Below are 124,031 nucleotides of genomic sequence, written 5' to 3'. Positions count from 1 at the left end.
CCTCAAGGTCAGTGGTTCAAACCCACCAGCTGTTCCTCAGACACCCTATATAGAGTCTCTTTGAGTCAGAACCGACTCGACAGCGCTTTACAACTACCTTAAAATCCAGACACAATACTGAAAAAAATTATATGTTTTTATTTCTTTGTAAGTCTGGGATTTTAAATCTAGTCCAAAAGATAGAAGGAAATTTAGAATCCTTCTGGCAACTTTACAGATGACAAAACTGCATCTCAGGAAGGTGCATTTCTCAAGGTCAAAGACCTGGTGTGGGGAGTCTTATCTCCTGAGTACTTACTGGTGGAGGTGGTGTGTCTTGGAGTTAGTTCTGACTCATAGCAACCTTGTGTAGGGTTTCTGAGCCTGGTACTCTTTAAGGGAGCAGAAAGCCTCATCTTTCTCCTGTGGAGAAGCTGGTAGATTTAAGCCCAGCGCATCTCCCACTATGCCACCAGCGCTCCTTTATACTTACTCATCATAGGAATTTCTTTCTAGATTCAGTCTAGGGAAACATAAGGGGTCCTGGTGTAGGATAAGCACCAGACTGCTAAGTGCAAGGTTGAGTGTTCAAACTCAGCAGTTGCTCCTCAGAAACCCTATACTGGGTCACTTTGAGTGAACAGCAGTAGCCTAGCAATACGGCTCTGACTTCCTTTGTACCAGGCATAGACCTGCTGCTGATAAGGGGCGTTCCAAACATCTTCTATTACTTGATCATTAGTAGAACAGTGACTTCCAATGCGGATGCTGAAATAACGAATGATTCCAAGTAAGGGGTAGAGTTGGAAATGAGAGCTGTTCAGTGCTGAAACTCTTCCATGGCTCACCTAGAGAAAAAAAATGAGAATTTAATTTCTTTGGAGCTTTTGACTCACTGATGCAAATCGTGTGCTTACCTCCACCCCCAGGACTTTTGGAATGACTAACAAGTAAGCAGCAAAGTATTGATTTTGATTATGTTATAACCTGGGGGAAAACGGCTGCATAGCCAAGGAAGTTGAACTAGGCAAATGTTAGTCTTCCTTTTTATTTTTAACTGTGGTAAACTAGACACAGCATTATGTTTGCATTATAAAATAGACATTTGCATTATGTTTGCAATGGCATGAATCACATTCATAATGCACAACTATTGCCATTATTCATTTCCAAAACTTTTTCATCAACCTGAACCGAAACTCTGTTCCCATTAATCAATAACTCCCGCGCCTCTCAGTCTACAGTAATTACTAATCTACTTTCTGTCTCTATGCATTTGTTTATTTTAGATATTTCAGATAAATGAGAGCATACAATATTTGGCCTCTTGTGTCTGACTTATTTCACTCAGCATGATGTTATCAAGGTTCATCCACATCGTAAATGGAATAGAACTTCCTTTCTCTTAATGACAAAGTAATATTCCGTTGTCATTCATGGTCCACATTTTGTTTCTCCATTCGTCTGCTGATAGAATCCTGCTTCCACTATTTAGTTATTGCAAACAATGCTGTAGTAAGAATCACTGTACAAGCATCTGGTTGTGTCCCCCTTGTGAGTCTTTTGGGTACCTACTTAAGAGTGGAAGTGCTAGATTATGAGGTAATTCTAATGTCTAACTTTTTGAGACAGTGCCCAACTGTTTTTCACAGTGACTGCACCATTTTACTACCCCACCAACAATGGATAAGGGTTCTGATTTTCCCTTGTTAACATTTTAATTTTCCTTTTCTCACCTAACAGCCATCTTAGTGGGTATGAAGTGGATTCTCCTAGTGATGTGATGTGTATTTCTCTAATGATTAATGATGTTTAAAATCTTTTCATATGTTTATTGACCATTTGCATATCTTCTTTGAAGAAGTATCTATTCTAGCCCTTTCCTCATTTTTGAAGTGAATTGTTTGTCTTTTTCTTGTTGAGTTGTCGTTATGTGCCGTGGAGTCGGAACCGACTCATAGTGACCCTGTACAGGGTTCCTGAGGCTGTCAATCTTAACGGGAGCAGAATGCTTCATCTTTCTCCTGTGGAACAGCTGGTAGTTTCGAACTGCTTATCTTATGGTTCGCAGCCCGATTTGTAACCACTATGCTACCAGAGCTAGAGTTCTTTATATAGTCTGGATATTAAACTCTTACTAGGTATCTGCCTTCCAAACATTTCTCCCATTCTGAAAGTTGTCTTTGCACCTTCTAGATAAAGTCTTTTGATGCACAAAAGATTTTATCTTGATGAAGATCACTTAATCTTTTTTCTTTTGTTGCTCATGGATCTTCCTTGTTTGAATTTAGTCTTAGAAGGAATTTAAAGGAATTAAATTAAAGAAATTAAAGGAGTACTGGTGTGGTGCTGTGGGTTAATGTGCTGGACTGCAAAGTTGGTTTGAACTGCAAAGTTGACAGCTCAAGCTCACCAGCTACTTCTTGGAAAACCCTATAAAGGTTCGCTAGGGGTCAGAACCAACTCGACGGCACTTAACAACAACAACAATATGACACTGAGCTCTAGCGTGGCACTGTGGGATAAAGCACCAGAATGCAAGGTCAGTTTGAACCACAAGGGTGACAGCTCAAACTCATCAGACACTCCTTGGAAAGCCTATACAAGGTCACTATGAGTCGGAACTGACTCAGTGGCACCTGACAATAACAACGTGGCTCTGTAGGCTAAGTACTCAACCATAAGGTTTGTTTGAACAGCAAGATTGGCAGTTCAAACTTACCAGCCACTCCTTGGAAGCCCTCTGCAGGGTTGCTGTGAATTGGAATCGACTAGACAGCACTTGACAACAATAACAAATTCTGTATTCAACATTGGCCTGTAGGATATAATACAAGCCACACACAGAATTTAAAAAGTTCTAAAAGTTACATTTTTAGAAGTTTAAAATTTATTTAAAGTATTTTTTTAAATCTTGTAGTTGTTAAGTGCTGTTGAGTTGCTTCCAACTCATAAAGACCCTGTGTAGAGTTTCCAAGGTTGTAAATCTTTGGGGGAACAGAAAGCCCCATTTTTCTCCCGAGGAGTAACTGGTAGGCTCGAACCTCTAACCTTGTGATTTGCAACCTAGTGCTTATTGTACAAAGCCACCATGCTCCCTTTATTTAGCCTTGTTGTTGTTGTTGTTAGGTGCAGTTTCGAACTGCTGACCTTAAGGTTTGCAGCCCGACTCGTAACCACTACGCTACCAGAGCTCCTTTATTTAGCCTAGTGTAGCTCTGGTAGCGTAGTGGTTACGAATCGGGCTGTGAACCTTAAGGTCAGTAGTTTGAAACTACCAGCTGCTCCGCGGGAGAAAGATGAGGCGTTCTGCTCCTGTAAAGATTTACAGCCTCGGAAACCCTGTACAGGGTCGCTATGAGTCGGAACCGACTCCACGGCACATAACAACAACAACAACATCCCTAATACTAAGGAGCTCTGGTAGCGTAGTGGCTATGAATCAGGCTGCCAACCGTAAGGTCAGCAGTTCGAAACTACCAACTGTTCCGCGGAAGAAAGATGAGGCTTTCTGTTCCCGTAAAGATTTACAGTCAGAAACCCTGTGCAGGGTCACTATGAGTCAGAACCTACTCCACGGCACATAACAACAACAACATCCCTAGTACTGCTATTTCAACATATTATCAATATAAAAATTATTGTTGAGCTATTTTACTTTTCTTTGGTCATACAATAAGCACTGGACTGTGAAGTGCAGGACGAGTTCACACTCACCAGCCACTCCTTGGGAACCCTATACAGGGTTGCCATGAGTCAGAACTGACTTGACAACACTTAACAGCAACAACCCAAAGTCTTCAATCCCTTGTCTATGTGTTTATAGACAGCCCTTCTAAATCTGTCCGGGTTACATTTGCAGTGCTCCACATCCACAGGAGGCGAGTGAGTTCATTATTGGAGAGCACAGCTCTACACAGAGGAAGTCATGTCAAGTGCAGCTATGCCTGAAGGTTCTGTCAGCAGACCAGAGGAGGTGCCTTAGAACAAAAAGATGACAGGCCCATCTTTATCTCTAGTCAGTGTGCATCAGGGACAGTTGGAATTGACTTCAAGACAATGGTTGTTGGTGGTGGTGTTTTTTCCCCCTGGTTCTTACCAGGGAGAAAGGAGACTTCTACCCCTGGGGCACATAACTAAACACTCAACTACTGACTGGCCAGAACATTGGTGCTTTCAGCCTACCCAGCAGTATCTCAGAAAAAAGACCAGGATCGTCCTCTGAAACTCAGCCACTGAAAATCCTCTGAGCATACTTCCATTCTGATACACACGGGGCTGCCCTGAATTGGAATCTACTCAATGCCAACTGGTGGTGATTACTAGGAAAAGAAAGAGACAGTGAAAGAAAGACCGAGAGAGAGAGAGGGAGAAGAGGGTAGCACAGAGAAAAGGGAGGGAAGGTAAATCAACTCATCTTGGGGGTTTTGCACACTTCACTGACAGCTCGGATTCGTGTCTTTCCATCCTGAAAGCTCATCTACTTCTGACCTTGCAACCACCATTTGAAAGCCTCTCAGCCCTCCAGGACCATTGATCACCATTCCAGAGAAGCATGGTGTGCTTGCCAAGAAGAGTACAGGGCAGGTCTAGAACAGGATGCCATAACTGGCAGAACACGGTTCTTATCAGAGATACACAGACAGACAGAAAGTCCCCTTGTTCGAAGAGGGCTGTGTTTGTTTGCTTCTCCTTTTCTCTTTGGGTTGATGGGAGTTCCTGGGAAAGATGAATGCCAGCAGAAACAGAAATTCTTGCCAACTTGAGAAAGAACTGCCCCTGTAGACACATGCCCCACCCAGCCAGCCCTCCAGCTTCAAAGGATTCAGCAACTCTCCCAGCCCCTCTGGATCTGAGCTGCGTGGTTGGTCCTGGTGGATGGCACAGGCTTCCAGAGAGGCCTGTTCTGTTCAGTTTCACAACCACGGGTCAGGGCTGCAGCCAGAGCCTGCTTGCTTGTTTAGAGCAGGGGTGACGAGGCAGGCCACGAAAGGCTGAACTAAGCTGTTACTTCTGTTACTGGCTACAATTGAGTTGACCTCCATCTTGGTCACCTCATGATGCCCTGCCCTTGGTCACCTCATGATCCCCACCATGGGGTGTCAGTCCCATGATTAGCTGTGGATCAGACCGATAACATCCATAGGATTTTCATGGGCTGATTTTTGGAAGTAGAAAGCCCAGCCTTTTCCATCTTACCTGGAAGATCTGATGAAATCTGTTCTGCGTCATAGCAACACTCAAGCCTCCGCTGACAGATGGGTGTGTCTGTGCACAAGGTGTGTTCACCGGGAATCAAACCTGGGTCTTCCCGCATGGGATGCAAGTGCTTTACCACTGCTCCACCAGTACCCTCATCCAGAACTCCTTGGATTCCTGCCCCAGTTTTGAAGTGCTTTGTTTTGAAAGGCATTTGCCCACAACCCTTGGCAGGATCACTCTCGGGCCACTGAAGCTGCTTCTTCTACAACCACAGAGACCTAGACTATGACCCTACCCTACCCTGTGGCTAACGACAGCCCCCTGTCTCTATACACTCCACACTCCCCGAGGCACGTTGTTAGGTGACGCTCAGTGACCCTGCATAGGGTTTCTGAGGCTGTAAATCCTTATAAGAGAAGAAAGCTTCATCTTTCTCCCTCAGAGTGACTGGTGGAGTTGAACTCCTAATCAGCAATTAGCAGTCCAGCCCATAACCCACTGTGCCACCAGGGCTCCAGATCTTGGGGCAGGTACTTCACCTGAAATTAGCACCTTGCTTGGCCTCTTCCCTGGTTGTGTGTTGTACCCGGACCCCTTGACGAAATTCCCATGTCACCATGTCTCCATTTGTTTCTGGGGAAACTGGCTTGAGAGCATTTACAGAGGCATTTTGAAAATGAGCAAGCGAAACATATGTTATTGTTAGGTGCCCTCAAGTTGATTCTAACTCCCAGAGACTATATGTGACTGACGGGAGCTGCCCCACTAGGTTGTAATCTTTATATGATTGAATTGGCAGATCTTTCTCCCATGGAGTCACTGAGTGGGTCCAAACCACAGACCTTTTGGTTAGCAGCTGAGCGCTTCACCATTGCGCCACCAGGGATCCTTAATGAAATTATGCTGGTAAGGAATTTACCACTTGGAAGAACTGCAGACCTAACTGTACAGCTCTTAGCATCTCTGAACTGTTGGGTTCAGGACAGAACAAGAGGTCAAAGGAGAGTTGGAGCTAGCTACTCCACCATCACTCAACACAGTTGGCCTTCGTGACCACCACACTCCTGACTCTGTGCTGCAGACAGTCAGCACGTCCACAGGGGAGGTCATCTTCCTGGGTCTCTGAGGGCTCCTCCGCTGCTCTCCCCCAGAGGCTGTAAGCTTATTCCCACTGCATTCCTGTATGACATTTCTCAGGGCTACAGCAGAAAGCCACAGGGCTGAACACAGGATCCAGGCTGGATTCATTTCTCAAAGTGGCAGGAGGATGGTGCATGGTTAGGGAAATCAGGAACCTAGATTTCTGATTGGCAAAATGTAAATAGAAGCAGAGGTCATTCATGACATCACCGGATTTAGTACTTTTAACAAGAAATGTGATGAGAATCCACATTTCAGTGGCTCCTACGTGAGCTTGGGAACAGGATGGACCCATCCCCATGTCCAGACCCTCAACTTTTCTCCATTTGATGGGTACATTCCAACCTTCTTCCCAAACCTGATCACTTTAATGGCATGAATAAAGGATTGGTCTTTCCTTACATAACCCAGGATCCTCGCTTTCCCAGCAGCTGAAGTCTTCACACCATGTTCTATGTCACTCATTTCGACAATCAGAGATACGACTCTAGTGTTTGCATATGTCTGCAAGCGCAGCACTCCCATCATCCATGCTTGCCCAGTCTAGCCTCCTCAACTCTGAAAGCAAGAAAAAAAAAAACAATTCCCTCAAACTGATACTGACTCATGGCGACCCCATGTGCATCCACGTGGAACTGTGCACCACGGGGTTTTCAATGGCTGATATTTTTCAGAAGTCGATTGCCAGCCTTTCCACCAAGGAGCTCTGGGTGGACTTGAACTTGCAACCTTTGGGTTAGCAGGCAGCATGCTACCTGTTTGCACCAGCCAAGGACTCCTTCAATAAGATAGAGTTGCCTTAATCTGCAATTGGACCCAGACAAGGGACTGCAGGAGGAATGGGGAGGTGGTGAGGGATGCAGGCCTCGCTGAGATGGAGTCTTATTATTTGTTGCCATTGGTCGGCTCCAAGTTATGCCAACCTGATGGATAATAGAATGAAACCTTGCCGTCCCCATTGCTGGTATGCATATAGCTCATTGTTGCAGAGATTGTGCCAATCCATGCCACTGGGGGTTTCCCTTGTTTTTGATGATTCTTTACCAACCTGCGTAGTCAGTGATCCCCAATCCTGGCTGAACATCAGTTTAGGGATCTGATTGTACATTGTTGTTGCTAAATGCCGTTGAGTTGGTTCCAACTCATAGACCCTGTGTAGGGTTTCCTAGGAGCAGCTACTGAGTTTGAACCACCAACCTTATGGTTCAAACCAACATTGAGGTTGAGTGCTTATAGAATCTGAACCACTAGGAGCTTCACCGGGGCCTTGGCCAGGCCACCCTTCAACACTGGAGAAGCTTAACCCGAGACAATCTCACGTCCAAAGAGATGGATGGGGCAGGGGCAGGGGTAGGAATCAGCATCCACAGCAGGGAAGACTCTCAGCAGGACCAGGGCCCAACTGTGACTGAGGACAGACTCCTGGTCAGGGGTATGAGCAAGAGCGAGTGAGTTTGGTGACTGAAGAAACAGAAGATAAGGCAGAGAAGACTGCAGGCTGGCTGTCTCAGGATAAGCTACCCCCAGGCTCTGAAAGTCAAGGCGTGGGTACCAACCTGGGAAATGAAGAAATGAGTGGCTGGTGCCTTGAAGCTGAGCGTCAAGGCTGGAGCTTCGTTAGGCCCTCCTGACTTCTGCCAACCAGGCCAGGGAGCCAGGCAGGCAATGACCAAACCTGAACTCAAACCCACATCTTCTGATTATTGGTTCAATGTTTCCACTAAATGAAGCTCCCAAGGTCAAATGCCAGAAAAACCAACTCCTAGTCCCTTGGTGGTATAAACAGTAAAGTACTGGCTACTAAATAAAAGGTTGGCAGTTGAAAGCTACTCAGAGGCGCCTTGGAAGAAAGACCTGGTGATCTGCTTCTGAAGGGTCACAGTCATGAAAACCCTAGGAGCACAGCTCTGCTCGGACACACAAGGGATTCCCAGGAGTCACAATCAACTTGACAGCAACAGGTTACTCGTAGTTCCACTACCCCTGGTCAACATGCCTCAAAAGACCTGAAGTGTTGGTGCCTTACCACAGGTGGAAAGGCAGAAGAAGTGGGCTAGATGTTTATGGAACATTTACTAAGTGTGTATCTGATGAAGGCATACAAAACACTCAGCATGGACCTGCCAAATAAACAGTCTAAATAAACAGAATGATTTGTTGTTAAGTGCCGTCCAGTCTGTCGACTCATAATGACCCTGTATAGCGTTTCCAAGGAGCAGCTGATGGATTTGAACTGGTGACCTTTTGGTTGGTAGTTCAGTGTTTATCCTACAATGCTATACCCTTTCCCCAATTGAACACATCAGACCACATGAGCGCAGATGTCCTGATCTCTAGGTTCTGGTGGAATTTGTTGTAGCAAATATTGACTGAAGTCGGTTGGTCGATGGCAGGGTCTTGTTGATGTTTGGGCTCTCCGGAAACCCTGACGGCAGTAGTGGAAAGAACACAGTAGCAGGGAGTCAGGTGACTGGCCAGGCTTCGGCTCATCCTCTGTTACCTTCGATGACCCCCTTCGATTTGCGGATGAGTGGTTTGGGCTTGAAGATCTTCAGGATCCTTTTCAGATGTACAAGTCCTGATTTTATGATGTACATGAAAGTGTTGTGGCTAAAATAATCCAATGTCAATTTGGATTTGAAATCATTTTGATAAATGTCTTCAGCTGAGAGGTGTCCTGAGAAGCACTTACAAGATCCAAACTGACGTGGTTCAGACCCCAAGTTTCCATGTTGGTCAGATGGTGCTGAGTCTGGCACCACTAACAATGAAGGTTGGCCCACAACTGGCTGGGCAGCAGGAGAGAACACATCCAGTTGTTTCTTGTCCTTGTTAACTGGATGGGGCTCATTTCAAACACCGAACTGGAAACTCCAGATTTGGACACAAGTATTTTAATCGAGAGTCTATCTAGAACATTCCAGCTTCACCAGGGGTTCTCCAGACCTTGGACTGTCCTAGTAGAAGCCCAAGACCAAGTGTCAGAACAGACATTGCCTACATGAGAACTCTCTTGCAGAAAAACTTGTCTCCAGTAGTTTGGTGAAACTCGGCTGTTAATCAAAAGGTTAGGGTTTCAAATCTACCCAGTGCTTCCTGGGGAGAAAAATCTGGAGATCTGCTTCCAGAAAAACTTACAAGCCTAGAAAGTCATATGGGGCAGTTCTAGTCTCTCCCAAGGGGTTGCTATGAGTTGAAATAAACTCAACAGTACCTAACAACCACAGTTGTATCAGGGAGGAGCTTGGGCGGTGTGAGTGGTTTGTGATCTGCTAACTGAAAGCTTGACAGTTTGAACCACCCAGCAGTTCTGCTAAAGAAAGTCCTGGCAAACTGCTTCCATAAGATTACAGGCAAAGAAAACCCTGGGGAGCAGTTCTACTCTGTAACATCCGGGGTCGCTATCAGTTGGAGGACCAACCTATGGTAGCTATAAACAGCACCATCCGACTCCATCACAAACATCTGCTGTTGTCCTTCTTATAAAGTAGTAAAGTGAAAAAAAGAAGGTCTTGTAAGACAGTCATGACAATGACCAACCTTTCTTATACGTGAACTTGAGACCAACTGCCCAGGTTAGACCCAGTGAGACTGTAAGGGAGACTGCTTTAAGAAAGCACTGTTCACAAATGTTTTCATTTACAAAAATAAGGAAGGTAAAGGGGAGTTGTTCATTCCTTTAAAGGAATTACTGTAAATTCTTTTGACTAGGATTGAGCTTCCCAGCATGCCATTCAGGGACAGAAGGAAGTCCATCTGTCTAGGTGGGGAGGGCAGTTGTTGAGGTTTGTGATGCTCAGAGACTTTGTGAGCCAGGCACTGGTCAGTCTGGGGAGGTGCTAAAGAATGACTGGCTCTCTCCAACTGTCCCAATGAAGCAGGTACCTTTAGCATAGTGGTTACGAATCGGGCTGCAAACTGCAAGGTCAGCAGTTCGAAACTACCAGCTGCTTTGTGGGAGAAAGATGAGACTTTCTGTTCCCATAAAGATTTACAGCCTCAGAAACCCTGTACAGGATTGCTATGAGTCGGAACTGACTCCACAGCACATAACCACCACCAGCTCTGTGTATGCATGCCCTGATGGCATTGTGGGATTAGCTTGGGCTGCTAGCCACAAGGTTGGTGGTTCAAACCCACTGGTTGCTCAGCAAGAGAAAGATGAAGCTATCTGCTCCTATAAAGATTTACAGCCTCAGAAACCCTATAGAGGGTCACTTTGAGTCAGAATGAATGTGATGGCAGTGGGTTTGGTTTAGGGATGTTAGAGAGCTTAACCTGGAGAAAACATGATGTCAACAAGGATGTCATTTTAATAATAAACACCATAATAAACACCCATGGAGGCAGCAGTCAAGAAATCAAACATTGCATTGTTGTTGTTGTTAAGTGCCATCGAGTTGGTTCCAACCCATAGCGATCTTGTATAGGGTTTCTGAGGAGTGGCTGGTGAGCTTGAACTACAGACCTTGCAGTTCAATCAGCTTTGTTGTCTGGCACATTAACCCACAGCGCCACAGCAGGACTCCAAACATTGCATTAGCATTAAGCAAATCTGCTGCAAAAGACCTCTTAAAACTGTTAAAAAATATAAAGATGTAATTTTGAGGACTAAGACAGGACTTCTTAGGAGCGACAATGGTGAGATTTCATCTCATGTACTTTGGACATGTTATCAGGAGGGTCGAGTCCCTGGAGAAGACTATCATGCTTGGTAGGAAAAGTATAGACGACTTTCAGCAAGATGGATTGACAGAGTGGCTGCGGCAATGGGCTCAAACAGAGCAATGATCTGGACCAGGTAGAGTTTTGTTCTGTTGTGCAGGGGGGTCACTGTGAGTCAGACGTGACTTGATAGCACCTAACAATAACAGAGTGGGCCTACAGTGCACAGAATGCAAGTGGGCTGACCCAAACAGGTGGACGCCTCACTGAATGGGCTTCTTACTTATTTACGCTGATAATTTACATCAGACACACACCTGGTTTTCTCGTTTTGTTCCTAGGGGCCCTAGAATCACATAGTTTTAGAATGGGAAGATCAGTCTGCTACCTTCCTTTAAAATTTGCATTTGCTCATTGAAAAGTTACATACTCCTTAAGTGCTTACTGTATGTCAGAAACTGGACTTGGAACAGGGGCACAGAGATGAGTGAGACCTAGTCCCTGCCCTTGGTAAAAGTGTGTCGCTAAGCCCTGGTGCTGTAGAGAACAAATGGAGGGTGCACCTCTGGGAGCTGAAGTTCTCAGCACCTTTCTGACACCTGTTCCAGTTTCTCATCAACCCCTGCTGTTGTTTCCTGACTCTGCCCACCCGTGTAGGGCTGTGGTCTTTCCCTGTTGCCATATGATCTCCCTAGAAAAGGAGTGCAGCCACTTACTTTTCCCATGGCCTAAAGAATGTTGAGAGACTCAAAATATGCATCTCCCCAGGTTAGACCCATCTACCAGCCACTGGAGGATCCTTACAGAACTAGTCTTCCCTTCCCTTCTTCCCTGCTGGCCAGCATACTTTCTATCTTCTCCAGCTCCAAACCAGTAGCTCTAACTCCGAGCTGGGGGAGGAAAGGGATACAGTGGGTAGATTCATGACCTGTGATCTCAGATGATAAATATTGCAGGACGCAACATGGGAACATGAGATTCTCTTTCTTCTTCCATGTGACAGACCAAGAACATCCCTCTGCCCACTCCAGTCCCCTTTGACCTTGAATGTACTTGGAGCAATGTGTTCACAGCCTCTCTGCATATGTGTGTGAGCAAAAACACAGATATGTAAACCGTTTGGTAGTTTGTGCTCCTTGGAATAGTTCTGGCTATAATAAGATGCAGAAGTAAAGGGTCCATGGGAAAAGACCCCTCTTGTGGTGGGCTGACTATGGAATGTGTTGTCCTGTACACCAGAGTTAACAGGTCACCCAAAGAAATCAGAAAAATTGTACAAAGAGAGTGGGAGGCTAGCAAGATTTTCTTCAGATTCAATGCCATGGCAAAGGTCTCATGTTCATGAGTACAGAATTGTTGAAATGCAAGAATTTCCTCTTGTAGGAGAACATGGAGCCCATCATGTGAATCACGATCAGGTGTAAGGGTCATCCTAACGTCATGCTCAACAATGCCTGCCATTGTCAGGCTGCTCTGGAGGAAGTGGCTTTATCCACATTGCATTCACCAGAACCCAGTGACTAGGAATGCACAATTTGGGGATTAAGAGGCCCTCAGGAAAGAAGGGACCTTAGAGATGATCCCAACCCACTTCTTCCTTAAATCCAAATCTGTCTTCACAAGCTCTGCCCCTAATACGTCTGCAACAGTTAACGTTGAGAGCTCCAGTAGTGGTGGTGATTATGTGCCGTGGAGTCAGTTCTGACTCATAGTGACCCTGTACAGGGTTTCCGAGGCTGTAAATCTTTACGGGAGCAGAAAGCCTCATCTTTCTCCCATGGAACAGCTGGTAGTTTCGAACGCTGACTTTGTGGTTTGCAGCCCAATTCGTAACCACTATGCTAGGGTGTAACTATCCATCCACCCATCCACCTACCCATTCATCAAGCCTATACTTACTGAACACCTACTACAAACCAACCCCTAGAGTCTACGGATATAAAGATTCTTGGGGTCCTTGCTGCCAGTTGGATTATAGTCTAGTCAGAGGGATAAAACTTGTATGCAAGTAACTAGACCTCAATGAATAGGAAGAAACAGGTAGCAGTCATTTTAGTAGCATATAGACTAGGAGTATAGACTAGTGCCCAGTGTAGGAAAGCGTCAGAAGAAGTAGACAAGGACATGTTACTAGAGGAAGCAGCCATGGACCAATATCATTTGAAAATTAATGAAACATGTGAAAGCAAGTAAAAAACTATTGCTAGTTCTAGTTCATATATGTGGTGGCGGTGGTGGTTATGTGCCGTGGAGTTGGTTCTGACTCATAGCGAGCCTGTACAGGGTTTCTGAGGCTATACATCTTTACGGGAGCAGAAAGCCTCGTCTTTCTCCCATGGAACAACTGGTAGTTTCGAACTGGTGACCTTGCAGTTCGCAGCCCGATTCATAACCACTATGCTACCAGAGCTCCTTTATACATGGGTTTATTCCAAACAAAATGCATTTAAACATGTCTTGGCTACAGACAAATTTTCTCAGTATTACATTTGTTTTAGTCTCCTCAGGGTGACTTAAAAAAAAAAAAAAAAGCCAATCAAAACAGTGGCTTCTGAGCCTGGCCAGTTCAACTCAAAACAGAGAGGTCACCTCAGAAAATCGTGGTGGCTGGTTTTTGGGATTCCAAGGTGGCCATCTTGATAGATTTGCTTGAAGGACACAGAACAATCATGGGGGTTATTATGAAGAAGTTTGAAGAAAAGTGGAAATTGCCTTGGTGAGCAAATGGCCAGAAGAGTTGTGCCAATCATTTCCCCCCATCATAACCAAGCACCTACCTGCTCATTCTCTGAGGGTAACAGGGTTGTCCTACAAGGATTATGTTGGGAAACCTTACCCTGTCTACCCTATGGCCCTGATCTTGCCTTTTCAGACTTCTTTCCCACCCCCAAACTCAAAGAACATTTAAAAGGACCACGATGAGTACTTTGAGGATGCCCAAACTACCATTTTGACGTGGTGTAAACCAAAGAGCCCAGAATCCTTTGGGGGAGGATTCGAGAGATGGAAACACCACCTTCGAAAGTGTAGAGACCTGGATGGAGGATATGTTGTTGTTGTTAAGGGCCGTTGAGTTGGTTCCAGCTCATAGCAACTTTGTAAAGGATTGCTAACGAGCGACTGGTGAGCTAGAACTGCTGACCTTGCCGTTCAAACCAACGTTGCAGTCCTGTGCATAACCCACAGCACCACACCAGAATTCATGGTGAGAAACAATAGCTTCACATGTTGATGGTTTTTATTTACAAAGGTTTCTATGCGTTGATAGCAATACTTGACTTACTCTCATCTGTCTGACAACCATACATATTGAGTTTTCCCCAAATAGTCCTGATTTAAATTGTGGTCTTCTCCGAAAATCCTGAGGGGGTTAGAGAGAATGGCAGAGATTCTTTCAGCCATTTCATCCCTTTACCAAGCGGCAGCTGTGTTAGACAAGAGCCCAGTGTGGGAACCTGGACACACAGGTTAATATGAGTGGGTGGAATCTTTAAAGTCCTTGTATTTCAGTTTATTAGGTAAAGGAAGCTCTGATCTCTCTTTCCCTAGCAGCTAAGAGAGAAAAACAAATCAGCCTTTCTCTTTAGGTTAGTGCAAAGACCTTGTCTTTATGTATAGGGATAATGGCTCTCTGAGAGACAAATGTCCACTTAACCACAGGCAAAATTTAACCAAAAATTCGAAGAATGTCAGGAACAGCCTCAAGGGATCCAGAGTTTTATCCAGCCTTGCAGTCCCTACTCTGGGTCCCACCATCTGCTGTCACAGATGCCCCCACTTCCCAAATGACTTTGCCTTTCTGGTGTCGTAACTCAATTTGCTCATTCTGTCATCTTTCAATTATTTTTTTTTCCTCCATGAACTTTTTTAAGCCCTCTCATCTTATATAATATGAATATTTAAAGTGTTTATGAAAGTTTAGAATTGATTTGTTATAAACTGGCATTTTCCTCTACTAAAGCTTATTTCGGAGTCCAGGTGTGGTGCTGTGGGCTAATGCATCAGACTGCAAAGTCATTTGAACCACAAGGTCAGTTGTTCAGGCTCACCAGCTGCTCCTTGGAAACCCTATATATACAGGGTCTCTATGGGTCAGAATCGGCTCGATGGCACTTAACAACAACAACAACAAAACTTATTTTGTTCATTCAACACTGTAGGGACTTCAGGATCAAGATCACTGGGCTGAGGTGTGGGGGCAGGTTCTGCGTAACCTGAGGAAACCATATCACAGCGATCCAGAGTAGAACTGCCCCTTTGGGTTTCCAAGACTGGAAATCTTTCTGGCAGCAGGTCAGCCTCCTCTTTCTCCTGCAGAATGGCTGGTGGGTTCGAACTACTGACCTTTTCTTAGTAGTCTGATGGGTAACCCACTATGTAACCAAGGCTCCTCTAGTCTGGGAAACCAGTCAGCAATGGTTCCTTCTTCCTGTGGGCATGGTTCCTTATTTGAAACAAGCATTTTGGACCAGAGACACACTCCACAAGTCAAGTCATCAACATCAGCTTCATGGTGAGTTTCCTTGAGTTCCATGACAAGGCACTACCTCAACGCTTTTCTTGATACCGCTCAAAATAAAAGTCAGAAAACCTTTAGGTTTAAGAATGTGTTGACCAAAGGCATTTGACTGTGATGGTTGTCGTTATTGTTAATTATTGTTGCTGTTAGATTCTGTCAAGTCAATTCTGACGCACAGTGACCCTATGTACAACAGAACATAACACTGCCTGGGCATACACCAGTCTCACAAGTACTTCAATGTTTGAGGGCATTGCTGTAGCCACTGTGGTGTCAAGCCATGTCTTTGAGGGTCTTTTTTTTTTTTTTTTTTTTTTGCCGAATCTCTACTTTATCGAGCCCCACGCTCTTCTCCAAGGACTAGTGCCTCCTGATGAGATGGAGTGTCATCGTTTTTCTTCCAGGAGAGATTTGTTCTTTCTTTGACAGTCCATGGTATATTCACTAGTCTTCGCCATAATTCGAAGGCATCCATTCTTCTTCTGTTTTCCTTACTCATTGTCCAGTTTCCACACAGCTGTATATACCATGACTTGACTCCGACACATCTTTGTCATCAGAGTGACATCCTTGCCTTTGAACTCTTTATAGAGGTCTTTTAAAGCAGATTTACCCAATGCAGTGTGCCATTTGATTTCTTGACTGCTTCTTTCACGGCGTGTTGATTGTGGCTCCAAGTAAAATGAAATCTGTAGTAATGTTCATCTTTTCTCCATTTATCATGATGTTGTTTATTCATCCGTGTGAAGATTTTTACTCTCTTGATATTCAAATGTAATATACCGAAGGCTGTAGTCTCTGATCTCACCCTCAATAACCTAGGCTGAGCCATCTGCATAGCAGAGTCTGTTAATGAGTCTTTCTTCAACCCCAATGCTTCATTCTTCTTCAGATAGTCCAGCTTCTGAGATATTTACTCAGCATACAGACTGACTAAGAATGGTGAATGAGTACAACACTGATGCACACCTTTCCTGCTTCTAACCCCTTCAGTCTCCCCTGGTCATTTTTAATGGCTTCCAATTTTCCTAGGTTCATATTTGTATATTGCATGTTCCTATTATTAATGACTGTTTGCAGTTCATTTTGAATCCTTACCATATCAGCATAAAAGGTCTCATCCCTGTCATTGAGGTGGACTCTACTCTAAGGAGGCCGCTCTTCCCCAGTCACATATTTTGAGTGCCTTCCAACCTGAAGGGCTCATCTTCTGACATCATATGTTCTGTTGCTGTGATTCATAAGCTTCTCACAGGCTAATTTTTTCAAAAGTCGATTGTCAGTCTTCCTTCTTAGTCTCTTAGTCTGGAGGCTCCACTGAAACCTCTCCACTCTAGGTGACCCTGCTTCTATTAGAAATACCAATGGCATAACTCCCAACATCACAGCAACACTCCAACCAACACAAACTGACAAACTGGCAGACAGGACCTATATTCTCCTGTCCTCAACCTTGTCTGTGCATTACAGGAAAGAGTTTGGAATAAGGTTCACAGAACTACAATGACCTTCTCCAGCTTGGACTGTGAGTTAGGATGGCTGAACATCTCCAATATACACAAGTATTCTTTTTGTATATTTGAATTAAGTTCCCCAAAAGATGCATAAAATTTTTGACTCTTGTCCCTGCATACTGATCCTGTTTGGAAACAGGACATATCTTTTATTACGTTAGTAGTTCCTAAACCAATTCGTTTCTGAGCTATAAAAAGTCCAGAATAGGCCTATATACACACATGAGGGAAGACAAATGCTATATGTGGATTTTCTACAAGTCAAAGAAAACTAAGGAAGTAAGGAGCACTCAGGCTACCAACAAGGAAGGAACTAACATAGCTGAGACCCTGATTTGGATGTTCAGTTTCTAGAATGATGAGAATACAAATTTCTGTTCTCCAAAGGCACCCGCTGGTGGCATTTGTGTTACAGCAGCAGTGAGTAATGAAAACACTAGGCCGTGGGTTCAAACTATAGGGTCGCTATGAGTCAGAACCGACTCCACAGCACATAACCACCACCACCACCAGCTAGGAAGGACCTTCAGACTGCCACAGTCTTCATTTTTCAGATAAGAAAACTGAGGCACTAGAAGGCTACTAATTGTCCAAAGTGACAGGATCACAGTTTCCTAAAGTAGGAAGACACCTTAGGTCTTCTGTTAGCTAACCTCACTCACCTCCCACTCCAAAGAGAAACACTTTCTACACTTTCTTTGTCAAATGACCACTCACCCTCTGCTGGAACACTCCCAACACTAGAGCATGTATGATTTTTTCTGTCCGTTCCATTTACAGATATGACAAATTGTTGTAAAACTCGGCTCTATAATCAAAGGAAGTCTGGTTTCCTGTCACATCTGCTGATAGCTGCCTTTTGGAGCTACCAGAACAAAACCAGAGTCTTCGGTGTCCCAAGAGCTGCTCTTCTGGGTCACGAAAGCTTTCCCCACTTTCATTAAGCCTAGAGACTTAGGTCCAGAGGAGCCCGAGTGGTGCTGCAGGATAAGCAGTGGACTGCTAACCATGAGGTTGGCAGTTCAAACCCAGCAGTTCAAACCTCAGAAGAAAGATGAGGTTGTTGGCTCCCCTAAAGATTTACGGTCTCAGAAACCCTCTACAGGCGCATTGTGGTTTGGAATCCATTGGATGGCAGTGGGTTTTGTTTGTTTATCACCATCTCTCCATCCAGCTCTGGTAGCATAGTGGTTAAGAATTGGGCTGCTAACCTCAGGGTCAGCAGTTTGAAACTACCAGCTGTTCTGCAGGAGAAAAATGAGGCTTCCTGCTCCTGTGAAGATTTACAGCCTCGGAAACCCTGTACAGGGTCACTATGAGTCAGAACCAACTCCACGGCACATAACAACAACAACAAATCCGTCCAGCTCATCTCTCCCTCTTTCGTGAGGTTCAGAAGGCTCTCGTTAGAACATCTTTGAGTTCACCACACTCTTTTAATCAGAGCAATGAAAAAAGCTTGAGTGTGAGTCTCTTGACAAGACTGCTTAGACATAATCATAGATCTGTCACAAAATATGCAGCCTTATGAGGGGTTGTCAGATTTTTTCCTGAAGTGGGAGATGCTTGGGAATTTTTTATTGTTTTTTGACGTTTAACTAGAAAGAGGGGAAAAAAAGAATCAAGGACCAAATGATTTTATGAAACTTTTGCAGAGCTACAATGCTGCAAATTTTGCCTTGTTTAATAAAAATACAGAAGATTCTGAAAAGAGAAAAAATAAAGTTCCGAGTACATAATTGGTCATGACGTTTTTATTCATTATAAAAGCCTTTTATCCTCCCATAGTGAGGAAGCAGGTGAAGTGAAAGAACTGTTAGGGTTAATTCTCAGTCAACCAGATTCAGACCTACCGTTTTGATAAACCAAACAAAAGGACAGAACAAAACAACAAACTCATGGCAACTGAGCTGGCTCCTACTCATGCTGACTCTCTGTGTGTGTCCAAATTGTGCTCCATCCATCAGGAGTACTCTTTCAGAAACTGATCACCAGGACTTTCCTCCATGACATCTCAGGACAGATTCAAACTGACAACCTTTTGGTTAGTGTTCAAATGCAAACCGTTTGCACCACTGTGATAGGAACGACATCAAAGCACTGTTAAGTGCTGCCAAGTCGGTTCTGACTCATAATGACCCTATATAGGATTTCAGAGGAGTGACCAGTGAGTTTGAACCACCGACCTTATGGTTCACAGCCCAGCGCTTAACTGAAAGTGCCACACCAGGATACATCAAAGTTGGCCCCTTAATCAACAGTCAGGTTTCTTTAAGTGAGGTTCTGTGTGAATGATTCCAGTTAGAGATTTACATTCCACAGCATGACGATAGATGGAGGCTTTATGGACTCAGGAGATTTGTTTGCTTTAATTAAAAAAACAAAACAAAGCAAAATTAAGCCATTGGGGTTTGTATTTCAACATGAAGAACCGTTCAAATCCTGGATTCTGTTGATGGGATCAGGGAAGAGTGTTGTACTCTTTTTCATTTCTAGGATCAGCCTCTTCATGGACATCTGCATTGTACCTCCAGATCCTGAATGGACTCCTATCTGGCCTAAACATCTGCTTTCTTCAAGAGCCAGTACAGACACATCCCACATTACACAGCATTTTGAGGAACCACGTAATGAAGGACATGCTATAAATAGACCTGGTGTTCTCTGTGGCTCTCAGCATCACTGCCTTCATGTCTTCCGAAGTTGACTCTCCCAAGCATGCCTGTCTTTTCTCAGTCTTCAGCAATTGCTCAGCATAAATAAGATCTCAGCACTTTTCGTGGTTTAGGATGTACATTCTTCTTTCTCACCAGCCCACTTCCCTCACTTGCCTTATCTTCATCACAACTGCCTAAATGGCACACTTCTATCTTTGAGTTCTTTAGTTAACTCCCCCTTCCTTTACCTTCTCGTACCCAGATAGCCAACGTGCACTACCCTGGAGAGAACCTGGTAAAAATTAGTTTACCTTTTCCTCCCAGTGAGAAAGGAATCCCACCCTTTGAAATTCCCAGTAATTGTAGTGAGGATTATGAACAAGTACTGAAGATATCAATTTTTAAATAACATGTGAGAATCCTTTCAAGTACTTAATCTAATTGGAGACTATAGCTGCATTATTGGAGTGGGTTGTAAAAACTGGACCGATGATGCCTTAAATTAAGTTACATTGTACCTGCACATGCAAAAGAAAAAGACATCAAAGGGAGGATCAGTTTGGATGACAAACAGAACTAAATGTTGGCTGCAGACATTGAAGACATCTGGCTTTTTTTAGAGGGATGTTTATTTCTCAGGTGGGGAAAAAGAGTGATTTACTGAGGGCTGGGTGTGGCTTTATGTCCTCTTCTCTCTTTGCTCTGAGTCTATTCAGGTTTATTTCCAGGGCAGAAAGGCTATGCTGATTGTCTTGTGCGTTACTCTGTAAAACTGCTTTGTGGTTTTACAATGAAAAGTAATCTTTTAGATACGGAGTCTGGCTGAATGCACACAACATCAGAATTAGAGTATTTTACAGAAAATTCAACTTTATTACTTTCAAACAAGAGCCATAGAGGATTGCTTAGGAGAGAAAGCCTCTTTGAGGATCTGCTTAAGTGGAAAGATAAGAAATATTTATAATTAATATGTCATTTGTCTTCTTATGGACTTTGAAGTGCTTTGATTTTATTCTCAAATGTAATTTTAAAACCGATCCCTGTGATATTTTTATACTTTGATTTATTTTTATCTCAAAATGTCAGATTCACAACTGATGACGTTTTAAATTCCTGATCTGAAAATTCCCAAATCTCTGTCCTATCTGAGTCCAGGTCATATTGTTGTAAAAGATGGATGTGATGTGTGAGGTAAAGTGATCTGATTTTAGTTTTATTTCCTTATGAAGCCCAGTTGCTATTGATAATCCTCAAATGTTTCCCCTCCCCTACTCAGTACTACCAACTCAATTTTAGGATTATGCATCAAGGAGCTCTGGTAGCATAGTGGTTAGGAGTTGGGCTGCTAACCTCAAGGTCAGCAGTTCGAAACTACCAGCTCATGGGAGAAAGATGAGGCTTTCTGTTCCAGTAATATTTACAGCCTTGGAAACCCTATGCAGGGTCACTATGAGTCAGAACTGTCTCCATGGCACTCCACCACAGGATTAGAAATCAGTCCTTTCATGCACCTGGGTTGGGTCCCTTACAAAGGTTTCTCAGACTTTTTTTTGCTCAGGTGAAAAAGAAAGCTTAGGAGGGACTGGGGGTGAATATTGCCCTTCCTTAACATACTTTGTTGTGTGTGTGTGTCACCCAAGTTGATTCCAACTCATAGTAGCTACAGTGGCCCTACAGCATAAAGCAGGGTTCCTTAAACGGAAATCCTTAAGAAAACAGATATCAGGAATTTTCCCTTGCAGAGCAGCTGGTTGATCCAAACGAGGACCTTTTAGTTTGCCGCTCAGGACGCAATGTAACACATTTTCTCCTTTGGTGCTGAGTGCTGTCAAGTTAGTTCTGACTCACAGTGACCCTGTATAGGATTTCTGAGGCTGTAAATCTTTGCAGAAGCAGAAAGCCTCATCTTTCTTCTGCAGAGTGACCGGTAGATTCGAACTACTGACCTTGTAGTTAGCAGCTCAGCTCAGAATCCACTAAGCTACCAGAACTTATTGTTCTTTTGTTTGTTGTTGTTAAGTGCTGTGGAGTCGGTTCTGACTTATAGAGACTTGTATAGGGTTTCCGAGGAGCAGCTGGTGGGTTTGAACTGCTGACTTTGTGATTCACAGTTGAGAGCTGATCCTACAGCGTAGCACCAGGAGTACTGTACTTTGGTTTGTTGTTGTGTGCCATGGAGTCGGTTCCGACTCATAGCGACCCTGTACAGGTTTCCGAAGCTGTAAATGTTTACGGGAGCAGAAAGCCTCAACTTTCTCCCGCGGAACCGCTGGTAGTTTAGCTCTTATAAAATAGTTTCCCTTGAGGATAGGCCACGGCTCACGAGAGTAGAAAGCATTATTCAAAATGCTTACTTTCCCACCCTCTCTGCTGAGTGAAGCATTAGGGGATATCTCTCCAAGCTTCACAGTAAGAACCAGGTGGGGTTCCTGGAGGTGAAACGCATGCAAGAATGGAGGCCTCCCTGAGGTTGGTTCTCCAGTTTTTGATTTGTCAAGCTCTTCCATGCATAGTCTCCAGCAATTAGGCCATTATCCTCCCAACGTTCCTCCCGGATGCTGAGGTCAGCTGTTACATCTATGACAGGCGATTCCCTGCATCCGCCTGTCTGTCTCTCCAGCTTTCAGCAGGGTGGCTTGCCCTATGACTTCAATCCTCTGATGGATCTAAGAAGAATTGCTGGTTTTCAGTTTTTCTTGTTGTAAGGACGTTCTTTACTGGATGGGAAAACAACTAACAGAATTTTAATCACAGGGATTCACAACCACAGAGGAAGTAGCATTGTTGAACTATAGGATCACACAGTCCTGGGTTTGAATCCTGACCATGCAGCACTAGCTGGGTGACTTGGGGCATGAAACCTCAGTTCCGTGTCTTCCTTGGTAAATGCGTAGAAGGACAGTCACAACGGATATTGCAAAGATAAAAGGATGCAGGGCACATAGCTGTTTATGACAGGGCTGGGTACACAATGTAAAGAACATCAACTGTTCTTCAGGGATTTCTGAGAAAATGGCACCGAGTCTGTCTGTGATTCATTGGACAAATTCCTGATTCTGAAAGGTCTCTTTACTCTAATGCCACCCTTCCTAGGAGGAAGCCAGACAAGGACATCTCCTGCTGTGTCCAGGTTTAAACCCTAAGTAAATAACAGATTTAATCTCATGGGAAGCAAGTGCATTTTGTTATGGGCACGGAAACATTTTATCAGTCTTCAGACAAAGCAAACAGAAGATGAAAGCATGTCATTTTTTCCAATTTTTCTGACCTGTAGAAGGAGAAAATTGCAGCGTGAGTTTCTGAGAAGATTTAGAGGCACCTGTGGTACTACAGAGAAGACCATGCTGGTTCTTCTCTGTAAGGACTGCTGGTGGTGGAGTGGGTAAAGTGCTTGGCTGCTACCATAAAGGATGACAGTTCAAACCCACCAGCCACTTCACAGGAAAAAGCTGTAGCAATCTGCTTCCATAAAGACCACAGTCTTGGAAATCCTATGGGGCAGCACTACACTGTCCTAGAGGGTCACTGTGAGTCAGAATGGACTAAACTGGGCTCCAGAGAACCAGGGTTTTAAGTCTAATACTGTCACAAACAGTGCACATGGACAAGACATGACCTTAGAGGGTCTGACTCCCCCTGGAAAGCTGATGGCTCCACTAGATGGTGTCTGGGATCCAGGAGCCTCCTGAGCCCACACACCAGACTATAATCCCCCCACTTTGGGGGTAATAGAGGTCTTAGTCAGCCTGAACCCATCTAATAAAACCTATCATACTAAAGTCCTGAACAAGATGTTTTTCCTCATAGACCTTTCTGTCCTGGGAGAAGACCCTGTTCATTTGAAGATGGCTTGTTGAGTACAGCTGCCCAGCATGAGGGTGATGTGAGTTGGGGTTAAATGCATGTATGGGTGTGTGTGCATGTGTGTCGGGGGTCTGTTTGGTGGAGAAACAATTTTTAACAAAGCTTGAAGCAGCTGTCCTCAGGACCCACCAACTTACCCAGCACCTGCTCAAAGCGGTGGAAGCTCTTTGCAGAGAGTGTGATCATTTCCTATGTTTTGATACCTTTCTGCCATTTCTTCCTGGGGAGATTTGAGGGGGGCGGGGGACTTTCCTGACACTACTGAGCTTTGTTGTTGTTGTTGTTATTAAGTGCTTTTGAGTTGGTTCCAATTCATAATGACCCTGTACGGGGTTTCCGAGGAGGAGCATCCGATGGGTTTGAACCGCCGACCTTGCGGTTCAAACTGACTGTTCAGTCCAGAGTATTATCCTGCAGAGCCACACCAGGACTCCTGCTGAGCTTGCTGCCACTGAAAACAGAATCCACTCACCTAACTTGAAGTGTTTACTTAGAAAATGTCGATCTCGTTGCATTTAGGTGAGAAAGCTGCCTTTTGCACACAAAAAAATGAGCCACCAGTTTCTGGTTTGATTGCTAATTATCTGTCAAAGTAGAGCTCTCTTTCCCAAGTGCTGTGCAAGGTGGAACAAAAGCCTGGTAGGAAAGTATGAGAATTAATATGCAGAATACATTTTCCCATCTTTTGCTCCCCCAGTAAGTGGGCTTCTTTCAAGGGTTCACAATCACCCAGACTGCCTGTAGTGAGGAGGATGTCACCAGAACTCCTGGGTTCATTGCCAATGCGCTGGCTTTCTCCAAAATGAGGAGTGGTCTCTTACTGTTCTCTTCAGTGTCCTCATATTTCCTCTCTACATAAAAGACTTTCATCTAAAGAAAGATGACCTTCATTGAATCCACCATTCTTTAAAAGCTAAGGCCGGCACTGAGATTAGAGTTGACTGTGTGGTTGTGAAAAAGGACCTATATCCTGGGGGAAGGGGAAGGTGGAGGTGATCTATATCCTGGGGGGAGGGGAGGGGGAAGGTGACCTATGTCCTGGGGAGAGGGGAAGGTGGAGGTGAATTGGGAAACACTGAATTTGGGAACCATCTCTTGATAAACCATCAAGAAATGCATACCAGCTGCCCAGGACCAGTGTACGGAGCACTTGGCTTGATCTTTGGCTCACCTCACCAGTTTTTTCCATGGCAGCAACTTTAGCAATTGGTTGAATTCAAGATCCAACATCAGGGCTTCAAAAAGTACATGGGAAAATTCCATTCTCTTTCAGTGCCATGTTCCCGTATCTCCTCATACACCTAGGCTAAGCTGAGGCGAGAGAGTCTGGGCAGCTTCCTTCTTTTCTTCTTCCTGCCCTCCCATGCTTTTTTGCTTAATGTGAACTTTCCCATGTGCCTCAGATGGGACTTGAACCCACAATCCTCAGCTCCGGAGGTTGATGCATTACCATTGGCTCAACCACTGTCTTCGAAAAAGTACAACCAGAATCTCCTTAGAAGCGAGGGTCGAGAGACTTCATCTCTTGTACTTTGGACAGGTTGACAGGAGGGTCTAGTCCCTGGAGAAGGACATCCTGGCTTGGTAAAATGGAGGAAACCCCAGTGAGATGGATGGACACCGTGGCTACAGCAATTGTGAGGGTGACTCAGAACTGGGCAGTGTTTGACTGTGAGTCATAACCAACCCGATAGCACTGAGCTGTTGTAAGCGATTACCACAAACTTAAGTTCCCTAAAACATCACACATTTATTATATCACAGGACTGAATACAGGAAATCCAGAACGTCTCACTGGGTTAAAATCAAGGTGTCAACTGGGGGTGCTGTTTTCCCTTTAGAGGTTTTAGGGGAGAATCCTTCCTTGCCTTTTCTTTATCCAGCCTGCATTTCTTGGCTTGTGGCCCCAGTTCGGCAATCTCATTACTCCCAACACTGCTTCTGGGATCACATTTCTTTATTCTCACTTTAAAAAGGACCCATAAGCAGTTTGAACCCATCAGAAGCTCCACAGAAGAAAAGACCAGGTGATCTGCTCCTACAAAGATGGTGGTTGGTGGTTGTGTTCTGTTCCCTTGGTTCTAATCATAGCAGCCCTGTAGAGGGTTTAGTGGTGGTGTTGTTAAGTGACATCCAGTCAGTTCTGACTCATAGTGACCCTAGCACTACTTGTAGTCCAGTGCCTTTCCCACAGCACTACTCCAGGACTGTAAATCTTCATGGGAATAAATAGCCTTATCTTGTTCCCAAGGCGTGCCTGGTGGTGGACTTGAACTGCTGATCTGTGGTTAGCAGCCCAACATGTAACCCACTATGCCACCAAGCCTCCTCTCTAAAGATTGGTGTTGTTGTTAGGTGCCATTGAGTCAGTTCTAATTCATAGTGACCCTATATTTGGGTTTCCAAGGAATGGTTGATGGATTTGAACCACTGACCTTGCAGTTCAAACTAACATTGAAGTCAAGTGCTTATCTTACAATGCCACACCAAGACTCCTATAAAGATTACAGCCTAGGAAACAGTATGGGCAGCTTTATTGTCACAAGGGGACTGTTTGAATGTACTCAGTGGTACCCAACAACAACATGATCACATTGGACCTACCAGGATAATCTAGGGTCATCTCCTCATCTACTTAATACTTTCTTCCAAGTCCCTTTCGCCATGTAAGGTAACAGATTCATCAGTTCCATGCAGCAGCATTAAGCACCTTTGGGAACCAACCAGATTCTGGCTGTTTCTTGGAGGTGAGGGTGAGGGACATCTAACTGTTTGTGTCAGGCTTATTCAGCTTTCTGAGTAGCTGTGTATCCAGAGCTTCTGAATGGAATTTTCGTTGAACCCACCATTTTGTTTTTTCTTGAAGAACCACATACTCATTGCACATCTTGCCCAAACTTTAACCTGGGTGTACAGAGATAAGTGTACATGTGGGGCTTCAAAAAGTTTGTGGAAAAATTCCACAAAAATTTAATTTCATTTTTCCATGAACTTTTTGAAGTCTCCTTGTATATAATGAAAAAAAAAAACTCTCATAATTTACAAATTTAAGTTTCCCAGGTGACAAAAGAAAAATATTTAAATCTGATTTTAGTCCTTATGCTTCACAGGTAGGCAACAGGGTCAGAGTTTAAAAATGGGTGGTGGAGGGAGGAGGATGTGGTGGGGTGAGATAGGATTGGAGGGTAGGGATGTGACCAGTGCCTCGAGTTGTTGATTAGTGCCGTCAAGTCGATTCCGACCCATAGTGACCCTGTGTAGGGTTTCTAAGGAGAGTCTGGTGAGCTTGAACTACTGACATTTCAGTTCAAATCGACTTTGTAGCCCAGTGCATTAACCCACAGTGCCACACCAGGACTCCAGTGCCTCTAATTATTGTTGTTAAGTGCTGTTGAGTCAGTTCCGACCCATAGTGATCCTGTATAGTGTTTCCAAGGAGTGATTGGTGAGCTTGAACTACTGACCTTTCAGTTCAAACCGACTTTGCAGTCCAGCACCTTAACACACAGAGCCACCCCAGAACATCTGACAAATGCAGAGTGCTTTTAAAGTGAGCAAAGAGAGTTTGCACCAAGCAACTACATTTACTTTGGCCCTACCCATATTTACCATTGTCTGCACCTATCCCTTCCCCTATAGTAAATGAAATCAAGGTATTTCCTTCAGCTGAAACAACTGCTGAGTTTCTCTTTAAGAAGCAAAGCACAGCCACTGCCACTATCAAACACACACACACAATCAAAACATCCAAAGGAACACCTTGGTCAATGGAGGTAGATGGGATAAACATCTTCTAGGTCTTCCTCATTCATTTGAGGGCCAGCAGGCTGTTGAAGACTAGAGGATAATGTTCATTTGTGATAAAGCTTGAGGCTAAGATAAGGCAAGCTAATAGTCCTGTAACAAAGACCATTTGTATGCCCTTACTTTAATCTTTAATCTGGTTACCATATGTACGTTATTTTTGAAGGATTAATTAATGAAAAGACCTTATTTTCAGAATAAGCTTCATTAGCACTAATAAAATACCTGAAAATGGAAAAAGAAAAGAAAAGAAAAAGATGCCTTTAAACTCTAGAAACATCTAAAGGAATGCTTGTTGTTGTTGTTGTTAGGTGCCATCGAGTCGGTGCCGACCCATAGTGACCTTATGCACAGCAGAACAAAACACTGCCCGATCCTAGGCCAGTATTGTTGCCACGCTGAGTCCACTGATGCTGCCACTTGGCCAATCCATCACGTTGGGGGTCTTCCTCTTTTTCTCTGACCCTCCACCTTACCAAACATGATATCCTTCTCCAGTGACTGGTCCCTCCTAACAATATGTCTGATGTATGAGAGATGAAGTTTGGCCATCTTGGCCTCCGAGGAGCACTCTGGCTGCACTTCTTCCAAAACGGAGCTATTGGTTCTTTTGGCAGCCCATGGCACCTTCAATATTCTCCTCCAACACCATAACTCAAAAGCAGCAATTCTTCTACAGTCTTCCTTATTCACGGTCCAGCTTTCATATGCATAAGAGGTAATTGAAAATACCATGGCTTGGGTCAGGCGCACCTTACTCCTCAAGCTGACATCTTTGCTCTTCAACACTTTAAAGGTCTTGTGCAGCAGATTTGCCTAATGCAATAGTCCGTTGTTTGATCTCTTGACTGCTGCTTCCATGAGTGTTCATAGTTGATCCAAGAACAATGAAGTCCTTGACAACTTCAATCTTTTCTTCATTGATAAGAAAGTTTATTGGTCCAGTGGTGAGGATTTTTGTTTTCTTGACATTGAAATGTAATCCATACTGAAGGCTGTGCTCTTTGATCTCCGTCAGTAAATGTTTTAAGTCATCTTCACTTTTAGCAAGCAAGGTTGTATCATCTGCATATCACAGGTTGTTAATGAGTCTTCCTCCAATCCTGATGCCACATTTTTCTTCATATAATCCAGCTTCTTGTATTATTGGCTCAGCATACAGGTTGAATTGATGGCGTCAAGTGTGGCAGCGGTAGTGGGGTTGGCCCAGGATCAGATATTGTTTCGTTCTGCTATGCATGGGGTCGCTGTGAGTTGGTTCCGACTCAATGGCACCTGATAACAACAACAACAACAACAACAACAACAACAACAACAACAACCCAGCTTCTCGGATGATTTGCTCAGCATACAGGTTGAATAAGTATGGTGAAAGAATACAACCTGGTTGCACACCTTTTTTTAATTTTAAACCATTCAGTGTTCCCATGTTCTGTTAAATTGGAAAAATTTTAACCTTCATGAAGGTTAAAAAATGTTTTTGATTGAAAGAGCATATATATTTTATTCCAAGTCCATAAGCATTTAATATACAAGAAATGAATATCTATATATTTTTATAAAACAGAACATAATAAAAGATTCACTTGTAATAGGGTAATGGCTATGGGGTTGGGACATACCTACAGCAATAGTGTTTTTAGGTGGAATTTTAACTCTAATACCAGTAAGAAAGTTTCCAGTTCATATTCACAATGACTTCACTTTATTTTTTTAGCAATAGTAAATATTTTGATTTAGTTTCCAATTTATTGGCTTGTGTCTCGCTCTGTGAAATAGAATCACATGCTGTAAAGTGACATATAATTGGCATAGAATTAATAGGGCAGGAGCCCTGATGGCACAGTGGGTGAGTGGTTCAAACCTCCCCGCCTCTCCGTGGCAGAATGATGCGGCAGTTAGCTTTTGAAAGATTGACAGCCTTGGAAAGCCTACTCTACTCTGTGAGGTCACTATGGGTCACTATTGACTCAATGGTAACAGGTTTTGGTGAGAGACAATTTTCCCATTTAATTCAGCATTAATTATTCTGTTTGGTTCATAATAGTTTTATTGGGATATAATTAACTTACCAAACAAGTTGCTCATTTAAAGCATATAATTAAATGGCTTTTAATATACAATGAATAAGGAAGACTGAAGGAAGATTGGTGCATTTTACAATGAATAGTATATGTACAACAAATGTTTGAAAATGAATAAGAGAGTTCAAAGAGAATTGATGCATTTGAGTTGTAGAGGAATGAATAAATCTATCTTAGAAGAAATACACCCAGAATGCTCCTTGGAACTGAGGATGGTAAGTCTTGGTCTCCCAGACTTTAGACATGTTACCAGGAGAGACCAGACCCTGAAGAAGGACATCACGCTTAGTAAAGTAGTGCGTCAGTGAAAAAGAGGAAGACTGTCAACAAGATGTGTCAGCAATGACTGCAAGGAGGGACTAAGCTTAGCAATGAGCGAGGATGGTGCAGAGCTGGGCAGTGTCTCATTCTGCTATTCATAGGGTTGTTGTGAGCTGACTAGATGGCACCTAGCAACAACAACTAGGGTTGTGTAACCACAATAAATTCTAGAGTATTTCCATCAACCCAAAATCAACACTCTCCCCATTTCCTCCTATCTGTTGAACACTGATGGAGGTGGTGGTTATGTGCCGTGGAGTCGGTTCCGACTCATAGTGACCCTGCATAGGGTTTCTGTGGTTGTAAATCTTTACAGGAGCAGAAAGCTTCATCTTTCTCCCGTGGAACTGCTGGTAGCTTTGAACTGGCTAGCCTTTAAATTAGCAGCCCGATTCGTAACCATTATGCTACCAGATGGCCAATCGACATTTTGTAGTTATGATTTGCCTGTTCTGGACATTTCATGTGACTGGAATCATACTTTTGTGTCTGGCTGATTTCATTTAGCATAATTCAAGGTTCCTCCATGTTGTAACATGTATCAGAATTGCATTCCTTTGTATAGCTGAATAATATTCCATTGTATGTATGCTCTTGTTGTTGTTAAGTGCTGTTGAGTAGGTTCCGACCCATAGCGACCCTGTATAGGGTTTCCAATGAATAGCTGGTGATCTTGAACCACCAACCTTGTGGTTCAAGCTGACTTTGCAGTCCAATGCATTAACCCACAGCCCCACACCAGGACTACATTGTATGTATATAACATGTTTATTTGTCAACTGTTAGACATTTGGGTTGTTTCTATCTTTAGGATATCTATGTTTTCATTTCGTCTGGGTATATACTTAGAAGTGCAATTGCTGGGTCATATAAGGAGCTCTGGTAGCGTAGTGGTTACGAATTGGGCTGCGAACCTTAAGGTCAGCGGTTCGAAACTACCAGCTGCACCGCGGGAGAAAGATGAGGCTTTCTACTCCCGTAAAGATTTACACCCTCGGAAACCCTATACAGGGTCGCTATGGGTCGGAACCGACTCGATGGCACATAACAACAACAACAACATGGTTATTTTATGTTTAACTTCTTGAGGAACCACCAAATTATTTTCCACTGTGATGTTTTGCAGTCTCATAAACAATGTGTGAGAGTTTCAGTTCCTTTACATCCTTGTCAACACTTGCCATTTTCTGTTCTTAAGGTGCTCTGGTAGCGTAGTGGCTATGAATCAGGCTGCTAACTTCAAGTTCGGCAGTTTGAAAGTACCAGCTGTTCCCTGGGAGAAAGATGAGGCTTTCTGCTCCCTTAAAGATTTACAGCCTTGGAAACCCTACGTGGGTCTGTAGGATATGCATTGGATTGCTAACCACAAGGTTGGCAGTTCAAACCCACCAGCTCTATACAGGGTTGCTATGAGTTGGAACCAACTCCATGGGACTTCATAATAACAACAGCAATGACTAATGCTGCTGAACCTGCTGTTTGCATTTGAATATCTTCTTTGGAGAAATGTCAGTTCATTTGTCTCTCTTTAAATTGAGTTGTCTGTCATTTTATTGTTGAGTTTCAGTGGTTCTTTTTATATTCTGGATATTAAATCCTTATTAGATATATAGTTTCCAAACATTTCACTTTCTTAATGAAGTCCTTTGTTGTTGTTGTTGTTAGGTGCCATTGACTATACTGACTTATGGTTGTGCAACAGAATGAAACACTGGCTGGTTCTGAAGTACACAAAAGTTTTTATTTTGATGAAGTCGATTGTAGCAGCAATGGATTCTTTGGATGTTTGTGTTTTGGGGGTTGTATCTAAGAAGGTTTCACCCACTGTAAGACTAGAAAAATTTACTCTTATATTTTCAAGTTTTAGCTCTTCCATTTAGATCCATTGTGAAGTTAAGTTTGCATGTAGCATGTGCAGTTCTTCATGTGAAGATCCACGTGTCCTAGTGCTAATTGTTGAAGCGATTCTTACTACACTGAAATGTCTTGACACCTGAGTTAAAATTAGTTGACCTTCAATGTGAGGGTTTGTTTGAAAGTATCAATTTTATTCCATTCGTCTATGTGTCTATCTTGCTGTCAGTATAACACTGTAGCTTTACTGGTAAGTTTTGAGCGCAGGCTTTGCAGGCTTGTTTTGGCCATGTTGGTTCCCTGGCAATTCCAGTGTCAGAAATCTTAGCCGTTCTTATCAAGATTTAGTTTTATTTCTTGAATAAATGTTTCTTCGTTTGCTGCGTGTGTAGGACAGGTGCTAGAGACTTCAAAATGCTTTCTTTAAAAATGATGCTCATGCATTCTGATTGTTGGCTGAGAAAAGGGTCCTCGAAGCTCCTCGCGTGCCATCCGGCAGTATGTCTTCATCATTAGAGGGTCTGTTAACCGTTCCACAGAAAGCAGTACAATTCTTGGCTTTGAACTTTAGGTAGCTTTGAATAGTTTAGGAAGAACTGAGCAGAAAATGGAAGACTGGAAAACAGGACCTAAGAATAAAACAAACAAACAAAAAAACAAACCTGTTGCAGTCCGTCCAGTCAATTCTGACTGGTGTTGACCCTGTGTGATAGACACACAGTAGAACTGCTAGTCAGGTTTTCGTGGTTGTAATCTCTATGGGAAGTCCTGGGGTGGCTCTGTAGGATCATCACTGAACTGCTAACTACAAGGTTGATGGTTCAAACCCACCAGCCTCTCCTTGGAAACCCTATACTGGGTCACTATGAGTCAGAATAGACTCGATGACACTTAAGAACAAAACAACAACAATCTTATGGAACCAAGTTCAACTTGTTCTGCAGAGCCACTGGGTGGGTTTGAACTGCAAACCTATAGGTTAGCAACTCATCATAAACGGCTTGAGTCACACAGGAAAGGAAATTAATATTAAATTAAAAGGAATGTTAAAATATGAAATGAATAACTTTTAAGAAAAGATTAAGGTTATGAAGAGCTACTATACATGCTCATTGAGCAATTAGCTGGTGGAATGGTTAACATGCAGAGTAAGGGATAGAGATTAGATGCATGGAACAATCTCTTCACAAGGTTGTTGATAACGGAAGGCATGGCACACGCAGAATCGTATCTTAAAACAGGCTAGAATCTTATCATTAGGGTGGTTGATCCGTGAGGTCTAAGATGCTGTCCTCAGCCACCATACTCACGATGGGGGAATTTGGCAGCGGCTGCTATCTATGCCTGTGCATTTGATCCACACAAATTACCAACATGGTTTCAGAGCAAATACGCCTGCAAGTATCTTAAGGCTTCTGATAGCATGGTGTGAGTACCCTAAATATGGTTCTGGGCCACGTGGGTGATTATCTTATTCTTCCTCCAGAAATTGAAGCAAATAAAAACAGCTGTCTATTCTACTGGACTCTCTGGGAGGCTGAGCTAAGTGTGGGACTGCTTAAAGAGACAGATGCAGAGTAAACAGCTTCATTTGTTGTTGTTGTTAAGTGCTGTCGAGTTGATTCTGACCCATAGCAACCCTGTATAGGTTTCCGAGGAGTAGCTGGTGAGCTTGAACCGCCGATCTTGTAGTTCAAACGGCTTTGCAGTCTAACGTATTAACCCACAGCGCCACACCAGGACTCCAAATAGCTTCATTAGGTTCCTCGTAATGCTTGGATTCTTAGGTCATGTTGGCTTCCTGAACATGGGCAGCTATTGTTTTTTCCCCTTCCAGGATGGGAAGATAAATTAGACTTTAAATATTTATCCTTCTTGTCCTGCCTAAGTCTAATAACGGACTTGGTGGTGGTATCATTCCAAGTTAGTAAACAAGTTTAATTTAAAGAGATAGAGTTTTTTAAAGTAAGGGATAATTGCTTCAAATTAAAATATTAAATATAGGAGGGGGAATGAAGACTTGTCATGTGTTGGTAGAATTACAGAACTTGGGGTCTCTCATTTTTTCACTGGCAGTTCAGTGTTCAGTGACTCCTTCAGTGGAGAGATGAAATAACAGCACATTGTACAGTGACATTATCTGTCAGCAAGTGAGTTGAAAATGTGGTTGGAAGACACTTCGTTTTAATTTTCAACATTTGATTATACAAAGTTAGTATGTATTAAACTTGTACTTTAGATTGGCTAGATTTGACTTTTGAATCAAAAAGGGGAAACTAGAAAGAGCAACTGGTCAAATACATACATAAAGTCTATTACCTGGTGTGGTGCTGTAAGATAAGCACTGGACTGCTAACCACAAGGTTGACAGTTCAGACCCACCAGCCACTCCTATGAGTTGGAACCAACTCGATGACACTTAACAACAAAAATATTCCAGTTGGTTTATAGTGGCTCTCATTCTAAAAACTGTCATTTATAAAATCCTAAGGAGCTCTGGTAGCGTAGTGGTTATGAATCGGGCTGCTAATCTCAGGGTCAGAAGTTCGAAACTACCAGCTGTTCCGTGGGAGAAAGATGAGGCTTTCTGTTCCCATAAAGCTTTACAGCACATAACGGCACATAACCACCACCACCACCAAAGAATACATAATACAGAATTAGTTTGAAACAAAACTAAATAGATTTTCTAAGTCACAGACTCTTGGAATGGCTCAGAACTTGAGGTCATCTGGCTCCATTTCCCACCCAATGAATAAATATTCAGATCAACAACTTTACAGCTTCTATTTGAATACCTTCACTGGCAGGGTGCCTCACTGCATGAATAATTCAATGTTTTGAGCACTTACTAGTTATCAGTCACCGCTAAGTGCTTGTCCTACATTGTCATAAAGTAATTCTGCAAAGTTTTAATGTCCAGTTTTATAGATGAGGAAATTGAATCTTGGTGGGGATTAGGCAATTCACTCACGCCTACTCTGTTAATGATAGTGTCAGGTCAGCTGGTGTTTTGAATATGACACAATGCTGCGTGACAAGTTTACTCTCATTTTATATGATTTCCCCTCAAATATTTAAAAATAGGAGTCCTGCTGTGGCACTGCAGGATAACTCACTGGACCACAAGGTTGGCTTGAACTCCAAGGTTAGCGGTTCAAACCCACCAGCTGCTCCTTGGAAGCCCTATACAGGGTGGCTATGAGTGGGAACTGACTGGCTTGACAGCACTTAACAACAACAATTCTACAAAAATAACTGTCACAGAAGATTTAAATACAAGATGTCTACCAATTTCTACAGTCTGAAATTGGTCAAGCATGCATTCAAGATGCCGTGACAATTACTGGTGTCTAGAATGCACAAGTTGGAGACAAAGAGGAGGGATCAGAAGTTGAAAAATACAAGCTTGGTGAAAGAAATGATGTTGGAGATTGCATGATAGAATTTTGGAAGATCAATGACCTATTCATTGCAAATATGTGTTTTCAACAATATAAACTGTGAACTTGGCCAGTTCTGTAAAACTCATCTATAAAATTGGACATTAAAACTTTGCAGAATTACTTTATGACAATGTAGGACAAGCACTTAGCGGTGACTTGGCCAAGTTCACAGGAATACACAGGAATCAAATAGGCTACATTTGTGGAAAGAGACCATGGGGGAAGTTCAATATCATCAGCCAGAGTAAGGTCAGGGGGCCAAGTGTGGAACAGACCATCAATTGCTCATATGCAAGCTGAAGGTGAAGAAAATGAAAACAAGTTCAGGAGAGTAAAATCATGACCTTGCATATTTCCCATTCGAATTTACAGTCTATCTCAAGAATAGATTGGACACACTGAACACTAATGACTGGAAACCAGACAAGTTGTGGGATGACATCAACATCAAATATGAAGAAAGCAAAGGTCATTGTCTTAATTCTCTCGTGCTGTGACAACAGAAATCCTACAAATGGATGATTTTAACAAACAAATGTATTCCCTTACAGTATAGGAAGTCGGATCTAAGAGCCCTGGCTTGAGGGGATGCATTTTTCTGTCAGCGCTGGAAGAAAGTCCTTTCCTTGTTCAACATCTGTGGGTCCAGTATTCCTTAGAAATCTCCATGTGCCTTAGCATCCATCAACCACTGGGTCTGGGGGATTCTGTCAGCTCCCTTCTCTTTGATCATTTGTAAGATAAAAATGACACATGCCACACCCCAGGGAAACTTCCCTTGCATTGTATCAGGGCTGTGGCTTGAGTAAGAGTGTCCCATCACACACTAATCCCTTTACAACTGATTGGCTGATCACATCAGACTACCTCATGGGGGGTGTGGGGGGTGACGATATCATTATGTAAGTGCCAAGCCGCTGAGAACAAAGACCCAGCAAATTTAACATGTATTTTGGAGGGGACACAAATAAATTCAACATTTCCCCCTCTGCCCTCTTCAACTCTTATCTTTGTCACATGCAAAACACTTTCATCCTGTCATATCAGTTCAAAAGTCTCAAATCGGCTCCAAATTCCATCCTGGGGCAACATTCCTCTTCATCTGTGAATGTTGTTGTTGTTGTTAAGTGCTGTAGAGTCGGTTCCGACTCATAGCGAGTCTGACCAGGGTTTCCAAGGCTGTAATAGCGTAGTGGTTACGAATCGGGCTGTGAACCGCAAGGTCAGCAGTTCGAAACTACCAGCGGTTCCGTGGGAGAAAGATGAGGCGTTCTGCTCCCGTAAAGATTTACAGCCTCGGAAACCCTGTGCAGGGTCGCTATGAGTCGGAACCGACTCCACAGCAATTAACAACAACAACTTTACAGGAGCAGAAAACCTCATCTTTCTCCAGCAGAGCAGCTGGTAGTTTCGAACTGCTGACCTTGCGGTTCACAGCCCAATTCATAACCACTACGCTCCCAAAGCTCCTTTGGAGAATGTAAAATATCTGCTTCCAAATACTATGATGGAACGACATTTCCATCACAAGTGGGAGGAATAACAGATACCAAGTACATCCAAAACCCAGCAAAACAATTTCTTGGAGACTAATAGTGGTTACAAATCGGGCTGCACACCTTAAGGTCAGCAGTTCAAAACTACCATCTGTTCCATGGGAGAAAGATGAGGGTTTCTGCTCCCATAAAGATCTACAGCCTCAGAAACCCTGTGCAGGGTCGCTATGAGTTGGAACTGACTCCACGACACATAACCACCACCATCTGATTCTAGGTGGAGACCCTTCGGCTATGGCTGTCTTCCAGCCTCACAGGGACGGCACCTCTGTTCTCTCAACATTGGGAGGCCCCATTTTCTGTCTTAGTGGCGATCCCATCCCACCTGTGGCAGGCCTTGTTCTTTTGCCTCTGGGACATGGCAGCCCTGACCCCTCAATTCTGAACAGCAGATGCAGCCCTGGGACTTGCAAGTAGCCGATCCACACATTGGAAGCCCTGACTCTATGAAATCTAGGAGACTTGACCGTCCCTGTTGATATCCCAGAGGCCATGGAAACCCTATACGGGGCTGCTGAATGGTAACCTACCTGGTGGTACTTAACAACAACACATGTATGTGAAAGCTGGACAGTGAATCAAGACGACCAAAATAGAATTGATACCTTTGAATGGTGTTGGCAAAAAATATCGAATATACCATGAATTGCCAGAATAAACCAATCTGTCTTGGAAGAAGCCTGGCCAGAATGTTCTTTAGAAGTGAGGCTGGTGAGATGTCAACTCACGACCTTGGAACATGTTATCAGGGAGGACCAGTCCATGGGAAGGACATCATGCTTGGGCAAGTGGAAGGTCAGCAACACAGAGGAAAACCCCCAAGGAGACTGACTGACACCGTAGTTACAACAATGGGCTCAAACACAATGATTGTGAGGATGATGGAGGGTAGGGAAGTTTTGTTCTGTTGCACACAGTGTCGCTATGACTTAGAATAGACTTGACAGGGCTAACAATACTTATTAGGAGTTCTCTGTGTTCTTCCATTATATGGATAGATGTTGGTCCTTGTTTTGCACAATTCTGATACACACAATCTCAGCCCTGGTGGTGTAGTGGGCTCAAACTGAGTTCTTCATTGCAAGGTTAGTGGTTCAAACTACCAACTGATCCATGGGAGAAAGATGGGGCTGTCTGCTCACGTCAAGATTTAGTCTCTGAAATCTTTACTGTCTTAAAGGGTTGCTATGTGTCTGAATCTACTCAATGGTAGTGAGATTTTTTTTGTTTGGTTAAGTTAAATTCTAGTTACCATATTGTATTAGCTGTGAGACATTCAATGAAATGCACACTTCACTGGTAGGGATCAGTAATTGCCATTCTTTTCAGAGGATGATTGGCTACTACACGTTTTCAGTTCAAACTCAAGACAGCAAAGCATATAGTTAGTTGTGTTACCTTCTTGTGTCTTAGTGACAGAACCACATGACAAGTTTATTAAAAAAAACAAAACAAAACACAAGAGGGAATTGGCAAAGATGAAAAGTGGAAACATTGGGAGAGGAATTTGAATAGAATAAAAGATTAGTCTCAGAACCTCCCCCAGCACACCAAGACCAGACCTCCTTAGAGCAATTACCACTTGTTTACATGTTAATTCTCTTCTGCTCCCAACTCTAACTCTAGGGCAAGGGCCTTGTTTAATTATCCTTCACTGGACCTAGAACAGAGATTAAGGCAAGTGTTCACAAACCAGCTCAATGAACGATGGATGGTGTAGGTCTTTAGCTAGTGGGCTTAACATCTTTCCCTCTGTGAACGCATGGTCTTACTCTTTGCCTGTTTTCCAACTGAGTTCTCTCATATTAGTTTGCAGGCACTTTTCATAGAGTATACATGTTAACCCTATGTTCACTTCATTTTGCAACTATTTTCTTTCAGTTTCAGTTCCTTCTAATGTGTCATTTATGTATGACACAGAAGTTGAACATGTTTCTGTAGTTGTACATGTCTATCTTCCCCATCCTCAGAAATGCCACCCCCGCCCTCAACAAAAGTCTTATTTTTTATTAAAAAATTACTTTAAACTTTTGTGTTGTCATTAATTCCTTTTACATTTTGTATATAGCATCATTATATAAACTCATAGTTTTTTCTTTAAATGTTTCTAATATCACTTACTTATAAATCACTCTTAATGTACTGAAAAGTCTCTATTATAATCATGATGGCATGATTTTATTTTGAATTAGTAGCTTGCAAAGTTCTTTTAAAAAAATGTAGTAGATCTAATTTCTCTAAAGGTTCGTATGACTGACTTACTAGTTTCTAAATAATAAAATTATCCCACAACGCAATTAAAACAGAATGCATATTAAAAACCAAAACATGGCTTTAGCGAGAAAATATTTAATCTATTTCACACACAAAAAATGTACAAAGCATTAGAAAAGAGACATTCGATTTCAATGTACAGTATTAACTTTCTTTTTTTTCCTATGTACTGTACTCTTTCCCACGTATTACATCTTACTCACATGTGTTATACTTAGGGGATGGCAGGGAAGGCCAGTCTGCTCACAATAAACAGTCTACTGTTAACACGTAATATATGAAAAAACATCACTGAGGAAGATAGTGTTGAGATAATTGTAGAAATAGGGTTGTATAAAAATATAGTCATCTGTCTAAATGAAACACTTAAAAACACACACCAAGTAAACGCTTTCAGAACTAGGTCATGCCCAGAAAATTGGATTTTTTTTGTCTTTGGAGAAAAATAAATAAAATCAAATATTTGGAAAAACAGGTAAGAAGTCAGCATAGCAGCCCAAATCTTTTCTCAGAAAACCCCCCCACAAATTTTGTTCACATAAAAGCTGGGTAAGTGTGTCTAAAATTTGATACATTTATGAAACATGACAATTTCAAAAAGAGATATTTAATATATATACCAGGGAGCTTCAAAATGTTCTTGGAAAACTTCCATTATCTGTTAATTCCACTTTTCCATGAATTTTCGGAAGACCTCTCGTGTATATATTAACTCCGAGTTGCCCATCATCCACATAGAAATGACTGTAATTAAAAATTTTCAGAACTAATTCTTGATGTACTCTAATTGAGAGAACTCAAACTTAAAAAAAAAAATAACCTACGTAAAATATAATTAGGAAGGTATAACCTCAAAGTAGAAAGAAATGAATTTTGAGTAACATTTAAGTAATATTGTTACCCTTCTTGGAAAACCAAGATACTATTAGAAACTCTAGGGGGGAAAAATCCATTGCAACAAAAACATTCACCTGTAATTTGTGTATGACCATACATAGTGCCTCACTGAAACGTCTACATAAACTACTACCGCTTGTTTGGAAAAGCTCAAGGTGTGGAGAGGAAGTGGCAGGGTATTTTTAATAGGTAAAACTGGATGATGAATATCACAGGCCTGCATGAACCATACAATTGTCCTCTATACAAACACTTGCCAGCATTTTAAATCATAAAGAACACAACAGGTAACCCACACTCTAGAAGCTCATGGAATGAATGTTTGTGGTGAGACTAAGAACAATGACCACAAATCCTAAAAATAGAAAAGTTACAAGGTAGAATCCTGCTTTAGACATGTATTTTTATGAGCCTTCAGTAACATACTTTAAAATAATTAACCTGATTTTATTGTTTGTCTGTGGAATGTAGTTCTCAAAAGTATAGCATACTAAGAGCCCTAGTGTTATTTTGGGTTAAGCGCTGGGCTGTTAACTGTAAGGTTTGCAGTTCAAATCCACAAGCTGCTCTGAGGGAGCTAGATGTGGCTGTCTGCTCCCATAAAGACTTATAGTTTTGGAAGCCCTATGGAGGGTTGCTATGGGTCAGAATCGACTCGATGGCAGTGGGTCTCTTGGATTTATAGCATATTACATAACGAGAAATTAGAATACACTGTTTAAGCAGGGCATAGTAAAAGCCGAGGGTGGAATTTTTTTCTGTACTTCTGTACATTGCGGTCTCATTCCACTTGTTTTAAAATATAAATATGTAGCCAAGTATACTAAAAGCAAAAGGTAGTAAACTGCCCATAAAAAGCAGTCTCAAGTTTTTAAACATTAAAAAAGTTGACAAGTTTACTTAAAAATATGGCTGAAAAATACCAAGTCTGTAGTTTCTGCTTAAAGAGGGAGGAATTCATGCCATGCCTTGATAGGTACAAAGCGCTGTGTAGCAGCTGGATGCCGGCATAGGTAGGGGAATGTATTTGGAAATACTTGCAATGTTTTCCTTTAGTCTTGGGGTTTCAGGTCCTTTAGTACACTTGAAAGTGACATGCCAGCCAAGAAGAGGGACATGCCACACACTGAGTAACTATCGCTAGGCAAACATTCCACAAGGATCCAGGGTTCTGCCTTTTCATCTCTCACCTTTGAAAATAATTAAACCCAATCAGCACAGTGGGAAAGGCAGGGGTGTAATCTGCCAAGCTGGCCAGGCTGCCTCCTGCTCCACCCCTCTCCCCAGGTTCTCTGTGGGCAGAGGTCCAGGGTTAGGTAACCTGTGTGTGTACACTTAAAGCATTATGTGGTCACCTCTTCAAGTAGATGGGCATTTCCTTATGGACTTTAAGAATGAGATTTTATAACAAAATCAACAAATTCCTCATTATAGCTTATGTCTAATCTAACACCCAGGTGTGTAGCATGTTACTTCACTCCTTTTAATGGCTAGTGCTGAAGGAGAGGTTAATGCTAATGAATATTTTACTAGGATGTATTGGAATCACTGTAGACTGCCATCTAGGAAACAAGTAAGCAGAAGACTTTGTGTCAGAACAGACTGGCCAACTATGTTTCTAGAGCCCACTTTGGCTCTTAAAACAAATTCTTTTGAATTCGAGCAAGCTTTTGTGGTTTGAGACAGTTCTATGCTAAGAATTCTATGACAAGGTCATATTAAAATAATACTGTTGGAACTAACATTAGAAACTTAATTAATCTTTAATACATCCATCACCAAGAAAAACTCTTAATACCGAAATTGTAGAAAGTACATAAAATCTTCTGGCAAACAATTATACGAGACTGTTTTGGATGTGGAATGATGAGAATATAGCAAAAGTTCAAAAAATTTATATAACGAAATACATTTATTTTAAACTTCAACAGCAGCACTGCTAGCCCTTTTTGGATCTATGGACGTACTAGTCACTATATAAAGACTATTAAAGATTTGTTAAAAAAATCTGAGAGGCACTATGTAGTCCTGGTGTGGCGCTGTAGATAAGCACCAGACTGCTAACCACCAGGTTAGCCATTCAAACCCACTAGGCACTCTTGGAAACCCTGTGCAGGGTTGCTATGAGTCAGAACTGACCCGACAGCACTAAACACCATAGTGGTTAATGTGGTTACGCAGCCTCCAACCTCCAACCCTAGCTCTTTGCTTCCAAAACATGTGACCTTGATTAGGTCCAACTCTTTCCTCATCTATTAAATACAAAACACACAACATCTGCTCAGAAAGCTGTTGTGAGGATTCAATAAATTAACACATAAAAAAAGCAAATGCCTGGTACAGAGTAAGCACTTAATAAATGGTTAGCTGTTATTTTTCTTACTTTATTTAAATACTGCAAAGGTTTAAGAGTGTGTTCATACAGTAAATAAGAGCTCTTCATTTCGCCGTTTCCCCTCTCCATGTAAGAGTAGAACTAGGGATGAGAAGACCTATCTGGAATCTCAGATCCACCATGACCAGATTCATGCTTTAGTCACTGGGCCTGGCTGACCATCAACATGCTGCGGCCATTTCCTCCTCTGTAAAACGGTGTGGTGCTGGAGGGTCAGCACTGGGCTGCTAACCGCAAGGCTGGAGCTTCAACCCCATCAGCTACTCCTTGGGAACACTATACCGAGTCACTATGTGTAGGAACTCGACGGCACTTAACAACACCAAAACGGACATAACATTTACAAGGCAGTTTTGAAGCTCAGCTGAGGCCACACACATGAAAGCACTGAAGACTGGACAGCACTCTTAGTGGTAAAGACACCTGGCAAAGATTTGTTAGTCTCCTGGTGCAAGTTGGTGGACACTTGTACAGAAATGTGGCTCAGGGTGAGTGTGTCTGGACCCTCTTAAAGGAAGTTTATTATTCAGAGTTCCAGAAGGTGGTTCTTTTAAAAAACAAAACTGTAGGTTTGCCTCTTTATAAGTTTACAACTGCTTCACAAAATAGGAATAAGCTCTGCTATCAAACTATATTCCACTCCTGAGGCCCACTTCTCTGGAGAGTGTAATAGAGAGCTGGCAAGGAAATAGCTTTCTCCTTTAGGAACTGTAGTTGCAAAGAAAATGTCAGACGTGTGGCTACAGTCAGACATGTTAATCAAGACAAAACTCAGAAATCTAACTAATTACCAAATGCCAAATGCTTTACACAGTTTCACCATGTCCTGACAGCACCACCACGATGTAGGTAGATCAGTCCACTTTACAGAATTAAATCCAACTGACTCTAAAGTTGGTGATTTTAACCATTACACAATAAAAACACACAAAGAAAAAAGGCACAATTATTTCTATCTTGACCAAGTCGTAAAGTTAAGTAAAGAGATTTGGTAGACCAAAAACCTCTAAAGTATGTTCTGATCTTTGGTAATAAAAGTGACTTGAGAAAGGTTACCACAAAGTAAATGCTTACTATACAGTTAATTTTAAATCTCTAAAAAATATTTACAGTTTCATTTTCTTACTTTGAAATTTTACCCATTGCTCATTATAAAAAACTAACAGAAAAATAGACCTAAAAGCTCTATAGTGGCTTCATTCTGAGGAGGCACTGCTGCCATATTCCATGGGCATAGTACATTTTTGGTGATTGTTCTTAAATATGGTGTCAAATAGATAAGTAAAGTTTTTTAAATTTGCAAATATAAACTAACAGTAAATTTTATAGAAAAGAATATTATTTCAGAGGTATACAAGGGGACTTCAAAAAGTTTGTGGAAAAATTCCATTATCTTTTAACTCCATTTTTGCATGAATGTTTTGAAGCCCCTTCATATGTTTTCAATATTGACCCCAAATATTCATTATTAAAAAAACATGACTAGTTTACTTCAGTAGTATTATCCCCAAAACTATAATGATCATAAAATAGGTGTGGGAAACCCTGGAATAATCTTTGTATCTGTTTAATGTGCACACACACATTAACACTTTCTTGGCTGTGTTAAGATTTATAGCTGTCTACAGGTTTGTTAATTCTACAACTAAATATATCGTTAGAATAGCTAAAGAGAAAATTGTTTCTCAGTCACTGACTTTTGCCAAAGTTAGATCTATGGGTGATTCAACTGCCAAGTTCCATTTTTTCATATAAGGGTTAAATATTTGCTTAAGACAGACAGCATACTCCAGATAAGCAAAATTCTTTACAAGAATCAAACCAACACTGAGGGAGTACAAGTTCAGGAAAAAAACTTCTACCTTTTGTGATATTATACCACAAAGAGGGGAGGGCAAAAAGTGACAGAACAGCAAAACAACTTAGGACAAAGATTCCATGTAAAATGCTAAAACGTAGACAGCTACATACCATAGCACTTGGCTTAGTCTTACACTAAAATCTTACTCTTTTAAAACTGTGACTGGACATAATAATTTATGCAATAGTAAAAGCAGAAGCTTGAACCACCGATCATGTGGCTAGCAGTCCAGTGCTTATCCTACAGACTACACACACACACACACACACACACACACACACACACACACACAAAATGGTATGAAAAATGCACAGAAGTCCTTACAGAAAACAGAAGGTAGACTAGGATCAAAACGAAAGTTCTTAGTGCTTCACTATTATATAAGAGGTTCATGTTAGTCCCAAATTCTAGGAACCTACTCATATTACTTTGGTACTATTTACTTAAAACCATACCCATCTACTATAAAATATAATTTTTAATGTAAAAACAAAAAAAAAAAACCACCCCAATGCAGACAGGTGGCTAGGTAAGCATAAGAGTGCTCATTAACACTGTACTTGGAAAATCAAGAAAAGTATATTCATAAGACTCACCTAAAATAGTCTAGGCAAACAGAGACAAAATTGCTGAATTGTTTCTGAATTTTTAACTTACATGAAAATACATTAATGAATACGTATGTATTTGTGTATTCATTATACTGAAAAACAAATTGCCAAGTATTTCTAAATGAGTAGGTTATAAGCGCATACATACACTTCGCTTAGAAAGTGAAACTGCTTATATTCTAAATAGGAAATGACTGAGGCAGAATGCTTGATCCTGGCAAAAAGAAGTTAATCAAATAAGAATAAAAGTGAGCAACTCCTACTCTCAAGAAATGAATATATTAGTGATGGACATTGTTTTTGTTACAGACGTTTTTTTTTCTTTTGAGAGACAGCTTATGAGGTAATGACATATAATCTTAAACAGGATTAGTTTTAACTTGGTCTTTTAAAATCAGCATTAATATATATGTAAATTAAAGTCATGATCTATGTATTTCAAAATCTCAGTGATTCAACTAATCTAAATAAAATAAGGGAATATTATGTTTCAAATTATGAACTAGTGGGCAGAAGGCAGTGCTTAAAAGATTTTACTTGAGTGCTAGCATTGTTATAGAAGGGGAAGAAAAGGCACATTGTGCCATGTTGTCTAAAAATACTATTGCATACACAAATATAATTTACCTGATGTTTTAAAAATCTGACCATCTGATTAAATCACAAACATGTTCATCACTTTCAGGACAAACAAGAACAGGCTTTTAAAAAGTTAAAAAGTTAAATTTTTTTTCAGTGTTATCTTCAGTAGTTGCTTCTTTGGGGATTAAAAAGAATAGAAGAATGCTATCAGTCCCTGTGGCGCCTTAATAAAGACTATTAGGAGGTAGCGCAGTAGGTTAAGCACTGGGCTGCAAAGCCAAAGGTCAGCAGCTCAAATCCACCAGCTGTTCTGTGGTACAACATGGGGAAGTCTGCTTCTGTAAGGTGTAGAGCCACGGAGCCCCTATGTAGCAGTTCTGCTCTGCTCTCCAGGGCTCTGAGGGTTGGAGCCCACTACGGGGTTGTTTTTTGTTTTTGTTAATAGCGTTGATAACAAGGAAGCATTTCACATGGACAGTTTCACTTTGAAGGATTAAAATGTGCTTGAAAAAAAAATGCACAAAACAATTTCAATTCTGAACAAGGCATCAAACTTAACCAAATAAAATCACAATAAAACAAAACTCCAACAAATTGACATTTAATGTCATTTTAAATGTAAATTTCTAAGCTAGCACACAAACCCATTATCACTGGTTTCAAGGGTCAGCGTGAATTCCTTAAGAGCTAAATAATATCATAGACAGAAATGTAGTTCTCAATTCTTTTCTCCTTGAAAGTCATACTACTTAAGGGAGCTCAATTTTTTCTGTGTCCATTCAGAAAAAGTTAAAAGAAATGGGTTTGTTGTTGTTATTGTTAAGTGCCGTTGATTTGGTTCCAACCCCGGTCAAGTCGGCTCCAAACCAAAGCAACCCTGTATAGGGTTTCTGAGAAGCAGCTGGTAAGCTTGAACTGCCGACCCTGCAGTGCAACAAGCTTTACAGTCTGGTGTATTAACCCACTGCGCCAACCAGGACACCACAGAAATGGGTTTATGCATCCTTATAAAGACTTTATCTTCAACTTCATCTCTATAAAGTTAGAAGGCATTAATAATGGTATGATAAACAACAAACAATTTATAATAAAAACAGATCAAAACTCTTTAACTGTATTTTCAACTGAGACAATCAGAGATGAGAATAAAGAACAACACTTGCCACTCAGGTACGCTGTAAACTTCTACTGTGCTTAGAAGTCTTTCCCCAGCCTCACTCCCCCAAAACACACCTTGTTTTAAAACAGGACCTCAGGCCTGGAATGGCAGGTGTTCTTACACAATATGGAGACTAGTCTGTAAAACTGAGACAGTCAAATGTGCTGACTGCGATTAACAAAGGTAGAAAAAGTGCGTTAAAATATAATTGGTATTAATCACAGTATTCACTGCTTATTACCGTATGAGAATATTCTATAGTACAGTGTGCCAAAGAGCAGCACAGATAACAAGACTGTGGTTCAAATGATGATCAATACTTAGCTGGTCCAAAGCCAAGAATGAAGGAATTTGCGTATAATAAATAAGTAGGAAAAGAGTGGAATTTTATTTTAATATCTGCTACTAGAATTGAAGTAAGAGGCTTCTTGGTATCATGGAAGCAGAAAAAAAAATGTTCTTCCTAAGTGACAGTGATGGTGAGGATGAAGGCAGGAAGCTGTGGAGGTGAGTGGCTAGCTAGCTAGCTAAAACACGTATCTCAGTTCAACCGGAGCTGTGGTAGCTGGTAGCGTATCAGTTATTTGTAAAGGCTGACTGAACACAATCCCCTTCATCATACAGGCACTGCTGTCTGCGCTGCAGTAATAAAGAAACACCCTGATGGACACAACGGCTTTCAGTGATAAACAGTCGTCGGGAATCTGTAGTGATATTGTTGGCTGATTGAAAATGCTCTCTATTTCTCCAGATGACGCCTGTCCTTGAAAAAGCCATTCATTGCCTAGAAAATAAAAGAAGTTATTAAGACTATGTAAGATGACAAGCAGGACATTAGAAATACCTTTCGAAGACTAGATTCATTTAGTCAACAGATATTTACAGTCTCCGAGTAACCAGCAGTATACTTTTTTTGTGCAAAGGACATTCGGTATAAATTAGGAATAATGAACACCAGTAACAAATTCCCAGTCTAATAACTTTCATGCAAATTATTAAAATTTTTCATGTTTGAACACTTCAAAATAAATGATAAATTTCTCTTTACTAAAATCAAGTTGAATATTGCAAATATGGTCAGAGATCTTAAATCCCTGAGGTTAAAATTAAACCTATTATGTTTCAGAAATAAACATGATGGGATACTTGAAAAAATAAAATAATTTTTTGAAAGAGATAAAAGCCTTCAGGAATAGGAAAAAAAAAAAAATCTGTGTAGGAAACATAAACATGTACAACTCTGCAATGACTTTCTAGATAAGATGATTATTAAAAAAAACACACTGATATCTATAGAAACAGATAATGTTGCACTATTATTTCCATGGGCTCAATGCAAAAGCTAAGCGATTCTATATCCACCTTATTTTTATACATAAACTCTTTATACACTTAAATATGTAGATTTTTCAATATAACTGTTATTTTTAAAATATAACTACATAAATAGTTATATTTTCTATATAACTAAATGATGTAAGCCTCAGGGTATTCAAAAAATATCTATTCAGAAGGAACATGTGTGTCACACTGAATAAGCACAGGTTTACACCAACCTGCACCTTTAGAGGATGGCAGGTACCAAAATCTTCCATCTCCTGTCAGAAAAATGTATGCTGCACTTCCTGACCACTTCAAGTCCAACGGAACACACTCTAATAACGTTCCGCTGACTCGGGGCCATCTGTCCAGCAAAGGGCCACCTGTTGAACTGTGCTGAAATTTTATGTCCACTTTTAAGACTTTCGATCTCTTTCCTTAGATCTCAGCATGTGCCAAAGGTGACAAAAGAAGCCGCCTCTGCTGGGTAACGGTTATTGCTTAGAACATTCTGTTGGTTGACAAGAAAATCTAAGGTGATCAATAGTCTTAATAGTATGGAAAAGGCAAAAGGCCAGAATCTAAATATTTAAGAGCAGAGATCTGATTCAGGAGCTTTTTAAAACTTGTTTTAGCGTTCTTTGTTTTTTTTCATTGTTTCTGGCGTGGGGAGTAAGTCTTATTTAATGTGTGATATTGCTACAAATCAGATTAGTAGAGAACTTTTATTTTAAATCAAAACAGGAAGATAATAAACTGTTATTTTAATGTCAATTAGAGAAATAAAACACAGGAAATAGTTCTTGGGATCCTTTCTGTATGCGCTGCATGTGAGGTCTGTGCAGGTAGGGTTACAATATGCCAGGGGGCGTCCAAGCTGCTGCTCCTTTGTTTGGCTTAAAACCCTCACACATGCCACCTTGCTATGATTATGTAGACAAAATTACAGAAAATGGCCTTCAATCTTAAGTGGATAAATGTACCTTATGATTTTTTTAAACCTTAAATAATTTGAATTCTTTTCTGAAAGCTTATTTGTTCCTATGACTAAAATGGAGTCAGTATCTTAGATAAATAATAAAATAGCTAAATATTTACTCTACAGACTACTTCACTTTCCTTTAACACTATGCAAATTTTGTATCTCAAATGACTCAATATTAATTTGTGTGTTTAACAAAGCAGAGTTAAAACAAACATGTTAACTTGTTAATACCCATCTTTAAAAATCAATACTGCGCCCTTTAATTACACAGAGAGATGAAATGAACAGTGATTTTGCACTGTGTTCAGAGTTACAGTTAGACTGGAGCCTAGGGCACACACTAAACCTACAGAGGGTAGTGGGACAGACAGAGTTTGAATACTGATGCTCAGCTCTCTCCCTAGGGGGATAACATGTTGGCAGGGTGAGAGTGCCTACAGGGTACTCCGAATGTACCAAGGTGGAACGCATGAAGCCTAGATTTGGGTAATGTACCAAAGAAAAGTGCATGAGAGGGTTGAGGAAGGAAGAGCTGGGAGGAACCAGAGGCCTGAGAACTTGTGAAAGAGCATGGGAGACTAGGGCAGAGGCAGACCATTAGCCGACATAACTGACACTTTACTTTAAAATCACTGTCCACTCTTACAGATGTTAGGAAGCTCTACTGTCAGATAGGCAGTGTACTGATTCCTCATCATCTGTTAACATGGATTAGTGAGTAGATCGTCACTATAATACTGAAATAAGGAGCTAGAGCACACTGATTCCTAGGCAAATTCAAGTCTTTACATAATTCATAGTACTTGACTATTCTGAAAATACACTTAAACAGCACTTAGATTAAAAGACACTTAGATGAAAAGGCACAAGTTGGTCAGTGAGGACAAAGGCAATGCCTGCATTCTGATCAAGTAAGTCATTCATTTGTGCTCACCTCCCGATCTTCCACCTCAGCAGAAAGAGGAGGCGTCCTGCTCCCATAAAGAGTCACATCCTCAGAAACTATATAGGGTTCCCGCGAGTGCGCACCCATTCCATGGCACACCACCACCACCTATCTTCCAACAGTGTTCATTTCTCTGTTTAGGCATCTGTCTTCTTGTAGTAAGTTCTACCTTTGGTGTCATGCTAGTAACTGGCAAAGTCAAGTACTAATGATAGTATTGCAATACAATGAACAATAATCGAAAGCACTAAAACATGTGATTTAAAAAGGTAAAAGACAATAAATAACAGAATCAAACATCAGAATCGATAAGGGCTTATGTTAAGTTACTTCAATTAAAAGAATGTGGGATTTTCTCCTCCCCCCACGGGATTTTTCAATGGAAGATGGATGTCATCTTTAGGGGAAATCTGGCATCTGTCACAGCATTGCTGGAAGGAGCAGTGGGAAGTAATACTAGCTCAGGATTCTAGACATGGAAGTGGACTGATCACCTACTAATGAACACTACTGAGTCAGGGACTACTCTACCTCAACACCCTTGTGGCTAACCTTGACTGCACAAGACAGGCTCCAAATTCATGAGAGCTGAAATCAAGTGGACCCAAAGCTGTTCGGCAATCACAAAGTGCTATCCCAGTCTAGTCCCTCCCCCACAACCCCTTCACTATCAGCTGTGGCCTTGCTTCTGGCTTACTAAGAGAAGCTTCTCCTCCACAGCTACCTGTCCTCCCTGTCTGTCCTTACCATGAAGTATCCAAATTCCAGGCAGAGGCAACTCTCCACCAGCGCCCAGAGAGCACCGCCCTCTCCCCCAAGCCTTCAGGGCATTACTGCTCCAGGACCCATCCCACGCCTGCTTTGCCCTACCGATTCTTTGCCATCAATATACCAAATATGCTCTTCTCTCAACTCTATTTCCTCCTTCTAGAAACCACCCTAGGTTCTCCATAATTGTTTAGCTAATCTCCTCGGAGAGTTGTCTATACTTATTTGCCCATTTCCTCTTTTTTGACCACTCTCACCAGGCACTGCCTCCACCATTTGGAAACAGCTCTGGTGAAAGGCACTAATGAACTCTATGCTGCTAAAGAAATCATCATCAATTTGGGTCCTTTCCTTACTGATCTATCAATAGAATCTGACACAGCTAGTCACTGTTTGCCTGGACTCTCTTGGCCTTCCCGCTCCCGGTCATGGCTTTACGCTGGCCTGTTCCTCTAAGTGCAGTCCACAGCTGCTAAGAAGACACAACGCAAGGCGAGAAAAGTCCAGAAATTGAGAGTAAGCACTTAGAAACTTTTATAGTAATTTGATTTTGTCATGACATCCAAGTGTGTAAGTGGTGGCTCTGAATTTTGCATGTCTTTTTGAAAGATTCATTTCTAGGTTTTATGGTCCTGGAGCCAGTTTGAGACAGAAAAGCACATAATGGGAACAGCAGGAAACTAAGAACTAGCAACTGATTCAAATTCCAGCTATATATATGCCCTTGGGAAAGTCACTTCATCTCTTTAAGTCATTAGTTTCTCATTTGTCAAACAAGGAAGTTAATAGATGGTGTCCTGACGCTTCTCAGCGCTAATACTCAGGACCATTCTAAGATGCCAGCAGGCTGCGTGAGTGATGGACTGGCCCAATAGAGAACAGGAGAAGGGATGCTGAAATAGGCATGGCTGGAGTTAAATGGCATTAACATTTTCCTCCATTTAAATCAAAGGATTGAGGGAAAATAGAATGGTATCTTAAGCAAAACATCTGACATTGGAGAAAAGAAAATTTGTTTTGTAAAGCACGACTCGTTTCAGTCTTTATAAAAGGTCTCACACAAACAGTTCTTATCCTACCAACAATACAGGCTGTCCCCAGGTTACGAATGTCCAATTTAGGGACAACTCCTGGTGGGGGTGGTTATAAGCCGTGGAATTGGTTCTGATGCATAGTGACCCCGTGTAGGGTTTCTGAGGCTGTAAATCTTTACGGAGCAGAAAGCCTCAGCTTTCTCTAATGAACAGCTGGTAGTTTCGAACCGCTGATCTTGAGGTTAACAGTCCGACTCGCAACCACTATGCTATCAGAGATCGTTAGGGACAACTCCTACTTGCCTTAGATAATATATAAACTTGCCCTCACTTTGAAATGATTGAACCAACTACTTCTCGCAACAAAGTCTCATTACAGTCACCTTCACTTGGTGCACCTGCAGTTTTTAAACACTTGAAACAGTTTCAAGCCTCTTCTTGCACCAAAGTAAGGCTGAATTAAGAACTGTATGCATTTGTTCTGATTTACCTACCAATTCTTAAAGACACAATTAATTAGGAGCTCTTGTTTATAACCTGGGAAATGCCTTTATTCCCAAAAGGTTATTTCAGGAGTATCTGCAAGCCTTGATACTCCTTTACTCTCCCAAACCAGTGGGCTGATGCTGAAACTTTCATTTGGCATTTAAGGCTTTTATTTTAAAATGCTAATTTCTAAGAAAACAGACTGTGAAAACACGTAGCAAATGAAGGGCCTGAAAGAGGGAAAGAGAGGAATGCAAAAAGGTAAAAGATATTAAATAAGGAGGCGTCATTTTATTTTTCCATGTCAGGCTTTTCAACTATAAGTGTTTTTATCTGGGAACAAGATACTGGGAACTAGGTTAGAATAAAAGAAGCGGTACAGCGAAGTCTATATCCCAAGAAACAGTGCTAACAACTGACACGTAACTTGGGGTGAGCAGTTTAAAAGGAAGGGAGAATCTTACAGACTAGATAGAAAAAGCTACCAAAGTGGGGATTGATCTGGATTCATTTTCCTATCATCTTTCTCCAATCCTGCCCAACTACAGAGTGAAAACAACAAATGAGAAAGATTACTACAATAAACAAAAAGAACGTATGGGATATAATAGTTGCAAGGTTTTAATAGTCATACCTTCAGCTGTTAGAGACCAACAACTGGGTGCTCCTTCAGTTAGCTTTGTTCCTGATGGGAGGTCTAATTTTAGCTTGAACTGAAGAGTCTGGCCTGGAGATGCAGTCACTGGGGAGAGACTAATGTTTGGAGCGGATTTAGGCAGTTTGGGTAATGTCTTCTGTTTGTCTAGTGGGAACGGGCCATCTACCACAGCATTCTCAGAGCTGATGACAGGGAGCTACAAAACAAGAAAACCAGTCATTAAATCACAAATACTTCACAGTAACTGCAGAGTGAGAGTGCTTATTTTTAAGACTTTAGTAGAAAATAAAGTTCTATGTCAAAGAAACAACTACCACTCTAGTCTGAACTAGAATGCAGGTTCAGTTAGATGTCCTCAAGGTTATTTTGTACGAACAGAAATAATTTCAGCTGGCAAAATATTACCAACACAAATGAGGGAGAATTAACTTAATTGTCTGATTTAGAGGTGGCAAAAACTCAAGCACATTATCAATTTAAAGGCAGTGAATCTAATACACATTCTCAGAATTTTCATTGCCAAAGATATTGTACATAATATACCAGAAATTATGTCAATCAAGAAAAATGACACCTGTAATGGTTATCTGTGTTTTTATTTAAAAATATATACCTTAGAAATTCCTACAATTTTAGAAAAAAAAATTATTGCTGAGATACTTGGCAATGGACATGTGTCCCTTAAAATGCTATAGACCATGCCCATATCTTTAAACATTGGTTAGAACTTAGTTTCTTCTGGTCTAATTATAAATGTCTTGAAAAATGTGGTTTCTGGAACTTCATGAAGCAGATTATCTGTTAATAGATTCAGTGTGGAAAATAATGATCACACATTAATGTAAGGAATATTAAAAAATAAGAACCCAACCCACAGCGTATGTGGGAGTAGTGTGTGTTGTGTATCCACCCCTCTGGGCTTTTTTTGAAGTTTTTCAAACTCTCAGCACAGATGAAACAATGAAGTATAACATAACATCCTGAAAGGATTCCTTATTGGTTAAATGAGCGAATTACACATTGTAGGACTTACTTACCACTCTGATAGTATAGTGGGTTACAAGCTGGGCTGCTAATTTAAGTTCAGCAGTTTGAATCTACCAGTTGCTCCGAGGGAGAAAGATGAAGCTTTCTGCTCCCATAAAGATTTAGCCTCAGAAACCCTCTGAGGGTTGCTCTGAGTTGGAAATGATTTCTCTTACTCCATGTATCCCCTGCTCCATTGGTGATGGTCTCATCAAAACCACCTGTCAGCGTTATGAGAACCTTGAGTCATTCTAAAAACGATACCCTTTAAATTATACTCCAAGATTACTCACCACAGAGATTGTTTTTGTTTCTAAATCCATAACTTTAATTTGATGATTATTTGTGTCTGCTACATATAATAACCGACCATTCTCTCCAATGCATAAGCCTCCTGGTTCATTAAAAGTTGACTCTGTAAAATTGGAACTGATGACATTACTTGCATCTCCTGTTCCTGCTAATGTTAAACAGTTTTTTGTTTTTGGGTCCACAACTTTAATCTATAGAAGAGAGAAAAGAGTATGAATCTGGTCAATCTCATGTTTGTGGTATGGCAGAGTAGTACACTACGAAGCAAGTTAGGGAACTTCTGATTACCATCACTACTCCTAGTAAGTCCAAGAAATTTCTATAACTTCTTGAAAAAGCCAAACATTCAAATTACCATCAAAGGAGAGACATTCCATCCCAAGCAGTAAAAGCACTGTAAAATTGCTTGTTATATTTTATGTTCTAGAAGCAATCTTAGATGGAATTACTTCTTTGCACTTGCTTTTCTTCACAGAGACATGCCTTCATAACTGAACTCATATGAGCATGTAACATTGACCGAAGATTGGCTATTTTTGCTGTAGTTAAAGATTTCCTGTTGCACCTTAATTACATTACTCTTACAGTTCCCTATGACAGAATGTTAGCATTCATTTCCCACTGATGTCTATAAAAAAGAAAAATGCACTGAAAACTGAAACAACAGAACAGACAGTATAGTAGAGACAAACATGGAAATGCTGCTGAAAATGGACTTATTTGCTAACAGGTAATGCAACTAACTACCTTATCAATGGAGAAAAGATTGAAGTTGTCAAGGACTTCATTCTTCTTGGATCAACTATCAACACTCACGAAAGCAGCAGTCAAGAAATCAAGTTCCATTAGGTAAATCTGCTGCACAAGACGTTTTTAAAGTGTTGAAGAGCAAAAATGTCAGCTTGAGGACTAAAATGCGCTTGACCCAAGCCATGGTATTTTCAATAACCTCATATGGATGCGAAAGCTGAACAGTGAATAAGGAAGATTGTAAAAAAATTGATGCTTTTGAGTTATGGGGTTGGAGAATATTGCAAGTGCCATGGGCTGCCAAAAGAACCAATAGATCCGTGTTGGAAGAAGTGCAGCCAGAGTGCTCCTTGGAGACCAGGATGGCCAAACTTCGTCTCTCATACTTAGGACATATAGTCAGGAGGGACCAGTCACTGGAGAAGGATATCATGTTTGGTAAGGTGGAGGGTCAGAGAAAAAGTGGAAGACCCCTAATGAGATAGACTGGCCAAGTGGCAGCATTGATGGACTCAATGTGGCAACAGTAGTGAGGTTGGATCGGGCAGTGTTTTGTTCTGTTGTGCATAAGGTCACTATGAGTCAGTACCGACTCGATGGCACCTAACAACAACAACAAATGCAACTATGCGACAGGGGAAAACGGTTCACTGTTACGCTAACAAATTCATTTCCCTGCTTTCAGCCTTCTTATTTGCTGAACAACATCCAGCTCTGAAGGGCTGAACTTCACAATCTTGGCCCACAGCCACTGGGCACTGGTTGGGTGATTTATCGGTTCTGAGTTCCATCACTTCTTTACCAAGACAAGACCAAGAAGAGAATAGAAGCAGCTGCAGACTGTTGACCCTCCCTGCGCTCTGGAATGACACTAGGAGGAGGTCTCACACATCTGGCAGCATTTCAAATCCCACGCAGGAAAACCAGCTGCTTAACCCTGTCAAAACTCACCTTGTGATTGTAGGAGTCTGCCACATAGAGTAAACTCCTTTTCTTGTCCCAAGTAACTCCAAGTGGATGCTGAAGCTTTCCATTAATTCCCACTCCATCAACATCACCAAAAGCAAATAAATTCTTTTTTTAAAAAAAGAAAGAAATAGCATTTATTAAAATGTTTACAGTGCTTTGTTGTATATAAAGTGAACATTTTGATTGTTGCATATGCTATTTCAGTTAAGGGAGAAAGGTCTGATTTCCATACCAGTGGGACTTGATTCCAGACTGGAACAATGACGGCATTCTGAGTCTGAACTAAGTGGTGGTGCTTACTAGTTTCAGTCACAACAGTTACACATCTGGTCGGGAGCAGGCTGCCTCTGCTAGACTGCGGCTTTTCTCAGCCCACTGACAACCACCTGAGTTACGTTTTTCTTTTCTCTCCAGTTAGTAATTAATGTTGCTGTTGTTAAGTGCCATAAAGTCAGCTCTGACTCAACAGCAACCCTGTGTAGGGTTTCCAAAGAGTGGCTGCTGGGTTTGAACTGCTGACGTTGCAGTTAGCTAGCCAGGGCTTATCCTACAGCACCACACTAGTACTTAATATGTGAGCTTCAATAATTTTATCTCCCTGAAGCATTATCACTTATACATAGCCAAGAAGAATCAGTTTATTTTTCTTGTTAAGTGCCGTTGAGTCGGTTCCGATCCATAGCGACCCTATACAGGGTTTCCAAGGGGCAACTGGTGACCTTGAACTGCCGACCTTGCAGTTCAAATGGCTTTGCAGTCTGGCGCATTAACCCACAGCGCCACACCAGGACTCCTTAGGTGGCTTCTATTACTGTTTCTTCATAGTCTGACTTCCTTTTGGTCTGATTTCTTTATAGTCTGACATTTCTTTTTCCATTTTAATTTATGAGACCAGGAACAACCTCTCCTACATTTCTGTCAATTCTCCACATTTCAGGGGACTGTGTGCGTGCTTGGTTACGTGTCTGGGCTCTCTGAGAGCGTTTTCATTACCGTGGGGTCTCTTTCTCCTCCTACGAGGTGCCTCACTGCTCCATCTCTCAGCGATACGGTTCTCACAGTACTGCTCTCACTATCGGCTACAAACAGGCAGCTCCAGGGCTCTTCCGAAGCCACAGAGAGCCCTGACGGTTGGGCAAAACCTGCCTTGTGAGGATACGCATTGTTTCGATTCTCTTCATTCCCACTCCCAGCAAAGCGAAGGCAGGTCCCTTTTTTCAGCTCTCTACAAAAAGACAGATTCATATGTAGTAGAGTCAACATTGGTAGAAATATATGTGAACGATCAAATCAATGATTATAAATATTGTTAGAAAAATATAGAGCTCTCGGTCTAGTTAAAATGAGTACCTTAGCGTTTATTTCAATCTTTAACTTATTTATCCACTGGGGGCACCCTTCGGATTTCCTTTGGTACACACAAAGCAGAAACCATTCTCAAAGGCCAGACGGGAAAACTCTGTCAGGTTCAGAATTATAAGAATGTCCAGATCATTGCTGGGATCGTTTTTTTCCCCTCTCCAAATGGCCAGACATAAATACAGTTTCATCCCATCTTTTCTTAGTTTCATGCAATATTAAGTTCTAAGAGAGAATTAAAAAGCTTATCTTGTTCTTGATAGTTTAAAGTTTAAATTTTCATTAACATTTTTTGTTTGTTTTAATCTACACTAACACTAGCAAAAGGGATTTAATGATTCATTTTGAAAAAGTCAAGTCACAGGCATTGCCCATTTTAGGAAACTTATTCAAGATTATGCTGTTCTAACTAAATGATGTTGGTAAGTGCCTAAGGGTCAGTTCCAACTCACAGTGACTCCAAACAGGGCTTCGAAGGAATGCTTGGTGTGTTTGAACTGCTGTCCTTGCGGTTCATATCAATTTCTTATATACATACACTAGAGGGTTTTCTGTTTAAAGGATCATTCCAATAATTATTTTTGTCGTCAGAGAAACTTTGACAATTTGGTTTCTTTTAAAAAGTAGTTTGTGCTACAGGGCTTGTAAGGAAGACACAGCATTGTCTGGTGTTGAGGGATGAGGCTAGGGTACAGCATGCAAGTATAAAACGACCACCAATGGCTTACTGGTTGACATATTCCTCATGCTAAGTTAGGTTGGGGATGGAGGATAGAGACAAAGAGATAGAGAATGCATAAAATACGGTCACTTACTCACATAAATTATAAATTAAACCAGACAGAAAAATATGTATAATAACTAATCCATAAAGCAAATAAACGAATGAGGACTTCTAACAGTTAAAAAAAAAAAAAATTCCCTTCATTAACTAAGAATAGAGAGAATGAGGTAGTGGTGTTTCGTGGAGTCGGTTCTAACTGATAGCCACCCTACATTGGGTTTCCGAGGCTGTAAATCTTTATGGGAGCAGAAAGCCCCATCTCCTGTGGAACCGCTGGTAGTTTCAAACTGCAAACCATGATACTAGCAGCCTGGCTCATAAACACTACACTACCAGAGCTCCTTAGAGAGAATGAGGAGAAACAGTAAATGCTAAACATTAGGAGTCATTACCACCTGAAGATCAGTCAGGAAAAAACAACAAAAAAACAAAACCACACCTTTTTTAAAAAAGAAAAAGCATCCTAAGATTAGGATGGAGGTCAACGTGGTCTGACTGACTAGATCCCTACTATGAATGAGGGGGACACCTTCACTGATTTGGAAATTTAGGCCGTTGTTGACCATGTATGTCCAACACAGGCAGCACAGAGGAGAGCACATTCTGACCACTCCATCCTTCCGTTGTGCTGTTTACGATAATGTCACATGTACAATGTTACTGGCAATCTCCATGTGGGCTCCTAGCATGTCTTGCTTGAATAGCAGCAAGAGTCTCTTGACTGCTATCTCTGTCTCTTGTCTGGTCCCACTCTGGCTACTGCCGGCTTTCTTTCCAAAACACAATCTAGTAATATCACTGCCTTGCTTTAAATCTTTCTATAAAGACTTGCAGAAATAATATCCAAACCTCTGAAGAGGATTCACAAGGTCTTATGTGACCTGGCTTCTACTGAGCAGTGCCATCTCTTACCCGGATCACCCCCTCTCCCTTTCTAACTCCTAATCTTCTATCAAGTCTCAGTTCAGTAACATCTTCCAGGAAGCTGCCTTGAACCTCTAATCTTATTGATACCAGGTGTCCTCTGGTTTTTTATACACAACAATTTCCAGGGAAAGGACGACTGCAGTGCTTCCTCTTGCTCACAGTAGCCCCCATATATACACACACACATTTACATTTTTTGTTTTAACTGTTTGGTGATCTGATTCTTGAGAATCGTAACCACATCTTTTCATTTATTTTTAACATAAGCAGAAGCATACTGCCTGGAATATGCTTAATAAATACTTGTTATATGAATGACTAAATATTGTAAAACATCGTTTAAATGTTCCAAAGCATCTCACACACACAATCTGGATGATCAGTTATCTGGGCCGTCTAGACAACTGCTCCCTTCTACCAACGGCAGGATCTAAGATGACCAGCACTTATTTATTTATTCAGCAAACCCTTACTGAGCTCCATTAGGTATCAGATACTGTGCTAAGAACAGGGACACAAACATGGATCAAGACAAGGTCTCTTCCTAAAAAAGGCAGTCTAGTCGGGAAAAAACAATTATGTAATAAAGCAAGTACAAGCAAGAAGAGAGACAGAAAAGGGAGACAATTTATCAGTGCAGCAATGTAGCAACGTACCGGGTGTAGTGAGGTCACAGAGACGAGTATGGGCAGATTTACCTGGGGGGTAGGGAGAAGAGGAAAGGCTTTTGGGGAAAGATGTAAGAAACTATGCAGATACTATCATTTCATTTTTACATCTGCAGCAATCGCAGCAAAGCTATTTGAACATACTGCCTATGTCAGCCACTATTCTGGGCTATTCACCGTCTGAGGCCTAAGGAGTTAAAGAGACGTCCTCAACTCACACAGATCATGAGGGGCAGAGTCAAGATTCAATCTCGGGCTTAACCATGAAACTTTCAACCCCTCTGCTAGTTCATATTCAAATATTTGAATTCATGATCGGGGCGATCTGAGCTGTATCTTTAAAAGATAAGCATCCACCATGTATTTCTAGCTCTTTCTGGATGCTCTCAGTAGGCTTGCTCTTCCCCTGGGAGTTAGGTGTGGCTTTGGCTGATGAAATGTAAGAAGTGATGCATGTTACTTCTGCGGAGATGGTGAAAAGCCAGCTTCTCTCTGGGAGGATGACGGACAAAGTTCCAGATGGTGGCTGCGTCATCAGCCTGGGGGCAGAGTCATGTTCTCCAGCAAAACCATGTGAGTAAGCTACGAATAAACCTTGTTCTTTAAGCCACTGAGAACTTGGCCTGTTTGTGATGGCAGTATACCACGTGTGCTACCTGACTTTTGCTCACCTGTTAGTTTCCTATGCACACTATATACAATGGCACATGGCTTCTGTGGGTGCGTTATATGCAAAAGCACACTAGCCTAGCATATCCTCACTAGTACAGTGGGCGCTGCTGGGAGGGTGACTCTGAGAATGGGAATCCGGTGAACTCCAAATACAGATGTTGCCACTTACTTTTTCTTTGGTAGTGTGCCACAGTCCAATAGGAGTGCCCATATCTGATGAGTCCCTGCCATGGCGATCCACAGAATGTCATTTCTTTGAACCTCTGAAGCTTTATTAAAACAAACAACAGTTATTAGATACATATCTGGTAAATATAAATAGGCAAACTGTTCCAGAAATTTAAATTCAGGGAAGGCAGCGTTTTGTTTATAAATCATCTAATAAGGGAAAATAAAAATATCAGCAATGCTTTGTTTTGAAATTGTCCATTTTCCTTGTGAAAGACTTATAATTTTATGTGTAAACTTTTCCAGGCAAAGGTGTAAATTAATAAAGTATGAGCATTATTTTAGTCTCCCCTGGTTACTAATTTCTTTAGAAGCTTCGAGTAACACAGAAAACTACAAAAGCAGAGGCTGTAGCAGGCCAGGACTTTGGTGTTTGGGATTCTGTGTGGGGATGATGACAATGAAGGATAGTACTGACAACCACACAGGGCACTTTCAATGCATAAGGGACTGAGCTAAGCATTTCATATGGATTATTCTCCGTAATTTATTACGAAGTTTTATTATAGTCATCTCCATTTTATAGATAAAGAAACAAATTCAATGAGGTTAGTGAAAAGCTTGTTAATATTCACACAACTAGTAAGTAAGTGCCAGATCTGAACTGTGAATCCATTCATGAACTAGGCTCTAGATACCAGTATTCTAACTGGACTGAAAGAGCTAGAGAAGTGAGCTTATACTCTTCTGCCCAGCTCTCTCTTGGCCCCTCTCTTCTCCCTCCCTTCTGCCTCGGCCGGCTCTAGGAACTTCGCCTGGGCATCAAAGACTCGAGTCTATTTTCATGTGAGATCAGAAACAGGGATCTAATCAAAGTCATCAGAGCTTCCTGCTCAGGGACAGGTGGCCCAGCTCACCCCTTCTGCCCTTCCTCCCCATCTTGTTGTCAGGTGAGTTGAGTTGGCTCTGACGCACGATGACCTGACGTTCAGCAGAGTGAAATGTTACCTAGCCCTGTGCCAGCTTCGTGATCACTGCTATCTTTGAGTCCACTGCTGTGACTAGTGTGTGAGCCCACCTCAATGAGGCTCCTCTCCTCCTTACTGAGCCATCTGACGGAAGTCCTTTAGATGCCAGCCTAAGATGTTTGGCTGTTATTCTCCAAGACAGTAGGAGCTGTGGGGGCTTTTAAAAATGCAAGTGATCTCATCAGAAACATGCATTAACAACAACAACAAAATGTGTTACTGGACTTTGATCCATGAAACCTGAACCTTTTTTTTTTTAAATTGGTGTAGTCTTGATGTGACGCTGTAGGATAAGCACTGACTACAAGGACGTTTGAATTGTAAGGTTAGAAGTTCAAAGTCACCAGGCGCTCATTGGGAACCCTATACTGGGTCGCTAAGAGTCAGAACCACTCAATGGCACTTCACAACAGTCAGATCAACTAGGACTCATTCTTGAATCATCTGGAGACCCTAGCTTGTGGGGAATCCCTGGGTGGTGTAAATGGTAATATGCTATTAAGTGAGGGTTAGAAGTTCGATTCTACCCAGAGGTACTTAGGAAGTAAGCCTGATACTAACTTTTCACAATCAACCACTGACAACCTCTGGAGCACAGCTGTACTCTGTAGGTCACCACGAGTAGGAACTCATTCCAGGGCAACTGGTTTTCATCTGACTGAAATCTTATCAACACCAGCTCAATGAAAGCAGAAGAACTTCCTCACACATTTAGGCAAAAAATACTGCAATTCTTTGCATTTCAACAAAATAAAAACACACAAATGATACCACATAAATTTTATTCCTACACAACTGTCTGAATCATAGGATTCTTTTTAAAGGAGAACTATTCTAATGGTTTTGCCTTCGGTATGGATTACATCTCAATGTAAAGAAAACAAAAATCCTTACCAATGGACCAATAAACAACATTCTTATCAAAGGAGAAAAGTCTGAAGTTGTCAAGGACTTCATTCTTCTTGGATCAAACATCAACACTCACAGAAGCAGCAGTCAATAAATCAAACAACATATAGCATTAGCCAAATCTGCTGCACATGAACTTTTTAAAGTTTTGAAGAGCAAAGATGTCAGCTTGAGGACTAAGGAGCGCCTGATCCAAGCCATGGTATTTTCAATAACCTCATATGCATGTGAAAGCTGGACAGTGAATAAGGAAGACCATAGGAGAATTGATGCTTTTGAGTTATGGTGTTGGAGGAGAACACTGAAAAGTGCTATAGGCTGCCAAAAGAACCAACAGATCCGTTTTGGAAGATGTGCAGTCAGAGTGCTCCTTGGAGCCCAGGATGGTCACACTTCATCTCTCATACTTCGGACATATTGTCAGGAGGGACAAGTTGCTGGAGAAGGATATCATGTTTGGTAAGGTGGAAGGTCAGAGAAGAAGAGGAAGATCCCCAACAAGATGGATCAGCCAAGCGGCAGCATCAATAGACTCAAGCGTGGCAACAGTAGTGAGGGTGGCCCAGGATCGGGCAGTGTTTCGTTCTGCTGTGCATAAGAGCACTATGAGTTGGTACTGACTCGATGGCATGTAACAACAACAACAACATTCTAATGGTATTTTATAGCATCGAAATAGAAGTGAGAGAAAGCTACTATCTAAGCACCACTATAGATTATCAGCCTAGCATACTAAATAGCTAGATTTCAAAGTCTAAAGGATTTGGGAGCCTGGCTGCGCTCTGACCTGTAAGATTTAAAAAACATAAATAAATAACTAAAAATCTCTTGGGTTACTGTTTGGTACATTAGCAGAAACAGTACAGACCTGATGCCTATTTTGGCAATATGGCAGTTTTGGCTGGGAAAAGAAAGAAAGAAAGAAAGAATTTATAGCAATAGTAATTATTTTTGTAGTCCTGGTCTGACACCGTGGGCTAATGTGCTGGACTGCAAAGTTGATTTGAACCACAAGGGCAGTGGTTCAAGCTCACTAGCTGCTCCCTGGAAATCTTATACAGGGTCACTATGCGTTAGAACTGACTCAATGGCACTTTACAACAACAGTAATTATTTTCAGTGCATTATGAAGTTCTGATTACAGTTAAGAGTAATGATCAAAAAGAAGAATGAGAAAAAAAAATCACTTTTGTAAAAATCACTTTGTTGTTGTTAAGTGCTGTCGAGTTGTTTCTGATCCATAGTGAGGAAGGATATCCTGTATAGCGTTTCCAAGGTGTGGCTGGTGATCTTGAAACATCAACCTTGCAGTTCAAACTGACCTTGTGGTTTAGTGCTTATCCTACAGCACCATACCATGTATCCTAAAATTCACCTTAGGAATTATTTTTGCATCTTTAGCCTAAAATGGCAAAATGAGGATAAATATTCAGACACAATTTGAAATATGAGGAACCCTGTTGGTGGTACAGGATAAGTCCTGGACTGCAAACCAGACGGTTGGCAGTTCAAATCCAGTATACACTCTTCGGGAGAAGATGAGACTTTCTGCTCCTAATCAAGATTTACAACCTCAGAAACCCAATACAACAGGGTTACAATGAGTTGGAACTGACTTGACGGCATCTAACAATAATAACATTTACAGTATGAGGGGGCTTCAAAACATTTATGGAAAAATGGGATTATCTTAATTCCACTGTTCCATGAGCTTTCTGGAGCCCCCTTGTATATACACACAGACAGGATTTGATTTTAGTGTAATCTGAAGTGGAGGTGGTAGTGGTTATGTGCCGTGGAGTCGGATCTGACACATAGTGACCCTGCATAGGGATTCTAAGGCCATATATCTTTATGGGAGCAGAAAGTCTCATCTTTCTCCCTTGGAACTGCTGGTAGTTTCAAAATGCTGACTATGAGATCAGCAGCCTGACTTGTAACCACTATGCTACAAGAGCTCCTTGTAATCTAAAGTGGTAGTTCTTAAAAAATTTTAGGGACTAAAAAACCACTTTGAAAATCTGATGAAAGCTATGAAACATTTCCCCAATCTGAGAGAGAATTTCTGGAAGGTTTAAGCACCTCATGAAGCCTAACCCTGAATATCTCTGGCATGCTACTCTTGGATTAGAATAGTCATTGTGATTGCAGCTCCTTCACATAGTACTTGAAACTCATTTTCTTTTAGCTAGCATTCTGAAAGGCATTGGGCTTAAGTGCAGTCAAGATTACTATTCCTGCCAAATCTATGGAATGAAGATATTTCGGATTGCAAGATAGCTGCAGAGCCAGATGCTTTTAATGATCTGTTGAACGAAAGTGGTGGTGGTAGTGTGCTGTGGAGTTGGTTCCCACTCATAGCAACCCTGTACAGGTTGTTAATGAGTCTCCTCCAATCCTGATGACACGTTTTTCTTCATAGAACCCAGCTTCTTGGATTATTTCCTCAGCATACAGGTTGAATAAGCATGGTGAAAGAATACAACCTTGTCGCACACCTTTTTTAACTTTAAATCATTCAGTGTTCCCATGCTCTGTTCGAACAACTGTCTCTTAGTCCATGTACAGCTTCCTCATGAACACAATTAAGTGTTCCGGAATACTCATACTTTGCAATGTTGTCCATAGCATGTCAAGATCCACAGAATCGAAAGCCTTTGCATAGTCAATAAAGCACAGGTAAACATCTTTCTGCTATTCTCTGCTTTCAACCAAGATCCATCGGACATCAGCAATGAAATCCGTCTTTCCATTGGCCTCTTCTGAATCCGGCTTGAACCTCTGGAAGTTCTCTGTCAATGTATGCTTGTAGTCGTTTCTGTATTAGCTTTAGTAAAACTTTACTCGCCTGGGATATCAAAGATATCGTCCTGGTGGGGACAAATACTTTTACCTCTGAAACTGCTTAGAACAGCTTCATGGTAATAAAAAGCGGAGCAAGTTTCAATTGGCTTTATTGCTGTCTTAAAATCTGTAATAGGCTGTTTAGACTTATTTCCTGGTCACCTGGTCACCAAGCTCGCCCTTTAGTGAGCAACTGAAATAACTCAAGTGTTGTTTAGAACACAGAATTCCATTTATGCAATTCTCAACAAATAACTTACTCAAAATACCTGAGCTAAATAGATAAAGTTCAGGTGGTTCTCAAAATCCATTATTATTTTTTTAATTATCTATTTTATGAGTATTAAAGACTTGAGATAAAAGTTGATTAGGATGAAAAAAGACTTTTGAATTATAGACAAATTGGCATCAAAACAGACAAATCATCTCAAACATAAAGCCATACAACTAAGCTGATATTTATTCACTCTTTAAATATAGTTGTTCTTCTTGTTGTAACGTGCCATCGAGTCGGTCCCAACCCACAGCAACCCTGTATAGGGTTCCAAGGAGCAGCTGGTCTCAAATCCCATTTTCAATGTAACTTTCTTGATGCATTAATCTAGTTATAGGTCCATAGATAACTAGCTCAGTATTGCTGAGGGCCAGTGAAAACTGAGCTAACAAATGCTCCTGGATTATCTTTTAGTCAATTAATAAAGGTAGTAAAGATCATAAAGATTAGTCTTGTTCATCAATAGCTACATTAATTTGGTAGGACATTATGCTTTTTGTTTTTTTAATTGCTGAAAAGCAACTATCATTTTAATGCAAATTTTAAAAATCTAAAACGAAAAGTGGCTGTCACTTTTTTTTTTTTTTTTTTTCAAATGAGAGTAAACAAGGACTCTGTTGTATGGTATGGTTCATGAACAACTTCTGAAGTTCTGGAACTATAATGCTTTCCAAGTAAGGATGTTCAGAACTACATTAACTAGAAGCTGCAGCTGGGCGCTATGTGTCGTGCTGCTATCTGCAAGGTCAGTAGTTCAAATCCACCAGACACTCTGAGGGAGAGAGATGAGTCTCAGAAACTTTACAGAGGGTTGCTATTAGTCAGAATTGACTTGATGGCAGTGGGTGGGTTTTATATAAAATATAATAATGTAATGTTATACAAGGGAATTTCAAATAGAATACATGGGAAACTGGACTTAAAAGATAATGGATAAGGATCACATGGAACCTCGGCAACCTAAAACAGAGCCATTGCCATGCTGCAATCAGTTTCGATGACAGGTAAGACGGAGGAATTCGCACTGACCGCCTAAGACAGGCAGTGTCCCCTAAACAAATAATAAATAAGGGGGAAACGGAGGTAGACCATGCAGACCCGGCCAGGAGTTCAAGGCCCTGTGGGCCCAAGCGTTGCAGACCGTCCAAACCATAGGCTCTGAGGATCAGACTTTAGCCACCTAGCAGACATAGCAAACTGTCCCTCATCTGATTATTCAGTTATGCTTGTTAGTAATCGCATACATGAGCCTGGATATCCACAGATAAATGTAAAAACCTTCCTTAAAAGCCAAGACTGTAAATTCCAAAAAGGCAAAGTTCCCCCCCCACCCAAAAAAAGGAGAAAAGCCAAAGAGGATAGATAGAAACACTGTTGACTGATGATGTATGGAAGGGATTGTAATCAATGTAATGAAACAAGTCATATGAATGCTGAATGTGAAACTGATGATGTGCCCTGTAAACTTTCACTCAATCCACAATAAAAAACTTAAAATAAATAAATAAATAAATAAATAATGGAATTTTCCCATGAACTTTTTGAAGCCCCTTCATATAATATGATATATACTCTCTGATGTACGTATGTACATATTATTGTTGCCTTTAATTTGTTTTAACAAAATTAATGAATCCCAACCCATAGGTATAAAAGTATGAAATAACTAGCAGTAGAATCAATGCAAATAAATATCCCCAACATATTTCTTAAATCTCACTTTTATTAAGCAAAGTTTGTTTATATTTAATATCAAAAGTTTACATACCTGATGTTCCAAAAACGACATCCCAAGGAGAACTAATGGGTTGCTGGTCTCCTCTGGCTCCACCTTCTTTATCTGTGCCTTGAATTCCAATGCCAGCTACAGTGCTTACGGCCTTGGTTTCTAGATCAATCTATAGAAATGGAACGAACGTTTTACGTAATGCATGTTCCTTCTGCTCTTTGCTTTGGCACATGTGTGAATCTTTGCAGGAGAACACATACAATGTCTTTCCAACACAGCGTTTTTGTTTTTTTAAAGATTCATCAACTATGGGGTAGACTTCTTGTTACTTAAATTCACACAACTCAGTTCCTCTCAGCCCTACCTGTCCGTTTCTCTTTCTTCCACCAGCACTAAAGCTGATCTAATATTAGCTATCAAATCTTTTAAGAGAAAGTGAAATTTAACATTTTAAAATATTAACTAGCAATATGCGTACTTCATGAAAATATATAAGTTTCAATTTTAATTATGCACCAATAAGTATAAAAAGCAGGAAAAACAAACCCTGGGTAGGAGGAGAGGGGAAATCTGATTTCCAAAGTTGAAAGATCATCATATTCAAAACTGAGGTTTTGAAAGAAAGAAAAAAATAATGATGAGGCATGCAAAGAAACAAAGTATGGTTCATTCACAGGGTCAGGGGTAGGGAGAAAACTCAACAGAAATGGTCTCTGAGGAAGCCCAAACTTTGAATTAAATAGACAAAGACTTCAAATTACCTATTTAAAATATTCTCAAAGTCCTGTAAGAAACAATGACAACGAAATAAAAGAAACCCTGAAAACATGTTCCCTCTATATACTATCTACAGAAGTCTTACTTTAGATCCAAAGACAGACATCATGAATGTAAGAGGATGGAGAAATATACTCCACACAAACAGTAATCAAAGTAAAGCTGGAGTGGCTGTGCTAATACCAGCCAAATATCCTTGAGATGAGACAGATATTGCATAATGATAAAGGGTTAAGACATCCAGAAGGTACAAGTATAAAAACATACCTAACAATAGAGTCTCAAAATACAAGGGGCTTTGAAAGTTCATGGACAAAATCTATTATCATTTAATTCCATTTTCCATGTACTTTTTGACATCCCCTCATACACAAAAGGAATCCTGGTGTGGCACTGTGGGTTAATATGCTTGACTGGAAAGTTGGTTTGGACTGCAAGGCCGGTGGCTTCAGGCTCACCAGCTGCTCCTTAGAAACCTTATACAGGATCGCTGTGGGTCGGAACTGACTTGACAGCACTTTACAACAGCAGCAATATATATAAAGCAAAAACAGATAAATCAACCATAATGGCTGGACATTTCAACCTCCCACTTTCAATAACGGAGAGAATGCCAGAAAAAGATAAACAAGGAAGCAGAACACTGACATACACCATGCACCATAATGGACTCAGAAGCAATGTATTGGGATGTTTTTTGTTTTTTGATATACCAACTACCCTAACAGACACAGAGCACGCAGTCTCCAGGACAGTGCACAAAAGAAATCTTAATGAATTTAAAAAACATAAAACCATACAAAGTATCTTCTCCAATCACAATGGAATGAAATTAGAAATCCATAATAGAAAGAAAACTGGAAACTGCACAAATATGAAGCAATGAAATACAACACTTTTAAACAACCATTGGGGCAAAGAAATCACAGGAAAATTAGAAAATACTTTGAAATGAATGAAAATGAAAACACAACATATCAAAAATCATGGGATACAGTAAAAGTAGCGCTTAAAGCAAAGTTTAAAGCTGTAAATGCTTACTTAAAAAATAAAAGAGATCTTAAATCAACAACCTAACCTGTGACCATTCAGAACTAGAAAATGAAGTGTCAACTAAGCCCAAAGCAAGTAGAAAGAAGACAGTAATAAAAATTAAAGTGGAGATTAAGGAAATCCAGACAAGAAAAACAACAAAGAATCAATGAAACCGAAGTTGGTTCTTTACAAAGATCAACAAACTTGGTAAAGCTTAGCTAGGCAGGCCAATAAAAAAGAGAGAAGACTAAAATTATTAAAATCAGACATAAAAGACACAATGTTACTACTGACCTTATAAAAAGCATTTAAGACAATATGATGAACAACTAAAATTAGATAACCCAGATGAAATGGATCAATTCCTAGAAACACACACACTACTAAAATTGATACAAAAAATCTGAACAGATCTCTAACTAGTAGAGATGTAGACAGTAATCAAAAAACTTCCAACAAAGCAAAGCTTAAGACCAGATGGCTTCCCTTGTGAATTCTATCAAACACTTGAAGAAGTAACACCAAACCTTCTCAAATTTATCTAAAATAACAGAAGAGGATGGAAAATGTATATAATGTAAATGAGGGGTTGCTTAGGTCTGGGAGTAGGTCGGAATGAGATGAACCTAATTGAGCATGAGGCTTCTTACTGAGGGGTTTGGGATGATAAAGCAAATGACTGTGAAACAAGGGAAACAAGATTGTTATGAATAAAACTAAAGCAGGTGCCTCTGAAAAAACTGAATAGGGTGCTTTGAGAGCCTATGAACTGTTACTGGAAATGTGTAAGGTGGCAAATAACCATCAGTTTTTCTGACTAGAAGTACTATAACTTTTTATTTCAAATGGGAAATTACCTTTCTTATCAGGTGGTTTTCAGTATCTGCCACATATATGATATTATTCAGTATGGCTACACCTTGTGGTGAATTAAACGTTGACTCTGAAAATGTTCCATCTTTTCTTCCAGGGTGAGGTCCTGGAAATTAAGACAAATATTTTTACCTATAAAAAAGTAATGACAAGAATAAACACAAAATAACTAGATGTACAACAGAATGAACCACTGTGTAGTCCTGCGCCATCCTCAGTCAGTGTTGTTGGAGTCCATTGGTTCCCAAGCCATTTCTGTTTTTCTCAAATGTGACTTTTGCTAATCATAGCATTTAACTGTGTAATAGTTACTAGTGTACTTAAGTATAGTACCATAGACCATAAGAAAATGATTTTAAAGCATTTAAATAGTACCCAGACCAGAAAGAACTGAACATTTTTATATCTTTCTGCATCTAGAGGAAATATTTTTTAACAGTTTTTGAAGATGTCCTTTTTTGATAATACAATAGACGTTATGAATCCTTTCCCCCCCAAAATACATATATGCTGCAAATAATTTTAAAGAGCTCCAAGATCCCCTAGGGAGTTCTGGTGTGGCACTGTAAAGTAAAGCACTGGAAAGCACTGGACTGCTAACTGCAAGGTCACTGGTTCAAACCCACCAGCTGTTTCTTGGAAACCCGTCCAAAATTACTGAGTTGGAACTGATTTGACAGTATGTAACAGATTCCCTAAGGGAATTCATAAATTTCTTGAGAGTCCAAGGACCCCAGATTAAGAATCCGTCACGTCTACCACTTCACTATGCCACAAAGTTCTAGAACATCTCACACATATTTAAGAGCGAATGATCGAGACAGAGTGATTCTGATTTAATTAGCTACTTCTCTGTTTCTGTAATACACGTGGAGTTTCAGGGGTGGACAGTACCACATTTTAAATATATAACGTGCATAGTATGCATAAGGAACTAACATACAAGAGAGCTACATGGTCTGCCAAAGGTCTGAGCATGTGTGATTTGTGTAAAATACAGTAGATAATCAAATAGAAGCAATTATTACTGCTCTGGCCAGAGTCACTTTTAGACAACCCACTTAAAGTCTCTAAGCCAGCACTCCCAAACTATACTTCGCAGAATCCTATTGTCCCTGTGGTGCTGTGGGTTAATGCGCTGGACTGCAAAGGCGGTTTGAACTGCAAGGTCAGTGGTTCAAGCTCACCAGTAGCTTCTCGGAAACCCTATACAAGGTCGCTATGTGTTGGAACCGACTCACGGCACTTAACAACAAAAACAACTGTCCCTGATGTTAGGAAAAGAGATAGAATCATGTAGTGGCTGTTGTTCTTAGGTGCCCTCAAGTCAATTTAAATGTATAGTGGCCTCTGTTAAAGAGTAGAACTGCCCCATAGGATTTTCCTGGCTGTCTCCTTTGCAGAAGCAGATCGCTAATCTTTTGCCTGTGGAGCTGCTGGAAGTGTTTCAACAAGCAAGCTTTTTTTTTAGGTTAGCAGTTTGAATGCTTAACTTTGCTAGGAATATGAATTCTACAGCCCAACAGACTTGGTTCAAATCCTAGCTCTACTGCTTCTCAAATGACGCTTTGTCTCAATTTCCTCTTCTGTAAAATGGGACTGAAGTGGTGCTTACTTCAGAGCACTGTGAGAATTGACTGTGTTGATACAGATAAGTGCTTGGAAGGGTACCACATATGTATCAGGCACATGCGAGTGACTGCAATGATTATTACTGTTACTATTATAATTACATACAGTGTAGCTATTGATGGGCATTCCATGGGGAGAGGGGAAGGGAGAGTGCTGTGGTCACTTCCAATTAGAAAATAGTGTGCATTATACCCACGCTTGAGCGCAGTAGCTCCATAGGATAAGTACTGGACTGCGAATCGCAAGGGTGGTGGTTCAAGTCCACCAGCTACTCCGCAAGAGAAAGATGAGGTTTTCTGCTGTTGTAAAGATTTAAAAGCCTCGGAAATCCTATATAGGATTGCTCTGAGTCGGAACTGCCCCGACACCACTGAAGGACAACATGCCCCGCCCTCTTGGATATTCCCAACACACATAGGAGCTGAGCAACGTTGACAAGCCCAGTGACACCCTAACAACATAACAGCTGTCCAGTCACATCAAATCCATGGTTCCCAAGTGTATTTGACCAAAAATTCATCTTTTACATGAACAGTTATTAATATATCACAGGATAATGGTATTTCTAGAAACTGTTTGAGAAATATAGCTTGCTATTGGTCTATTTGTTTAACATGGGAGACTATTCTCCTACACCATTCTGAAAATGATAGAATTTATTAAAAACTTTTACAAACCATTTTAATTCAAGCTTCTACAACATATGTTCAGTAACAATCTTAACTGCCTGTCAGAAATCAACATACCAAGTAGCTAAAACAAAATAAACAACACAAAACAAACACACATACTATAACAGCAACAACAAAGCAAACCTTTGTTATGAACAGGAGACATAAAAACTTAAAAGCTAAGGAAGTAGCATCCTGGCATTCTCAGAACAGTATGAGAGGGCTTATGGATCCGACTGACTTATTTCTGGAATTCTGGTCTCCGTACTCTATGCATTAACACAGCATGTGTTACCAAAGCATGGGTGCAAAAGATAAATTGTTTTTCTCTTTGACTAATGTGCCAGATGCCAATTTTGCCTAGACACACAGGATTAATAACAGCGTACTTAATAAATCTTATTAATTATGTAGATGTAAACAAGAACCCTTTTTAGATCTGAGAGTACAGAGACGGGAACAAAATGATCTATACTTACATAATTATTTTTCATTCCCAAAAAAAGATGAATCTAGAGTATACTGAAGTTCTTATGGAAGGAAAGTCAAAGTATGTGTAAATACTAGCTTATTTCTTTCATAATATAAATCTCCAATTCCTAGGGTATGCTAAGGTTTTGAAAAGACATGGCTACATTTTCATGAAAAGTGAAATATACTTCCATTTAAAACATCTGAAATCTAGAAAGTATATAGATTGTGGCACTAAGCACTGGAATGCTAACTGTAATGTCAGGAGTTCAAACCCACCAGGTGTTCTGTGGGAGACAGATGACGTTTTTTGCTGCTGTTCTGTTTTTACAGTTCAGGAACCTTATCCAGGGTTACTATGAGTCAGCAGTGACTCAGTGACAATGAGTTTGGTTTTGAGTTGTTTTCATTAGATATCATGGTGAGAACTTTTTGAAAAATAAGAATTTGTTGGGAGGTGTTGTTATGTGCCCTGGAGTCGGTTCCGACTCATAGTGACCCTGTACAGGGTTCCCAAGGAGCAGCTGCCTGGTGAGCCTGAACTGCCGATCTTGCAGTTCAAACCAACTCTGCAGTTAAGCACATTAACACACATCGCCACACCAGAAGTCCAAAAACCAAGATGGCTATCTATGCAAATATACTTTAAAGCTCTCAATTTAAAAGATTTTCCCTTTTTGACCTGAATGGAGCTTTTGGGGGAATTTTTCTTGGCCTTTTTGGGGAGTAAGAAGAGGTTAATTCTAGTACTATATTATTAACTTACAAAATAACTTCATGATAAAGTTGAAAGTCAATGACTATTGCCCTTTTAAAATGCACCATTTATAAATGTAAGTTTTGTGATTTCTATTTGAGCTAGTGTTTTGTTTTTTACTGTACAACATGCAATATATCATAATTAGATCCATACTTTACCTCCAATGCTGTATTGAATTTGTCCATTCTTCCAGACGACCACAATTCTATGATGTCCAGTGTCTGCTATTACTAATCTGTCAGTTACATGGTCTACTGTCACCTTGCCAGGAAACAGCAATGGTGAAGGTGGCAAAGAATCCTTATAGAGTTTTATTCCAATTGTTTTCTCTCTGATCTGTCCCTTATCTTTGTAATATTTTAATGCAATTGAAGTATATAAAAACAATTTATCTTTGTGTCCCTCTCCCATCAAAGAAAACAGCATGTTTCCACGGGGTCCAAGTATGACCAGAGTCGGCCAGCAAGAGACTTCTAGTTCTTGCCAAAGGCTGGCATCTGCATCATTAACCACAGGGTGGGTGATATTGTAGCGAAGTACAGCACTCTTAATGTTATCCAGGACTTTTTCATTAGGAAACTTGGCTGAGTGAACACCAACCACCAGAAGACCATCTGAAAGGAAAAAATTAGAAGGTGAACATCATGAAGTCTAACTTTGAATAGCATCATGCTCACACCAGGTTTTGGCTCATTAATAAATGTAAATAGTCCACAGATCAAAAAGCGAAAACAAAAGAAGCCAAATGAACTACAATTAGTGCCCTCAACTGCATGTAACATATATAAAAAATTAACAGATATGACAGTTTTGATAATGACATAAAAGCACATGGAATTCATGGGGTGATTTCAGGATTAAAATTCTTTCTGCTCTTTATCTAGACAAAGCTATAAAAAAAAAGTTCCTATTTTCTTCTCAGGATTTTGTGACCTTTTTTTCACCTAAAATATGCTCCTTTGAAATTCACCATGACTGAGCACTCGACCACAAGGTCGGTTTGAACTGCAAGGTTGGCGGTTCAAACTCACCAGCTTCTCCTCAGAAACCCCTATACAAGGTTGCTATCTGACTCAATGACACTTAACAACAATGGCGGCTTTTGAGGCTATGTATTGCCACATCAAGGTCCAGGTGTGGTGCTGTAGGATAAGCAGTGGGTAACTAATCTCAAAGTCAAAGATTCAAACACACCAGCTGTTCCTCAGAAACTCCGTACAGGATTGAAATCAGTTGGACCTAACTTGATGGCACTTAACACCAACAACAATGATGACTGTTTTGGAGGGTCTTTATTGTCATATCAGGAGTCCTGATGTGCCGCTGTGGGTTAATGTGCCAGACTGCAAAGTCATTTTAACTGCAAGGTCGGTGGTTCAAGTTCACCAGCTGCTCTTCAGAAACCCTATACAGGGTTGCTATGGGTCAGAACCAACTTGACGGCACTTCCCAACAACAAATGTCACATCAGGGTCCTGGCATGCCCATATAGGATAAGCATTGGACTACCCTTGGAAACCCTGTACAGGGTCGCTATGGGTCGGAACCGACTCAACGGCACTTAACAACAACAACAATAACTAATCTCAAGGTTAGCAGTTCAAACCCATCAGCCTTTCCTCGGAAACCCCATACATGGCCACTGTGAGTTGGAACCAACTTGATGGCACTTAACAACAACACTGTCATATTATTCTTTTTATAACTTAACCTTATATTTTAAATTAACAGAACAAATAAATGTTTCTATAAGGTTGGCAATTTATTTGAAATTCCTATTACAATTCTTAGAACAAGTACTCAGGAAAAAACCAATTAAGGAAGAAGTGTTTGGCTGCAGAACAAGCTCTGGTGGAGGGGGGGGGGTAATAAATAAGAATTGTTTAGCTGGATTCAGAGAAAAAAAGCCAATATTGACTACCAAAGAAAGATACTCAGAATTCCACTAAGTAAAGCTGACCTCAGGTACAGAGGTAACAATAGCTGTGTAAATTCAAATCTCCAAACACATCCATCAAAAGCTATATATCCATAACAGCATGAAGAACAAATAAAGCCACACAAATTGGAGCTGTTTCTGCTATGGATGTATCATTTCCCGATAGCCTATCCTTCTACTGTTTGCAACTATGAGGGGGCTTCAAAAGCGCACTCAACTGTAAATGACATTATAATTTGACACTCAAATTACTCATGGCATTTTAATTTTTGTTGGCAGTTTGTTCTGAAAATGAGTCTGTCATGTCCTTGCATGCTTTACCCTTAATAATAGTCTTGTAAAACTTAGTAACTTTTATAGATTGCTTTGTTTTAAACAGTACTTTAAAACTATCTGAGATAAACAGCTGGCTTTCTGTTTTGAGCAAAATCAGAACAAACATATAAACTAGTCCTCCTAATATACCTCTTTCAGATACTTATTTAACCACAAATGTTACAAAAACATCTAGAAAAATAATTTTGTCTATCCCATTAAAATTTTATAATATACAATTGTTTGCACTGTTACTCAATTTTGTTTTTGTTCTACGTCGGAAAAGAAAGAGCATTTGACTGAAGCACAGGGATCAAAGAAGTAAAGAGTACATATATTTTTTTACGCATGCAGATAACACTTCAGACAGTTATCACCTCTGCAGAGTCAAACTTAGTCATTATGAACTCTCCCGCACCATGAGGCTATTTCTCATCATAGTAAAAACTAGGAGTCAGATTCCTGTAGAGTCAGATTCCAGGGGGTTCAAAATCTTAGCCCCACCACGCACTGCTAGGTAACCTTAAGCAACCTGCTTACTCTCTGTGTATCTTAGTTTTCTTATCTGTAAAATGAGAGTAATAATAAAGTCTACCTCAAAAGACTATTGGTAGTTCTTCATTTTTATTATATTTGAAACCTTCAATCTTGTTCCCTCTCTTCATCTAAGTTGAATTTTACTTATATTATTTTCTACTATTCATTTAAGCCTTCCTTAAAAATCAAACAAAAAAAAACAAAACAAAACAAACCACCTTGGAAATTTGTTTATAACAATTTCTTATGGAACAAATGAAAATGTTTCTAGAAATAAATTCATAAGATTTAAAATTTAACTCAATCATATTTTTCATAAACCATGACAACTAATTAGGCGTACGCATCCTGGTGTGGTGCTGTGGGTTAATGTGCTGGACTGCAAGGTCAACCTGAACCTCAAGGTTGGCAGTTCAAGCTCACCTGCTGTTCCTAGGAAACCCTATACAGGGTCACTATGAGTCAGAACCACCTAGACAGCACTTAACAATGATCCTGTTGCTCAGGCTTCTTATTGGTTGATTTCAACCACCAGCTGCTCCTCGGAAACCCTATACAGGGTTGCTATGAACCTACTTGATGGCACTTAACAACAACAAGGAGCGCTGGTAGTATAGTGGATTACGAGCTGGACTGCTAACTGAAAGGTCAGTAGTTCAAATCTACCAGTCTCTCCATGGTAGAAACATGGGCTTTTTTGCTCCAGTAGAGATTAACAGCTTCAAAACCCCTATTACAGGGTCGCTCTGAGTTGACACTGACTTGACAGCGCTTGCCAACAACACAGTGTAAGTATAAAGAGGCCTGCTAGTGTAGTGAATTACGAACTGGGCTGTAGGTCAGCAGTTCGAAGCTATCAGTTGCTTCACAGCAGAAAAATGAGGCTTTCTGCTCCCGTAAAGATTTATAGCCTCAGGAACTCTACACAGGGTTGCTACAAGTCGAGTCAGAACTGACTCAGTGGCCCAATCACTGATACCACCATAGTATACATATAGCGTAGTGCACTGAAATCTAAGGAATCTTCCTGCTTCACTTAGAATAAGTAAGAGGAGTACTAATGAGGAGTGTGGGGCAAGGAATCATCTAGGGTCTCTTTTAGCCAGAGTCTGTAATTCCCACCCAACAATGCTTCTACCCCTCGGGGTCTGGGTCAGGGTCAGAGAAGGTGGGAGAAGAAACCAATAGGGTGCCATAATTCAGCTGTGGATGCTGTAGAGTTCACTGTCATTGTAAAAACTTGAACCTCCAGCATGGGTATAAAATGACCCATCTCTGAGGCAGGAGGTGGGGAGGGGGCTCTCACTACCATCAAAGGTGCACACGTCCTTTGGACCCTGAGATCCCTGTGCACTGAACCTCCTCGACTCAGGGACAGAAAGTTGTGACACGGAAGGAGTGGCAGAAGAGCATCAGCAGTAGAAGCAGTTGTCCTTCCCGGCTCACGGCCAAGTTAAACTGAGTGACTCAGGGCAGGAAACTGGCTTGTTGAGTGGGGTGTTTCCAGGCACTTCGGTGGGGGAACTAGGAATGCTGACTCACAGAGCTGGAGCCAAGAGCCTTCAGGCCAAGACTAATGGTGTAGTAGGTGTGTCCTATGGGCATCTATCAGCAGCTGATGGAACAGCCCTGAGTATTTTCTGATCCTGAATTATAACCTGTTAACTTCCCTAGTAAACCCCGTGACTGTGAGTGAGTGTGGTGCCTGAGTCCTGTGTGGCCACGACAACGAATTAACAAACCCAGCAGAGTAAGCAGGTTGGGGGAGGAAAGGTTGATGCTTCCTATTGTTTTGTAGGGAACACAGCTAAAGAGGGCGTATGGAAGGTGGAAGAGACTGAAGAAGGAGGCTAAGCACAGAAAACAAAGAGGAGCCTGGGACAAAATGAGACAAAATACACAGATAGGGGCAGTCACCCTTGCAAGATAAGGATCCGGAACTTTACCCTAAGAACACAAGACATCATATGGAAAATGAAATCCAAGTCTCAAAGATACTTAAAACTCAAGATATCTTAAATTAAACCTATGGCATCCCACTCCAAACGTGTCCTTTTCTTTAGTTTCCTGTCAGTGAGTGGTGCCACGTGGCATCCATCCAATTACACAAGTCAGAGAAATACCCAGGATACCCCTGTAATATCCAACTAGCCCTCCCTCATCATCCATATCTAATGCATGACTAAGTCTAATTTCTGATCATAATGTTTCACACGGAACATGACAAGAGTCTTGTCACATATCTTCAATGTCCATTCTTATCTATCCATTGTTCTTGTTAGGTGCCATTGAGTCAGTACCGACCCATAGTGTCCTTATGCACAGTAGAACGAAACACTGCCTGATCCTGGGCCAACCTCACTACTGTTGCCATGTTTGAGTCCATCGATGCTGCCACTTGTCCAGTCCATCTCGTTGGGGGTCTTCCTCTTTTTCTCTGACCCTCCACCTTACCAAACATGCTATTCTTCTCCAGTGACTGGTCCCTCCTGACAATATATCTGAAGCACGAGAGATGAAGTTTGGCCATCTTGGTCGCTATGAGTCGGTACTGACTTGATGGCACCTAACAACAACAACATAATACTAAAACCAAACCAAACCATTGATTACAAACAGATTCTGACTCAGAGAGACCCCAAGTGACAGACCAGAGCTGCCCCATAGGGTTCCCGAGGCTATAAATCTTTAGGGCAGCAGATGGCCACATCTTTCTCCTGCACAGTGACTAGTAAGTTTGACCTGCCCATCTTTCGGTCTGCAGCCAAGCACTTTCCCACTACACCACCAGGACCTCACTGTGCTGCAGGGACCCTGTATACAGTTTCCGAGGAGCAGCTGGTGAGCTTGAACCGCCGACCCTGCAGTTCAAACGACTTTGCAGTCTGGCGCATTAACCACAGCGCCACCCCAGGACTCCCCCAGGACCTCATAGCACACCAACAATGTATCTAGCATAAAGAAGTAACCATAATTTAGAGAGTCTCAAAGAGAAAATCAAAGGGGGAAAAACACACCTTGGTGCCTGTCAGTTTAATATCAATAGAAGCTGATTTATTATGCGTTATACACAATCTTAAGGTATACTCTTAAAAAAATCATTAAAGTAAATTTTATTTTTTTCTCAAGACTCCAAGTGCTGCAATTTCTTTTATTCTACTGTAAAGTGGTACTGGTCACCATTACAAACCTGAGTTACAAAGACCTGAAAACTATTTTACAGAGGAAGGTCACTGGGTATTAAATTGGGCCTCTTCCAGGGTGTTGCTGAATTAATAAGCACTTCCTCACTCAGCTGAGCATTTTTGGCTTACTGATAAAATGAATGGACTATCCTCCAGAATTTAAAATAGGCTGGCAAATGTTGCTTCAAGTATATTAATAGCACTGCTGGCAGATATGTTCAGAAACATCAGATAGCAAATGGGACAAGACATTGAGCTCCAAGAAAGCAAATTTAATTTAGTGACAGTTTACTGAATGAAGTTCTATTCAATAAGCTTTGGTTACGACTGCTTCTGTAAATATTAATTGGACTATCTTCTGATCTATATGAAAATCTTTTAAGTGAACTGAATTATCAGAATGTAGCACATCAATCAAGTAATATTTCTTAGAAATTCCAATCTTGAAACCACTTATAAAGTGTTCTACTTTTTAAGAAGTTATGTTCTTCTTCTTGTTAAGTCTATTCTGACTCATAGTAGATTTGTCTAGGGATTTGTACAGCAGTTCAAGTAGACCTTGTGGTGCAGTACTTACCCTACAGATAACCTGTTTAAGATGTCTGTGGTTGTTAAGTGCCATCAGGTTGGTTGCAGCTCACAGTGACCCTGCATAGGGTTTCTGAGGAGCTGCTGGTGGGTTTGAACCGAAGACCTTGCAGGTCAAACTGACCAGTGCATTATCCTACAGTGCTATACTAGGAGTATAATTATATGTAAAAAAGTATTTATTTTTTGTCACAATGCATTATAAAGATAAGTGGTTAAAGAATCACTAATAATAAAATGGTTACAGGATTACAAGGATCCAGTCCCAGAAATAACTTAATTTGCTTCAGGTATGGGGTTGTTAATCTGTTAGCAAATTCAGTATTTCAGATGTGATCTTAGATGTGGAAATACCTCATTTTAGGGCTCTTAACCCAGTCGGTGGTGTCTTTCTAAAACATACAAGGTATTGTTACTAAGTGCTGTCGAGTTGGCTCTGACTCAGAGTGAACCTGTGTAGAGTTTCCAAGGAGTAGTTGGTGGGTTTGAATGGTCAACCTGGCTTTTCAAACAGACTTTGTGGTCCTAGTGCTTAACTTATCAGACCATTCTTTTATTGAAAAAAACAACAGACAAAATAAATCTTCAATTTCTCCCTATCCTCAATGAAAGAAAACGTCTTCTCTATTTAGAACATTGTACAAAGTTCTTCGCAATGTGGGCCTAACCTACCTACATTCACGTTTACCAACCCACTCAAAAATCCACTGCCATGGCGTTGATTTCAACTTATAACAACACTGTATAGGGTATCCGAGGCTGGAAATCTTTATGGGAACAGAATGTCTCATCTTTCTCCTGTGGAGTGGCTGGTGGGTTTGAATTGTAGGCCTTGTGGTTAGCAGTCCAGTGCTTATCCTACAGCACCATCTTGCCTGATCAAACCACTTCCCACCCCCAGAAGAAACCTGCTCTTCCAAGCACCCACTTGGTCAGCACTGTGCCTCCGTCCCTCCCCAGTTTCATTCTCAGGCACTTTCCTGGTCACTTTCTAAGGCCCACCTCCATGGACTTCTTCAAGAACTTTTCCCAAGTGCTTCTAGACAAAGTTAGTCACTCCTTTCCTCGGGTGCCACAGTGCTTTCTATTCAACTTTGTTACTTATTCCTTTAGCAATTAGTAGAGTACCCTGCACCTAACACATGTGCAACAGATGTTATGGTGTGAATAAGACATAGGCATCCAAAACTTTGAGAGAGTGAGACAGTGAGACATCCCTCTTTCTTAAACCCATACAGATGAAGTTTTTGGAAAATGCAATAAAATTAAGTGACGAATTATTTTTGTGGAACGATCACAACAATCTGCTTCCAAATTTTTCTTTACCTTTAACCCAAACTCAGTGCTCCTTACATATTAACTCCCCCCGCCCTCACCTGCCCTCTTAACCACGAAACATTTTGGTTTCAGATATTCATGTAAGTAGGATCTTACAACATTCGTCCACTTGTGTTTGACTTATTTCATTCAGCATGTTTTTGAAGTTCATTGTGATAATTATGGTTTTGTGTCAATATGGCTGAGCCAGGATTCTCAGTGGGTTAGCAGTTAAGATTTAGTAATCACTTCCAGGATGAGATCTGTTAGGATGTAATCCCTCTCCATGATCTGGCCAGCCCAGAGGGAACTGTCTGTGTGTTGTAAACCCTCAGTGCTGATGTAGGCTCAACGCAATCCACAGGACTAGGGTGATTTTGAGTCAATCTCTTTGGAGACCTGAAAGAGATTATAAAAGCAAGCAGAGCTTGGAGGGACATACTATCACCAAGAAAGAGCCAGGAGTGGGTGCGTTGTTGGATCTGGGGTTTCTGCACTGTGAAGCCGGGAAGATTGATAGCAAGACAAATGGAGATCGCCAAGGAAAACTGGGCCTGCAGATGCTGAAAAGAGATATGATCTGGCTGCAGAATCAGTCTCACCCATTTCTGTTTGTTACGGTAATCTACTTGTGGCATTTCTGTTACAGAAGCACTAGAAAACTAAGTCAAGTATCACAACTTCATTTCTTTTTCTGGCTGAATAATACTCTGCTGTGTAAATATATCTACTACATTTTGCTTATTCATTCATCTGTTAATGGATCCTTGGGTTGTTTTTTACCTCTTAACTATAAATAAATACTACAATGATTACTGGAGTCCTGGTGTGACGCCATGGGTTAATGCATGGGTTAATGGATTGCAAAGTCAGTTTGAACCGCAAGGTCAGTGGGTTCAAGCTCACCAGCTGCTCCCCTGAAAACCTATACAGGATCACTAGGGGTTGGAACCAACTCAACAGCACTTAACAATAACAACAATGAATATTAGTGCACAGATATTTGCTTGAGTCCTGCTTTTGTGTCTTTTAGGCATATACATGGGAATGAAATTGCTGGGTCATAAAGTAATTCTATGTTTAGCTTTTTGAGGAACTGCTTTCCATAGTAGCTCATCATTTTACAACCCCACCAGCAATGGATGAAGGTTCCAATTTCTCCACATTCTCATTAATATTTGTTATTTTCTGATAATAGCCTTTCTACTGGGTGTGACTGGGAGAAAGATGAGACATTCTGCTCCCGTAATGATTTACAGCCTTGGAGACCCTCTGTAGCAGCTCTCTTCTACCCTGTGGAGTCACTGAGTTGGAATCAACTCAACAGCAGCGGATTTCAGTGAGACAGCAGTGGATTTCAGTGAGACAGCAGTGGCTCTGATTTGCATTTCCAATTATGACAAATGTCACTGTTCATCTTTTCATATATTTACTATTCTGTTAAGAGATATTCGTCTGTAGTTTGTTTGCTTTTTTTCTTGTGGCATCTCTGTCTGGTTTTGGTAATGTTGACCTCATAGTGTTCTCTCCCTTTTATTTTTGGAAGAGTTTTAGATTGAGCAGTGTCGATTTTTAAAATGCTAGTTAGAATTCCCCAGTGAAGTTACCTAGCCCCAGGAACTTTGTTTTTTGTGGGAACATTTTGATGACCGTTTATTTGTTATGGGTCTGTTGAATTTTTTTCTTCTTTAGTCAATTTAGATTCTTTATATTTCTAAGGCAGTCCTGGTGTGGTGCTGTAGGATAAGCACTGGACTGCTAACCACAAGGTTGATAGTTCAAACCGACCAGCCACTACTTGGAAACAAAGCCCATAGGGGTTGCTATGAGTTGGAAGAATGAAGTTCTTGACAACTTCAATCTTTTCTCCGTTGATAAGAATGTTGTTTATTGGTCCACTGGTGGGGATTTTTTTCTTTATGTTGAGGGGCAACTCATACCGAAGGCTATGCTGATCTCCGTCAGTAAATGTTTTAAGTCCTCTTCACTTTCAGCAAGCAAGGTTGTATCATCTGCATATCACAGGTTGTTAATGAGTCTTCCTCCAATCCTGATGCCACGTTTTTCTTCATAGAACCCAGCTTCTCGGATTATTTGCTCAGCATACAGGTTGAATACAACCTTGTCACACATCATTCTTAATTTTAAACCATTCATTGTTCCCATGTTCTGTTTGAACAACTGCCTCTTGGTCCTGATACAGATTCCACATGAGCACAATTAAGTGTTCCGAAACTATTACTGCAGAATTATTAATTCCCCCCTCTTTTTGGTCAGTTATTTGCTTCACATATTATGAGGTTCTAATGCTGATGTGGCGCTGTGGGCTAATGCATCAGACTGCAAAGTCGTTTGAACTGCAAGGTCGGTGTGGTTCAAGTTCACCAGCTACCCCTTGGAAACCCTATACAGGGTTGCTATGGGTAAGGACTCAACTCGATGGCACCTAACAACAAACAACAATGCTAGGAGCATATGTATTTATAATTGTGTATCTTCTTGATAACGATAGCATTATAATTATACAATATCCTCTCTGTCTCTTCTAATCCTATACTCACTACAATCCTATACTTACTTTTCAAGGTTCTTACACAGTTGAAATTTTTAGTTGCTTTTCTTGGTATCTGTGTGGGAAGGTCAGATGTTGCTGTTACATGCCATCAAGTTGGTTCTAACTCATCGTGACCCTAAGTACAATAGTACAAACCTGCCCACTCCTGAGCCATCTTGACAATCTCTACTATGTTTGAGCCCACTGTTGCAGCAATGTTGTTGAAGGTCTCCTTTTTCACTGATCCGCTACTTCACCTACTAAGTATGATGTCCTCTTCTCCAGGGATTGGTCCCTCCCGATAATATGTCCAAAGTAAGTGACACGAAATCATGGCATCTGCATTTCTAAGGAGCATTTTGGCTGCACTTTTTCTCAGACATGAAGCCCTTTACTCTGTTTTCTCAAGTCGCACTTTGAAAGCTTCTGTTCAGTTTTTTTATTTCATAATATTTCGTCCATTCGCTTTCCGTAAAGTTCAAGGGCAAGTCTCAGAGTCCATTTTGGTCTTTTCTTTCTTTCCTGTCTTTTTCATAACCTTTTACTTTCTTCACATGTGATGTCCTTGATGTCATCCCACAAGTTGTCTGGTCTTTAGTCAGTGTACAATTAAATGTCTTCCTGAGATAGTCTCCAAAGGCCGTATGTTGTCTCTTGTGGACTTGTTTTAATTTTCTTCATCTTCAACTTGAACTGCGCATGAGCAGTTGATGGCCTGCTCCACAGTGGGCCACTAGATACTTGACATGCTCGTGTCACATCTTCCTTTAAGTCACCAGGTGAGTTTCTAAAAACATGAGGTCGCTATTGAGGAATACATATTTGAATTCTGAACAAATCTTATTAATGGGCAATTTCAACTATCCTAAAGATTTTATCTACAACTCCTTTTTTTAACTGAATTTCAAGAGACTCTCCATTTTGTACATGTATGTTCATTCCCACCTTTACTTTCATACGGTTACTGACTCTCTCTGCTTTATCCATTCCAGGATTAAAGCGTCAATGAATTTAAACCTAAATAAGCCTAACCTTCAGTTAGCTTCCTTTTCTCCCTGTGCTTTCGTTTAGAAAGAATGAAACGGAAAAAAAAAAAAAACCAAAAATTTTTTTTTTTAAATTACTAGAACAAAGTAAGCACGGGAACTTTAAAAAGTTTGAGTGAAAGGGAATTAAAAGATAATGGAAATTTCCCCCAAGATTTTAGAACCCTCCTTATATAATCTTTTACATCTTTAGAATTTATAACATTATACAACTGACTTTCCCAATTATTTGAAAACATAATTTTTCAATGAAGCTGGCATAAAAAAAAAAAGTATACTATAATATTTTGCATTCCACTATAGCTTTTATAGTGTGAAATTAAAAGGCATAGTGGGTTACACATTGGGTTGCTAACTACAAGGACAGAAGTTCAAATCTACCAGTTACTCTACAGGAAAAAGATGAGACATTTCTGCCCCCATAAAGATTTACAGCCTTGGAAACTTTACAGGATTGTTATGCATTAGAACCAATTTGATAGCACATAACAATACATAAGAACTTTAAACCTTTATAGCACAGTTAAAAGAGTATAAAATTAAAGTCATATACTTCATGTTTTTCAGAAAAGACAATTTTGGTGAGTCTATACATAAAAAGTCCCTTTTTAAAAACTGTTGTCATAAAAATACTTAATTATGCCCTATTCTCAAGAACAGCATATACTAAATGTTTTATTATGTAGGGAGAACACTACAACTAAGCTCAGCCCTTTCTGAAAAGGCACGTGGAGCCCTTGATTATTAGATTAGAAATTATTTTTAGAATCACTTAGTCTTGATGTCCATTATCCTATGAGTAAATACAGCAGCTAGTCTTCTAGAGTCCAGGCAAAGACAGCTTCTTACAAATAAGTTAAAAGGCAGATCTATACCTTTATCAGAGTACGTGTGTTCTAAAGCATGGAGATCAGGCAACAGGTGAATACAGTTTATGCAGCAGTAGGTGAAGAAATCAAGGACGACCACCTTTCCACATAGATCCTTGTAGACAGAAATAGGTCCTTCTGTGTTTAACCATTCTAATCCTGAAATTGACACAAAGCAGATTATAATGATTAAGGGAAAAGACAATGAGAAAGAAAATGTATCCAAAACTTCCCATAAATATACTTTTCCTAAGGCTAATAGAAGTCCAAGACCTTAAAATGATACCACTATTTACAGACCGTGGTAAGTGAATATATTAATTATTTACATTAATTTATTATTAATAAATTATCAGCTCAAACAGTCAAAAGGAATGATGTCTCTTCATGATTGACAAAACAAGTATCCATAAAGACAAAGAAAATGACCAAGACAACAAATCTGTAAAGATGGAAGTGGCAGAGACAGAAGATGAAAGAAAAGGAGGGAGTGGGGGAAGAAGGAAGGGGCAAGCTGCTATTTATTATGAGGCAGGCCATGTAACAAGAAAAACTTACTAAAACAAGTAAAATTAGTTCAGAATTAGTGTTAATAGTCTGTGTGTGAAAAAGGAAAAACCAACACATGTAGGCAAAAAACAAATGGAAATATCCAACATGAAGAGGACCTAGTTCATACGTAATTAGGTATAAATGAGCTTTGACAGTGAGGTGAAATTTAAGAACTGTTGTTAGTTGCTAGTGAGTTGATTACAATGGAAGGTCACCGGTGTGCAGACCAGAACTGCACCATGGAGTCCTGTGTGGCACTGTGGGTTAATATGCTGGATGGACTGACTGTAAGGTCATTGGAGCAGCAAGGCCAGCGGTTCAAGTTCACCAGCCACTCCTCAGAAATCCTACACTTTCATCATGAAAACGTTATCGTAAAAAAACTAAATTATGCCCTATCTCTGAATTGGAACTGACTCAACAACACTTAATGACAACAATATGGTTTTCAAGCCCGTGACCTTTCAGAAACTGATCACCAGACTTGTCTTCCACCATGCCTCTGTTGTTGTTAAGTGCTTCTGAGTCGGTTCTGACCCATTGAGACCCCGTATAGGGTTTCTGAAGGAGCTCTGGTAGCGTAGTGGTTACAAGTCGGCTAAGCTCAAGGTCAGCAGTTCAAAACTACCAGCTTTCTGTGGGAGAAAGATGAGGCTTTCTGCTCCCGTAAAGATTTACAGCCTTGGAAACCCTGTACAGGGTCGCTATGAGTCAGAACTGACACCTCGGCACACGTCCTCCCCCCTCCCCCACCACCACATAGGGTTTCTGAGGCTGTAAACTTTTATGGGTGCAGAAAGCCTCATCTTTCTTAGATTTGAACTACTGACCTTGTGGTTAGCTGTCCAGCTCATAATCCACTATGCTACCAGGTGGGTTTAAACAGCTAGCCTTTCATTTAACGTTTCTTTGATGAGATAAGCATTCATGCACCCATTTTTTTTTTTTCTCTAAAAATCCCATAATATTTCAGAGCCAGTGTAGGAGTTTGCAACTGAGAAAATCAGCACTTCTCACTAGACTGCTAACCACAAGGTCGGCAGTTCAAATCCAGCAGACGTTGCTCAGAAACCCTATATAGGATCGCTATGAGTGGAACCAACAAGAAGAAAAGGTGAGGTTCCAATGGACCTCCCATGAGATAATTAATTGATCCCTGCCACAGCCAACCAATTAACTATACATGAGGTTTTAGTGTCGTGCCAGGAGACATGCCAACAGCAACAGGCAAAACAATACCAGCGCCAACCATCGAAGGTAAAGTCCAGCTTCGTGTACCACAGCAAACTGGTCTTCACTAAGAGCGTCGCTGTTACAAAGGCTCGCAGAGCCGGAATTCGGCAAACTGACTCAGATTTAAAAATAAAAAATGTCTTACAACTGTGAAAGAAACGTATCAAGGCTAAGAAACTGCGGAATCTGGGGTCAGTATAACTCAATTGTAGCACTTAACAGCGGTGATCACGGCCTTGCCTCAGTTTCCTCAATTGTAAAACAAAACTCCTGAAAGCAACTCAGTGGATTGAGCAATAAATGATCCACCGGAAGCGTTCAGATCTGTGTCGGGCACGCAGAAAGTGATCGATGGAGGTTAGCTAGTACGACGGGAAGCGGACTGACAGGATGGGGTGTCACGGGCATGTCAGATAATGTCATCACGGCCAGCCAGCATTCACGGAGAGTTCACTAGGTTAATATCAGGCTCCGGACTGACGGCTCCAGGACCACCCCCACCCCCATCCCCCACCGACTGCAGCAGCTCCGAGACACCCGCATGGGGCGCAGCGCCCAACAACGTCGCCAGCTACACCACCCCGCCTCGCCCACCGCTTCAGGGGAGGGCGCCGTCCACGAGGAAGGGGAGGTGCCGGGGAGGGTTCCCCACCCTGGAACCAGCCCCTCACCTTCCGGAAACTCAGGCACTGACAGATCCTGCTTCCAGCTGTCCACCTTCTGCAGATACTGGTGGACCAGGCTGTCCTTCTCCTGCTGGGTGACAGCATCGAGCAGGGCGTACTCCAGCGAGGTCTGCGCCGGGAGCAGGCCCGAGAGGCTGCAGCTCCGGGCTCCGGGGGCCGCCATGTTCCGTCCCGTCAGTCCGGAGGCGGCGGCCGGGCCCGCGGAGAGTTTGGCAGAGAGGAAGCGTTTCCTGTCCTTTGGTTTCAAAACGACACATTCACTTCACTCTCTTCCAGCCCCACTCCACGCTATCGACACTTAAACAAACAAGAAACAAACAAAAAACATCCTGTATTCAATTGCCAAAGTCCAAATCGTCGCCAATTCTGTGCATGTAATTAACCTAAGGTCCCAATCCACCCCGCCCCTTCTGAGTCCTCCAGCCTCCGCTCAGCCTGGACATTCAGAATACCAGATTCAACATGAAAAGACCTCTGGAATAGCGTTTTAAAAGTGCTTAAGAAGCCATTTCATTGGGAAATTACGGGCCTTAGAACATAAATAAAATAAAGTAAACCCACAGAACTTTAAATGGTATAGATATTTTTAAAATTAGTTTTAAATTCCCGCCCTTAGACAAGGATCAGCCGATTCGACACAACCCTGCCAGTAGAAAGCTCTTCCCGCCAAGACATGAAAGGTAAGGAGGGTAGAGATATAGTCAAAAAGGAACGTTTTATAAGTTGGAAGTGACTAGCCAATTGCTCTAGCTTTTTACAATGGTTTATTGGCTGGGTTGTACTGAAAATGCGGGCGCGAATAGATTGTCGGCCGGACAGGGTGAGGGGGGCGCGGAGGGGAGCGGGCACAGCTGGAGCGTGGATCCGCTTCCCCTGGCGCAGGTGGCTGGTGGGTTGCGGCGAGGGCTCCAGAGGGCTGCGGTGAGGGCTCCCGAGGGTCGCGCCTCTGAGGCTGTAGAAGAAGAGGCTATAGAAGAAGAGGCTGTGGTTACGGAGTTGAGTCGGTTAAGACCCCACTCACTGATCTTGCAGCTTTCACCATCCAGAGAGAAGGTAGAACTGGCGGGAAGGTGAACCTCGATGTTGAGGCTTTCTAAGAGGGTTGACCGTATGCAGGGTGGACTCCCACTATGGCCACAGTGCAAGCACGACTTCACATATTTGAAATTTCTCCCTTGTGCAGTTTGTTGTTTGCTGATGGACGAAGATGTTGGACAGACCCAAGAAATCAAACTGTTTGAAGAGTCGTGTTGAAAAGGGCAGGTCCATTTTTTGCTGACCACACACCTCTACTCTTTACCCTTCTCTGTGTGACTAATATTACTAGCAAGCTAAAGTCACTTTTAGTGTCTGAAACTCTTGCTAAGCCATTTTTCAGTTGAGGATCGACAGTCCTTCATAACCAAATTCACAAAGCTTGCCTTTGGCTTTGGTGAGCCTACACTTTCCATCATTGCTTAATTTTTAAAGTATTACGGATTCTGATTTCAATGAATCAAGTCACAAAATGAAACACTTCACAGATGCTACCCCAGTGGTCAGCTCTCTTAATTTTACTATGGGTTTAAATAAAATACAGCCCGTTTTTGAGTTAGTCAATATACTCATTACCATAACTATCCACTCTCACTGAGTTAGTATGTTTTCCTTCATTTTTGTTTTTTACTCAGAAAAATAATTCCATGTAATAATTTTGCAACAGGAAAGGGACTCAGGAAATTCCATGTAACAATTTTGTAACAGGAAATAGACTCCCAATTAAGATTTGTGTTTCTTTAATGATACCATCATTTTGCCATGTTAGAAGATGGTTTTTTGGAAGATGATATCTGGGAATACAGATCCAAAAGGAAACCAAAACCAGTGCATCCAAATAATGACTTGGAAAAAAGCCCAAAATCTGTTGAAAAGACAACAGATGGGAAATACAAGTCAAAACGAAGCAGGAATAAAAAAGGACGGAAAAGAACTGTGGAAGCTAAGGAGAATGCAAAGAACAATGAGGTGTTCCCTGGGGGAACACATAGTAAGACGTCTATGGCTTCAGATCAGGACTCAAGTTGTGGAGAGAGTATTCAGCTGTCCCAAGAAAAGACCACCACTCCGGTAAAGACCTGTAGAACTCATAAAAACAAACAGGTATCCTCAAAGATACGTCCGGTTTATGATGGATACTGTCCCAATTGTCAGATGCCTTTTTCTGCATTGCTTGGTCAAACACCTCGATGGCACGTTTTTGAATGTTTGGATTCTCCTCAGATCTCTGAAACAGGTAAAAACACAGAAGGTTAGCTCTGACTTATAGAGACTCCATGTTCTCCTGCATGTCTATCAGTCCTAGCAACTCAGTGAAACCAAATAAGTAATAGACAAAAGAGATGAGACACTTGTAAGTATAGAGATGCCCATAAGTATAAATGACTTAACTCTGCAAGCAACCAAGGTCATGACATCTTACCCTTCTGGAGCGTAAAAAACTAATAGTCAGTGGTATCATTGTAAAGAAAATTTTAGATTTGGAACCAGTTTAAATGTATTCCCATATTTCCTGTTGTTGGTACTTGCTAAGTGCTGTTGAGTAGGTTCTGATTCATGGTGACCCTGTAAAGGGTTTCCAAGGAGCAGCTGGTGGGTTTGAACTGCTGACCTTGTGGTTCAAAGTCTAGTGCTGATCCTACAGTGCTGCAAAATCTCTAAATATTTAGTATTTTTTGTAAATGTTAATTGAGCACCTACTACACTAGGTACTTTCATTCTGTTTACTTGGTTCTCACTACAACTTTGTAAGGCAGGTGGTTTTGACATTTTATAGATGAGAGTTCTTGAAATTTAAGTAAGTTACTCAATTTGCCTTGTTTTTATGCAACTATATAGAAAAGTAGTTTTCTATATTATAAAATACAATTTTTCTATATAGTTTTTTTGAAACTATATAGAAAAAACTAAAAGCAATGGACTATGAACCGCAAGGTCCATGGTTCGAGTCCGCCTGCTGTTCTGCTGGAGAAAGATGAGGCATTCTACTCCCTCAGAGATTTATAGTCTTGGAAACCCTAAACAGAGTCACTATGAGTCAGGACCAACTCAACAACAACAGCATTGTAAATATGGTCATGTTTCATCATGTTAATGTACAGGAAAGAAGAAAAGGGAATAAGCCTGTAATTAAGATACTGATAAAAATGTACCAATTGGTAGCAAATACTGCTTTTATTATCTTCCAAAATAGATGCTATATTGTACCATATATATCCTATTTAATCTGTAGGAAACCCTACTTGGAATACATGGAGAACGGGTTGTGGTGATGATTTTCCATTTTGAAGTTATATAGACCTTCCTTGGAGATATTGTGGGTTAACCAGCATAGGTCCCTGGGAGGCACATGGTGTGTGCTTGCTACGTAGTGAAAGGCTGGTGGTTTGGACCCATATAGCTGCACCAGTAGAAAGGCTTAAGCATCTGCTTCCCTAAAGATGATAGCCCAGAAAACCCTATGGAGTAGTTCTCCTCTGTACCCCTGTTGGTGGTAGTAGGTGGTGGTGGTTCTGAATCATAGAGACCCTGTCTAGGGTTTCCGAGGCTACAAATCTTTACAGGGAGCAGAAAGCCTCATCTTTCTCCCGCACAGCTGCTGGTGGATTTGAAGTGGTGACCTTATAGTTAACAGTGCAACACATAACCCAGTACAATACCATGGTTCCTTAAGACTTCAGGAAGGCCTGATGATTTTTTACTTTTAGTACGAATGCTGTCAAAGTTTAGTCTATACTCTGATCCTCTAATCCTTTTGTTTTTTTCCTTCATTGAAATATCCAGAGTGTCCTGATGGTCTTCTGTGTACCTCAACAATCCCTTCACATTACAAGAGATATGCTCACCTCCTGCTAGCTCAGAGTAGGGCAGGTACTAATTCTTTTGGCAGCCCACCATGTACGACAGATGGTCATTTGAATTGTTCCAGTGAGACTGAGTCAGGCTTTCTCGGTAACCTTGAGAAATGGTGGTCTCCAAATCCACAGAAACAAACTGAGAACTTAAAAGGTGTTTCAGGGGACCCCTGTTTGATGACCCAAGGTGGAAGAAGATCTCAGTCTGCAACTGACGCTGACCAAAAGGCTTCCTTTCCTACCAAGATTGAGAAGTCCCAGAGAGCTCTGCGATTTTCTGAGTTTGTGAATAACGACAAAGTGGTAGGAGCTGGGTTGCCTCGTGCTGATGAAGAATTAGACAGCTCAGAGCACATCAATTGGCTGCTGCCAGAAAATGACTTTAGCAACTGTGAAATCTCCTATTCTCCACTTCAAAGTGATGAAGAAACATCTGATGTGGTTGAAACGCTGGATGATTCACAACAGGAACTGTTTTTCACTGAAAACTCAAAAGATAGAAACCTAGAGGAAGGTAGCAATAGCTGTATTCACTTTACCAAACTCCCGGGTCCCTCGCTGAAGGGACAGGAAGAGAGCCGCCCCCAAGTGTCTGGCTTCGTAACTCAGCATCAGTATAATGAAGAATTGTATAAATGCCATGCTCTAACTGATTTATCTCAACTGATTTCCCAAAACAATGAGAGTATTCTTTCATGTGATGATCCAGCATATAATAGTGATTCTTTTCTGTTGTCGCCACCTGCACTAGCAGGGGAACTTGATTCTTCTCATTATCTGACCACTAAAGCCAAACCTGATGAGCCAACATTTGGCTCAGCTCAAGCAAATACACTGAAGCACGCAATTGGAAAATCAGCTGTTTACAGTCACGTTCAGCTTCCATTATTTGAAGGTGAAACGTCAAACCCTTTTAAAATTCAGGGAAAAGAGGATCTTTCTTTCCATCCAAACCGAAGTAAAACGATAGAATTATCAAGTGAAAACTTTAATGGTAAGAAAAATGCGAAGTCAGTCCATTTTCGCAGAGAAGTATTAGATGGCAGATTAGACAGCAATGTTTCGGTTTTAAATAGAAAGAATTTACCTAGTACACCTACTGCTGCTACGGTTGCGAAAATAGTGCCATCTGGTCCTAGTGCTGGACATTCTTCTAACAAGGTAATGAAACAAATGGATATAGGGGTGTATTTTGGATTACCACCCAAAAGGAAAGACGAGAAATTGCCGCAGGAAAGTGCATTAAAAGGGACGGACTCCAATCCAGTGGTGAGTCCTAGTAGAAAGAGGTCCCAGCCGTGCAAACGCAAAGCAGAACACTCTTTAAGTGATTTGGAATTTGATGCACAGAGTTTAAACGAGAGTCAGCTCCCTGTGGAAGTTTCTAGTGAGAGGTCACAACACCAAAGAAAGAGGCGTAAAAAGGCAGATTCAGTACAGAGAGGAGCATCTCAGAAGTCCGATCACATTAACAATACCAGATCTGGGACTGCCAACTTAAGTCAAGACAGCCTCTTCATAAAAGCAGCCGACGGCAGGCAGCAGGAAAGAAGTACAGCAATCCCAGAATTATCTAATGCAAGAGGATTAAGACAGAGGAAATGTCCATTCTATAAGAAAATACCTGGTAAGTGGCAATAGCAGTGCTTAATACATTTACAAAAACACGCAACTTTGAGTTTTTGTGGGTTTTTGTTTTTTTTTTTTCGTGCTTGTTGTCCAGGTTGTATATGTGTGAAACATTTGTGTGTGTGTGTTTACTTTTTTTGTCCATGTGATTTTTTTGCTCCTTTCAATTTATCAAATGTATTAAGCGTATTCTACATATAAGGTGTAAGGAGCTCTGGTAGCATAGTCTGGTATGAGTCGGGCTGTGAACCTCAAGATCAGCTAGTTCGAAACTACCAGTGGTTTCCATGGGAGAAACTTGAGGCTTTCTGCTCCTATAAAAATGTACAGCCTCGGAAACCCTGTACAGGGTCGCTATGAGTTGGAACCGACTCCACAGCACACCATCACCATTACTCCCACCACCACATGTAAGGCATGCATTAATTAGGTAGATAGTACAGATCATACCAGGATGAGGAAGACCTTGCTAAGGGTACAGATTAACATGGAAGGAGGAAGCACATCTGTAAGTAACTATGATAAAGGCATTCTCTGAGAACTTGTGAGACCCGCAGAATATGAAGACGCTTCACAGAGGGCAACAGCAGGTTGTCTGTGCCATAACAAATGCCAGGCATTTATAACCCCTTCTTAGAACTTGGTTTCTCAGCTTTTTCAAATGCTTGTCATTTCTCATGCCTTTGTAAATGACTTAATAGAAAAGGTAATCCATGAAATGAATTTTAGTTTTGAAGAAGCCAATAACTCTTCTGAAAACAATTTAAAGTAGGCAAACTATACTTGGGTCCAGAAAGATTTTTTTTTTTTCTAGAAAGATTTTTGAAAGTGCTTTATTAATGTTTTAGATCTGTCGGTTGTTCAAAATATTTGTCTAGAGAATTTTATGTACATCATAGAACCAGTTTTGTTTTTAGTAATTATTTTTATTAACTCTGTACTTTAAGTGAGCCTAAAACTAGTGTTGTTGTTAAGTGCCATTGAGTTCGGTTCTGACTCATAGGAACCCTGTATAGAGTTTCTAAGGCTGTTGGTCTTTGCAGGAGTAGAAAGTTTGTTTCACCTTTCTCTTGCAGAGCACCTGGAGTGCTCAAACCATCAACCTTGTGGTTAGCAATCCAGTACTTATCCTACAGAGCCCCCACGCTCTCAGAACTAGTATACCAAGTGTTAATAAGCCACAAGAGAGTTATGAAAGTATGCTTGGTGTTAGTGGTATGCCGTGGAGTCGGTTCCGACTCATAGCAACTCTTACAGGGTTTCTGAGGCTGTAAATCTTCACGGGAACAGAAAGCCTCATCTTTCTCCCATGGAACAGCTGGTGGTTTCGAACTGCTGATCCTGATGGTTAGCAGCCCGATTCGTAACCACTATACTACCACAGCACCTTATGAAAGTATGCTTATTTACTTGTGTATCATAAACACATTTAGGACAGTGTTTCTCAGCCATTTCCTCACTACTCTTGTTTCTCGGGAGTCCTGGTGTGGTGCTGTGGATTAATGCACTGGACTGCAAGGTCGGTGGTTCAAGCTCACCAGCTGCTCCTAGGAAACCCTTTATAGGATCAGCCTGGGTTGAATCCATCTTGATGGTACTTAACAACAACATTGTTTCTCTGGTCCTTTGAAGAGCCACATACTTTTGTAATATCCAAGATTTTTGCCTGCTTGCCTATTCGTATCATCCCCATTGAGAATTCATGTTTTAGAAGAAAGTAAGAGTTCGCTTTTTGCTGGTTATTGCAGAATTTAGTAGTTAAATTATCTTGGAAGGAGCCCTGGTGATGCGTTGGGTTAAGCACTAGACTGCTAATCACAAGGTTGGTGGTTCAAACTCACCAGCCACTCTTTTGGGAAAAAGATGAGGCTGTCAGTTTCCATAAAGATTTATAGTCCCCAAAATTAATAATGAATAATTCTACTCAGGCAAGGATGGCCAGACTTCGTCTCTCATACTTCGGACATATTGTCAGGAGGTTCCAGTCACTGAAGAGGGATATCATGTTTGGTATCAAGGTGAAGGGTCAGAGAAAGGAAGACCCCCCAAGTAAGATGTATTGGCCAAGTGGCAGCATCAGTGGGCTCAAGCGTGGCAACAGTTGTGAGGTTGACCAAGACCAGGCGGTGTTTTCGTTCTGTTGTGATAGGGTCACTATGAGTCGGTACTGATTCGATGGCACGTAACAACAACAACTCTGTCCTATAGAGTGTCCATGAGTCAGAATCAATTCGATGGGCAATGGGTGGGTAAGTGTCATGGAAATGTTAGGTGCTGTAAAGCAAATAAGTAAATCATTGGTTTTTGTCCTAGTATTTTGTTCAAACTCACCAGCTGCTCCTTGGAAACCTTATACAGACAGGGTTACTATGAGTTGGAACCAACTCGATGGCACTTAACAACAATAGCAATTTTGTTTTTATGCAGTTATTGCACTGTAGGATAAGCACTGACTGCAAGGTCAGTTTGAACCACAGGTCGGTGATTCAAACTCACCAGCCGCTCCTCGGAAACCCTACACATCAGACGCTATGGGTCCAACTGACTCAATGGTACTCAACAACAAAAAAATCATAAATACACCTGTATTCTCAGATACTTAGTAGAAACATGCAAGACTTGTTCTCATCTGTGCTGGATTTGTGTAGTGTGAGTTTTTCAATAAATATAAAGTTACATTGGAAATCAGACACAGGGATTAGAAGGCTGAGTATGTAAATTCAGTCGGACACCTTTTACTCTGTAAGCTCTTGCTCAGCCTGCCGTGTGTGCATGTCCATTGCAGGAACTGGCTTTACGGTTGACGCCTTTCAATATGGACCGATTGAAGGCTGCACAGCCTATTTCCTCACGCATTTCCATTCTGATCACTATGCTGGGTTGTCTAAAAACTTCACTTCTCCGCTGTATTGTAGTGAGGTAAGTTTTGATCTTCTACGCTCCGAACTTGTAGAATGTGAAGAACTTTTAAGCACCTTGGTTAAGAAAGAGAATAAAACGGTCAGATCTTTTATTCTACTGGAAAAGTTACAAGAAAACAGATTCCAAATTGAGGTTCTGTAATTAAATAAGTTAATATCACCAAGTAGAATTGATTTTATAAATTCCTTATTATATGGAAACAGCAGATTAACTGTTTGTGATGTGCTAGGTTCATCCAGCAGACATTTACTGAATGTCTTAAAAAGATGTACAGGGCAAAATATCTAACTTGAATGAGTAAACTATCTAATTTTAGGAGGGCTTCTAGAAGTGTCTGAAACAATTCCATTATCTTTTCATTCCATTTTTCCATGAACTTTTTAAAGCTCCTTTGTCCAGTTTCCAGGGGAAACACATCCACAAATGATACCACAATGGGATTGTAATAGTGAAACCAGTAGCATGCCCAGGGAAGAAGATGGAACACCTTATTCTGTCCATGGTTTAAGAAAGTTTCATGGAAATACCTTGAACCAATTATTAAATGCATAAAGAGGTCCAGTGAGGTGCCCCAGAAAACAGGACTAGTAATGTAGTAATGACAGAACCAGAATTTGAATGTAGAGGATGGGGAAGGGGGCATTCCAGGGAGGGGCTAGAGTTTGTGCAAAGGCATGAGAACCTGAGAGACACACCCATTGCAGGCACTTTGGAGAAAGGCTGGAGCAGAAGGGGGCAGGGACAAGCTCCCAATGGGTTTTGAATGCCATGCTGGAAACGAGCAGTGTGGTGACACTCATTTTACAACAGGTACTCGCCTGCCTTTTTGGAGGGTTTACTGGAATCTAAGTGAGAGTACAAGGGGACTCTTCGGGTGCTGTGACTCCTAACTAGATGTGAAGTCTGATACGTTACTATTTACTGTAAAACTTCATTAAGGTTTTCTATGCTGTATCCACACACCCTGTTTTACAGATAACTGGCAATTTGGTGAAGAGCAAGCTTCATGTGCAAGAACAATACATCCATCCATTGCCAATGGACACAGAATGTCCAGTGAATGGGGTCAGAGTTGTTTTGCTTGATGCCAATCAGTAAGTGCCAAAGTTACTTTAATCATTGCCTGTTTGGTTTAATTCTTAAGAAGAAAAAAAAAACATTGCGTATTTATTTAGAATCTAAACTAATGTGCATGGTATATCTTATAACTTGAATAAAATATATTTCTCCTTTCGAAAAAATAATGTGCCCAATTATACCAACCCAGTTATACTCAGAGATTAAACACAGACGCAGCCTGTAAATGTTACCTCAGTCAATCTTTTTATCCACTTTAGCTTACTGTACTTAACATGAGACTCCATCTTGTTAAGTGCTGTTGAGTTGGTTCTGATTCATAGTGATCCTGTATAGGGTTTTTGAGGAGCAGCTGGTGAGTTTCAACTGCCCTTGCAGTTCAAACCAGCCATGTTGTCTAGTGCTTATCCTACAGCACCACACCAGGACACCATCTTATTAAAAAAAAAAAAAAATTAAGATGATGTGACTGCTATACTTTTTCAAGATAACTTTTTGCCCTTTAGTGTCATTTACGTAAGTGAGCAACCTATAATCCATGCAGACATTAGAAGGTGTTTTTCCTTTAAAGTAAGAAATCCTTCAGGCTTTTAATACTAAAACCACGGAAGATTTTTCTTGGAAAGCACTTTTCACTTTTGCCTCTTTAAAAAAAAAAGAAGTTCTGTCAGTATTCATATTGCCAAAGTACAGCTATCAGTTATGCATCTGTGAAAGCTAGACTGTATCACCCTTTTCAAGATCTAGTGCTATCTTGCATATGCTAATATTTTGTTATAGATTTGTATGTCTATTTTCATGGTGGATATTGGTCTGCAGCTTTTTGTAATCCTTTTGTCTTGTTTTGGTATCAGAATAACGCTGGCCTTTAAAATGTTCTTTTCCTTTATTTTCTAAATGATGTTGTGTAGTATTGGTGTTATTTCTTCTCTAAGTGTTTGATAGAATTCCCAGTTTTAACTGGGGTGGTGAGCAGATTAAGTGGAAGGATTTTTATTATTTAATTGTTCCCTAAACTTTAGGAAATATTACTTAATTTTTTTCTACATTTCCTTAAAATTTAAAGCAAAGGTTCTGTGCGTTTGGGCAGTAACTTACAATCCACAAGACCACCATCAGGCTCGATGATCTGCTAGAAGGATTCTCGGAACTCAAGAGGAGCTGTTGAACTCATAGTTAGAGTTTTCTTACAGTCAGCAGTGGGGACACAGGCTGCCAGGAATTCTTTCTCAGTAGAGTCACTTGTTTCTACTCTTGAGTACTTACTGGTGAGTCGATTCCTACTCATAGAGACCCCATGTAAACAAAGTAGAATAGCCTCATAGGGATCCTAGATAGGATCTTTATTGGCGCAGATAGCCAGGTCTTTCTTCTGGAGAGCCATTGTTGGGTTCAAGCCACCAATCTGGTTTGCAGCTGAGCACTTACCACCAGTGGCTTAGATGTTCTTGATTCTTCCAGCAGTGATATGTGGTAGCCTACGCAGTGTTGCTAACAGGAACACTCAGCTGAGCATTTATTTAATTATTTTAATGAATAATTAATAATTATTTTAATGAACACTCAGTTAATTATTTTAGTCCTTAGTATCTAGGATTGTTATTGGTGGTCAGCACCTGTGTGACTGATCTCAGTCTCTCAGACTCCAGACCCCCGGTGTCCATAGATCTCATTGATAGCATCAGCTGTCAGATCAAACTAGTACCATGTGGTCCAAGACCTCAGGCATAGAAGAACACTTTTATGAGACAGAGTATTCCAAGGGCTCACCGCGCGCTTCCCCAAGAGTCTGTCCTGGAGACTGACCTATCAGGGGACTGCGTAGGCTTTGAGCTATCCTTAACTACTGGCTACTTGTCATGTGCACACATTTATTTTCCATCACCTCATGTGCATGTGAAAGCTGGACAATGAATAAGGAAGACTGGAGAAGAATTGATGCCTTTGATTTATGGTGTTGGCAAAGAATACTGAAAGACTGCCAGAAGAGCAAACAAATCTGTGTTGCAAGAAGTACTGCCAGAATGGCTCCTTAGAAGTGAGGATGGCTTCATCTTTCCCACTTTGGACATGTTATCAGGAAGGGACCAGTCTGCCCCTGGAAAAGGACATCAGGTTTGGTAAAGGGGAGGGAAGACCCTCAATGAAATGGAGTGACACAGTGACAGCATCAGTTGGCTGACACATAACAATTGTGTGGATGCTGCAGAACCAACGCAATGGCCCCTAACAACAGGAACTACAAATTTCCTTCAGCTGCAGAGCTGTGTTTCCTCTAGGGTGCAATGTTATGCCATTGCGATCAGCTAATAATGTATGTGAATTTGATATTGAAATAACTGTTGATCCTTTGGGTACTTTGCCTGTGTGAAGAATGTTTCTTAAAATGTTTCTGTTTAGCTGTCCAGGTGCGGTCATGATCCTTTTTTATCTTCCTGATGGGCCTGTCATTTTACACACGGGAGACTTCAGGGCAGATCCATCCATGGAACGCTCTCTTTTGGCAAACCAGAAAATCCACACACTTTACTTGGATACAACGTAAGAGAGGTTTTGCTTGTGTCTTTCTTTCCTCACTAATAGCATTTGCTCTATAAATTATGAATAATTTGAGCATCTAGTTATTCTAGTTATTTAAATGAGGATTTATTGTTACTTATTTTAAGGCTATTTGTCAGATGAATTCCATTTTAAAATATACTTGCTTACAGACAATTGATTACAGTTTAATTCTTTTGTAATTTCTCTTTTAAAATATGATTTATAGGGGAAACCTGTTACTAAAGCAAAGAAGAAAATTTGGAACATACTCCAGGAAAACCTCCTTTTAGGTTATCTTTTCAAAATATCCATGTAACTATGAAGTATGATTATAAAGAGAAAACAGACCAAATGTAATTCTGTTTCTGAGAATTCAAAATTACACTTGTTCATTTCCCAAAAAAGAACATTTATGGCAGCTTTGAAATCCTGAATAGGAATTACTCGTGTGGCACTGTAGGACAAGCACTGGACTGCTAATCACAAGGTCGTCAGTTCAAACCCACCAGCCATTCCTTGGAAACCCTAACCAAGCTTGTTATGAGTCAGAACTGACCCAGCTGCACTTAACAACAACAACAACAACAATAAATAAAAATGGCGTATGCTGTTATCTTTTTAAAACAGCTCATCAGTTTGTTAGAAATTATGATAATTATTTCAACCTGTTTCAAGAAGTGTGTACTTTTTGATAAAAACACAAACTTTAAATATTTTAATAAAAGCTGATCTTTCCACATCCAGCTTTCTAACACTGCAGTTCTCTTTTCCACTCTTTTATATGAAGGAGCTCTGGTAGCGTAGTGGTTACGAATTGGGCTGCGAACCTTATGGCCAGTAGTTCGAAACTACCAGCCGCTCTGCGGGAGAAAGATGAGGCGTTCTGCTCCCGTAAAGATTTACAGCCTCGGAAACCCTGTGCAGGGCCGCTATGGGTTGGAACTGACTCAACGGCACTTAACAACAACAACATATGCACACCAACTACTAGATCAACTAAGAAAATAAGTAAAAACTTGTTTTCTATTCTATATGAGATTCTGAAATTCTCAGGTGACTTTCATAAAGAAACAACTGAGTTTTTGCATTTATTTTTATTTTAGGGCTATTAACCAGCAAAAACACTTTTGGAAATTAGGGAAAATATGTTCGGTTGGTGTACTTTATGAATTTTTGATGAAAAGATGCATAATTTTTATGTTGTATGCAGACGAGGAAGTGTCTTCAAAAAGTTCCTGGAAAAATTCCTTTTTTAATCAATTTTCCACAAGCTTTTGGAATTCCCCTAGTATATGTGTGTGTGTGTAGATAGATAAGTAATAGTCTTACTGCTATTTTTCTCACTGTGTGTTAGTAACTTGAGACAGACCTTTTATTACTATATAAGAAAGTTTCCCTTGTCTCCGTGTGAATATTAACTATTTGTAACCTACTTCATTAAATTCAGTTAGCATCATTGTTTTAATAATTTTGTTTTACTAAAACAGAATTCTTCAGGCCAAATGAAATCCTACCAGTATTTTCTTTGATAGTGATAAAGTGGTTTTTTGAAAAAAGGATATTGGCATTCAGATTAGTTCATTACTAAAATAGCTGGCTGGCTAGAAATATTCTTTGAGAAAGAAATGTTTTCAGAAAGGTGATTTTACTACTTCAGGGAACTGGAAGAGGTTTAATGAGAAGGATATACTAACACCTTCTAATTCCATCATAAATTATCAATAGCTGGCAACAACCATCTTAGCTCGTGGGCAGTGCTGCCGCCAGAGTGTGTCATTTTGCTCAAAGCGTGTTTTCTAAAATTGCATCCAATGGAATGCTTGGCCTTTCTTACTGCTCTCTTAATACGTGTCTTGTTTTCTTATTACAGATATTGCAGCCCAGAGTATTCCTTTCCGTCTCAGCAAGAAGTTATCCAGTTTGCCATCAACACTGCCTTTGAGGCTGTAACCCTAAACCCACGTGCTCTTGTGGTCTGTGGCACTTACTCCATTGGAAAGGAGAAAGTCTTCCTTGGTGGGTGGTAGCTTTACGTCATTTGCGTTCATGTATGATAAAGATCACATCCTCTGTACAGAGGCCTTTGAATCTCGAATCTTGCAGTTGATATCGAATTCCTGAAATGACTCTAAAGTTAAAGGGACATTTGGTTGAGATGGATACAGTTAAGCATTTAATACGTGTTTTTGTGGCAGACTTTTAGCTACAGGATGTTTACATTCATACATTCATCGTTTCATAAACTTGTAAAGATGACTAAGGCACAATTACATAGCTGTGGTTTTTGAGGTTAACCATTAAGGAGCTCTAGTAGCATAGTGGTTATGAGTCGGGCTGCTAACCTCACAGTCAGCAGTTTGAAACTACCAGCCGTTTCGCGGGAGAAAGATGAGGCTTTCTGCTCCGGTAAAGATTTACTGCCTAGGAAACCCTATGCAGGGTCACTATGAGTTGGAACCGACTCCATGGCAAGCCGTCAGTTGATTATTTTAGAGAAATCCTAATAGATTTCTGGATGCATAAGTATATAGTTCCTATTGTTAAATGCTGTCGAGTCAGCTTCTACTCAGCAACTCTGTATAGGGTTTCCAAGAAACAGCTGGTGGGTTTGAACTGCTGACCTTGTGGTTTGCAGTTCAGTGCTAATCCTACAGCACCACACCAGGAGTACTTCATATAGATAATCCTAAAAACCTACTGCTATTTAGTTGATTCTAACCCATAGTGACCCTGTATAGGTTTTCTAGGCTGCCAATCTTTACAGGAGCAGAAAGCCTTAGACTTTCTCCCAAGAGTAGCTAGTGAGTTTGAACTCTATAGCACCACCAGAGGTTGTATAGGGGTTAGTATACGGTTTTGTAAAATACTCTCATTTCTTTTCTATTTTTGTTGCTAAACCTTTGTAATGAGCTGTGGTTGCACGAAGGTTAAGTGGTTGGCTGTGAACTGAAAGACTTGTATTTTGAACCCACCAGTGATGCTGCAGGTGACAGGAGCTGGCCCTCTTCTCCTGTAAGGCTCGGTGCTGTTGTGAAGTACTGCCCAGTCGGCTCTGACTCACAGTGGCCCTGTGTGAGGGCTCCAAAGCGGCAAAGCTCTGTGGGAGCAGGGAGCTTCATCTTTCTCCACTGGAGCAACTGGTGCATTTGTGCTGCCAATGTTGAGATTCATAGCTCAGTGCTTTTTCTACAGAGCCACCGTCCTCCTCCTCTAAAGATTATAGCCTAGAAAACCCGATGGAGCAGGTCTGCTCTGTCCAGTAAGGTTGTCCTGGTTACAATCCTGTGACTCAATGGCACACAATAACAATAAGACCTTCTTAAGTCTGGTTACAGATGTTGGACATTAGCTGTGAAGTGGGAAAGCCAGAGTTGTAGCTCTTCCAAATTTGGCTCTTTCCCTTAACGCTACTCCTTTCTAGAGTACTTAAGGAATTTTTAAAATACTAAGCCTTAACAAATAAACTCTGGCTTCCTCACACAATTTGCCAACAGAATTATATAGCATTTCTGAAATGTTATAGCAAAAAGTGTAAACATTGAAAATTTCTTATTTGATAAATTCTGATACTAACATTTTGCATGTTTTCACTGTATTGTTTTTTCATAATCTGTAGTTTTACTGTTTTTAACCTTTTCTTTTGTCGATAGCCATTGCTGATGTTTTGGGCTCAAAAGTTGGCATGTCCCAAGAAAAGTATTCAACATTACAGTGTCTCAATATACCAGAAATGAGTTCCCTCATCACCACAGACATGTGCAGTGCACTGGTTCATATTCTACCCATGATGCAAGTTAACTTTAAGGTAAGCGTTCAAGAGGAAAGGGACCTTGGTGGTACAGTGGGTGAATCATTGGGCTGCTAACCCAGAGCTCGGTGGTTCAAACCCACCAGCTGCCGCATGGAAAAAAGATGAGGTTGTCTGCTTCTTTAAAGATTTACAAACTCAGAAACCTTAGAGAGCAGTTCTGCTTTGTCCTATAGGGTCACTGTGATTCGGGCCCAACTCAGTGGCATTGGGTTTAAGTTGTTTCATGAGGATGGCTGTAGTAAAAAAAGATGAAGATATACAGAAACTGGAACCGTCATTCATAGCTCGTGAGAATGTGAAATGGCCCAGCTGCTTTGGAAAACAGTTTGACAGTTCCCCCCAAAGCTAAGCATGGGGTTACCACATGACCCAGCCATTCTACTTCTAGATAAATGAAAACAAAAATGTATGCATAAATGTTTATTACAGCATTATTACCTTAAAAAGTAGAAACCACCCAAATACCTATCAACAGTAAAAGATGTCAGACACAGAAGGCCAGAGCCCTTTTCTGAAAGGCCCAGAATGTGTTAGTCCGAAGAGACAGGAAGTAGGTTAGTGGCTGCCAGTGTTCAGAGGAGGAGAGAATGGGGAGTGGCTGCCATGAGACACAGCATTTCTTTTTTTGGGGGTGGGGTGGTGGTGGGGAGTGATGAAAAGGCCCTGAAACTAGTGGTGGTGCTTACCCAACTTTGTGGATATACTTAAAACCCACTGAGTTGGTCACTTTAAAAAACAAAACAAAAGATCAATTTTTGAGGACAAAGAAGTCACCAAGATTGATTGAGAAGTGAGCCGCTGGAGGAGCCTTGAGCATGATAGACAGAGGAGCTGGCTGTGTTGGTGACTAGAGTGAAGGGCCCAGTGGGGGCTTTCTTGGTGTTGCTTAGCTATACATAAATTTTCATATTGTGAGGAAGCACAACCATAAGGTACAGAAAAATTAAAGATGCCTGGGGAAAAGGAATTATTAATGAAGTGTGGTTTCTGCAGGGGACGTCTGAACCCAGGTAGAGGGAGTTGTTTGCATTTATCAGTAAGAGGATTTCCTGCTCTCTAACCATTCCCTCACCACCTACAACTCAGAGATTTTCTATCCCCTTTTATATTACACATTGTCTTCTTTTAAGAGATCATATATTTCTAAATACAAACTTGCATGATCATTCAGTCATCAAACAACTACAAACAAGTGCAATTCTTTTTTTTTTTTTTCCAATATAGTAATTCAAATTAGTTTCCATGACACCAAGAAAAGTTCCTTCTGAACTGTTTTGTTTTGTTTAAGATGAGTGATGTGGAGTCATGAAGGCTGTGCTGTTTCTGGGTTTGTCATCTGTTGCTGATGCTGTCTTCAGTAGCCCTTCCCTTTCTTCCATTAAAGCAACCAGGTACTAATGACAGTTTTGAAGATTTCTCATCTTCAAAACACACATGGAGAAAAAAACTGATGGTTTTTTAGGACTCTCTGGTAAAGCAAATTCTGTTTTTGTTTTTGTTTTATTTTTACCAACCAAAAGTAGTTTAATTGCTTCAAAGTTAATGACTTTCTGTGACAATGTAAACCTAATACAATTTTCAGAGTTTCCAAAGCCTTTGAGACCTTACACATAATACCGTTCACACTAGCTAGTTGAACATTTGGGTTTATATGTATGCTGTGTAATTGATTACCACCTCGTGTTTAAACCTGACTGATGGAATGCAGTCAAACATAACAGTGTTGTGATAGATGATTGTTTGTGTATCAAAACAGTAATCATAGTGGCATATGCTGAACAAATTGTTTCCACAAGCAGGTTTATAAGTAACAGAGACAAGCAATTGATCAGGGATTTTGTGTTGATTAAATATATTCTTAATAAAATTCCTCATGAGTTTTTCTCAAATTGTGATTAGTGGGCCACTAGCAGCTATTTGCAGAGTCCTGGTGTGACACCATAGGATAAGCACTCGATCACAAGGTCAATTTGAACTTCAAGGTTGGCAGTTCAAACTCACCAGCTGCTCTTCAGAAACCCTATACAGGGTCGCTGTTAGTTAGAACCAACTCGGTGGCACTTACCAGCAACCACAACAGTTGTTCTAAAGGTTTGGCATATGTGATAATGCCATGTGTTTGGGTTTGGGACACAGGTTAATGATATTTTTGTGCTAACTCTAATTTGTCTCTTGAAAAGCAGAAATTCTCCTGTATTTGCAGTGACAATAGGAATGGATAGGAATGATGTATGTGGTGTTACATGTGTAATTACTCTAAACCTCAATTGTATATTGCCTTTTTTTAAGGGAGAGGAGACACAAAGAGGAGGCTTAGTAATTAAGCAGCAACATTATATTAGCTAGGTCCTGACTAACCAAGACCAAAACTAGAAAATCTGCAGACCCAGGGATATTGTGATGGAAAGTTAGTTATATATCAGAACTTAACATTTTATATATGTGTGTGTGTGTAGTTGGCAAGAAATAAGACTGTTAAATGGTAGGCAACTTGGTGTCACATGGGCTAAGCACTCAGCTACTGAACAAAAGACTGGCAGTTCAAACACAACAGTGACTATTTAGGAGAAAGATAGGGCAGTCTGCTCCCATAAAGGCTACAGCCTTGGAAGCCGTGGGGAAGATCTCGTCTTCTCTCTGGGCTCACTGTGAGTTGGAATGGACTTGACTTAGTGGGTTTATTGGAGTCCTATTGTGGCGCTGTGGATTAGTGCACTGGACTCTAAGGTCACTTTGAACCGCAAGGTTAGTGGTTCAAGTTCACCAGTCACTCCTCAAAAACCCTATACAGGGTCATTCTGGGTCAGGACCAACTCAACAGCACTTAACATCACATCATAACATCAGTGGGTCTATTCCTTTATTAAAGAGCCCTGGTGGTGAGGTGGGTTAAATGTCAGGCTGCTAACTGCAAGGTCGGTAGTTCAAACCCACTAACGGTGTTCCAGGAGAAAGATGAGGCTGTCTGCTTCTGTAAACATTTACAGCCTAGGCATCTCCAAGGAGCAGTTCTAGTGTGTCTTACAGGGTCTCTCTGAGTCCGGGTCAACTCCCCACCAGTGATGGTGGGCTGTTCTTACGGAAGTATGTCTGTCGGCATTTATCTATCAATCATCAGTTGGTATGTGTGAATAGAGGTATGCTTGGACTAGTGTTTACCAAGGGAATGTTATCATTACTGTGTAGTGGGATTTGGGGGGAGAGTGCATACATTTGATTCATTTGTAGCTATCTAGAAGTTATTATTTGTTGACATAATTACATGTGGTTAAAGCTGTGCCTCCTTATTTTTCCAAGCTGTCCTTAAGCTTGTTCAACTTCAGATAAGTAGAAGAGGAATGTTTGTGTGTTTTTTCAGTGACGTATTTTTTAGAATCGTAGTACAAGGTTGTGACACTGCTGTACAAGTGAACGTTCCCGAGGCTGTGCCGACGTACCACCGTCAGTCCTTTGCTGCACTCCGTGGATCCCAGCCTGGCTGACCGTGAAGTCACGATGCTGTTTTTACTCCACAGGGTTTACAGCGGCATTTGAAGAGGTGTGCTGGGAAATATAATCAGATCTTGGCCTTCCGACCTACAGGATGGACCCACTGTAACAAGTTAACCAGTATAGCAGATCTCATTCCCCAGACTAAAGGAAACATCACAATATATGGTACGCTTTTCAAATCCCTTCACTTTTAATGTTTGTAATATATTTTCCTTTAAGCACTGTAAAGTTAAGTTCAAGAAAAACTTTAACAATTTGAGATTTTAAATCTTTGCAGACTCTATGGGGAACCTGCTTTCTTCCACAAGCCATTTGGATATTTATAACATCACTTTACTATAAGTTGATGTTACTATGAAAAAAGCTTCGAGATTTATGAAAGTTCAGGTCCCACCTGGGGTTGCCTTGGCAGGACTGGGCCACGTGATTTTGCGGCATAATGAGGTGTAGGCCACCCCTGCTCTGTACTTATATAAAAGGAGCTTGACCGTAGTCAGCACTGGACAGTGCAGATCGCTTTACTTGTGTGCTCAGGGACATCTAAAGGGAACTGCGGACATCTAGAGAGGAAGGGTACTGCGGTATCAGATAAACTGAAAGACCAGATGACTATAAGGTTGAGAACAGAAGACGATGGATTTGATGTAGAAACAGTGAGAGATACAGACGACTTCCAGTTTTCCTCTCCGGGGGAAAGTTTACCGTTGCCTGCAGATGTTAGCTTACCAGTGGGCTTTCTACAGTCGTGACTGATTTGACACATTTTGGAAATGTTACCAGGCCAGTGACTGACTGACTGTCTTTCAGGGACCCGCCTCCCCTCCTTTCTTTATGGTACTTGTCCTTCAGTGAGGATGAGGAGAGATGTTTAGCTTTTCTTCTTTTTCTTTTTGCTTGTTTTGTGTGTACAACACTTAATTTGTGTGAAATCTGCTGCTGGGAGCTGGGAGTCACAAAGCTGCTCCACACTCTTGACCTGTTCCTCTTATTTCTCCTGAAAGCCACATGTGAGCAAAATGCCTAAAGGAAAGAAACGTCTTAAAAGAAGAAAAAGTCTAATAAACAGGAATCTCTAGAACTGCATGTTATTAAATATCCTTTCTTTTGTGTTGCAGGGATTCCTTATAGTGAACACAGCAGCTATCTAGAAATGAAACGTTTTGTCCAGTGGCTGAGGCCCCAGAAAATCATACCAACTGTAAATGTAGGCACCTGGAAAGACAGGCGTGCTATGGAGACCTATTTTAGAGAATGGAAATTGGAATCAGGATATTGATGCTACCCCTCAGGACTGTCATGGGTTAGGAGTTAAATCTATGTTGTAGGAACTGTTGTTTCACTTCCAGTGGAAACCCCTTGCTGCTTCCTCATACTTGTGTAGCTTATTCTTTCTTTAACCTGTGCGTAACATGTCCGTGCTGCGGGATGCCTCCCGGTATGGTCAGTGCTAACTAAGACAGGCTCTCCAGAGTCTCCTCAATACTTAATAGCTTGCCTGTCCCAATGAAGGCAGTTAACTTCTGCATCAAGCTCTAGAGGTGGAAACAAAGGCAGGTCCAGGGACCAAAGGGACTCATGATAATGGATAGGCTAAGGTGAAATCAGTCTGTAAAAGGTATTATGTATCTTTAACATTATTTAATATGATTTATGATATTTTATGAACTGAGACTTTCATATGAATGTATACTTAAATAAAAAATTAATCCTAGATTTGCAATAGTGTCTTGGGTGTTTTAATTTGTAATTGTGAGGTCTGTCTGCGTTCTCTCGGGCTGCTATAAGAGAAACACCACAAGGGGCGTGGCTTTAACCAACAGAAACTTACTCTTTCACAACTCTGCAGGCTCCCAAGTCCAAATTCAGAGGGTCAGCTCTCGGGGAGGACTTTGTCCCTCGGTCAGCTCTGGACAGAGGGCCATGTCGTCTTTCAGTCTGTGTGGGTCTGGATGTGAGTCTTACCCTGGGTCTAGGAGGCTCCTAGTACAGGGCTCCAGCCCTGGCTCTTGGTTTTGGATGGTCGTGTTTTCCTCACTCTGCTCACTTCTCTGTCCTTCTCTCTTTCATAAGATAACAGGTGATTCAGGGGGACTCCCCTTAAATGGGATCAGGGCTGTGACCAGAGTTAAGGGCCAGCATCCCACCCTAATCCCCTTATAAGTGATTGTTGCTCACGTACCAGATCCTATCGTGGAGGGTGACCACATCATTACATCACTGCCAAACACAGAGAATCACGGCCCAGCCAAGTTGACATGTATTTTGGCAGGGTGGGGGTGGAGGTATGATTTAATCCATGACAGTCTGTCCTTTAGTGTTCCAAACTTCATGTCCTTGCCACATGCAGAAAACTTTCACCCTGTCAGTACATCTGAAAAGGCTTAAATCAGCTCAAGGCCAAATTTCATCCTGGGGCAAAATTCTTCATCTGGGAATCCAGTATACAAATTCTCTGCTTCCAAAGAACAAGGTGGGACAGGAACCAGGTAGGCATTTCTATTACAAATGGAGAAATTGGAGAGAAGGGAGGAATAACCAAGCAAGTCAAATCCCAAGCAGGGCTATTTGTTTAGAGACAGGCACAATCCTCACCTCTGAGACCATCTAGACAATGACCTCCAAACTTGGTGTCAGCCATGGTCTCTGGATTCTTGCTGGAGCTCAGCCACCCAGGCTGACTGGGACAGCAACTCTGCTCCCTTAACTATGGTCAAGCCTATCCTCCTAGTCCAACTGAACGGGGACCTCACTCTCTAAGCCCTGGCAAGCCTTGTGCTTGTTGGATATGGCAACCTTACCCTTTCAGCTGTGGACAGCAGCTCCAGCCCCACACTCCAGAACCGAGTTGGTGAAGGTCTGACTCAAACCTCTGAGAGCTAGCAGGCCATGGTTCCAGCCTTTGAGACCCCAGACGCCATGGCACTGCCCTTTGATATCAAGGCAGCTCTACTTACAGGGTTCTGTGCCTTTTCAGCTTCTGATTCCTGGTTCTTTGATCTTTCAGCCCCTTGCGCCTCTTGGACCATCCCTGCCTCTGCCTGTTTAAGCAAGCATCGATAGCTCTTTATTGTTAAATGCTGTCAAGTCAGTTCCGACCTTTAGCAACTCTATATAGGGTTTCTGAGGAGTCACTGGTGATCCTGAACCGCCAACCTTGCAGTTCAAATGGTTTTTCAGTCTGGCACATTAACCCACAGCACCACACCAGGCTCTACCAAAAAGGCCCAGAGGTACCAAAACTCTGCCAGCACTTCTTGGCTTGAAAGTGCTCAGCTCTCTCACTGTGGCTCAGCAAGTCTAGCTCTGCTAACAAATTCCTGGAGGTACCCCACTCTATTCCCCCAGGAAGCCTCCTGCCTGAAGGCACTCAGCTCTGTCACTCTGTGGGTTGGCTCAGACTAGTCTGGTTCTGCTGCCACAGTTTCTCTGCTTGCTGTCTGTACCATCTTTGTATTACAGCTCTCCTCACTTCTTTATGAACCCTCACCAAAATGGCCTTTGACATTCATAATTATACCAACAGTCTCTTCAAGGAATGCTGTCGAATCAGTTCCAGTCATGTGACCCTGAAAAGGGTGTTGGAGGAGCCGCTGGAGACTTACTATTAAGCGTCTACTCATTACCTAACTCCCAAACAGCTTCTACATTTTAGGTGTCTGTTAGATCAGCACCCCACTCCCAAATACCACGTTCTGGCTTAGTTATTTAATTCTATTGTTTTAAGGTGCTATGGAGTCAGTTCCGACTCAAAGCAACCCTATGCACAACAGAACAAAACACTGTCTGGTCCTGCGCCAACCTCACAATTGTTATATTTCAGCCTATTTTTGTTGCTACTGTATCAATCCATCTTGTTGGGGGTTTTCCTCTTTTTTGTTGACCCTCCATTTTACCAAAGGAGCTCCAGTAACAATAGATTACATACTGGGCTGTTAACTGCCAGGTCAGCAGTTTAAATCCACCACAGCCCCGCAAGAGAAAGATGAGGCGTTCTGCTCCTGTAAAGATTTGCAGCTTGGGAAACCCTACACAGGATTGCTATGAGCCAGGACAGATTCGACAGCGCATACTACCACCACCAGTTTACCAAGCATGATGTCCTTCTCCAGGGACTAATCCCTCCTGACAATATGTCCCAACAATGATAGACAAAGTCTCACAATCCTCGCTTCCATGGGGCATTCTGGCTCTACTTCCTCTAAGACAGATCTATTTGGTCTTTTTTGCAATCCATGGTACTTTCAATATTCTTTGCCAATACAATAATTTAAATGCATCGGTTCTTTGTTAATTGTTACCCAACTTTCACATACAGATGAGGCAATTGAAAATACTGTGACTTAGGACATACACACCCTAGTCCTCAAAAAGATATCTTTGCTCTTGAACACTTTAAAGAGGTCTTGTGCAGAAGATTTGCCTAATGCAATATGTTGCTTGATTTCTTGACTGCTGCTTCCATGAGTATTGATTGTGGACCCAAGCAAACGGATGTCTTCGACAACAACTATCTTTTCTCCTTTTATCATGATGTTATTTATTGCTCCAGTGGTGAGGATTTTTCTTCTCTTTACATTGAAGTACAATCCATACTGAAGGCTGTGGTCTTTGACCTTCATTAGTATTTTAAGTCCTCTTTGCTTTCAGCAAGCACGGTTGCATCACCTGCATATCACAGGTTGTTAGTCATCCTCCAATCCTGATACTATATTCTTCATATAATCCAGCTTCTCGGATTCTTTGCGCAGCACACAGATTGAAATAAATATGGGAAAGAATACAAGTCGGCATACACCTTTTTGAATCTTAAACCATTCAGTATCCCCTTGTTCTGTTCAAACAACTGCCTCATGGTCTATGCACAGGTTCCTCATGAGCACAATGAAATGTTCTGGAATACCCATTCTTTGCATTGTTAATTTAACACTGCTATAGCAGATATTCCGCAAATGGGTGGCCTTAACAAGCAGAAACTTATTCTGTCATCATTGAGGAGGCTGGAAGCCTGAATTCAGAGTTCCAGCTTAGGGGAAGGCTTTCTCTCTGCGTCAGCTCTCAGGGAAGGTCCGCCTCTTCTTTCAACATGTGTGGGCCCAGTGTTCCTTGGCGAGCTACATGTATCTTGGCATTAGTCTTCTCCTAGGTCTAGGAGGTTCCCAGCACAGGAACTCCACTCCTGGCTTTCCTTCCTTGGAAGTAATAGGTCCGTCTCTCTGCTCACTTCTCTTTCCATTTATTACAGTTGATGCCAGCCATACACCAGGGACACTTTCATGGGATCCGGACTGTGACCGAGTAAGTGGGTTGCATCCTTCTCTTGGTGTGATGCTATAGAGTAAGCAGTCTACCTTCAGATCGGTTTAAACTGCAAGGTCAGCAGTTCAAACTCACCAGCCACTACTCAGAAAACCTACACAGGTTCGCTAAGAGTCAGAACCTAGTTGACAGCACTTAACAGCAACACAAAAATGACAACATCCTTTCCTAATCCCCTTATAACTAATTGATTAATCACATCAAATCCTATCATGGTTGTTGTTGTTAGGTGCCATCGAGTCAATACTGACCCATAGCAACCTTATGCATAGCAGAACAAAACACTGCCCGATCCTGGGCCAACCTCACTACTGTTGCCACACTCGAATCCATTGATGTTGCCACTTGGCCAATCCATCTCATTCAGGGTCTTCCTCTTTTTCTCTGACCCTCCTCCACCTTACCAAACATGATATCCTTTTCCAGTGACTGGTCCCTCCTGACAATATGTCCAAAGTATGAGAGACGAAGTTTGGCCATCTTGGCCTCCAAGGAGCACTCTGTCTGCACTTCTTCCAACACAGATCTGTTGGTTCTTTTGGCAGCCCATGGCACTTTCAATATTCTCCTCCAACACCATTAACTCAAAAGCATCAATTCTTCTCTGGTCTTCCTTATTCACTGTCCAGCTTTCACATGCATATGAGGTTATTGAAAATACCATGGCTTGGGTCAGGCGCACCTTAGTCCTCAAGCTGACAACTATGCTCTTCAACACTTTAAAAAGGTCTTGTGCAGCAGATTTGCCTAATGCAATACGTCATTTGATCTCTTGACTGCTGCTTCCGTGAGTATTGATAGTTGATCCAAGACGAATGAAGCACTTGACAACCTCAATCTTTTCTCCATTGATAAGGATGTTGTTTATTGATCCAGTGGTGAGGATTTTTGTATTCTTTACATTGAGATGTAATCCATACCGAAGGCTGTGTTCTTTGATCTCCGTCAGTAGATGTTTTAAGTCCTCTTCACTTTCAGCAAGCAAGGTTGGTTGTATCATCTGCATATCACAGGTTGTTAATGAGTCTTCCTCCAATCCTGATGCCACGTTTTTCTTCATAGAACCCAGCTTCTCAGATTATTTGCTCAGCATACAGGTTAAATAAGTATGGTGAAAGAATACAACCTTGTCACACACCTTTTTAAATTTGAAACCATTCAGTATTCCCATGTTATGTTCGAACTGCTTCTTGGTCCTGCTGGTATTTAAAATACTGGTGGCATAGCTTTCAGAATCACAGCAACTCACAAGCCACCACAGTACGACAAGCTGACAGACGAGTGGTGGCCATTTGGTTTTAAGTGGAAACTATCACTTTAAATTTCGAGGAGATCTGTGTGCATGCGTAGTAGAACACTCGGGGGTGGGGGTGGGGTGTACATTTGCTCAGGCACCCCTCTAGTCACCAAAATGGAGGTGCGCAGACAGCAAGAGACAAATGAACAAATACCAAAAAAAAGAATGTCCACACCTGTATCTCCGCGGTTCTGTCAGGCATTTGTGGCTGTTCTGATTCTTCCCCTGCTTGGTCTCTTCCAAGATGGCAGCTCTGGGAACAGCTGAGCGTCTTGAATTAGAAAGCAATGGATTTCTTGATTCTGCTACAAATTCCCCTAGATGTAAGCCTTCCAATCTTCTAAATATTCCTTTATATGTGGTTCAGAGTTCTAGCACATCCCCTGGACCTGCTTGGTCCGTTATTCTGTGTTGTTGCTGACGGAGCTCCTCACTACACATGTACCCGCTCCATCTATCACAGTAGATGGTTGCATTGTTACATGACTACCAAACCACTCAGAATTATGCAACCACCAAGTTGACACATATTAAGGGACACAATCCATGACAGACAGATGTTCATTTTTTAAATAAAATCTCATTTTTATAAAACATTCAATAGTAATTGAACCTTTGACTTTGCGAAAGATTTAAAGGGCCTTCAAGATAATCACCAGTAAAGGATAGAGATAAGTTTGCATAAATAGTGTTTATCTGAAATGTTTACTCAAGACATCAGATGACTGAAAGTTTAGAGTGTAGTGTGTGGGTTTAATAGTATGGTTATAATTTGTTTGTGGATCTTACTCTTTCCAACATAGATTAAGTAGTTGATCCAATGTGAACATCTTGGACCAATGATTAGTAAGTATATGTTTGCGGATCTAAATAAGACAAGGCCCAGAATAGTAGCATGCACATGTATTTATGTGTATTCTAGCAAGAACTCTAAGAAAGAAGTTAATCTGCGAATTTCCTAATAAATAATTTCATGGAAAATTATTCTTAACTACCATTTTCATTTCCAGAAAGATAATATTCTCCATCAACTTTATTTTCAAAAGCTTGGATTTCACTGCGTTATGGAGTTTTAAACTGTAGGAATCTCGTTTAGGGAAAGAAAAGCTTTTGGGAGGCACACTGATGATTAATCCAGTTTAGCTGTGTGCTCAGTTGGCTTTGATGATAAACTTGAAATATTTTAACTTGCTTGGATTAATGTTTTATACTTTTTGTAAGTTATTACAAATTTTTTATATAGTCTACAAAGATAGGTATGTCTAACATAGGGGAGGATTTTTAGGCTCATTTTATTATTGGAATTTGTTTTTTTTTTTTTTAGTAAGATTGTTTTCTGATGATTTTGAATGTTTTACTTTGGAAATCCAGGCATGTTATTTTGAGAACAGCCTAGGCCCTTTTTATTATCCTTTGCAAAGCAACTTTCTGCATGAATGTCACCACTCCTGACAGCTTAGAATGATACTGTTTTTCTGCTATTGCTGCAGAACGTGCAAAACCTCTTTTAAGGACTGTACCAAATAATTTATAAATAAGCCACTTACATGGGATCATTTACAATCAAACAGTAATAGGCTCTTTGAGAGATAAATTTTTAGTTTTAATATCTAACACTTTGGTAGGGCAGTTTTTTCTATTTTAAAGCAAAACGAAAGGAGAAAAATCTACCACCAACCTACAAGCGATGAGTAACAGCTCTTTAAGATCTCTAAAAATGTATAAAGAAGAAGTAGAATTAAGCCAGCATAGTGGGGAATGTCACACATTATATTTATTCAGAACTCTTCAGAAAGATTTATAGTCTTATCTGACACCCACCATTGTGTTGCTGGTACAGTAATTCGCAACAGTCTGATTTTAAGTTATCATGATTCTGATGTCACAGGAAAACCATTTCCACTTAATATCAGTGCCTTTTACATAAACATCATCTATTATTTTATCTATATTTAATAATGCACTAACTATAAACTGGTTTTCAAAACAACTAATTAAGATGGGTTCTTGGTTCCGTCATTGAGTTATATTCCTGTAGACCAAATGCATTCAGAATGTCCTTATTTAATCCTGACTAGCCATTGGCAATGGTGGTAGTGGTATGCCATGGAGTTGGTTCCCACTCACAGTGACCTTGCATAGGGTTTCCAAGGCTGGAAATCTTTATTGGAGCAGAAAGCCTTATCTTTCTCCCATGGAGGAGCTGGTAGTTTCAAACTGCTGACCTTGAGGCTAGCAGGCCGACTTGTAACCACTATGCTATCAGAGCTCCAATGGACTAAGGAATTAAGGAGAGAATCATCTTCAAGTACTAACTCTCACAAAGATCTGTCTTGACCTAGCTGATTATTTTGTTACTGTTCACTTAGTTCCTTTGAGTTTTGATCTTAGAAAGATGCCAATATGTAAGTTACTCTAAATCAGTAAACACATAAGTTAAGCATGGTGGACTTTGAACCACAAGGCCACAGTTCACTATGAGTCTGAACTGACTTGGTATATAACAATAGTAGAGTGGTATCTAATCCAAACAATCAGACACATTAAGTTGGTAGTCATTTTAATACATTAATTTGGTTCATCTTTCCTTTTCCTTCAGTACCTACCCCTTCCTCCCCAACATTGCTGTGTTCTCTTTGCATAACTCATTTCTTCATGATTTCATTGTTCAATTTTTTTAAATAACCGGAAGTAATTTATAAAACACTTGTATGAAGTGTAGTTGTTTTTGCAACATCAAGTATAACATAAAATAATTATTTCTTCAAACAATTATAGCAGGACCAGAAGTAGGTGAGTTGCCAATAGTGGAAAATTGAGAGTGGCTTTGCTTTTGAAGACGGTGCCTCCTTGCACATCCGTGGCCTCCTTACGGCTTGCACCTTAGGCACCTGTCTCATCTTACCCTAGTTCTGCTACTGCTGCATAGCATCTAATTATATTCTTTTGCTGTTTTGACAAATCCAAAGTGATTTTCTAAGTAAAATGTTGTTATAACCTTGTTTTTTTTTTATACATTGAAACATAAATATTTAAATTGAAGAGAGTACATTTTAAAGAACATCTGGATTTCTCAGTATAGAGCTAATTAGCACCTATTTATCTGAAATACTAAAACCCAGTTTCCTTTGCAATCTGTACTGTAAATATAATAAGGACAGGGCCAAAACATATTTCTCTTATGAGTCAGTGCCCTTTTTAGTGTCTGGCTGCCCAGAGTCAGCAATAAATGTGAAATACTTGAGTGAATCTTAAGTAAACAGTAAAAAAATCTTGCTACATTCTAGGAATTGACTTCCAGAATAGTTTGTTTAATGTGTGTTCCTCAGGTGTCAATGGTTTTACTCCAGTGGCACCACTACAATGAAAATATATGAAATACTCTGCTTCAGTTTGGGTACATTCAGATGTCTGTTACTTAAGTCCAATTGAGTGGCAAGAACAACTTTGAGAATAAATTCCGTTTTTTAAAAATCAAGATATATCCATTTAGTTTAATTATCTCTAAAACCATACAGTAAACATTTAAATCCTCCTTCCAAGAACTTATCATTCTATCAATTAACATTATTTATTGATTAACTACTGTGTGCCCGCACTATTATTACTGTTGTGTGGAAATAAGATGAGAACAATTAGATTTTTCAGGCCTTTATTGAGTGATTCTTCTGTTGGGGGTGGCGGTGATAGAAGCCTGTGCTTTGTTAAGGGATTCATGAAGAAATAAAGTGTCCCAGATATCAGAGATTTAATGTTAGAAGAGAGACATATGTCCCAATCAAACCATAAGAAAAACCCACTGCCAGCGAGTTGATTTCAACTCATAATAATCCAATATGAGTTTCTCAGAGTGACTCAGATAAATTGGAATCAACTTGATGGCAAGTGGTGTGGTGCTGTAGGATAAGCTCTGGACTACTAGCCTCAAGGCCAGAGGTTCAAACCCACCAGCCACTCCTTGAAATCCCTACTCAGGTTTGCTATGAGACAGAACCAACTCGATGGTACTTAACAACAACAACTGAGTTGATTCCAACTCATATCAACCTACATAGAGTTTCTGAGGCAGTAGATCTTTATGGGAGCAGAAACCCTCATTGTTCTCCTTCAGCGAGGCTGAGGGTTTGAATTGCCCACCTTTCAGTTAGCATCCAGTCCTTATCCAATAGAACCACCAGGGCTCCTTCAGCATGAGAAGTGAGATAGCAATCATCAATGTGTCGTGGAGGTACTGAGAAGGGGCAGATGAATTCTAATCTGGTAGGCCCAAGAAGGGTCCATAGAGAAGTTGCCATAGACCTTAAAGATGAGCAGACTTTTCATAATGAATGCACAATCTAAGAGGCAAGCAAGGCCTGGAGGTGTGATGTAAGGTGTAATGTGTGGAAGACCAACTCGGAGCAGGTTGGAGTGTTGACGGGTGATGCTCAGGTTGGAGAGGACAGGTGGGGGAAGATGGCAGAAAGCTTCAGTAGCCACACAAAAGGGCTTTGAGGTCATTCTGAAGAAAATCAGATTTCCTGAACATTTGGGGACTGTCAACATGTATGTATGTTTTAGAAATGAAGCATAAGTGAGCCTACGTAGGCATGCATGTGTGTGTATGTGAAGATGTGTTATACACATTCCCATTGCCGTAGAGTTGATTCTGACTCATAGTGACACTTTAGGACAGAGTAGAATTGTTCCATATGGTTTCCAAAGCCACACATCTTTATAGAAGCAGACTGACGCATCTTTCCCCCACAGAGCAGCTGGCTTGGTTTTTTTTATGTACACAGAGGATCACTTTGACTTCATTTCCAACACACACACGTATATGAGAGAAGTTTGATTGACAGAGGAACTGGGTCAGGCCTAGAAGAAACCTATTATAATTAAAGACATCTGTGAAGGTTGTGCAGTTTAAGGACAGATGCTTGCCTTTGAGGAAATTATAGTTAACTTACGGGACGTGGGTAAAAATTAATACGTGTAACATATTTCAGAGATAAATTGTGGTTTTATATCTTGTGAAAGGCGAGATTGGAGTAGGTTGGAGTTATGTGACAAAATAGAATATATGAAGAGAATTTAGAAGCAAAACAATTCCTGTAAATATTTCACAAGTAACCAATTTAAAAAGCGCATTTAATTTAAATCAAATCTGAATTTATAGATGTGCTGCTCTTACAAATAGGACAACGTCTTTGGGTTTAAGCCCTTGTAGAATTATAGTCGATTACATGGCAATTTAAAAACACCTAAGAATGCTATTTGCTTTGGCCCAAATACGATGAACATTTTTAAAATGGAAAAAGTCGTTATAGTAAAGTGAAATTGCATAATCTGTTTAAGTCCTTCTGTGATTTCAAAATGGAAAGCAGGCACTTAAGATCATAAAACGGCATCAAAACAGTACTTTAATACAGTATTAGATAATGCTGCTAAGCTGTTTTTAAAGTTTGTTTGAAAGTACAGCTAAAGCCTTCCCGTTGAGGCCGAGTTCTGATTACATATCACATGGGACAAGCAGATAAAATTGTAAATGAACTAAAAGCAACAGTATCTGGAGAGGGAGGAGAATAAAGGCCAAATAACTTGTTTTGCTCAATCAGCCTATTTTTCTTTTACTGGAGTCTTTTATCCATGGCAGCAGTACTGAGCGCTAATTGATTATATATCTACAGGGCTTGTTTTTTTCTTACAGCTTTATTAAGATATTATTCACATTCCATGGAAGACATCCATTGAAAGTATACAATACAATGATTTTTTTTTTTTGGTATATTCACAGAGTGTAACCATCACCACAATCAATTTTAGAATCAGCCTTTTAGGCCAAAAATAAACAACATGCCCATTAGGTACCTCTGGCAACCTTGAATCAACTTTTGGTCTCTTTGTTGTTGGTGGTAAGTGCCGTCAAATCGCTGCCAACTCATAGAGACCCTGTATAGTGTTTCTAAGGAGAGATTGGTGGGTTTGAACTGCCGACTTTGTGGTTCAAACTGACCTTACAGTCCAGTGCTATGGTACCAGATTTGTCCATTCTGGAGTTTTATATAAATGGAATCATACAATATGTAGCCTTTTGTGACTGACTTTTTTCATTATCATGATGTTTCCAAAGTCCATCCATGGTGTAGCATGTATCAGTACTTCATTCCTTTTTATAGCTGAAAAATAGTCCACTGTCTGGATATAGCAGACTTGTTCATTTATTCATTCTCTGGTGAACATTTGGGTTTTTACACTTTGGGGTTAGTATGAATAATTGCTATCGTGAACATTAGTGTACAAGTCTTGGTGTGGCATGTGTTTAATTCTCTTGGCTATATAACATGGGGTGGAATTGCTAGATCACATGGTAACTCTATACGTAACTTTCTGAGGAACTACCATCCTGTTTTCCATATAATCTGCATCATTGAACATTCCCACTAGCAATGGATGGGAACTTTTCTCCACATCCTCACAAGGACTTGGTACTGTTTGCCTTTTTGACTATAACCATCCTAGTTGTAGTGAAGTGGTGCTTTTTATTTGCATTTCCCTAATGACTCATGAAAGGAGCTCTGGTAGCGTAGAGGTTACGAATCGGGCTGTGAACCTTAAGGTCAGCGGTTCGAAACTACCAGCCGCTCCGCGGGAGAAAGATGAGGCTTTCTACTCCCGTAAAGATTTACACCCTCGGAAACCCTGTACAGGGTCGCTATGGGTCGGAATCGACTCGACGGCACTTAACAACAACAACACAATGACTCATGAAGGAGCTCTGGTAGCGTAGTGGTTACAAAGTGGGCTGCTAACCTCAAGGTCAGCAGTTCAAATCTACCAGCTATTCCGTATGAGAAAGATGAGGCTTTCTGCTCCTGTAAAGATTTATAGCCTCAGAAACCCTATACAGGGTCACTGTGAGTCAGAAGTGACTCCATAGCACATAACCAACTAACCAAATGATTAATGATTTAAAATTAGTGGATACTGAATGGTTTAAAATTAGGAAAGGTGTGTACCAGGGTTGTATTCTTTCACTATACTTATTCAGCCTGTATGCTGAGCAAATAATCTCAAAGCTAGATTATATGAAGAAGAATGTGGCATCAGTATTGGAAGAAGACTCATTAGCAACCTGAGATATGCAGATGATACAGTGTGTTTGCTGAAAGTGAAGCAGACTTAAAATAGTTATTGATGAAGATGAAAGATCACAGCCTTCAGAAAAGATTGCACCCCTATGTAAAAAAAAAAAAAAAAAAATCATCATAGCTGGACCAATAAATAACATCATGATAAACAGAGAAAAGATTGAAGCTGTCAAAAGACTTCATTTTGCTTGGATCCACAATTAACACTCATAGAAGCAGTAGTTCAGAAATGGAACAAAGATTGCATTAAGCTCTTCTGCTACACAAGACCTCTTTAAAGTGTTCAAGAACAAAGATATCAGTTTGAAGACTAATGTGCACTTGGCTCAAGTCATGGTATTTTCAATTGTCTCATATACACATGAAATGTGGACAATCAGTAAGGAAGACTGTAGAAGAATTGATGCATTTGAGTTATGATGTTGGAGAAGAATATTAAAAGTACTATGTACTAAAAGTACTTTTAATATTCTTCTCCAGCGTCTTAACTTAAATGCATCAATTCTTCTACAGTCTTCTTTATGTACTATGTAATGCCAGAAGAACAACCAAATTTGTGTTGGAAGAATACAGTCAGAATGCGTCTTAGGATCCAGGATGGCCAGACTGCATGTCTCATACTTCAGACATGTTAGTAGGAGGAACCATTGCCTGGAGGAGGACATTATGCTCACTAAAGCGGAGGGTCAGCAAAAAAGAGGAAGAGCTCCAACAAGATGAATTGGTACAGTGGTAGCAGCAGTGGGCTCAAGAGTAATAAACGATTGTGAAGATGGTGCACAACGAGGCAGTGCTTCATTCTGTTGTACATAGGGCTGCTGTGAGTCCGAATTAACTGGACAACACCTAACAACAATAATGACTAATGACCAGTCCCTGGAGAAGGAAAAAGAGAAAGACTACCAACAAGATGGAATGACACGTTGGCAGCAACCATGGGCTCAAACATGACAATTGTGAGCATGGTACAGGAGGGCGCCATTTTTCATTCTGTTGTGCATAGAGTACCCATGATTCAGATTCGACTCAACAGCACCTGACAACAATAATGGCTAATAATTCTGTGCATCTTTTCACAAACTCCGTTTTAATAGAACAATACAAAGGAAGCTTGATTAGATGGATGTTCTAAAGTGTACTATTTTAATCTCAGCAATAGGGTCACTTTGAGACTTTGACCTTGATTGGCTCCAAGTTGGTGCTGTTTAATAATGTAGTGACAAGCCTACAACTTTGGTCCAATGAAAATTACCTGAATTTATTAATAAAATTAATTTAAAATGTATAACACCATTCCAGGTATGAAGTAGTTGTATGCAGTGTAAGTAGATAAACTTCTGCCTCAGATTACAGAAGGGAAGCCAAATAAACTTCATAGTTATAATTAAGAATTGAGAACTGAAGATAAGAGTGTTTTAAATACCAGGGCAGAGAACTAACCATGAGTAACAATGCCATTTATAAAAGTCTCCCGCAATGTTGGATATGAATATATAAAATATTAATCTTTATCCAGTTAAAACAAATTTGAACTGTCCAGTATTAGTAAAGATCTCTGAAAGCTGGATGATAAAACAGATGAACTCTTTGGATCCATTGCATCCTGAAATCCCATACAGGCAGTCCCTAGGTTACATGTGTCCAATTTACTTACACATAACCAGAGTTTTGAACCAACCCCCATAAAAATGATTCTATTAAAAATTCTAGGCATAACAGTGGTTCATATAACAAACTGGTGCTTCTTTGTGCCTTGCATCAAACCATTAGGATTATTACTGTTGTTAAGTGCTGTGAGTCAGTTCCGACTCATAGCGCCCTGTATAGGGTTTCCAAGAAATGGCTAGTGAGCTTGAACACCGACCTTGCGATTCAAATGAACCTTGCAGTCCAGCACACTAACCCGCAGTGCCACCCCAGGACCTACTACTGTATTCTTATGTCGAAGATGTTTTAGCACATCTGGGACTGTTTCTTTAGTGTTTTTTATGCATGGAAAGGTATGCTATGCACTAACATTTGTATTATATACACATTTGACCAATAAACCGTAACTAACTATTCCAACTTAGATACCAATTCAGCTTAAAGATAGATTTAGGTATAGAATTTGTTTGTAATCCAGGAACTGCCTGTCATTATATAATTCATGGTTACTATCAACTTTTTTTCTCCCCATAAAGTACATAGTAAAAGCTTAGTGTTTTCAAGAACTCAGCTAGTCACATACCATAAGAAAGATAATCAGCCAAGAAACTTAGCTTTGTTTCAAAGCTGTTGACTTTTGTATATAGCTAAAATCACTCCAGATGGTGTCCTAGTAATTTATTCGTATGTATTAAAAATTTTAACATGTTTCTGACAAAAACCAGGTGAGATAATTCAGGAATCACTAAAGTTCAACACCGAGCTCTTTCTGTCACTATTTGAGATCCTTGGATGAGAGGAAACAGATGGATTTGGTTACATTCCCCTTGCTGTGACAAATGAATGGTTGAGGAAAACATTTGTTATCTTCTTCTACATTTCTGCTTCAAGGATTAGATGACAGGAATGGTGCTTTATGTTAACGGGGCTAACCTATTCAGCTCTTCAGTATTGAATGATAAACTTTTTATTTAATACATAGTATAAAACACAAAAGGAGCTCTGGTAGCGTAGTGGTTACGAGTCGGGCTGCTAACCTCAAGGTCAGCAGTTCGAAACTACCAGCGGTTACATGGGAGAAAGATGAGGCGTTCTGCTCCCGTAAAGGTTTACAGCCTTGGAAACCCTGTGCAGGGTCACTATGAGTCAGAACCGACTCCACAGTACTTACCAACAACAACATAAAACACAAAACAAAAAGCAAAGCTTATTTGAGTCTTCACAGAATGATGTTGTTGT

At 40.8% G+C, this 124,031-nt stretch overlaps 2 protein-coding genes across 2 annotated transcripts; one reads left to right on the top strand and one right to left on the bottom strand.

Moving 5' to 3' along the window:
* Positions 1-46,770: 46,770 nt before the first annotated feature.
* Positions 46,771-88,340, bottom strand: NHLRC2 (NHL repeat containing 2). Its single transcript, XM_006831372.1, has 11 exons — positions 88,026-88,340; positions 85,576-85,728; positions 73,378-73,833; positions 69,670-69,791; positions 67,040-67,169; positions 60,218-60,317; positions 56,632-56,863; positions 55,621-55,743; positions 53,901-54,110; positions 52,558-52,777; positions 46,771-47,168 (listed from the first exon to the last, which is right to left on the bottom strand). Exons 1-11 carry the CDS (start codon positions 88,201-88,203, stop codon positions 46,912-46,914), a joined length of 2,181 nt encoding a protein of 726 aa, XP_006831435.1. The 5' UTR covers positions 88,204-88,340; the 3' UTR covers positions 46,771-46,911.
* A 1,491-nt stretch (positions 88,341-89,831) lies between these two features.
* On the top strand, positions 89,832-108,678 carry DCLRE1A (DNA cross-link repair 1A). Its single transcript, XM_006831371.1, has 9 exons — positions 89,832-90,312; positions 91,860-93,557; positions 96,345-96,478; positions 97,457-97,575; positions 99,959-100,099; positions 101,970-102,115; positions 103,750-103,904; positions 107,426-107,567; positions 108,518-108,678. Exons 1-9 carry the CDS (start codon positions 89,838-89,840, stop codon positions 108,676-108,678), a joined length of 3,171 nt encoding a protein of 1,056 aa, XP_006831434.1. The 5' UTR covers positions 89,832-89,837.
* Positions 108,679-124,031: the final 15,353 nt, after the last annotated feature.

The sequence above is a fragment of the Chrysochloris asiatica genome, unplaced genomic scaffold, assembly GCF_000296735.1.
Source record: "Chrysochloris asiatica unplaced genomic scaffold, ChrAsi1.0 scaffold00003, whole genome shotgun sequence".
Classification (NCBI taxonomy): Eukaryota; Metazoa; Chordata; class Mammalia; order Afrosoricida; family Chrysochloridae; genus Chrysochloris; species Chrysochloris asiatica.
The sequence above is the reverse complement of the archived record's forward strand: the minus strand, read 5'-3'. Positions and strand labels throughout refer to the sequence as shown.

Excerpts from the sequence above, each read along its gene's own strand:
- NHLRC2 (XM_006831372.1), bottom strand. The coding sequence starts at position 88,203 with ATGGCGGCCCCCGGAGCCCGGAGCTGCAGCCTCTCGGGCCTGCTCCCG. Across the intron at positions 67,170-69,669 it reads AAAACCACCTGATAAGAAAG|ATTGATCTAGAAACCAAGGC; the intron begins GTAATTTCCCAT and ends CCATTTCTATAG. Across the intron at positions 47,169-52,557 it reads TTGGTCTCTAACAGCTGAAG|GCAATGAATGGCTTTTTCAA; the intron begins GTATGACTATTA and ends TTTATTTTCTAG.
- DCLRE1A (XM_006831371.1), top strand. The coding sequence starts at position 89,838 with ATGTTAGAAGATGGTTTTTTGGAAGATGATATCTGGGAATACAGATCC. Across the intron at positions 97,576-99,958 it reads GTTTTGCTTGATGCCAATCA|CTGTCCAGGTGCGGTCATGA; the intron begins GTAAGTGCCAAA and ends GTTTCTGTTTAG. Across the intron at positions 102,116-103,749 it reads AAAGGAGAAAGTCTTCCTTG|CCATTGCTGATGTTTTGGGC; the intron begins GTGGGTGGTAGC and ends TTTTGTCGATAG.